The sequence below is a fragment of the Neovison vison genome, chromosome 3 (assembly GCF_020171115.1).
Source record: "Neovison vison isolate M4711 chromosome 3, ASM_NN_V1, whole genome shotgun sequence".
In the NCBI taxonomy this organism is placed as follows: domain Eukaryota; kingdom Metazoa; phylum Chordata; class Mammalia; order Carnivora; family Mustelidae; genus Neogale; species Neogale vison.
The window spans coordinates 163,598,028-163,742,206 of NC_058093.1; the positions used below are offsets into that span (position 1 = coordinate 163,598,028).

The window sequence follows — 144,179 nt, forward strand, 5'->3', positions numbered from 1 at the left end:
TTCAGCAAGCCAGGCATTGTGTTGTCCTCTTTATGGATTCCAGCTATAGCTCCTCAGGGGGCCTGTGTCTGAATTATAAATCCCCCCCCCCCAGTGTACAAAGAACATGACAATTATAAAAAGTTGTAAAATGGGGGGCTGGGCAGCAACACACATTTCCAAACACATATCCTCTCCTGTTGGGTCGGAATAGCAGGAGCTCCAGGCCATGCACCAGGGCGAGGTCCTTTGTTAGCCACACTGGCTATGGACACTTACCAGCTATATGACCTTACAGCTGAAGCTGTGCTCCCAAGGGGACTGCCCTTTCTATTGCCTTTGTTGAGCTCAAGTTCTGTCCTCTGGGAGGAACTCTACTATTCAGTGTCCTCTCTGGCTATATCTGGGGTGAACATCAGCACAGAAATCCTCTCTTAAAGGATATATATCTATTAAGGAACCTGTTTCTGGATGGTAGGCTTTGCAGGTCATAGAATTACTTGGAGTTTGAATGGTCCCCAAAAGCCCCACAACAAACTTCCCTTATTGGCTTGAATCAAGTCAAATCTAGACTTAAAGTAAAAATGGTCTAAATAGCTTGGGCTTGAGATCCTGAATTAATGATTGGGAAAGGGGATGGGTTTATCAGGTTGGTTATAACCCTATAGAGGTCATCAGTTTCTCAAGCCCTGGGCTGCTAGCCAATGGGAAAGTGAAGCAATCGATGTTGGGCAGCAATCCATCTCTTGGCCCATTAGCAATTTAACTGGATCAACTGCTTGAAGAGGCAAGATATATAAAGCACTGATGAATTTTGAGAAATTTGCAAGCTGATCTCCTCCAGTCACACTCAAGAAGCCACAACTATACCTTTAGCCTTAAAAAATTGCTTAAGGGAGATGATCTATTCTAGAGTAAGGCTGAGGGATTTTACCAGCAGCAGAGAGGAATAATTAGCAAATCAATTATTTGGCCTTACTTATATCACTATCATATGATGGCTCATTGTTCATTTCAGAAATCATTAATCTCAAGGGTTACCTAAAACACAATTATGAAGTGCTTTGTCTGTCTCCCAGTTAGGGACCTGATCTCATTCAACATTACAGACCTAATATCTAGCGGGTCTTTTTTTTTTTTTTTAAAGATTTTATTTATTTATTTGACAGAGAGAAATCACAAGTAGGACAAGTAGACAGAGAGGCAGGCAGAGAGAAAGGAAAGCAGGCCCCCTGCTGAGCAGAGAGCCCGATGTGGGACTCGATCCCAGGACCCTGAGATCATGACCTGAGCCGAAGGCAGCGGCTTAACCCACTGAACCACCCAGGTGCCCCTCTAGCGGGTCTTAAACATGGTAGAAACATGATGAGAATCTGTTAAATAGCAAGGGGAGGTTCCTTGTATCTAGTCACTCCCAACAACTCCACAGTTAACTGATACTTTTAAAATGAGCTTTGCTTGGAATTCAACCTTTTCTTCTCTCATCCGTCTGTATACTTAGTACAAAATGCAGGAATACAGAGAGTTTTTGAGAAATGGAATCATAATATTAATGTCAACATACCTTTAAAGCAAATGAAGTCTTCTAAATTATTTGAAAGTGATGGAAAACAGTTTGCTTTTTCAGGTGTATGAATATGTTACCTATGTCGTGTCCTGATAAACTGTTCCTTATGGGAAAAGTAAAAACGTGTCGAGTTTTCCAAAGCCTTACCTGTTCACAAGCACATGGAAATGTACTCACAACTTCACCGATTCTCAGACCCGCAGTCAGTGATGTGGGAGCTCTTCCACTCCTTCCTCTATGAGCATCAGGGCTTCTGGGGTCCTTCGTCAGCCACGTTGGTAGCCTGAAGCTGTTTCCCACACACACTTGCATCTGAGTCTCTTGCCATGGGGCACCGTCACTGCTGCACAGTACCTTCTTTGTCAGATTGTACCACCCTTTGCAGGCTGCTGCTGCTGTATACCCTGGCAGGGCTGTTCTGATTCTCTAACACAGGGTGGTTTGCCTGATACCTTTACCTACTCATTCATGAGAGAGAGAGTGAGTGTAGGCGGGTGGGTGGGGAGCAGAGGGAGAAGAGAGAGAATCCGAAGCAGGCTCCATGCACAGCCCCAAGCCCAATGCTGAGCTCCATCTCATGACCCTGAGAGCATGACCTGAGCCAAAATCAAGAGTCAGATGCTTAACCGACTGAGTCACCCAGGCGCCCCTTACTTACACTCTTAATAGGTACCCTTCTCTCTGTTGGTTACTATCACTGATTCCATATTAATACATATAATTATATAGAATATTTTCATTTGCTCATATTGTTATTTATGGACACATGAGAATTTGTATAGTTTTACTGCACATTTTCATGGCATTTTATGCATGGACTGTAACTGATTTAATGAATTCCCTATTACTGGACATTTGGTTATTTTCTTGCACATTTGGTTATTTGCTGCACTGAATATCCTTGCAGTCAAACCTGTCCCTTTCCTTAAATTTTGCTTTAGGATCATAATAGCTAATTTAATCTGTTTTACATGCTTCTTAAAAACAAGGAAATGATTTCATAAGTAGTTCAAGGCCTGAACAGTTTTCAGAATTTAGAAGAGCAACTGACAAAAATAGAAAACACTAACAATCCTACCATGTATACCAGCTTAATTACCAGCTACAACAATTCAAGGAAGAGCTGTCCAATGGCCTAGAGCAACGATCTTCCTGGCGACTTTGGTTTTGTGTAGAAGCTGCTTACCATCAAGTAAACAATGTGGTTTTGAAATAATTTTCAGATGTTTTATTGCTTTTGCTTTAAATCTGTAATGAGCCATTTGAATCTAAAGAAAATACAACTGAATAAGAACTAAAGGAGCTCCTTTCCTTTTTACCATTTTTTACCTGAGTAAGTAGTACAAACATTTACACAGGAGAGTAGAGTTTATAGAAGGGCAAACTCTGGAGAGACGAATCATGGGAAATCTAGTGGGGGTAAAGAAAGGACTTCAGGAAATTTCTAAAGCAGAGCTGGCTGTTTGATTTGCCAGGACTGCAGGAAAACTAGCTGAAAAGTGGAAATTAGGAAGGAGACTGTAGGTGTCATCATTTATCTTAGTTCTACTTTGTTCCTTCGGCTGGTTTCCTCACTATCAACCAGAATCTAAATCTACTTTGTAAGAGGCAAATCCTAGGTCAACTATCCATCTCTTACTCCAGGGCTCTCTCCTTTTCCATAGTGGTTCTGGGCACCATGACCCTTACTCACTGATAGGAAATTTCTCTACATCCAGGTAGATCTCCCAGTCATGACCACCACTTACAAATTAGTTGTCTGCCTAAAATAATAATAGCCATTATTTTTACGTACCACATGCTGGAATAAGGTCTTTATTTTCATTATTTGATTTTACCCTCATAATAAACCTTGGTTCAAGCCTGCTTAAATAGTAAGAAATTGTACTGGTTTGTATTTTAAAAAATGCAAAAGTGGTATTGGCTTCGGCAAGGTTTTATCAGGTATCTGTTTCCATTCTTCTGCAATTCTACTCAATTGTATGTCTGCTGTATTCTGAAGCTCAATTCCCTGGTTATATGGAATGGGTGCTGGTGGTATTGGGGACTCCTTATATGCTTTTTTGAAACATTGTGGGGGAGGGCTTCAACAGATGAGTTCAGTGGGGACACATTTCAGTCCACAGTCTTTCATATCTCCTTAGCCATCATCCCTGGCCCAATCATTAGAAGGAGAATGGGATTCTTATCATTGCCTTAGATGGATCAGCTGAGATAAAAAGAATTTGGGGAAGTCAACCACAAAGTATATGGTAAAGTAGGTACACTTTGCAAATGAAGAAACTGAATCTGAGATATGTTAGGTAAACAGCCAAGGACATGCATATAATGAGTGAGAGAGTCAAGATTTTTAAACTTGATTGACTCTAAAGCCCTTGTTCTTTGTAGTCCATGACACCAGTGTCTCTTGTTTGCTTTCCTAATTTGCAGTTTATCTGCTCCTTTTAATTTTAGGCTGTGTCCTCTTTCCATAGCCGTTACCTTGTCCCAGCCTCACAACCTGAGTGGACAACCCAGGACCCTGAGCTCTGTGCCCCACCTTGGGCTGCAGGGATGGAGGGTCAGGCCCAAAAAGTGAAAGGTGCCCCAGTGTCCTCTGGACTGCTACTTAAAAACTTTTTACCAAGTCCTTACTTTCTGAAGGCGTTTTAAGTGCTCCTTACTTAACTTTTTTGGTGGGATGCCACCCTTCTATTTTCCTGAAATCTCCATCAACTTTTAGATCTCCTACTACTTGTTCACACCATTCAACCTGACTGGAGGCCTCTGGCTGCATTTTGTGACCCTCCTGCTGGGAAAAAATAGAAATGTTGAAGTAAGATAACCATGATACTGTGATTTATAACGGGAAATATAGATTTGGTCTTCATCCTTGCTTCCGTTTCACAAGACCTCCAAAAGCTCTTGGCATTTCCTAAGTGATAGGAGCACTGGGAACACCTTTTGTTATACCATTTGGTCTTTTATTCTTCATTCCTGAAATAGCTCGGGAGCCATAAAACTGTAAGGAATGTCTTGTTATTCATAACAAACCCCTTTCAACCACACAGGAGCGTATGTTATTGCGGTGACATAAATACAGATGTGTTATTCTAGGGATGGGGGCCGGTTGCCAGGGGAACCAACCATGGTTACAGGATGGAACTTTCGGTCCCACCTTCCAGCCTCAGGAAGCGGAGAGGGGCTGCAGGTTGAATCCGTTGCAGGGCCAGTAATTTAATCAATCATGCCTATGTCATGAAGTCTCCATAGAAGCTTAAAAGGACAGGGTTTGGAGAGCCTTCGGGTTGGGCTAAACACATGGAGGTTTGGGGATGATGGTGTGTCAAGAGAGAGCAGGGAAGCTCTGTACCCCTTCCCATATAACTTGCCCCATGCATCTCTTCCATCCGGCTATTCGTGAGTTCTATCTTTTTGAAATAAACCAGTAATCTAGCAAATAAATTGTTTTCCTGAGTTCTGTGAGCTGCTCTGGCAAATTAACCAAACCTGAGGAGGGATTGTGGGAAGTTCCAATTTGTAGCTGGTCAGTCAGAAGCAAAGGTAGCAAGCTGGACTCGTGATTGGCAAGGGAAGGGGACGTGGGGGTGGGCAGCCTTGTGGGACTGAGACCTATTGAAATAAAACTGCTAGGCCCAAGATGGAGCCGCTCCTGCGTGGGTTGCCACATCAGCAACTGAAACTTGGATAATTTTCGCATCCATGTAAATGCTTGCTGGTCCAGAATCGCTGTATATCCAGCCAGCCAATTCTCAACTGCCAAGAAATTGTAATTATTTCCTTGTTCTAAATAAGGTCAGATATGTGACCTCAACCAATCAACTTAAGCCAAATACTTTTTCCTGATTCTGATGGACCTGCTAGTCTTATAAGGAAATCCCCGACCTCCTAGCCAATCATACCCCATTTTCACGTTGCCTTTTCTAACATTTTCTAAAAATCGCTCTCTCCCAAACGGCCCTTGGAAAGAGTGCTCCACTGCTTGGGAGGCACGGGACTCCCCCAACTATGGATTGCTTTCCAGTGCATAAAGGACATCAAACTTGTCACTAAATTGTTTTATTTTTGTCATTTGTCAGCCCTTACTTAACTCATGGGATCTGATAGTATGCCCAGGTCGATGCCATCAGGATGGAGTAAAATTGTGGGACACCCTGATGGTATCCCAGTATTGGTGGGTATATGGAAAACCTACACCTCTGGTGTCAGAGTGAGGTAGTATTGTTATCGGGTATGGAGAATAGGGGAGACATAGAAGGGAGTAGGTTTTGTTTTTTCTTTTTTGTTTCTTTTGTTTTTTTCCTTTGCAGACACACGGGTTCAAGCCTTCTCTTCTATTTCCGGGCTGAGTTACTCAGAACAATTTGGTTAAACCTTCTAATCCTCAGTCTCCTCCCTTGTAGATTATGGATACTAATACCCATTTCACAAGGTTGTTCTGAGACATTAGAATCCATATGTGAAAATGTCAGACAAGAAACATGTCCTTAATGAATGGGAAGTCCTACTTCCTTCATAAATTTCCTTTCATCTCAACCTGAACTGGTTACTCTCTCGGAACTGTCATAAAAACCACAGCTAACACAACTGGTTTGACTGTTAATAGGGCACTATGTTGTGATAACTCTTCTGTTGCTGCCTTAGACTTGCATTTAAAACTCGTAACTACTTAACTTTTCAATTAGATTATAAGCAACTTGCAGTCTCTGTAAGATGCAGCACAGGGTCTTGCCCATAGATTTGGAAAGAATACCCAGGGCAAAACTTTCTCTTCTTCAGGCATAGTCAACACTACTTTAATATGTTCAGTAAATACCAGTTATTCTCAGCTATGAGGCAGACAGTAGAAACACGGTGTAGGAAAACTATGTCCCCCGCTGCATTTTGAAGGATGGCAGGAGTCATTGTGAATAAGGACACAGACCCTTATTGCTATTCTGATGTGGATGTTGTTAGTACTGACTCTGAGATTCTCAGTAACCTCAAGAACAGTCCATTCAAGCTCCCATGGGCGGTCCTGGGCCAGTTTCCATTTCAGGCTCCCTTTATCCCAGTTTTTTTTCAAAGATAGCTTCTGCCTTGGTTCCTGTTGCAAAAGTTGTTTTCCTGGTATCCTTCCAAGAATTCCATGCCAAGAATGACATGATTGTCATTTGTTGTCCCTAGTAGGAACTTCTTGATGATGAAGGGGGATGCTATTTATATTTACATTAAGGAAAGAGGCCTCACGCAGTACTAGTCTAGGCTAACTAACCATCCTTCTATCCTTGTACTGGTGTTTTGCCTTAAGCTTGCTTGTTTTTTCCTTGAGGACCAAGAAGAGACTGTCACTGAAATCCAGGCTGGTTGGTGAGTAGAGGTCACCACCAAACAACAGCTATCCCAGACATGGATTGCCTTACCTGAGGACACTGTCTTTTGCCCTTCTGGCTGGACTCCTGTTGTCAGCTGAGTCAAAATCTCCCACCCCCTTCCCACAGGAGTAGACTGGGCCACATCCCAAGATTAGGTGGTGTTTTACTCGGAGAAAATAGCCACATTCCCATGCGATGGGGTGAGTGCTGGTTAACCAATTACCTGGTTAAGGTACAAACAGTCCTCATATAAGAGCGCAATAGACATGGTGCTTTGCACTTAGAGAACTCTTCCATTACCACGTGTGCTGTTATTTACAGCACTCCCAGCTCTGCACGAAGTAGGTCATTGGGTCAGAATGCTTTTGGGAAGTTCCAGCAAACCAGTGTTGCCTTGGCTGTGACTCCCAAGCAACTCCCCACCCACCCCAGGTTTTCTCCTGGGGGTCTCGTCATCTCTGCCAAGCCAAGAACTTGGGTTTTAAAAGCTAAGTGAATTGGTGGATATGCACTTTATAGTGATTCTTGTAAAGCGTAAGTATCTTAAATGAAGCGGTAAACCTTAAATATAATTTTTTGGTCAATTATACCTAAATAAACCTGAAGAAACAAACAAAGAACTTGGTTTTTTCTGACTCCTGGTTTGTTTTATTTATTTATTTATTTATTTATTTATTTTTGACTCCTCTTAGACACCACTTGACGCCAAAACTTCCCAAGACATCTTTGCCTCTCATTATATTTGCTCCTTGAGGTAAAAGCACTTTCCCTAGAAGGCTATATTAAAATTGCACATTGACTTAAAGGGGAAGAACGGTAGTTAGGACACAGATGATGCCATTGCTTTTGGGTGATCAGAATACTAATACTTCAAAAGTCAGAGTTTTTAAGGTTGGGGGGCGTTGGTCCCTAGATATGTTTGCCAAAGGGCTTATCAGTATAGTTTCATCTCCTTGATGGTATTTCTGTTAAATAAGAAGATTAGATCAGAAGACTCCAGTTAAAAGATCTTCCTTGAAGTAAGTTCAGTCTCCTTTTCTTGGTCTGTATTGCTCTTCAGTGATCTTTCTGCTTCTGGAAATTCAAATAAACTCAATTCAATAAGCATTTATAAAGGCTTTGTGCCTGGTATTTTAATAGGCACTTTGTGCATGGTATTTTAATATTAAAACTTTGTGCATGGTATTTTAATAGGCAGGCACTGGTGATACCAAGTAGAATGAGACATAGTCCTGGCCTTCTGGAAACTCAAGACTTGGGGACACTGGGGTGGCTCGACAGGGTAAGCAGCTGCCTTGGGTTCAGGTCATGATCCTAACGTCCTGGGATGGAGTTCCGCATGGGGTTCCTTGCTCAGCGGGGAAGCCTGCTTCTTCTTCTTCCTGTCGCCCACCCCACCCCGCCCCGCTTGAGTGCATGCTCTCTATGATTTGAAAAAAACAAAAAACAAAAACACCTAAAAATCTGGTGGACCATCTGAGAGAACCATGTACCCCATAAAACTTATCACCCTCATTGTCAAAACTTCAGAGCTCCCACGTTATTTTTTTTTTTTTTTAAGATTTATTTGAGTGAGTGTGTGTGAGAGAGACAGAGCACAAGAGTGACAGGTGGAGAAAACCTCAAGCAGAACTCCACGCTGAGCAGAGCCTGATGTGGGGCTCGATCTCACAACCATGAGCTCACAACCTGAGTAAAAACCAAGACTCCAAACACAATCCACCGCCCAAGGCTACCTGCTGAAAAAGAACAGATTATACACGCCTCTTTTAAGGAAAAATTCCCATTACGTTGCAAATGTATTCTAATTCTCTATGTCTTTTAGAGATTTTTTTGGTTGTTGAGTCTCTGTATAAAGTAGATTAAGTACACCTAGATTCACATTTATAGTAAATTCTAATGCATACTTCTTGCCACCTGAAGGAGTCCAAGAAAAGACAAAGATGGTGGAAAGGAATATCACAGCTATTTCCATAAAGCTGAAAAGCTGCAACCTGCACGGCAGATGTGCTCGCTCAGGTTTTCTTCAAAAGACACATGGGTCTGCCTAAGCACCTATGGGCACATTAGAAAGAACGTTAGCAAAAGTCTTCTAATTACTAAGTTTCCTGAAAATGGGAAGAGGTTCCCATGAAGCAGTACATTCCTTTTCACTAACTTTATTTTTAAAAATTTTATAAAAGATTTTATTTATTTGCCAGAGGGAGAGTGCACAAGCAGGGGGAGTGGCAGGGAGAGGGAGAAGCAGGCTCTCCGCTGAACAAGGAGCCCAATGTGGGACTCTATCCCAGGACCCTGGGATCATGGCCTTAGCTGAAGGCAGACGCTTCACCCACTGAACCACCCACCCACTTTCACTAGCTTTACACAAAGTTGAAGCTAGACAACCTGTTGAAAGGGGTACTATAAGGTTGAAGATGCCTATATATTTTTTAATGAGGCATCTGGGGGCTGCACTCAAGGGAGGGAGGGACCCCCGGAGGATACTGGGCCAGTTTGAACTGAACATTTTGAAAACCAACTTTCTTGCTGCCCTCTAAAATATGAGTATGGTATATTTACTGAAAGAACCTCTTCTCTAGGGAGTGGAGGGAACTTGATAAAAGACAATATTATCTTGTTATCTACAGGATTGCGCAGGTTTGGAAGCTCTCAAGGAAATGAGGACTGCTGATCGTGTCCGCAGGTTTTGTCAACCCACATCTGTTGGAGGAGTGACTCACTTTAGGCTGAAAGGCTGTTGCTTTAAAAAAGAGACACAATCTGGGACATTATTCAAGCATTTAGAGCAGAGTTTAAACCCAGATGGGGATCAGTGCTTGGGTATTCATCAACTTTGCAAATGAAAACAAAATAAGGGGTGTCTGGGTGACTCAGTCGGTTAAGCAGTGGCTGCCTTTGGCTCAGCTAAGGATCTGGGAGTCTCACCAGTGGCTTCCTGCTCAGCAGGGAGTCGGCTTCTTCCTCTTTCTCTCACCCCTCACCCCACTCATCCTCTCACTCTCAAATTAATGAAATCTTAAAAAAAAAGTAACAAAATAAAATTGAAAACAGTCATAGGTATATTTGCCTGCTTGTGAACATGTACTTTTAATAATGTTGCTAAATTGCCACTGATGACAATTTAGAGACAAGTTTTAAACCAATTGCACATTTTCTTCACAACTGTTTTAAATAGGACTGTATCATTAATTTAAAAAACTGGTCGCTGTGGTATTGTGATTTATAACAAGAAATATGCACGTGTTCGTTATCCCCTTTGCTTGTGCAGAGTTCCTAAAATGCTTGGGATTTTCTAAGCTAAAAGGGCAATTAAAGTGTCTTTTGTTATGTTAATGAAAAGACTTTGGAAAGTGCCTAAGGAAGCTAGTTGGTTGCTGAATCCATCTCACTGGCCTTTGAGTTTATCAGTAATGTCTATGTAGGACTAAACCTTTAACCTGAGGGATCTGATGCTAACTCCTTGTAGATATGTCAGAATTGACTGACAGCCAGTTGGGGTCCCAAGAAATGCTTGATGGTGTGGGGACCCACCCCCTCTGCCAACACTGGATTAGTATCAGAAGCTATTTAGATACCTTGTAGCCTCTCAAGTATTTACTTGGTTCACTGTCTGGAAAACTAGTATTCTTAGATTCAGAAATCTAAGTTATAAAAATATGAGATCTTCCAGTCCATCCCTGCATCATTTATAGAGTTGTTTCATCTACATAACAACCATTCTTTAATGTTTCCTAAAAAAAATTCATAATAATAGCTTATACTTACCCATATTCTAAGCCACGCACTGTTCTTTACATGCATTAACTCACTTAAGCAAGCCTACTTTCCAGGTTAACAATCTTAAGGAGAAAAATAGACCTTTTTCTTTATTTATAAGCAGTTCATATGTCCGTGATATATATAGCAGAAATGATCTTTTGTTTTTTGTTTTTGTTTTGTCTTGGTGTGTGTGTGTGTGTGTTTCTCAAGGGGACTGTCGTGCTTCCCTTTTCTTGTGTCTCATCTCAGAAGCTTCTGGAAAGGGAATTGATTCCAAGACTCCTAATACTCACTGTATCAGAATCTCTGCTGGCAGAGCAGCCCTCCTCTTCCGTTTCTCGGTTCTTCTATGTCACTGTTTCTTCTACTCTGTTAGGCAAAATGGAAAACCTGCATCATCCTGAGAAAATATATTTGGAGCCCTCTTCCTATATTTTTTTATAATGCCATATGTTGGGGGAAGAGGTAGAAGTGAAAACACGTACCCTAGGCAGAGATAGTTCTTGTCAATAAGGTCAATCACTATAGCATATACATACGCCTTCAAGATTTGAACCTAGAGCTATTCTTTCATTTCCCATAGATAGCATCACTAGCAGCTGCTTACAAAAGCAACACTTTTGTGTTTCTTGGTTTTTCAGATTTTCTCATCTCTCATAAACTATGTTTATTTATCCAGCTAGTAGCATATTAGGAATTTTGAAAAAGTAATACATGTTTGTGGTAAAAAACAATTAAAATAGTACCAAAGGACACACAGTGAAAAATAAGGGTTCCCCCACAGTAACACCCACCAACTGCATACCACTGTGGCCAGTTTATGGGGTATTTTCCAAGCATATTCCGTGCACACCAAACATATAGATGTATATATAAATCTGTTTTGTATACAAAACAACATTCCATGTCTTCTTTTATTCACTGAATAGATCCTCTTTTTTCACTTCATGGTCAAAAGATGACACTGAGTTCTCTTTGATACTATGCTTATTCTGTTTCCAAGCTTTCTGAATTACATTTCCTTCAAGGTATGCTTTAATATAACCATAATGAAAAGGCTGAGGATTATCTGACCCCACTCTGTTATTTGGATCTATCCCGGGTAGATCTTTGGTTCAGCTTACAATATTACACAATATTGTACAGCTTACAGGTAGAAGGAAGCAGAAAAGGATACAGAGGAGGAGAAATGACTAAATCACACACCAGTACTCATTGGGGCAGGAGTTTACAACTGTAGATTGTGACCCACGAGGAGGTTGTGAAATCCATTTACTGGGTTTAAAAGTCCAGGATTCATTAGAATGCAAGAAAAGCAGGATAGAAAACAGGCACAGCACCTATAGAAAAGCTAAGTATTGTCTTACAAAACATTCCTGCTAGCGTTACATTCACAGGCATGTGTGTACTGGTTTCCAAAGCAAAATCTATCCCCCAACCTGAAGTCACAGAAAAAAAAAAAAAAGGAAAAACATTGTTTCCGAGTTTACTCCTTAGGAGAACAAGTCCATTACATCTTAAGAAAAAGTTTAAAAAAGTCTGAGAACCAGTTTGTTTTTTGGAGATTCAAAACTCATACCAGTATAGGAAGTTCTGCAGTGAAGCTAGTTTAACCAAAGGTTTCCCAAAGACGGGCTGCAGAACTCTTCCCTGTGTTCCAGAGATAGCGTGAACCTCCTCCAGCACCAGTGCAGGGAGAAGCACAATTTCATCTGTGTTGTCATGGCCTCCAGCTTCTACTGGCAAGCTGTCTTTGAGAGTGCTAAGTCCTGTGCCGGATTTTGATCTCCTCCTGTCTAGCTCTGAATACTACAAAGAGGGCTAAGACTGCTTCTCAAGTTTCCTCCAATCTGGACATGCTAAGGTAAACAGTCTGGGGCCAAAATGCAAGAACTCAGGGTCTTCCCTTAATAATTCCTTCTGAGGCTCTGCTGGTATTTACATAAGGAGCACTGGCTTAAGAGCTGAGTCATACAGCTATATGTAGAAGAATGAAACTCGACCATTCTCTTACACCGTACACAAAGATACACTCAAAATGGATAAAAGACCTCAACGTGAGACAGGAATCCATCAGAATCCTAGAGGAGAACATAGGCAGTAATCTCTTCGATATCAGCCACAGCAACTTCTTTCAAGATATGTCTCCAAAGGCAAAGGAAACAAAAGATGATGAACTTTTGGAACTTCATCAAAATCAAAAGCTTCTGCACAGCAAAGGAAACAGTCAAAAAAACAAAGAGGCAACCCACGGAATGGGAGAAGATATTTGCAAATGACAGTACAGACAAAAGGTTGATATCCAGGATCTATAATGAACTCCTCAAACTCAACACACACAAAACAGGCAAACATATCAAAAAATGGGCAGAAGATATGAACAGACACTTCTCCAATCAAGATATACAAATGGCTATCAGACACATGAAAAAATGTTCATCATCATTAGTCCTCAGGGAGATTCAAATTAAAACCACATTGAGATATCACCTTACACCAGTTAGAATGGCCAAAATTAACAAAACAGGAAACAACATGTGTTGGAGAGGATGTGGAGAAAGGGGAACCCTCTTACACTGTTGGTGGGAATGCAAGTTGGTGCGGCCTCTTTGGAGAACAGTGTGGGGATTCCTCAAGAAATTAAAAATAGAGCTTCCCTATGACCCTGCAATTGCACTCCTGGGTATTTACCCCAAGGATACAGATGTCGTGAAAAGAAGGGCCATCTGTACCCCAATGTTTATAGCAGCAATGGCCACGGTCACCAAACTATGGAAAGAACCAAGATGCCCTTCAACGGACGAATGGATAAGGAAGATGTGGTCCATATACACTATGGAGTATTATGCCTCCATCAGAAAGGATGAATACCCAACTTTTGTAGCAACGTGGACAGGACTGGAAGAGATTATACTGAGTGAAATAAGTCAAGCAGAGAGAGTCAATTTTCATATGGTTTCACTTATTTGTGGAGCATAACAAATAGCATGGAGGACAAGAGGTGTTAGAGAGGAGAAGGGAGTTGGGGTAAATTGGAAGGGGAGGTGAACCACAAGAAACTATGGACTCTGAAAAACAGTCTGAGGGGTTTGAAGTGGCAGGGGGGGTGGGAGGTTAGGGTACCAGGTGGTGGGTATTATAGAGGGCACGGATTGCATGGAACACTGGGTGTGGTGAAAAAATAATGAATACTGTTTTTCTGAAAATAAATAAATTGAAAAAAAAATAAAGTCTGAGTAAAATGCAAAAAAAAAAAAAGAGCTGAGTCCTAACATCAAGGAATGATGCAGTAACAACTAGTCGTCATCCTAGACAAGTTACTTAACTCCTCCATGTCTCCAGTTACCATATCTAAAATAAGGAGGCTGGACACTGATTTTGGAGGTCCCATTTTGCACAAGTGTTTGGGTCTTTATCTGGTATTTTAAATTTTCATAGTAATCCTGAAAACTTCTCTCCAGCCTATCTCCCCTGCCTTCCTTCTTGACTTACTTTCTAAAGTTTTATTGAGAGTGCTCTTTGCCAAGCATTCTATCAACTGCTGAAGATATGATGGTGCACAAATAATTTTTACATCCCATTCCAAGCAATAATCTGCCTGGACAAAATGGTGTTTCCTTAACTCTGTCCAGTCTTGGCCCACGTGAATTTTGAGAAGGATATTCTTGCTCCTGATCCCTCTCATTACTACAGAAAACATCTACTTTGCTCAAAAATAAACAAGTAAATCTATGACTATATTTACATTAGAAAATAGATTGTGTCACCTTTCTATTTGGGATACTTCCCCAATAATATCCCCATGTTCTGTTGGAGAAGGCCCATGATATCTGTAAGTGTTGCCACCATAGAGTTGGTGGTCTCAGTTCTTCTTATATTCATGCTCTGAATAAGACCTATACAGTGGAATTTTGTGCAGGCAAGAATCACTTCTGAACAGCTGACAGACTAACTTAAAATTAAGTGAAAATGCTTGTGGATGCTAATATAACCATTCCTTAAAAAGGGTGACATATCCATGTTATTATTTTTTTTTTTAAATTTATTTGAGAGAGAGAGAGACAGTGAGAGAGAGAATGAGCAAGGAGAAGGTCAGAGAGCGAAGCAGACTCCCCATGGAGCTGGGAGCCTGATGTGGGACTCGATCCCGGGACTCCAGGATCACGTCCTGAGCCGGAGGCAATCGTCCAACCAACTGCGCCACCCAGGCGTCCCGACATATCCATGTTAAACCTAAATATCAAATATACTGACGCAAAACTAAATGTCCCATAATCTTTAATTGTATATTCTGCAAGTTTTCTTTAAAACACGCATACCTACACACAAACAGAAAAACAAAATAAGCAACATATGCTGGCTAATCTTTTAACATTCAGAAGTACTTGTGGAATGCCTGCAACATACATGACAGTCACTGTAAAACCTTATTTTTAGAAAAATTCCTATGTGTTAAATGACATTAAAAAGGTATACTCTGGGGGGTGCATGGCTGACTCAGTCAAAGGAGCATGTGACTCTTGATCTCGGAGTTGTGAGTTTCAGACCCACGTTGGGGGTAGAGATCACTAAAAAAAACCCAACCAACCAACCAACCAAACAAACAAAAAACAACCCAAACTTTAAAAATAAATACATAAAAAAAAAAGTATACTCTCCAAAGGATGGAAGATGATCACTGTGTTGTACTTTGTACTGATCAGATCACATCTGGAATGCTGTTCAATTCTAACACAGAATTGCTCTATTTTTAGAGCAATATGGACAAATGAAAGTGTTCTCAGAGAAGCAGGGGAAAATGGAAAAGAATCTTAAAGCCATGCCTAAATGGGATCGTCTAGAGAAGAGCAGATTATAAGGGCACACAGTAGCTAGCTGGCTGTCTTTGCATTTGTGAAAAAAGGTAGTATTTTTGCTATATATTGCTCTGGAAACCAAAATCCAGACAAAGGGTAGAAGTCATGAGGAGGCATGTTTCAGCTCACGCTCAGATGTGGATTAGACCTTCAGTTTGGTACTTGATCACCAGGGGCAGCAAAGCAGAGGCTAATCTATCACCTGCCTGGAGTATTGTAGCTTTTAATTCTATTTTCAATATTAGGTTTTTATGTCCCTTCTTGCCATTTGATCAGTCAGTGTGAAACCCAGAATCTGATCAAGGAACACACAATTCTGCAAGACATTTGAAGAGCTTTAGCTGGTGCTAGTTGGTACAGAACCTCGGGGTTTTTTTTGGAACCATGTTATTCGCAGTAAACTGACTGCAATGTTGTGCGTGACCTCATTCATATTTCTGATGTGTATTTCCAAGCAGAAGTACTGTAAAATATCTCATCTTAGGACCTCAAGGACATAATTTCAAGATATGTATAACTCGCAGAGCCAGAAAAGCAGTCTTTTGGCTTTTTAAGAGTTGAAACTTAAAGAGGATTTCCTTAAAATAGATGGAGTTCAACTTGCCCTGCAATTTTCTGGAAGAAAACCTGTTACCAATTTTCATAGAATCAGCCTGGAAAGTGCTCCTTGACTTTCAGGAGGAGGATGAAAATCGCACCCCATGTGTATCGCATCCTGTGTGTGGGCAGAGGGACTCCATCAAGTGTCACTCATGGATACGTGCCCTGAGTGAGGGTTGGGGAGTAGGGGACAGGACGAAGCCAATGAGGGCATATGGCATAAGAAGAGAGAGTGGGGGAGGCCGTGCAGGAGGGTGGAGCTCTGCAGGAGACGGGAACGACTGGCATGGCCTTGGCAAGCAAGGCTTTCAGCATTCAGCAGAGCAGTGAGAGTAAGCACAGATCCATGCAAGGAGACTGGACAGAGTAAGAGTCCTTTCCTTTCCAGAAGGCATTTAAACTACATGAAAGAAGAATTGTATAGTCTCAGATTTCAAGCCATTGGTATTGAAGAATAGAGAAGCCCACTGATTCTGATGGTAAAAATACGACTTTATATTTGAATACTACCTTTGAAACACTATTTTGAATTGTGTAGTATTTTGAATACTATTTTTCAAAGTTATTTGTCATTTAATGGGACCAGATATAACACAGTAGAAACCTCAAGAGTCTTGAAATTTTTGGAATCCCAAACCTGACTAATGGCTACAAAATTCAGGATAACAAATGTCTTGGTAAAGCCAGAGAATTTAGTGGATATCACTAATGCCTCTGCATTTTATTTTTGTAGTAACCTTTAAAAAGATCAAGTCCCATATTTCACTATTCTCGCCCATTGTGTATTTTGGAAGGTTAGAGTTAGTTTTGTGGTGCAAAATTCTGTCCAAAGGGGAACTGGGCCAGGACATTGCTGCCATAGCTTAAAGGCATGAACAGCAGGTCCAAGATGTATTTTGTAAGTTTATTCTGGTATATTCTTTTTTTTTTTTTTAAAGATTTTATTTATTTGACAGGCAGAGATCACAAGTAGGCAGAGAGGCAGGCAGAGAGAGAGAGAGAGGAGGAAGCAGGCTCCCCGCTGAGCAGAGAGCCTGATGCAGGGCTCGATCCCAGGACCCTGGGATCATGACCCAAGCCGAAGGAAGAGGCTTTAACCCATTGAGCCATCCAGGTGCCCCTAGAATAGCAATACTTTTTAGACATAAAATGGAAATGGAAATTTTGTAGAATAGTGAAATGACAGGATCTGAGTGTCCTTATTTTGGGGTAAAACACTTTCATAGTACTTCCTATTATCTATTTTAAGGGTCAAATACTGATTATTTTTAAGATGGTAGAAAATTGAGACAATTGTTTGAAAAATTCAATTCTTTATTCATATACTTTTTTTGCTGATCCCCCGGTTTCCAAAATGAAGCAAACAAAATAAAACACAACCAAGTTAATCATAGTTATTTGGACAGTTCAGACCAAAGGGGTCATTTGGTTTGAATTATATGGTTTGCCTTCCCCAATTAATCCTTCTACCTTGCCTATGTATAGATAATTGTCTTAAGGTTGCTAGCTTAGAAAAACAAATGAGTGCATTTTCCAGAAGGTAAGATGACTCAAGTGACTCATTTAAACTCACCTTGGAATAACTCATCTTGCACTTAAAGCAAGTACTAAGTATTAAGTGATACTGACAGAACTCTACACCTATCAACTACAGAGCTTTTCTCTTTGCTTGCACCTTTCAAATTTCTTTTCAAATTCATGTTTTACTCGTGAATATTGACTCAAAGACATTGACTCATTAAAAACTATCTAATGCGTCAATCATAATCATGGAGAAAATGCTATTTGGCTACAGAAGTATTAAATTAGAAATCATAAACGAGAGCTCGGTATATTAGGTTGCTCAGGCTACTACAACAAAATACCATAGGGTAGGTGGCTTAAAGATTAAGGTGCCAGCAAATTTGGTTTCTGGTAAGTCCTCTCTTCTTGGCTTGTCCATAGCCAACTTGTACTGTGTCCTCATATGGATGCATGAGAAGAGAGAGGAGAGGTGAGCGGGCTCTCTGATGTCTCTTCTTAGAAGGACACAGTAATCCTACTGGATCAGCACCCCACCCTTATGACCTTATTTAACTTTTTTTTTTTAACCTTATTTAACCTTAATTACTTTCTTAGAGTCCCATCTTCAAATATAGCTACACTGGAGGTTAGGGCTTCAACATATGAATTTTGGGAGGACACAAATGCTCAATCCATACTACTTGGAAAACCTCAAATATTTAGAAGTTAAAGAACAGGGGCACCTGGGTGGCTCAGTTGGTTAAGCAACTGCCTTGAGCTCAGGTCATGATCCCAGCATCCTGGGATGAAGTCCTACATTGGGCTCCCCCTGCTCTGCAGGGATTCTGCTTCTCCTTCTCCCCCTTCTCTCAGCCTGCTCATGCACTCCTCTGTCAAATAAACAAATAAAATCTTTGAAAAAAAAAAAGACGTTGAAAAACAAACTTCTAAGTGTCCTTAGATCAAATAAGAAAATACAGAAAATTGGAAAATATTTCAAACTGAGTAACAATGAAAATACAAGGTAGCCATTCTGGGAAGGATGCAGCTAAGGCAGTGCTCAGAGAAACATTCATAGCTTTAAATTCTTTTTCTTTTTTTTTTTAAGTTCTATTTTTTGAGACACACAGAGAGAGAGCACGCACACACAAGCAGGGAGAGAGGGCAGAGGGAGAGGAGAGAAAGAATCTCCAGCAGACTCACTGTTGAGCATGAAGCTCCAATGCCAGGCTTGACGTGGGGTTTGATCTCACAACCCTGAGATCATGACTCCATCTGAAATCAAGAGCTGGATACTCAACCAACTGAGCCACCCAGGCAACCCTATAGCTTTAAATTCCTATATTAAATAGAAGAAAGGTCTGGGGCACCTAAGTGGCTCAGTTGGTAGAGCATGCAACTCTTGATCCCCAGGTGAGACTTTAGAGCTCCACGCTGGGCATAGAGTTAACTTAAAAAAATAATAATAATAAATAAATAGAAGAAAGGTCTAAGATCAGTGATCTAAGATTCTACCTTAACAACCTTAAAAACGGAGGGCAAAGCAAACCCTAAAAGTGTAGAAGACAGGAAATAAAGCAAAGAGCAGAAATCAACATAATAGGACACCTCAAACAAGAGAGAAAGTTAATAAATATAAGAGTTGATTTTACATTATTCACTAGTAATGCTAAAAAGGTTAGATCATCAAGCCTTAGAAAAGTAATCAAGGGGAAAAAGGAAATAATACAGTACCATCAATAATAAGAATGATCCAGTAATTACTATAGATCTTATAGACATTGAAGTAACAATAAGATATTATTAAAACATTTTACCAATACATTTGATGCATTATATAAAATGAAAAATTTCCTAGAAAAATATAACTTACTAAAACTGATGAAGATGAAATAATATTTCAATCCTGCTATACAGTAGTCCCCACATCTTCAGGGTCTATGTTCCAAAACACACAGTGGCTGAAACTGAGGATAGTACCAAGCTCTATATATCTCCTGTTTTTTCTATACATACACACCTGTGACAAAGTTTAAATCATATTAGGCACAGCAAGATATTAGCAAGAGCTAATAAAATAGAACAATTACACTAATACTGTAACAAAAGTTATGTGAATGTGGTTTCTTGCTCTTTCTCAAAATATCTTATTATATCGTATTCATGCTTCTCATGATGATGTGAGATGATAAAATGCCTGTGTGACCAGATGAAGTGAGATGAGTGATGGAAGCATTGTGACATAGCATTGGGATACTACTGACCTTCTAACCATGTCAGAAAGAGGGTCATCTGCTTCCATACTGCAACGGACTCTAGGTAACTAAAACCATGGAAGGCAAAACAGACATAAGAGAGAACTACCTATCTATTAAGGAAATTGATTTTGTCATCAAAAACCTTTCCATGAGGGATGCCTGGGTGGCTCAGTTGGTTAAGCAGCTGCCTTCGGCTCAGATCATGATCCCAGTGTCCTGGGATCGAGTCCCACATTGGGCTCCTTGCTCAGCAGGGAGCCTGCTTCTCCCTCTGCCTCTGCCTGCCTGTGCTCGCTTTCTCGCTCTCCCACTCTCTGACAAATAAATAAATAAAATCTCTAAAAACAAAACAAAACAGAAAAACCTTTCCATGAAGAAAGCCCCAGTGTCAATGGTGAATACTGATATATTCAAGAAAGAGATAACACCAATCTTACATAAACTCTTTTAGAAACAGAGGAAGAAAAAACAGTTACTGATTTGTTTTATATGGCCAGCATAACCACAAATCAGACAAATATAAAAAATAAATAAAATTGAAGACTAACATCTTTCATGAACAGATACTTAAAAATTATTAATAATTAGTCAATAAAAGCCAACAATATGTGAGGCGCCTGGGTGGCTCAGTGGGTTAAGCCGCTGCCTTCGGCTCGGGTCATGATCTCAGGGTCCTGGGATCAAGTCCCGCATCGGGCTCTCTGCTCAGCAGGGAGCCTGCTTCCCTCTCTCTCTCTCTCTCTGCCTGACTCTCCATCTACTTGTGATTTCTCTCTGTCAAATAAATAAATAAAATCTTAAAAAAAAAAGCCAACAATATGCAAAAAGGAAAATATATCATGATCAAGTAGAGTTCTACCATGGAATGCAAAATTGGTATAACATTTGGAAAATCAGTATCATTCACCATATTAACTGAATAGAGAATAAAAAGAACATCATTTCAACAGATGCGGAAAAAGTGTTAGACCAATCTCAATACGCACTCGTGATTCATTTAATACCTGAGTCATGAGCACAACCAATGGTTAAATAGTGAATGTTTTCCTTCTAAAGTTCAGGATCAAGTAAAGGACACTCTTCTTCATTACCTCCATTCAAACTTGTGATGGAAGTCTTAGTCATTGCATTAAGGAAAGAAAAATAAATATAAAACATGAAAATCAGGGATGAATAATGCTATCTTTGTTGATTAAGTGATTGTTTACTGGGGCGCCTGGGTGGCTCAGTGGGTTAAGGCTCTGCCTTCAGCTCGGGTCATGGTCTTGGGGTCCTGGGATTGAGCCCCGCGTCAGGCTCTCTGCTCAGTGGGGAGCCTTCTTCCTCCTCTCTCTGCCTACCTCTCTGCCTACTTGTGATCTCTGTCTGTCAAATAAATAAATAAAATCTTAAAAAAATTATGATTGTTTACTTATAAAATGCTAAAGAACACCAGCTAGAAATAAAGGAGTTTAGCAAGGTCATAAAGGTAAAAGGTCAATACACAAAAGACAATTATATTTTTATACGCTAGTAGCAAACAAATGGAAATTGGAAAGGAAAATATTTCATTCACAATGCTACTACAAAACATTAAACACCTAGGAATAAATTAAAAGATATGCAAGACTTTCTCACTGGAAGTCTCTTTGCTGAGAGAAATTAAAGACCTAAATAAATGGTGAAATATGCTCTGTTCAATATTGTTAAACTCTTAGTTCTCCCCAGATTGACGCGGAGAAGCAAAAGATCCCAACATCATTCCAGTGGGGTTATTTTTTGCAGAAATTAATGAGCTGATTCTAAAATATGACTTAGAACATCCAAAGTAAAAATTTTCAAATGCTCATTCTAGGAATATTTATTGATAGGTGCTATGGAATAAAGTAATTTTAAAACAAAAAGGACAAAATTGGAGGACTTCAGCAACCTGAGTCCAAGACCTACTATAAAGTTAGAGTAATCACGATGATGCAGAATAAAGACTCTGGAATTAGAAGGTCAGATATATGGCGAATTGATTTTCTACATTGTTGCCAAGGCTATTCAGTAGGAAAGGGAAGTACTTTTAACAAATGATGTTTTAATAACTTGATATCCTTATGAAAAAAAATAATGTCGACTCTGTTTTGAACCATTTACAAAGTTTACTTGAAATGGATCATACATCTAAACATAAAGGCTAAAAACTATAAAACTTGTAGGGAAATCTTGGAAAAAACTTATGTCACCTTGACGTGTGTTTTTGGGGATAAGTTTAAAAAAGTAAAATTATAAAATAACAAGGAAAACATATAAATTTAAACTTATAGATCACTGAACTCTTATAAACAAATACATCTATGCAACCGCTCCCTACATTAAGATCAAGAACACTACCAACACCCAGAAGCTTCTTCACCAAAGTTTACCACTTTTCTAACATCTGTCACTATAGTTAATTTTGCCTATTTTTAAAAATTTCATAAACATGGAATCATATAGTATGTCTTTGTACATGTAGGATTAGTTCATTCCTTTTGTATAGTATTGTATCATACAAATATACCCCAATTTATCCATTCCATTATCCATAGTTACTTTCAGTTTTTCCAGTTTAGAGCTATTATCAATAAACTCCCATGACCCTTCTTTTTTTTTTTTTAAAGATTTTATTTATTTGACAGAGATCACAAGTAGGCAGAGAGGCAGGCAGAGAGAAAGAGAGGAGGAAGCAGGCTCCCTGCAGAGCAGAGAGCCCAATGTAGGGCTCAATCCCCGGACCGTAGGATCATGACTGGAGCTGAAGGCAGAGGCTTTAACCCACTGAGCCACCCAGGCGCCCCTCCTATGACCTTTCTTGTACAAACCTTTTGACGCACATATCCCTATGTGTTCAATATGTATTTGAATGGAATTGCTGGGTCTGTAAAAGTGTGTTTGGCTTTATTACATAAATGAGATATAAGGTTTCTCTCAGGATTCTGGTCCAAATAAGCAGGCCTGTAGTGGATTTAGTTTCCAGAATTCTAGGTGTAAAGAGCAGCCACAGCCAATGGAGCTGAATCTCCTTAATCTCCCATAGCAGGATATAGGAGTTCCAGTTACTCCTGATTATTGTGAACACCCAAGAACTGGCAATAGCATAATGTTAGCCAGTATGTTGTGTGACAACTGATGTGAGGCACCCTTTTATTTGCTTCTTAGGCATTTGGATGTCCTCTTTGGTGAAGCACCAGTTCAAATCATTTGCCTATTTAAAAATTGCACTGTCGGTCTTCCCTACTGATCTGTAGAAGTTCCAAATATGCTCTGGATACAAGGATTTTTTTGGTCATACATCTATATTGTGAATATCATCGCCTCTTCTCTGATTTGCATTTTCACTCTCTTCATAGTATATTTGTTGAATAGAAATTTTAATTTTAGTCAAGTCCAATTTAGTAATCTCCTTTGGTATATGTCTTGTGTTATGCTTTAGGAAATCTGCATATCCTGAAGTCTTCGACATATTCTTCTGTTATATTTTTTAAAAAGGGTTTTTTTTCTCTTAGACATTTAAGTATGAGCATCTGGCATAGATTTTTGATGTCTGTTTTTGAAAATCGTGCTCTGATCCGCTGATCTATTTTCTATGTTTGAATCAATACCGTACTGTTTTTATACCTGTATTTAAAAATTAGTTTTGATATCTGAGAGTGTAAATTCTCAACTTCGTCTTCTTTCTTCGATATCAAATTTTTCTTAGCCCTTTAGCTTTTGATATAAACAATTTATTATTATTTTTTAAATACCATGACAGAAATCTTTTTTATACTTATATTTTTATATTTTGCATTTTTATATTTTATTTATTTACTTAGAAGTTTTATTTATTTGAGAGAGAGAGAGAGAGCACACAAGCAAGGGAGGGGCAGAGAGAGAGAGGGAGAATCAGGTTCCCAGCTGTACAGGGAACCAGACACTGGGCTTGATCCCAGGACCCCGGTATCATGACCTGAGCTGAAGGCAGAAGCTTAACTGACTGAGTCACCCACTCACCCCTGTTTTATTATATTTTTTATTTATTTAAGAGCAGGATGAGCACAGTAGGGGCAAAGGGAGAGGGAGAAGCAGTCTCCCCCCTGAGCAGGGAACCTAATGTGGGGCTCGATCCCAGGAGCCTGAGACCATGACTTGATCTGAAGTCAGGTGCTTAACCAACTGAGGCCCCAGGCACCCCTTTGATATACATTTTAGAACCAGTTTTACTAAATTTTTTATTTCTGCAAAAATTTTTCTTTAATATGCATGGAATTGTCATCTTTAAAGTATGGAGTTCTCAAATCCATGAAGATTTATTTGATTTATAACCTTGATTTATTATCTAACCTTGATTTATTTGAATCTTCTTTAATTTTTCTCTGTGATGTTTTGTTATTTTCTGAATATAGGTCTTGAATAGCTTTCATTAATTTTTTTCCTTAAGGATTTGATGTCTTTTGATGAAACTGTAAGCTACATTGTTTTAACGTTTTATTAATTTTTTAGATTGTATATGCAGTTTTTTTCCCTAGTATATAGAAATACATGTCATTTTTATATATACTGACCTTATATCCAGTGACCTTACTGATTTTTTGATGCAAAAATGATGTTTTGCGTTGTTCTGCAAATTTCTGTTGCAATGTTCTGAGTTTCATGTGCACAATTATATCATCTGTGAATAATGAGTTATATCCTTCCTTTCCATTCTTTATGGCTCTTGTCTTTTTTTCTTTCTTTCTTTTTAAAGATTTTATTTATTTATTTGACAGAGAGAGATCACAAGTAGGCAGAGAGGCAGGCAGAGAGAGAGGAGGAAGCAGGCTCCCTGCTGAGCAGAGAGCCCGATGCAGGACTCGATCCCAGGACCCTGAGATCATGACCTGAGCCAAAGGCAGCAGATTAACCCACTGAGCCACCCAGGCGCCCTGTTTTTCTTTCTTAATTACATAGTTTATATCAAGTAAAATGGTGAATAAAAGTGGTGACAGTGGACATCCTTTTCTTTTTCCCAGGAGGGCTTTGAGTATTTCATCATCAAATATATTTTCTTTAGGAGTTTGGAAGATACCTCTTATCAGATAGAGTATATCATTTTTCCTTATTTGCTGAGAGTTTTTAGCATCAATAGGTATTTTCATATGAAGGGATATTAAATTTTACCAAATGTTTTTTAGGATCAATTGAAATTATTGAGTGATTTCTCTCCTTTGTTTTGTTATTGTGGTAGGTTACAATGACTGGTTTTACAAATGTTAAATGAACTTTATGTTCCTTGGAATAAACCCAACTTGGTTATTGTGTCAACACCTTTATCTACATGTATTTAATTTGTTAACATTTTATTTACAATTTTTGCACCTATGTTTGTGAATAAATAAGAATTTCCTTGTTTTTGTAACTGTCAGATTTTGATATCAATGTTATGGTGGTTAGATAAAATGAGTTGGGTAGTATTCTTTCTCACTTATCTAGAAGAGTTTAGGATACATTTTTTCCTAACATTTTAGATAGAATTTACTAATAATGCCACTTGGGACTTGAGTTTGATCTGTGAGAATTTTTTTTTTTAAATTACAGATGCAGTTTCTTTAATAGTATAATATTATACACATATTCTGTTTCTGTTGGTTCCCATTTTATAAAGGATTTGTTCGTTTGATCTAAATATTCAAATGTATTAACACAATTCATTCTCTTATTATCTTTTTAATGTCTTTCACATCTTTTTGTCTGCGTTTTCATGCTTATATATGCACCTTCTACCTTTTTTCTTGTTACATCTTGCAAAGGTTTGTTTGTTTTAAACATTTTACTTATTTATTTGAGAGAGAGAAACAGAGAGAGAGAGAGAGAGCACAAACAGGGAAGTAGCAGAGGGAGAGGAGGAAGCAGACTTCCCACTGAGCAGGTATCCTGATGCAAAGTGGAGGTTGATCCCAAGACCTGAGATCAAGACCTGAGCTGCAGGCAGATGCTTAACTTTAACGACTGCGCCACCCAGGCAATCCTGCAAAAGACTTAATAAAAACTTCAAAGATAGGGGTGCCTGGGTGGCTCAGTTGGTTAAACGGCTGCCTTGGGCTTAGATCATGATCCCAGAGTCCGAGAATCGAATCCATCGGGGTCCCTGCTCAGCAGAGAGCCTGCTTCTCTCTCTCCTTCTGCCTGCTGCTCTACCTACTTGTGCTCTATCTGTCAAATAAATAAATAAATAAAATTAAAAAAAAAAAAAACTTCAAAGATGAACATTTTGTCTTGTTGAATAACCCTAATTTGTTTTCTATTTTTTTGATTTCTGATCTTATCTGTATTATTTCCTTCTTATTTTCTTTATATTTAATTTGCTAATTTTCTTTTAGCTTCTTTAGGTGGATGCATAAATAGTTGACCGCCAGCATTTCTTTTATTTTTAAATATTTAAACATTTAAGTCTCAAATGTCCCTCTAAACACTACTTTAGCTGAGTTCCATAACTTTGAGATGATACATTTTCCTTACCATTTAGTTCAGAATTTTTCAAATTTCATTCTATTTAGCCAGGAATTATTTATAAGTATGAAATCTCCATGGATTTGTCGATTCACTAGTTACATGTTATTTATTTCTAGCTTAATTTCTCCATAAAGAATATACTCTCTATGATTGTAATCTTTGATATTTGATTTTTTTTAAAAGATTTTATTTATTTGACAGAGAGCGAGATCATGAGCAGGTGGCGAGGAGCAAGGGCAGAGGAGAAGCAGGCTTCCTGATGAGCGGGTGCCTGATGCAGAGCTCCATCCCAGGAGCCTGAGATCATGACCTGAGCTGAAGGCAGACGTTTAACAGACTGAGCCCCCAGGTACCCGATATTTGATTTCTTGATTTCCGACCTAGCATATGAGTTATCTGAATAATTTTTCCATGTGTATTTCTAAAGAATGTGTATTCTACAGTTGTTGAACTGTATTTTATTGTACTATATTTTATGTAATGGGTAGGTCAATTTTTAAAATTGCCTTATTCAAATAGTAAATAACCTTATCGACCCTTTTCTGCTTGTTTTGTCAATTATTAAAAAGATTTTTTCCCTAATTCTTCAAATATTAGCTTTGTATATTATATACATCTATATATAATATATATCATACAGTATTTGTCTTTCTGTGGTTGGCTTATTCCATTTAGCAAATGTCCTCAAGATTCATCCAATTTTTGCATGTTGCAGAATTTTCTTCTTTTTAAGGCTGAATTATATTCCACTCTATGTATATACCATATTGTCTTTATTCATTCTTCAGACAATGGACATTTAGTTTATTTCCATATCTTAGCTAATATGAATAGAGCTATGTGGGACATTAGTGTGCTAACATTTTTTCAAGATCCTAATTTTAATTTTTTTGGTATAGTTTCCAAGAACTGGGATTGTTGGATCACATTGTAATTGTTTTTAATTTTTTTTTTTAGATTTTATTTATTTATTTGACAGGCAGAGGTCACAAGTAGACAGAGAGGCAGGCAGAGAGGGGGGGAAGCAGGCTCCCCGCTCAGCAGAGAGCCCGACGAGGGGCTCGATCCCAGGACCCTGAGATCACGACCTGAGCCAAAGGCAGAGGCTTTAACCCACTGAGCCACACAGGCGCCCCTGTTTTTAATTTTTTTTAAAGAATTTATTTATTTATTTGGCAGACAGAGATCACAAGTAGGCAGAGAGGCAGGCAGAGAGAGAGAGGGGGAAGCAGGCTCCCCGCTGAGCAGAGAGCCCAATGAGGGGCTCGATCCCAGGATCCCGGGATCATGACCTGAGCTGAAGGCAGAGGCTTTACCCCATCCAGCCACCCAGGTGCTCCTGTTTTTAATTTTTTGAGGAACTTCTATACCATCTTCAATTGTAGCTGTACCATTTTGCATTCCCCCCAACAATATACAGAGTTCTAACTTCTTCATATCTTTGCTGACACTTGTCTTTTGTTTTTCTGATAATAGTCATCCCGAAAGGTGTGAGGTGTTATCTCATTCTGGTTTTTATTTGGATTTCCCTGATGATTCGTACCATTCAGCATTTTTTCATATGCCTGTTGATTATTTATATATATATATATTCTTGAGAAATGTCTATTCAAGTCGTTACCCCTTTTTATTAGTTATTGTTTCCTTGCTATTGAGTTGTAAGACATGTTAGATATATGGTTCGCAAATATGTTCACCCATCTCATATGTTGTCTTTTTATTCTATTGGTTCCCTTGCAGTGATTCCTTTACAGTGGAATTTTGCAGCTGAAACTATTTGAAAATAATCTCAAAATAAATCTCCTTCTTCTAATCTAATCTTTAAGTGATTATGCCTTTGTAACAAACTCTCTTCATCTGTATTTTACATTTCTTTCTTATTACCTCTCTTTCCTACTCTGCTTCACATCTGGGGAAAGAGTACACAGGAGATATTAGTGAACTTGTGTCTTGATGGTCAAGTATAGTTCAGAACCACGGAGAGCAGCCTATATGGTTCAAACTTTGAGTAGTCATGCTATGATTACAGAAGGACTCTTGGCCTTATTCTAAACCAATTTGTGCAGGACTATGAACACTTCTTCCATAGTTCTTGATACATGCCACTAAATTGCTTTTCAAAAGTGGGATATTAATTTACAGAGCTGCCAAGTAAAACTTCCATGATTTCTCTCTTTATATCCGTCTCTTGTTTATCTTACATGGGTGCCTACTATGTACTTGCTCTCAAAAAACTAAAAATTTAGATGGGGGAACAAATAAGAAACCAAATGATTATATTACAATAGGATAGATTCTATACTAAAGTATGCTATGAAACTTGTAGAAGTACGCATTACTGCTAAACTTTTAAGTCAGAATTCTATCTCATGAGAAGATAAATTTGAGCAGAATGCATTTGGGGGGCAAGAGACTGGTAGGAGGACAAAGGTGAGATGAAAATATATCCTAATGTGTCATGCCAGGGATTTGGATTATGGGGAGCCACTGAAAATTTTTATGGAAGTGAATCACATGTTTAGATACACATTTTAGAGAGTTCACTCTAGAGAATGTAACTGAAGCTGGGTAAGACTGGAGGCTGAAAGTGAAATTAAGGGCTTTTGAAAAATTGAGGTAATATATACTGTGGAGTACTATGCCTCCATTAGAAAGGATAAATACCCAACTTTTGTATCAACATGGACAGGACTGGAAGAGATTATGCTAAGTGAAATAAGTCAAGCAGAGAGAGTCAATTATCATATGGTTTCGCTTATTTGTGGAGCATAAGGAATAGCATGGAGACATGGGAGATGGAGAGGAGAAGGGAGATGGGGGAAATTGGAAGGGGAGATGAACCATGAAAGACTTCGGACTCTGAGGAACTAACTGACGGTTTTGGAGGGGAGCAGGGTGGGAGATTGGGTGAACCTGGTGGTGGGTATTGTGGAGGGCGTGTATTGCATGGAGCACTGGGTGTGGTGTATAAACAATGAATTATGGAACACTGAAAAGAAATTTAAAAAATAAATAAAAAATAAAGTTATGGATAGGAAAAAAAAAAAGAAAAATTGAGGTGAGGTATAATAAAACAGGAAAGTGAGGCAATAACTGAGGATGGAAAGAAGTGAGACTGATTTGAGAGATGCATAAGAACAAAAAGATAGGGGCGCCTGGGTGGCTCAGTGGGTTAAAGCCTCTGCCTTTGGCTCAAGTCATGATCCCGGGGTCCTGGGATCGAGCCCCGCATCGGGCTCTCTGCTCGGCGGGGAGCCTGCTTCCCTCTCTTTCTCTGCCTGCCTCTCTGCCTGCTTGTGATCTGTCAAATAAATAAATAAAATCTCAAAAAAAAAAAAGAACAAAAAGGAGGGAAGATTTATCATTAATATAACAAAAAGCATATATGTTTCTCATAGAAAGATTTTATTGAAACTCCATATGAGAAACATGATTTTTTTTTAAGATTTATTTATTTATTTTAGAGAGAGGTGGGGGCAGAGGGAGAAGGGGAGAGAGAAGCCCAAGCCAACTCTGCACTCATTGTGGAGCCTGACATGGGGCTCAATTCCACAACTAATGCAATCATGACCTAAGCCAAAAGTCTGACATTGAACAGACTGCACCACCCAGGCATCCCGAAACATATTTGCTTTTTGTTATATTTATGATAAATATTTCTTCCTGTCATGTTATTTTCTGAATATTATATTTTTTGCTAAATAAGAGTTTTAAATTTTGAAGTAGTAAAAATTTACTGATTTCTTCTTTTGTGATTCCTCATATTATTAAATTTAGAATTGAGTTTACAGATTAATTTGGGAAGAACTGTCATCTTCACAGTCCACAAAGTATATCTATTTACTTAAGTATTCTTTTAAAATTATTTAGCTTTTCAAAAAATAGTTTTCAATAAAGTTTTGTAGTTTTTTCAAAATATAATTCCATGTTAAAACTTCTGTGTATGTCATACACACAAATATATACTATATATATTCCAATGAGGTCAAATATTTAATTGCTATTGAAAAATGTATCTTGGGGTGCCTGGGTGGCTCAGTGGTTAAGCCTCTGTCTTTGGTTCAGGTCATGATACCAGAGTCTTGGGATCAAGCCCTTGCATCGGCCTCTCTGTTGAGCAGGGAGCCTGCTTCCTCCTCTCTCGGCCTGCCTCCCTGCCTACTTGTGATCTCTCTCTCTGTCAAATAAATAAATAAAATCTTTAAGAAAAATGTAACTTTTCAAATGACTATTTTCTAGTTATCTGTTGCTGATATGTGAAAGCACAATTGATTTTTCTATCTTTTTTTCTAGCAAACCTGTAGAACTTTTTCTGTTGTGAATAGTTTTTCTCTGATAATAATATAAATTTCTCTCTAAATAATAGCATCTGCCCAATGTTGACTTATTTTACTTTTCTTTGTGATCCAAAAACCATATATGTTTTTCTTGCCTTATTATACTAACTAAGACCTTCAGTAGTATGCTGAATAGGAGCAATGACAAGTGTGCATTCTTAACTAAAGAAGCCTGTTTATCAAGAGGACTTACAATACTAAATGTTAATGTACCAAATAGAGAGCTTCAGATTACATAAAGCAAAAACTGGTAGAACTGAAATGAGGAATAGACCAATCTACAGTTATAGTCAGAGATTTCCATCTCTGATTATTAATTATTTATAGATATACTCTCTCAATTATTAATAGATATACACCAAAAAAATTCACTTTAAGTCTAAAGATACAGAGGGACATATCCTTCTATGAGGATAGATGTAAGGATAAAAGAATAGGTATAAGGACAGTGTTGTGGGTTCAAAAGCATCCACAAAATAGATGTGTTGAAGTCTTAACCTCTATACTTATAAATGTGACCTTATTTGAAATAGGATCTTTGCAGATGTGATCAAGTTGATGAGGTCATACTGGATTAAGCGGGCCCTAAATTCAATGAGTGGTGTCTTTATAAGGAGGGAGAGATTTGAAGACACAGAGACATGGAGAAGCAATCCAAGTAATACCAGAGTCAGAGACTACAGCTGCCTCAAGCCAAAGAATGCCAAGGATTGTCAGTATCCAAAATAAGTTGGAAAAGGGAAGAAGAAGAGGAGTCTTTTTTAGAGCCTTCAAAGGGAGTATGGCCTGCTGACACCTTGATTTTGGACTTCTAGACTCCAAAGCTATGCAAAAATAAATTTCTGTTGTTTTTAAGTCACTCAGTTTGTGACAATCTTTTGTTACAGCAGCCCTAAGAATAAACAGATAATAAGATAACAGATAAATTTAACAGATATAAGAATACAAGGCAAAGATGTAGAAGACTTGAAGAACATGACCAATGTTACCTAATGAACATTTAGAGAACATCCTCCCAACAAGAGCAGAATACATAACTTTTTTCAAGTATGCACAGAATATTTACCAAAACAGACCATATTCTAAGCCTTAAACCAACTCACAATGATTTAAAATTATACATTCATACAAAGTATATTCTGACCATGATGGCATTAAATTATGAATCAATAATAGAAACAAATCAAAAAAGAATCCCAAGTATTTGAAAAATAACTGAAATTTTCATCAATTGAGATAACCTCCTAATTCAGGAGTATGGATTTGAATGTTTTATATACCATATATATATATGTATATATATATATATTTTTTTAAATTCTAATTAGGTTATTCTTATTCATTTCTATTGATTTTATGAACTTAGGAGTTGAATACTTTTATTCTCAAGGGTTTTTTTTTCTTTCAGTAAAATTGTCTGGTTTTTCTGAGTATATAACAACCTGATTTTCTTTCCCAATATTTATACTACTTATTTTTATTTCATTTGCCCAAATTTTCAGAACAATACTAAATATTAGTAGTAATTAACAGTGCTTTGTTCCTGATTTACACCAGAATGCCTCTGATGTTTATCAGCTGTGATCTTAAAAGTTAAGAACCATTGTTTAGAATCATGAGTTACTAGCATTCATACAATCCTTAATCTACAGGAGATGATTCTTGAGATCATAAAGGTTCAGTGAGTAGTATTCCAAGATCTTAGAACTAAACAGTGGAGGAACCATGACTAGAATTTCTTTCCATTTATGGTTTTGTTGTTACCAAACTTTACAACACAACTTGTAATGGTTTTCCTCATCTCTAATCTTTTAACTGCAAATTAGTGCAATTGCACTTTCTTTAAGTAACAAGTATATTGAGATCTAATTCATATAACATATAATTCATTCACTTAAATCATACAATACAGTGGATTTTTAGCACATTCACAGAGTTATGCATCATACTCACAATTATTTTAGAATATTTTTATCACCCCCCAAAAGAAGCCTGGCAGTCCATAGCCATAACCTTCCAACTCTCTTCAACTCCTCCCCACCACTTCTGCCCCCCAGCCCTAACCTATTTTCTATCTTTATAGATGTACCTATTCTGGATATTTCATATAAGTGGAATCATATGTGGTCCTTTGTGACTGGCTTTTCCCATGTAGCATGTTTTTAAGGTTCATCCATGTTGTAGCCTGTATCAGTAATATTAATAATAATATTCTGTTGCATGTTATATACTTATTCGTCAGTTGATGAACATTGGGACTGTTTCCATTTTTTGGCTATTGCAAATAATACTATTATGAATGTTTATATATAAATTTTTATGTGGGCATAAATTTTCATTTCTCCTAGATGGAAAAGTGCTGCATCATATGGTAGCTCTATGTTTAGTAGCTGAGAAACTCTATGTTTGAGGAACTGTTTTCCAGACCACGGCACCACTTCAATTTTCCCACTGGCAGTATAGGAAGTCTCAAATTTCTCCACACCCTTGTCTCACTTGTTATTCTTTGTTCTTTGATATAGCCATCCTAGTGGGTGTGAGGTGGCATTTTAGTATAGCTTTGATTTTCATTTTGCTGATGATTAATGATGTTGGACATCCTTTCATGTGCTTATTGACTATTATCTTTCTTTGGAGAACTCTATTCATATCCTTTGCCCCCCCCCCCACCTTTTTTAGAGATTTTGTTTATTTATTTACTTGAAAGAGAGAGAATGAAAGAGATAGAGGGAGAGCGTTAGAGAGAGCATGAGATGGTGGAAGGGCAGAGGGAGAAGGTGACTCTCCCCTGAGCAGGGAGACCAATGCCAGACTTGGTTCTGGAACTCCAGGATCATGACCCGAGCTGAAGGCAGTTGCTTAACCAGCTGAGCCACCCAGGTGCCCCTTTGCCCATTTTTTTTAACCTTGAGAATATTTAAATGTTTATTGACAGTTCAAGTTTCCTCTTTTGTGAAATGACTTTCTGTCACTTGTCTATTTTTCCATTGTATTGTTTCCTTTTTTTTCTTATTAATCATAGTTCTTTAGTGTAGATATGTATCTTTCACATTTGTAGCTTGTACTTTTGCTATCTTTGTGGTCTTTTGATTGAAAAAAAGATCTTAAATTCAATTATTAATCTTTTCTGTTAGGATAAGCACTTTTGGAATCTTGTTTAAGAAATCTGTCCCTCCTAGGGGCATCTGGGTGACTCAGTCAGTTAAGCATCCAACTCTTTTTTCTTTTCTTTTCTTTTTTTTTTTTAAGATTTTATTTATTTATTTGACACAGAGAAACAAAACGAGAGAGGGAACCTAAGCAGGGGGAGGGGGAGAGGGAGAAGCATCCTTCCTGTTGAGCAGGGAGACTGATGTAGGGCTCTAGACCTGAGCTTTTGGCAGACACTTAATGACCTGAGCCACCCATGTGCCCCAAGCATCCAACTCTTGATTTTGGCTCAGGTTATGATCTTGGGTCTTAAGACAGAGTCCTGCATGGGGCTCCATGCAGGAGTTTGCTTGCGATTCTCTCTCTCCCTTTCCTATTGCCTTTCCCTCAATTCTCTTCTAATTAAAGAAATAAAATCTTAAAAAAAAAAAGATGTGTGAAAGGAAGGCAGTATAGTGTATCAGTGATACCATATTAAAACAGATTGAAGAGGCAGGTTACCTAAGTTCAAACCACAGCTCTTCTACTTAGGGCTCTGAGACAATTTAACCTCTTTTCCTTCAGTTTCCTCATTTATGAAATGAGATGATATTAACAGTACCTACTCCATAGGGCTGTTAGGAGGAATAAGAGCTGGTATATGTAAAATGCTTAAAACTATAGCAGTTATGTAAGAGGCATCAGGTAAGTGTTTGCTATTATTATTTGCATCTTTATTCTACCTGATCTGATTTTTTAAAATGAATTGGGTTTTTGTTTCAAAGAGATAACCAATATTAAAGCACCATTTACTGAATAATTCATCCTTCCTGCATTGCCTTGTTCACGTTTCAGGTTGGTCTATCCTGCATCTCTCTATTCTATTTCATTGATCTACTCAACTACATCTGTCTTTTTAATAACTGTGTTACAACCTTAGTGTGTCTGGCTTTCTGGTAGAATAAATCCCTCCGCATTTGCCTTCAAAATTATCTAACTATTCTTAGAACTTTGGTCTTAAATATGGATTTTAGGATTAGTTTGTCAAATTCCATAAAATCTCTATGGGTATTTTGATTGAAATTGCATCGAACCTATGGATTAATTCTGGTAGAATTGACTTCTTTATGGTGCCTCTACCACTACCAATGAAAGCATAAATTAAAGTTCTCCAAAAACATGTTTTCTCATATGATACACTTTCGGATAGGATTCTTTTTTTTTTTTTTTTAAGATTATTTTTATTTATTTATTTGACAGACACAGAATACAAGTAAGCAGAGAGGCAGGCAGAGAAAGAGGAGGAAGCAGGCTCCCGGCTGAGCAGAGAGCCCGATGTGGGGCTCGATCCCAGGATCTGGGATCATGACCTGAGCCGAAGGCAGGGGCTTTAACCCACTGAGCCACTCAGGTGCCCCCGGATAGGATTCTTATGAGCTATGTCTAGCTGACCAAAACCAAGTCAAATGATGATGCCTTAAGTCTAAGACCTAAAAATATGAGTTGGGCTTTCTACTTCTGGGAGACAAATGAAGAGATGAATAGCCACATATATATGATGAAGGTGCCTGTATATTTAGTTCACTGCACCATTCCCAAGTGAGTATATTTTTTTGAAGAGACATTATTTATTTATTTATGAGGGGGTGGAGCACAAGCAGAGGGAAGGGCAGTGGGAGAGGGAGAAGCAGACTTCCTACGGAGCAGGGAGCCGAAGCAGGGCTTGATCCCAGGACTCTGGGATCATGACCTGAGCCAAACTGAGACTCTAAACCATTTAAGCCACTCAAGCACCCCTAAAATGAGTACAATTTTGTTTCTTCCTTTTCTTTTTTTGCTTTATGTTTTAAGGTTTATTTATTTATTTTAGAGAGAGAGAGCTAGCACACGGAAGGGCAGAGGGAGAGGGAGAGAGAACATTTAGCTACACCTCACTGAGTGGAGCCTGACATGGGGCTCGATATTATAACCCTGAGATCATGAACTGAGGCAAAACCAAGAGTTGGAAGCTTTACTGATTGCACTACCCAGGTGCCCCTTGTTTCTTCCTTTTGAAATCCTCTAAGTTTTGCTTATTTTTTTCTTCTTTAGCTGCTCTTATAGAAAGCTAGAAAAGTACTGAATAGAAACAGTGATAATGGATATCTTTGTTTTATCCTGATTTTAAAGTAAATGATTCTTATATTTCACCATTGAGTATAATATGGATTATAGCTACATTTTTACCCAGTTATGGGAAGTAAAAATACATAATTTAAAAGCAAATAGTAAAAAAAGCAAGCATTAATATTATCTCTTATTTTAGAAGTATAAGGGAGAAAAATAATTATAAAAGAATTTTACCTACAGATTTAATTAAAGAAGATGTATATGGAACTTAAATACTTATAATAAGTATAAAATAGAATTATGGGCATCTGATTCAGCAAAGAAGTCAAACTCTCACTCTTTGAAGATGATGATACTTTATGTGGAAAACCCAAAAGACTCCACCCCAAAACTGCTAGAACTAATAAAGGAATTCAGTAAAGTGGCAGGATATAAAACCAATGCACAGAAGTCAGTTGCAGAAGAAAGAGAAATAAAGGAGTCCATTCCATTTACAATTGCATCCCAAACCATAAGATACCTAGGAATAAATCTAACCAAAGAGACAAAGAATCTGTATTCAGTAAACTAGAGAATACTCATGAAAGAAACTGAGGAAGACACAAAGAAATGGAAAAACATTCCATGCTCAGGGATTGGAAGAACAAATATTGTGAAAATGTCTATGCTACCCAGAGCGATCTACACATTTATACAATCCCTATCAAAATACCATCAACAGAAATGGAATAAATAATCCTAAAATTTATATGTTATCAGAAAAGACCATGAATAGCCAGAGGAATGTTGAAAAGAGAAGCAAAGCTGGTGGCATCAAAATTCCAAACTTTAAGCTCTATTACAAAGGTGTAATCATCAAGACAGTATGGTACTGGCACAAAGACAGACATATAGATCAGTGGAACAGAATAGAGAGCCCATAAGTGGACCCTCAACTCCATAATCAACTAATCTTCGACAATGGAAAAAAAGACAGTCTCTTCAACAAATGGTGTTGGGGAAATTGGACAGCCATATGCAGAAGAATGAAACTGGACCGTTTCCTTATAACACACACAAAAATAGACTCAAAGTGGAAGAAAGACCTGAATGTGACACAGGAACCCATCAAAATCTTTGAGGAGAACACAGGCAGCAACCTCTTCAATCCGCAGCAACTTCTTCCTATAAACATCCTCAAAGGCAAGGGGAACAAGGGCAAAACTGAGCTATTGGGACTTCATCAAGATAAAAAGCTTTTGCATAGCAAAGGAAACAATCAACAAAACCAAAAGACAAGGGACAGAATGGAGGGTATTTACACATGACATATTAGATAAAGGGCTAGTACTCAAAATCTATAAAGAATTTATCAAACTCAACACCCAAAGAACAAATAATCCAAACAAGAAATGGTCAGAAGACATGAACATACTTTTCTGCAAAGAAAACATCCAAATGGCCAACAGACACATGAAAAAGTGCTCAACATCACTCAGCATCAAGGAAATACAAATCAAAACCTCAATGAGATACCACCTCACACCAGTCAGAATGGATAATAATTAACAAGTCAGGAAGTGACAGATGTTGATGAGGATGTGGAGAAAGGGGAGCTCTCTTAAACTGTTGGTGGGAATGCAAGCCAGTGCTGCCACTCTGGAGAACAGTATGGAGGTTCCTCAAAAAGATGAAAGGAGAGCTACCGTACTACCCAGCAATTGCACTACTGGGTATTTACCCCAAAGATACAAATGTCATGATCTAAAGGGGCATGTGTACCCCAATTTAATAGCAGCAATGTCCACAATAGCCAAACTGTGGAAGGAGTCTAGATGTCCATTGACAGATGAATGGATAAATGGTGTATATATATATAATGGAATATTATGCAGCCATCAAAAATTGAAATCTTGCCATTTGCAATGACATGGATGGAACTAGAGGGTATTATGCTAAGCGAAATAAGTCAACCAGAGGAAGACAATTAAATGATCTTGCTGATATGTGGAATTTGAGAAAGCAGGCAGAGAGAAAGCAGGAAGAGAGGAAAAAATCAAATGAGATGAAACCAGAGAGGGAGACAAACCATAAGAGACTCTTAATCTTAGGAAACAAACTGAGGGTTGCTGGAGAGGAGGTGGGTGGGAGAATTGGGGTGGGGGGGCTGATGGATATTGGGGAGGGCATGTGCGATGGTGAGTGCTGTGAATTGTGTAAGACTGATGAATCACAGACCTGTGCCCCTGAAACAAATAATATATGTTAATAAAAATAAATAAATGAAAAAAATAGAATTATGGGCTTTGGAGTACAAAATTGTAGCTATGATTCACCCTTAAAATAATAAGGAAATGGATGTCATGTTAATTTTAGAACAGTAATAAAAAATTTTAAAACATTCCAGTGCAGTAAATAAAATAAAAAAGGGGGGGCCAATATATGGATTATATATTTGTCATTTTTTCCTCCTAGAGTTTTTTTTTAATTTTTTTAAAAAAGATTATATTTATTTATTGGACAGAGATCACAAGTAGGCAAAGGGGCAGGCAGAGAGAGAGGAGGAAGCCGGCTCCCTGCTGAGATTCTGGGATCATGACCTGAGCGGAAGGCAGAGGCTTTAACCCCCTGAGCCACTCAGGCACCCCCTTCCTCGAGTTTTAAAGAAACATAATGTAAAATCTATTTTTTTTTAAAGATTTGATTTATTTTATTTGACAGACAGAGATCACAAGTAGGGAGAGGCAGGCACAGAGAGAGGAAGGGAAGCAGGTGAGCTGAAGGCAGAGGCTTTAAGCCACTGAGCCACCCAGGCGCCCCCATAATGTAAAAGCTTTGAGCTTAAAAAACTTTTAATGTATAAATATTCTGGGTATCCCCTGACCTCCCACGCTCTGATATACAGGTAGCTATTACCTATGTGATATTATTATTACCTATGTGATAACTATGCAACTATGTAATTAAGAATGGTTTTTTAACCAGGTTTTAAAGCCAATACTCAATAGCGCCATCTACCGTTGACATAGTGAAATTTAATAATAATGGAAAGAATAACAGATTCTCAGATCTTCACATTGAAATGAATACAAGAAATCTTCTAGCCCCAACTTTCTAAGCTTACAGGTAAAGAATGTGAGGCTCAGAAAATATAAGGGATTTGTCAAATCCACAGATTTCTTGCTACATTTCTGGAGGTGCTTTCAAAGGAAGAAAACATGGGAAAACAATTTATCCTAGTGATCACATCTCTAGGGTTAAACTGTGCTGGTTCTCTTCCTGGCTCCAGTGCTGATTATCTTTGGGGAAACTAATTAACTGTTCTGTGCTTCAGTTTTTACATCTGAGATTTGGCAGTGCATGTACTTCTCAGGGTTTATGTGAGAAGCAGAAGCAGCAGAGAATATAAAAAATTATGCTTGGTAGATAGTGACCAATAATGGTGATACTATTTCTATCCACAAGTGGTAGCACTATTTTCGGACCCCCTCTCTGACTTCAGTGTCTGTGTTCTTTAAACTTGACCTCACCAGCCATCAGAAGAGACCGGCAATACCATACATACAAAATAAAACATACATACAAAATAAAACAATTGATAACACAGTATGGATATAAATATAAGCCCATTGACTTAGCATAAATTTTATGGCATTATTTTATATTGGGGAGAGAAGGAAGCTGGTTCTCATATTTAATATTGAAAAAGGGGTCCTTAGTTGTTTATGTTATTAACTCTTGTCCAATAAGTTGCCTCTCTTTTAGTGATAGACCCTATCCTCTTGACTTTGAGCGGGAGCAAATGGCCAAAGCCTGGACAACCATAGCATCTCACTTTTCCTGGACCCAGTGAATAGTCCAGAGGAAATGTGATGAAAATGGGACAGTGTCCAGAGGAATTAGAGAAATGAGAGATGTGGGGTATCTTGGACCCCATACAAATACATTCTGCAGGATACCTCATTCCTAATAAAGTGTGGTGGACACCTTTGACTTTTTAAATAATATTCCCTCTCCTCTTCGTTTAAGAAGAGAAGCCTATGTTTTGGAGTCTCTGTTGGAGATATGTGTGATCGTGAGACTCACTGAGGCCAGTGGGATGTGCGTCAAATTATTGAATGCCATTAATACAATTTGATCCTAAACCATTAACCATGTGATTTTCCATTCTCTTTTTTCCATTCCTGCAGCCTGGAAAGCAGATGTGGCAGTGACTCAGCATTAACCTTTAGATGAGGACATCTTAGAAGATGAACACCTTAGAAGACCAGGAGAGATTAGGGAAGAAATAGATTTTTACAGTGAGTTACTCACTGGAAATACTATGTGTGAGTGTAGTGTTAGACTGTAAAGTCAATGCATAAGACAAAAATCCATTTAGGGTCAGCCACAAAAAGGAATGAAATAGTGATACCTGCTACAACATGGACGAACCTTCAAAGCATTATGCTAAGTGAAGGAAGCCAGACACGAGTCACATATTGTATGATTCCATTTATATGTAAGTTCAGGATAAGTAAATCTATAAAGACAGAAAGTAGATTAGTGAGTTCCAGGGGTGGAAGGGTGAGGGGTATAGAGTGACCGCTAATGTGTACCAAGCTTCTTTTTAGGGTGATGACAATGTCCTGGAATTAGATAGAAGCAGTGGTTGTTCCACTTCAAAAATACTAGAAGCCACTGAAATGTCCACTTTAAAGGGATGAATTTTATTGAATGTGACTATCTCAAAAAAATTCATTTGGGCTAAATTACTCTTGAAAGTCCTTCTCAGAGAGGCTAATACAACGAGTTTTATCTTTAGTGGAAAAAGTATGTTGCCTTTGTAACTCTTACTTTGAGCTGAGTGCTAAATAAAGTAGTATGCGTGCACTGAGGAGCCCTCTTAACCAGAAAAATATGTAACTTGAGTCATACTCACTTGTACGGATTCTCACGTAAGGAATTGAGATCTGAGGTATTCAAAAGGTATCCTCCTGAGGATACAAGAAGAATTTCCCAGAGGCGCTCAGACACAAATAGTTTTAAAAAGAATTTCCAAATCCTCAACCTGCCCGTTATCTTTTCTACATTGGTTTGTGGCTAAGCTGATAAGTCATTACGTCCTTTTGTCCTTTCCTACCTCCCATCTCAATTTACAGGAGGAGGGATACCTCTTGCCTGTCGTTAAGTTCTTACTACGGTAAAAACCTCAAGGCGCCAAACGACCCGACGATCTGAGATACTCGCGTTGGGGAAGCCTCCTTTAAATCAAGGTACCATAAAACTGCGATTGAGCGTTGTGTTTCTCCGTGCTTGATGCTTTTGGCAAACAACTCAGAAGGAATTCGAGCAATTCCGTGACACGATGGTAGAATCCCTTTCACTCACTTCTATTTATGTAAAGGAACAAGCTCTAAAAGGGAACGCTAAGCACCAAAGCCAGTTTCGGACTCCATTTGGTAAGGAATTCCTGGCTTCCCACACCTCCACGGCTCCGAAGAAAACCTGCCAGCATCGTGAAATAAAGGAGACGCGGCTGCGGACGAAAGACACGGACGTTTGCAAGCACAGTCCGCAGCAGCGCGAGCTTCCCCTCACACTCGCGTTAACTGCAGCACCCACAAGAGCACACAGCTCTGCTCACTGGTGGAGTCCACGTTGGTCCGTGGCAGGCCGTTTCTCAAAGCATGGCTGCGTTCCAGCGATACCAGCTCTGTTCAGGCCGGCGCCACAGGAACCACTCTTCCGTGAGCAGGTGCCCCTTGCTCTTCTACCCGGAGCTCGGAAGCAGAGCGAACAGCCACATTATTTGCCTATTGTTTTTAGGGAGAGCCTTTGGGGCTCCAAACTGACCCGGCTCGCGCGTAAAGCGAGCGAGAGCCCCCACCACTGTGACAGCACGGATCTCGAACGCTGACCTGTACGCTCGCCCCTGGCACCTCCCTTGGCTTTGCCAAGCGCCAGTGTGAGAACCAGGCCTAGAGTGGCTCGTCTCCTCCTTGGCTCCGCCCATCGCGCTGGTAGCCCCGCCCCTCCCCGTGGAGCCCCACCCATCGCACCATTTCCGGCGCCAGCCAGCCTTCCTACCGGCCTCTGTCGCTCTTCACTTCCCTCTCCACGGCTCTTCCCCCCGCCCCCATCGCCTCCTTTAATACCGTCACGTGAGGGGCGAGCGCGGGGCCTGCCGGGACGGGTACTGCCGGTGGGTCAGGGTTCGGCCTCAATATGGCGGTTCCGGTCGGGCAGTGACCAAGGTTTTGCCGTCGGGAGGATTAACTGGCGATTGTCGGCGTCTCCACCTATCGGGGTGTAATGCGAGGACGCCGGGGCGAGCCCTGAGGAGCGGCGGTGCCGGGGAGGGGTCGGTGCTGTGTGGCCGGGAGCCGGGGAGCGGCGTCTGTTCCTTCTGTGGGTCTCAAGGCTTCAGTGTGGGGCCCCGCCCGGCCGGGTTAGGCCGGCGGGCGGCGGCAGTAGCTGCTGCAGCCGCAGGATCAGCCTCTGAGAGTGGGCCGGAGGGCGGGCGCCGCCGCGATGGCCCAGTGTGTGCAATCAGTGCAGGAGCTAATCCCGGACTCCTTCGTCCCCTGTGTCGCCGCACTGTGCAGCGACGAAGCCGAGCGGCTCACTCGTCTCAATCACCTTAGCTTCGCGGAGTTGCTTAAGCCCTTCTCTCGCCTCACTTCGGAGGGTATGTGGTCTCCTCCCTTTTTCACTGTGCTCCCTCAAACAGGGCCGGGAGAAGGAAGTTGGGAATGGGCAGGGAAGAAAAGGGCGATGTTTACATCTTGGAGCCGGTAGAGTGGCGTCTGGGGCTGGGGCCCCGCGGTGTCTCTGGCGGCGGCTGGGGGAGGGGCCATGAGCGAGGTTGTCAAGACTGCGCGGTCCTAACCTCCGGTTACTCTGGGCACTTTTCCTTCTTCCCGGGACAAGCCGGGCTGCTCGGTAATTAGTCTCAAGAAAAACATGAGCCCCGGAGAAGGGCGTTGAGACGGTTTCCAACGGCCATAGGGAGGGAATTAGGAAGTTGCAAGGCGAGTGAAGGTAGACAGATGCTGCCTTTTAGACCGATGAGGTCTTAGTAAAGAAGACGAATCATCTTCCTCTGGGTGTTAAACTGGACTTTCAAAGTTGTCTTGAATATTACATTCTTCGGGTAATGGGGCCTTACTCTTTCTAAGCTTCTCATCAGTTATTTTATGTATTTTCTTTGAAAATATAAACTTTTTAGTAGGTATAGAATACTTAACCTCTTCCGAAAAAAAAATTACGAAAATAATAACTTGTAAGAGCCTTGATGGACGAGAAAGTAAGGACAAGTTGTGATTAATTTAGATAGTTGGTGTTGAATAGGTTTATAGGAATGGAAAAGTCCTAAAATTTAGTTTTTCAGATAAAAGTTTAATCAAGAGAAACGTGTCTTTTATTTAAGAGTTATCTGTTTTCTCCACCTTTAGTTTCTTTGTTAGGGAGAAATAAGCATAACTCCTGAGTATTTAACCAATAATATATCTTTCTTTGTGAACAGAGCATAAAGTATAGGTGAAGTTCTTTGTTAAGGTCTGTATAAAATGAAGTGTTCTGTAACAAGGCTCTGTCAGTCGAACGATTATGATTATTATTTGGTTATGATTTTTCCACAAAATATGCTGTGCCATAAATTTATGTATATACATGCCACAGGTGTGTATTCTTTGGGAGAATAGCTCCCTAAGATCACTTTATTATTTAAAGGAGAGCAGGAGCTGTCCAAAAAAAGTTTGGGAACCCATGGATTTCTTCAGCTTGTACCTTAGCCATCAGTCTCAGCTCCTCCAGTGTTGCACTAAATCAACAAGAACAACAAAGTGCCCTACATTTTTAAAGTCTTTAAAAAAAAATGTGAGAATCTGTTTGACTTTGATGTGTATGCCCTTTCCTGCTTTGTTAATAAAGAATAATAATGCTAATACTTGATACCTGCTGTATTTAGCTTTTCTCTTTTAGTTCTCATTGAATCCTGTGAGGTAGCTAACATCACCATATTAAATTTGGGAACACTGAAGCATAAAGATGTTAACTTGTCCACAGTATTCAAGGTAGGAAAGATTTAAAAACAGGCAGTGTGACTCAAGGGGTTCTTAAGTCATCTTATCTCCTGGCAATAGGATCGTTTATTCACACTAGAGAACAGTGCTGTCCCATAGAAATACAGTGGTATTCACATACACAATTTTAAATTATTTAGTAGTCACACTGTAAAAAAAGTAGAAAATCAGATGAAATTAGTTTTAATATTTCCAAAATTCTAGCATTTCAACTTGTAATCAGTATAAAACATCTTTGTATTTTACGTTTTTTTTTTGTTGCCAAGTCTGAACTTTGTTATGCATTTAAACATTTTCATTATTTATATTTTAGTTTGGACTAGACATTTCAGTTGCCCAATGGCCACATCTGGCTTCTGCCTTCTGCAGTGAAAAAGGGCTCACTTCAGTATTCTGATTTCCTTCTGAAAACTGCAAAAGATTTAGGGAAGAAATACAATGAATTGGACTTTCATGGTTAAGTAGAAAGTTGGTGGAAAGGAAAAGTGCCAGCTGTCCCTGTTGAGGAGGGGAATGAAGTTAGAACAGCATGGGCAAAAGGTATAAATGATGATTGAGTGGTTGGGGAACAGTGAGGAAATTGTCCCTATCAGAGTGTAAGATAGTAAGGGAAGATGCCTAGATAAGGGAGGGTCTTGAATTCTAGGAACGAGATTTTGGATTTCATATTTAATTGTTAAGTGTATGACAGTCACAGATTCTTGAGCAAGGGTAGCAAATTGGGGAGATTGGAATTGTTAGGTATTTAAGGGTAAGTAGGAGTTGATAGCCATTTCAAAGTTTAAAATGATTAGGCATAGACTTTGTTGGTGGTATTAGCAATCCAGTGAAAATGACTTAATTTTTCTGTGGTTTAATTTTTTTGCTGGTGAATAAATTTTGGGGTTCTTTGCCATCCAGAAAAGGCTACTTTTTTTTGGTCTCAAGTGTGGGGACTCCTCTAATTTAGCTTATCTTTAGGCAATGAGGCATGAGAATATAACTTCAGCACATAATTTAAGAATACAACTAACCACAACAACTAAAATTTCCTTAGAAGGAGAAAGGAATGTTAAAAAAAATTGGACTCCATTTCTGGCCTGCAGGTATTTGAGGTCAAAACTTGCTTTGACTATGGAGGTAGCAATGTACACTGTTGAGTATTTCCAGGGGACTTTTTTTGGTCTTTTTTCTTTTTTAAGATGTCAGTAGAAAAACATGGTGTAAAGCTGTAATGGGAGGGTTGAGAAAACAAATTTGAATGCCATGCATATGTAGCACCTCAAATACACCTTGATGTATTAGGTGGTGGAGAACCATTCTAGATTCCTTGGATAAATTTTTTTAAATCCAACAAGCATCTCTTTATATTAAATAATAGTGTTATAATTTTACGATCATTATGGTAGATCTCATTTAAGTCTCATTATATTTGAGTCTTAAAGAATATATCTGTGTCATTTCAACACAAAGTTTGTAACCTTAATGCTGCTTGAGAAATTTCCACTGGCCATCCATTTCAACGAATAATGGTGATAGTATTACTTAACTAAACCTCACTGTTTTTGCTGTCATAGTGATAGTTCTTCAATAATTCTGAGCGGTTTTCAGCACATCATTCAGACATTTATAAGGAAATTTCACTTAATCACCAGCTTTTGAAAGTATTTGGTTTTTGCTTTCAAAAGGTATATATTATTTTAAATTGACTAAATTTATTTAAGGGTTTAAAAGAATAGAATGTAGTTTTTATGTAAATCTTGAATATTTTCTAAAGGACCTTTGAAGGATACTCACTGACTCTTGTTTTCTTAAGTTTCTTTTTAAAAGTTATTAATTCATCAAAAAATATTTCATCAGTCTTAACTATTTCAAGTACCAAATGATAAATTCAAGCCAAGTTTTCATAATTTAGATACATATATATATATTGTTTGTGTCCTTTTTTGTACAAGTTAGGATTTTTTTTCCCCCAGCAATTGAGATAAAACAGGTGAAGTTTCTTGTGCTAGGTAAAAACATAAAAGATATCATTATTTCATTTTTAAAATATATTCCATAGAACACCCGATGTGTTATAGATTCTCTGGAAATGAATTTTGTGATCAAATAAGTTTCCTTGTAATAGATGTGTTTGGGAGAATTACAGTGTCATTTAACATATTAAAAGCTCTGGGAAGACCTGGTATAAAGAGACATTTTAAAAACTTAATTCTATACTTCCCTAATTTATATGGAATTGATTTTTCTAAAACAGCTCTTAACTAGCTTGAGGAAAGAGTATTCCATGGAACTGCACGTACTGGGAAATGTTACTTTATAATAACAGTATTCAAGAAATTATATGGTAACATAAAAATAAGAGGGTAATAGAGCTGAATTTTATTTTGAAATTGAGGTGTTATGTGATCTATAAAGTCCGCTTTTGTGATCCTGTACTGTTAATGAAGCCAGGCTTTTGAGTTTTTTTGTATGTGATTTTTTTAAGAGCTTTTCTCTTAATCATTCTTAGCTCTTATCTTCCTTTTTTATTAGGTTAGTTTTGTGATATTCCCATGTTCTACTTATCTATTGTTGTATAACAAATCACTCCAAAATTTAGCACCTTGATGGGGAAAAAAGCATTTATTATCTCCCAGTTTCTCAGGCATCTTGAAGTGGCTTAGCTGGGTGGCTCTGGCTCAGGGTCTTTCTTAAGGTTGTAGTGGAACTATTGGCCGAGACCATAGTCATCAGGGGCTGGAGGATCTGCTTCCAAGCTCACTCACGTGATTGTTGGCAAGTCTCATTTCCTCACTAGATGTTGTCCTGAGACCTCTGTTCTGTGCCCTGTGGGACTCTCCACAGGCTCCCTGAGTGTCCTCATGGAGAGACAGTTAGATTCTCTCAAAGGGAGTGATGAGAGAACCCGTGATAGGAGTGTACTCTTGTAACCTTATTTCAGAAGTAATATGCCCTTGTTTTTGCTGTGTTCTTTGGTCACATATGCCAACCATGGGATGTGGGAAGGGACTACACAAGAGTACGTGTAACACAAAGTATGGATTCATTGGGAACCATTTCAGAAGCTGGCTGCCACATCTGTTAACTCATTTCTGGATTTATTAGTAGGATACCTAATAAATTACCACTGAACAAGGGCAAAACTAGAATGCTTTTTTTAAAAAAAATTTTATTTATTTTTATTTTTTTATTTTTAAAGATTTATTTATTTATTTATTTGAGAGAGAGAAATCACAAGTAGATGGAGAGGCAGGCAGAGAGAGAGAGAGAGAGGGAAGCAGGCTCCCTGCTGAGCAGAGAGCCCGATGCGGAACTCAATCCCAGGACCCTGAGATCATGACCTGAGCCGAAGGCAGCGGCTTAACCCGCTGTGCCACCCAGGTGCCCTTTTTTTTTTTTTTAAAAAAAATGGTAATCTTTACCTTCACTGTGCAGCTCTAACTCACAACCTCCCCTCTGCCCCAACGGACCAAAAGTCAGGTGCTCAATGGACTGAGCCAAACAGGTACCACTAGAATGTCTTTTTTTGGGTTAACACTTAGGAATACTAAAAAATAATTAACGAATTTAAAATTTTGAGAGACATTTAATACACACATAGCTACTTATATTATTTCACAATTATAGACCAACTTTGGGGAGAATACTTACACAATAGCTTCTTAAAATATCAGAAATACAACATGGTATTTTTGTATTTTTCATTTTTTTCTATTTCATAGTTGGACTGTCTTTGAAGTTTAATTAGGGAGAGAGGCTTGTGTGGGTTTAAACTAGAAAACAAACAAGAGGGCGCCTGGGTGGCTCAGTGGGTTAAGCTGCTGCCTTCGGCTCAGGTCATGATCTCAGGGTCCTGGGATCGAGTCCTGCATCGGTCCTGCTTCCTCCTCTCTCTCTCTGCCTGCCTCTCTGCCTACTTGTGATCTGTCTCTGTCAAATAAATAAATAAAATCTTTAAAAAAAAAAAGAAAACAAGAATTGAGAGAAGTGAATTTCCTACTATGCAGAACCAACTAATATTAATCTTCATGTCATATTTACATTGTAATTTTTCCTTTCCTTTAACAAGAAATCAAACACACAATTGAAGTTTCTTTCATCGTGGGCAATCATTATAATGGAATTTGCATGTATACTTTCTATATATGTATTCTTACAAGTCCACATATTTATACCTATATATTATTTTTATTTTTTTTAAGATTTTATTTATTTATTTGACAGATCACAAGTAGACAGAGAGGCAGGCAGAGAGAGAGAGAGGGAAGCAGGCTCCCTGCTGAGCAGAGAGCCCAATGTGGGACTCCATCCCCTGACCCTGAGATCATGACCCAAGCCAAAGGCAGCGGCTCAACCCACTGAGCCACCCAGGTGCCCCCCACCCAGGTGCCCCACTATTTTTATTTTTAATTTTTTTAAAAAAGATTTTATTCATTTGACAGCCAGCAAGAGAGGGAACACAAGCAGGGGGAGTAAAAGAGGGAGAAGCAGGCTTCCTGCTGTGCAGGGAGCCCAATGCTGGGCTCAATCCCAGGACTCTCGGATCATGATCTGAAGTGAACACAGATGCTTAATGATTGAGCCACTGAGATTCACCCATATATACTATTTTAAAAAGATTATGTTTGTTAATTTAAAAATTAGATGTCAACAGAGAAGACATCTAGGAGATTGAGGAAGACATTTGATGTAACTTTATTTAAAATATAGGCAGGCTTGAATGTCAAAGCTTGATATAAAGATTCTCCCTTGAGGAAAAAGTGTTGGTTTTTTATGGGTAGGTACCCAGAGCCAGTTTTCCAAGTCGCCTTTTATTTGTATAGAATGATCCATGCTATACTTGAAATAGTATTTGTGATACTTGCTGCTTTCATCAGTTCTTGAGTGCCTATCTGTAGAGTTATGTACGTGGCAGGTGTGGTACTCATTGCTTTATACTTACCGTCTCATCTAAAAATAGCTCATCTAAATTCTTAAAAAGTAAACATGTGAAGGAAGCATGAATTTACATGTGAGAGATGAGGAAATTGAAGCATGGACAAGTTAAAAAGTTGTTTAGGATAACCCAGTTAACATGTGGTGGGTTGGGATTAAAGAAAGTCTGACTCTGAAAGTTGAGTCCTTAATATGATGGACTGCTTTTAATATTATTGTGGAAACTAATCTTCTTGTCCGATTATATTTATGTGAAAAAATATGCTCGCATTTTCTACTGTGCACTGTGGACACTGTCTTATTGCTACAGTCTCCTGCAGATCCGTTCTCTCAAATGTTTTGAACCACTGGTTATAAATCCTATAGGCTAAGGCAAGGCCTATAGCAGTTGGAGGAATCAGGAGGTATTGGGGTGGGAGAAGGGATCTGCATGTTGTGGTTTGTTTTGTTTTGTTTTGAGCAGTTTTAGGTTCATAGTGAAATTGAGCAGAGAATACAGAGTTTCCGTATACCTCATGTTCTAGCACATGCACAACCTCCCCACTGTCAACATCCTGGACCAGGGTGGCCACTGACTTTCTGATTGTGAAATAGGGCTGGGAATGCAGGCAATATGCTAGGAGAAGCAGAGGAAGCCCACAGACAGCACTTAATTTCCCTTTCTTCTCCTTTACTGTTTTCAGCATTGGTACCATAGATCTCACAGGTCACACTGCCCTGCACTGGCCTGAGGGTGAGGTGAGAATTAGGGGTTTGGTATTAATGGGGATTGGTCCCTGGTGATTCCAAACATAGGAGGAAGGGAAGAACCCACAAATCAGAAAGTTGGTGAGCAGTTAGCTTTGTGGGAGGTTAGACTGTCTTGCTAGTCCTTTTGGTATGTAAGGAAGTGTTCTAAGTCAGTTGTATTTGTGGAAGACTGTTCAACTATTCCATTTGGAATTTCTTGTTTCTTTTTTTTTTTTTTTTAACGATTTTATTTATTTGATAGAGAGCACAAGCAGGGGGAGCAGCAGGCAGAGGAGGAGGGAGAAGCAGGTTTCCCGCAGAGCAGAAAGCCTGACATGGGACTGGATTCCAGGACCCTGGGATCTTGACCTGAGCTGAAGGCAGATGATCAGCCAACTGAGCTACCCAAGTGCCGCCTCCCTTTTTAAAGATTTTTTTTTTTTTTTTAATTTGACAGAGAGAGAGAGAGAGAAGAACCATGAGCGGGGGGGAGGGGGTGGTACTGAGGGAGAAGGAACTCCCCACTAAGCAGGGAGCCAGATGCAGGACTTGATCCCCTGGGATCATGACCTGAACCAAAGACAAACGCTTAACTGACTGAACCACTCAGGTGTCCCCTCTGGTTTCTGATTTGAGCCTTCTTTTTGTGAAGTATTAACTCAATTCTTGATTGTTGTTATACTTGGGTTGTTATGCACTGCATAGAATTAATTTCAAGTTTTTTTCTTTTTTTTAAGTTCATATGAGAGATCCTAATAATCAGCTCCATGTAATAAAAAATCTGAAGATAGCAGTAAGCAACATTATCACCCAGCCACCTCAGCCTGGAGCCATTCGGAAGCTTTTGAATGATGTGGTTTCTGGCAGTCAACCTGCGGAAGGATTAGTAGCTAATGTGATTACAGCAGGAGATTATGACCTCAACATCAGTGGTATGTTATAAGTTTTTTTTTATTATTATTTAAGTGAAGTTTTCTTTTGTTAGAAAAGCAGTTCTGTATCTCGGAAATCATTCAGCAAACACTTACATTCCTACTGGGTGCTAGAGGCTGGGAATACAGTTGTGGAAAAAAATAGTACTTGCTTTTACGGAGGTTATAGTCAAGTAGGCAGCCAACTGTGAATTACATGATTTCATTTTATTTTTTTTAATAATGAGAAGGTTTTTATAGTTCTCCTTGTAAAGTTAATAGAAGGCTCCATGAGGGCAGGGACTTTGGCTCTTTATTTTCTTTCTGGGGCCTAAAATAATGTCTAAAACATATGCATAATAAATATCTCTTGAATGAAAGAACTAGCAGTAGACAAAAGTGTTTTTTTTATGATGTAAGTAATACTAAAGCATTAAGTTTATTTTATTTTTTATCCAGCTGTTGAAGAAATTTTTATAATATATGAATAAATATTTAATCTTTTTAAAGTGTTTATTAATCTGATTTAAATGGTGTTTTCTTAGTAAGATTGGTAGGTGAAATATATTAATATGTAAAATGAGTTGGCAGTGTTTGGTGTGACTCTTCTCGAATGCAAAAGACTAGAGACATGGAATAGACCTTTAGCGGGAAAAGATTAAAAGTACATCATCTAATCAGGATATTTCAGCAACTTAATAAAATAACCTTTTTAGGTTGGTATAATTTATAATCTAATATTTTAACACCTAATCGCATATTTAAAGATTTCCTTAAACATTTAAAAAGAATTTAAATGATATCTTTTAGGTCACAAAGTTAATTGGTCTCACTTATATAGTTAGACATGTTTGTAGAATTATTTTGTTTAGATGTCTTTCTATGTTATTAGCTTTAATTCCAGCAAAAATTAATTCAAGTATTTTAAGTTTAGAATATTATGGTTATCTTTTACACATTAAAAGAATCTGAATTTTAACTTAACGTATTTTGAGCAGTTCCTGGCATAATATGTTTTAACACAAGACAAATTTTGGATATTTCTGGGAGTATGTGTTGGAATTTGACCTGTTGTTTCCCTGTTACCATGGGAAATTCATGTTGAAATGTGAAGGACAATAAATGCCAGAATGTTCAAGTTTTTATACTACTGTAGTCATTAGTTAATTGGATAATTTGGATAAGTCACTTATTAAGACTTGGTTTCAAATTCAAGAGAATTTGTTTACATTCTTTCTTAAGGCCTTTCCTAGAAATTTAATCCTGTGATTCTGTTTCCCAGGGTCTTTAGCACTTCTGTGATTCATACAACAAATACTGATTTCCTTTTATATACCTTGCATCACAATAATAAAAATGAATAAGACATTATGTGAGTTCATAATCTGGTGGGGAGATAAACATCTAAATCAGTAGTCATAATACATTCTAATTTATAATACCTTGTAATCATAATGCATTATGACAGAGATGTGGCATTATCTGATATGCTGGAATGCTAAGGGGTACAGAGTGGACTTAGCTATCCTATTTAAAAAACAAACAATGTCTCTTTTTATACTGCAAATATCTTCCTAACCTCCGAAATCCATAGTACCTTTTACTTTTAGAAAATTTATCGAAATGATATGTGTGCACATAGATCAAATGCTGAAAAGACCAGAAATAACCGTGATGTGCTCCCTGAGTCTCTGCCCCACCAGTTCCTTTTTTCTTTTAAGATATTATTTATTTGTTAGAGCACAAGCCGGAGGAGCTGCTCTCCACTGAGAGAGAGCCAGACTCGGGGCTCAGTTTCAGGACCCTGGGATCATGACCTGAGCCAAAGGCAGATGCTTAACTGACTGAGCCACCCACGTGCCCCTCCCCCACCAGTTCCTCTGGTATTAAGTGTTTTTTGTTTTGTTTTGTTTTTAAGATTTATTTATTTATTTTAGAGAGAGGGTGAAAGAGCAAGAGAGTGCGAGCATGGGAAGGGGCAGAGGGGGAGGGAGAGAGAGAATCTCAAGCAAGTTCCACACCCAGTGCAGAGCCCAGTGTGGTCCTCAGTGCAGGGCTTGATCTCACAACCCTGAGAGCATGACCTGAGCCGAAATCAAGAGTTGGATGCTTAACTGACTGAACCACCTAAGTGTCCCTTGATTTAATGGTTTTTGGGTTTTATTTTAGATTTTTAAAAAATCTTATTTACTTATTTATTAGAGAGAGAGAGTGAGTTGAGCAAGAGAGCACAAGCAGGGGGAGCGGCGGGCAAAGAGAGAAGCAGACTTCCTGCCAAACAGGGAGCCTGAAGCAGTCGGTACTGGATCCCAATACCCTGGGATCGTGACCAGAGCTGAATGCAGATGCTTAACCGACTGAACCATCCAGGCGTCCCTGATTTAGTGTTTTTAGGTAATATCTGTATGTGGCTATCTATGGCTTAATCAGTTTTAAATTTTATTTATTGATTTCTCAATATAGATGATTTTTTTGAAGTTTTTGTTCTTTTTTTTTTTTTTCCAAATATTTTATTTATTTGATTGAGAGAAAGAAGGAGAGAGAATAAGGGAGAAGCAGACTCCCTGCTGAGTAGGCAGCCTGATGCAGGACTCCATTGCAAGACCCTGGGATCAGGACCTGAGCCACCCAGGTGCCCTGTAATTGATGAAGAGTTAACTTAATTATTCCCTCTTCTTCTTTTCCCATCTTCCTAGTGTAGTTTTCAAAATTTTTCGTTAATATTTACTCTTTACAGGATTACGGTTAAATATTACTCACTTCTTCATTTCAAAGCCAAATATTGGGCTTAGTTTGTTCTTATCATTTTGTTTTTTTTAGGACTTAGTAATTGTCTTTTTTTTTTTTTTTTTAAAGTAAGCTCTAGGCCCAGTGTGGGGCTTGAACTTAGACACTGAGATCAAGAGACCCATGCTCTACAGACTGAGCCAGCCAGGTACCTGTAATTATTATTTATTAGAGAGAGAGAGAGAGAGAGAGAGCGAGCGAGCACGCGCATAAGCAGGGATAGCAGCAGATAGAGGGAGAGGAAGAAACAGGCTCCTGCTGAGCAGGGAGTCCGATGGAGGGCTCAGTCCCAGGATCCTAGGATCATGACCTGAGCCGAAGGCAGACGCTTAACTGACTGAGCATCCAGGTGCCTCGTTTATTCTTTAGTATTTTCTCCTAAGTTTTTACTTAAGAGCAAAAAGCTTAAAGAGCACTCTAAAATAGTGGAAATTATTTTAAAAATGACTAGTAGAAAATAGGAACTTAGTGTTCTAGTTTCTCTAATATCTTGAACTCCTTTACTGTTTTTCATCGTCCTAGGAATTATTTATCAGTTGCGCCAAGCTACAAGAAAGTAGAATGGTGAAATTGTATAGAAAGATGTTGCAGTGGTGAAATAGTCACTGTTATTTTATCATCCTTTAGTAATTTCACATTGACCAAAATGCTGTATTTTCCTTTAAGAAGATATAAAAGAAGTCTGGAACATACCATCTTTGTAATCTGTCTTTGTCTTCATTTTTTTTTTTCTTTCATTGAGTATAGTTGAGAATTTTTCATTTTTAGTCCACATTGGCAACAGAAAGAAAATAGACAATGGAAAACACCTTTTTTTCATTTATAGATAAATTAGAAGGTGAATACAGTGAAACAGCAGTATTCTAGACTAATGCTGCCCAGTAGAAATATATGAGCCACTTATGTCATTTTCAATGTTTTGTAAATACAATAAAGTATGTAAAAAGAAGGATACCTGGCTGGCTCAGTGGAAGAGCACTGGACTCTTAGTCCCAGGGTTGTGGATTTAACCTCCATGTTGGAAATAGAGGTTACTAAGAAAATTAAATAAACCAGAAAAAAAATGCGAAAAGAAACAGGTAAAATTAATTTGAATGTACTTTATTTGACCCAGTATGTACAAAATATTACTTCAACATGTAATCCTTGTAAAATTCTTCTCTTGATACTATCTGAAATCATATGTGTATTTTATATCTGCAACACATCTTAGTTCAGAAAAGCCACATTTCAGGTGTCATATGTGGCTAATGATTACTGACTTTAGTGGACAACATAGTGTTAAACTCTAGTGACAGTGATGGAATTAATCAGTATTTTGAAAATATACTGAAATCCTAATCAGTGAGTCTTCAGATGACAGTATCTAATACAGATTTTTCTCAAGCTCAAGAATAAGTGAGCCATGTATGTGTAAGAACAAAAAAGAAATACAGCATTTTCATCTAACTAGTCAGTAATTTAGTCAGTAATTCACACGGTATTTTGAGACAAGAACTTAGACCATTCTCTTTTGTTAAAGGACATGTGACAGTATTTTTTCATGCTATATGGTGTTTGTATAACAAAATTAATTAATACAGTTCATACGTGGACAAATGCTGAAGCAGATAGGCAGGTAGGTGCGTGTATGAAGGGGATTGGAAGGGATTAGATGACGTAGAAGTGAAAAATTCACTGGGTTTATTGATCTTCTGTTTGTTATTTAGAGGTCTAAAAATGAAGATGTTTTGTAGTGATGGAGCAAATAAAATGAACTTTTTCTCTTCAGCAAATTATGAACCATCGAAGTTTTCAAGATGCAAGTGCAAGAAGGAACAGAAGTAATGATAAACTAGAACTTAGAGATGTATTTGAATCTGGAATCAGGGTTTACAAGATGGATGTGTTCCAAGTTAAAGAATGACCGTTGAACAGTTAGTTGTATTCAAGGGACATTGCGTAATTGAGGCATGTATGTCTTTAAATCAGGGAAAACAAATTTGAGTTTGCTATGTTTAAACTTTTACTAAAATTTCTAATAATGTTTTTTTAATGTGCCTTTATTCATAATTCTATAAATAAAAGTAAATTAAAAATACAATAAAATATCAAGGATCAGTTAGATTCAGTGATAAATGACAATGACTTTTTTCTTGATATACTTAAGGGTTAAAAGTATAATTTAAAAGAGGACAGTTTACTAAAAAAAAATCTTCCAGTCTGGTGTTAGAGAAGTTTAAAATTTAAAAATTTAAAAACATCTCTAGAATATTTTGATTTTTGCTGATTTTTCTGAAGAGACTTAAATGGAAATAGTCTCCTCAAAATAGTTCTCAAGGGAGTTGTTGAGATAGAAGAAGATAGTATTTTTTAATTTTCATATTAAAATTTTTTAATGATTTGAAAAATGATTATTTATGAAGAAAGCCATTTGTGACAACGTGACTAGTGGCAGAAGCACAAAACTTTAGTTCCAGAATCTTTTTACTCATATAGGTAATATTTAAAGGATTAATAGGTAAATAGGTTCTGGGATCATTGTATAAGTTTAGGAGTAGTTGGTTTTATTTTTGCAAATACAGATATATGTAAATCTTAAAGAAGAGGTGAAAAATGTTTTGTATCTTTAAGTACAAGTGAAAGTGCTTATTTACCACTGGGAGTTATCTTTCACACCTTCTAGGAGTATGGATTTAAAATACTGTCGTAAATTGATTTCTATTGAGCAATTTTAACTATTTTATATAATATTGTTCGTTTTAGCTACTACTCCATGGTTTGAATCTTATAGAGAGACCTTTCTTCAGTCGATGCCAGCATCAGATCATGAATTTCTGAACCACTATTTAGCATGTATCCTTTCACCTTTGTGTTTTCTTAAAATGAAATGTTTTCAAAGTTATCAGTCTCAGAAATAGCTCGATGAAGGCAAAATTATTGAGAATAATAGAGAATGGAGAATGGAGAAGTTTTTTATTGATGATGCTTCAAGTTTTTGTTAATTTTTTTTTTGTTAATTTTTTAAAAAATGGCATCCTAGATACAAGACTGGTTAGAATAAATTAATTTTTTAGTACAAAGTAAGAATACTGAGGGCTTGCTTATTGTTTTTCTTTTTTCTCCAGCTCAAATATTCCACATTTAATGAGTTTCTAAGCATTTTACGAAGAGGAAAAGTAAACTGTCAGTGTTAACTGCTTTTGCTGGTTGCCTCAAAATTAATTACTTATACAAAAGCTCATATTTAAGGATAGTTTTCCATTTTTCTAGTAACCTGTTTTACAGCTTTTAACCTCTTCTGACCATTATGGCTTTTTAGTTTTCTTAATGAAGTTGCAGAGAGAAGTTGAGAGGTAGGTTAGAGTATGAAATTGCAATGAGATAATTGATTGGAGAGGAACAGGATTCAGCAGAGCTGTTGAGGATATTGATGTATAGTTTGATATTGCTTATTTTTATGTTCATGGATTCTCTTATGTATGTATGTATGTATGTAAATGACCTAAAAAACTGTTAGCAAAATCTAAGATTTAAAACCTTGAGTAACTTGGTAATGTTGGAGGAATTATTTTGTGTTTGCAGTGAAAATCTAAGATACCAGATTTTTTTAGCTTGAAAAATCTCCTTTAAGTTTTATTTTAATAGGATAGTATTTATCATTTAGTGATAAGTGGTAATTACCTTAATGTGGCTTATAAGGTATGTTGGTAGCATCATCTAGTGAAGCTGAACCTGTGGAACAGTTTTCAAAGTTATCACAAGAACAGCATCGGATTCAGCACAACAGTGACTATTCCTACCCCAAGTGGTTTATACCAAATACACTTAAATATTATGTACTTTTACATGATGTAAGTGCAGGAGATGAACAGAGGTAAGCTTTTTTTTTTTTTAATTTAAAATTTTCCCTGTTAAATGATTAAGCATTGGTTTGGACTGGCTTGTTTAGATTGTAGATGTATTTTTTATCTAAGAAAGTAAAAGCTTATTAATTAAATATTTAACTCTATCTTTTACTCCAGAGTTATATTTGACAACTAAGTCATTTTATTATAGATTTCATATGGATATCCAGACTTCCCTTTCAATATATATTTCTCTGTTAACCACAATCTTTGTACAAAAGTGCCTGCCATTTTATAGGTCTTAGCTGTTATTTCTTACTTTAAATTTCCTATTTTTTTCTTTCCTCCTTCCTAGTTTTTTCTTACTTTTCACTTCTTGACTGTTTTTTAAAGGCACTTCTTTTTTCACTCTTTACCCTCTTGTCACTTTATATTTTTAGCCTTGATATTTTCATAGTCTCAAAAACATCCAGGCATTTCTTTCTTACTTGCCCTTTAATAATCATTATTAGTGAGTTGCCACAGTCCTTTTATCTTTGGAACAAATGATAAACTTACCTTTAAACATGAGTCTTGAAAATGGTGCAGTTTTATTTTGGAGTTTATTTTGACTTCTTGATTCAAGATGTAGATCAAATTAATCTTGTTTCAAGCTGTTATTGCGATTTCTCAATGCCATTTAGGAAATGTAGTCAAATAATTGTTTCTTGCCCTTGTTCTGAGCACATACCATTTATCTGTTAAATAAATATTACTTTATTTTTATTTTTTATTTTTATTCATTTTTAAAAAAATATTTTATTTTTATGTTATCTCTATACCCAGTGTGGGGCTTAAACTTACAACCCTGAGATCAAGAGTCCATGCTCTGGGGATCCTGGGTGGCTTGGTCAGTTAAGCTTCTGCCTTACACTCAGGTCATGATCCCAGGGTCCTGGGATCAAGCCCCACATCAGGCTCCCTGCTCAGTGGAGAGCCTACTTCTTTCTCCTCCATCTGCCAGCTGCTCCCCCTCCTTGTGCTCTCTGTCTCTCTCAAATAAATAAATAAAATCTTAAAAAAAAAATGTTGTATGCTGTACTGACTGAACCAGCTGGGCACCCTTAAATTTTCCTTTATAGCCAAAAATTTTTTCTGAGGAATAATTATTATTTAGGATTTTTAAAAAAGTTTCCTGTATAAATAGAAATAGTTTGAACTATTAAAATTAGTTTCTATCAGTTGAATATGGTATATATCTTTCATATTGAATAGTTGTAACTAGGATATTTAAGTAATTCAAGTGTTAGATAAGTTGTTCAAATGTTTAGCAGTATCATTGGTAAAGTGAGCAGTTTATTGTACTTAAGTATATATACATATATACACATATACGTGTATTTGTTTATACAAATTTATAACTTATTCAGTCTTAATTTTATAGTATATGAATATGATTTAATAAGTTTGTCAGGCCTGCTGTTTGTGTAGTACTATCTTCTACATTTGAATATGATATAAAATTTCTGGGTTTTGGGTTTTTTTGTTTGTTTGTTTTTTGCACTAGATGGCTAATTGACTAAAAAGATACTGTTTGAATTAGATTAGCTGTGTGCACTAAAATTTGATTTTTCATCAGAATATGCTGTGTGGTTCTTAGGCTGTCTTATCACTTGAATTATCTTTTTACCTACCAACTTCAGTAGTTTAGGTAAAATACGGAAATAAAAACGCTTTTTGTTGCATCTGAGATGTAACTCATGGAACTGGCTGTTAAAAATTTTGCAAGAAGAAAAGGTGGATTTTATGGAATAAAACCTATGGAATAAAAAAATCTTCAGCTTTTTCTCCTTTATTCCTTCAAACTGTGTCCCTTTGAAGACAAGTAGGGGAAGGGTAAACTATGGCAGTGAAAGATGTTTTTGAACTTTTGGGGTGCTATACTTTTCTGTTTAGCACTTAGTTTTTTCGATAAATGTCTGTTATCTAAGATGCAATTTCCAAAAGTATACTTCCCAAAGCCTGGTTCTCAGAGTTGAAAGAGTTCCTGATCTAGATATTTGAAGCCATTTTTGGGAAATTCACAGCGCATATTATTTGTGAACAGGAGGCTTGGGTGTGGTCTCCTGGCTTTGTTTACTGTGGTTCTCTAACTAGTTTGACTACCAGAACCCTCTCTTTGAATAATGTAGGAGTATCTTGCAAAATTTTATTCCATGAAGCACAATTTGGTAACTGTTTTAAGGTTATCTAAGCTAGCTAAATTTCAGTTAGGATCATGAACTTTGTTTTAATATTTTTACTATTTTATCTCTATTTTCTGTTCTGCCTTTTTTGGGGATGATTTTAACATTACTTTATTATTGCCTAAGGTATGCTCTCCATTTACTACAAACCTTTTTTCCATTGTTTACTTTAGGGCTGAATCAATTTATGAAGAAATGAAACAGAAATATGGAACTCAGGGTTGCTATTTACTTAAAATTAATTCTCGAACATCTAATCGAGCATCAGATGAACAGATACCAGATCCTTGGAGTCAGTATCTCCAGAAAAATAGTATTCAAAACCAGGTATATGTAAAAAACAACAATGAAGCAAACACAAAAGCTGTATTCCAGTTTTATGGCATATTGATATCACTATAGAATTTTTTTATGTCTTCATTTAACTAGAATTGTTAATATTTATTTTGTGGAATGTGGCTAGTTCTGATCCATCAGCATGTGAGCTCTTAATTCAGTGGTTTAATAGTGTTTTAACTAACACATAATCCCTCATGTGTACTCTTTTCAGGTATATAATATCAGTGTTGATCTTTTATTAAAAGGTGAAAAGTGAATTACATAAGAATTGAATTAGATTGGCTAGACTACTGTAGAGAATAGAATTTTTTACTTGCACGTTTAATTCCTTATGAATGCTTACAGTCAATTCTTTATTATCCACATGCTCTGGGGTTGCCCTCCTTCATTTTCAACTTGCTGTTCTTATGGCCACCTTTTGGAGCTCATACTTTTTAGGTGGGTGGGCTTTTTTCCCTAACTTTCCTTTGATTTCCTTTCCTTCTGAATTTTCAGGAAGTGTTATTTCTTCCTAATTTGCTCCTTTCTTAATCTAGAATTCTAGACTAATGTTCATCATCTGTTGGTTGAAGTGGGTAGGTATAAGGTTTCATGATTTGTCAAACTTTTAGATAGAATTGTATGCCTCCTGGTAGTAGTCAGAGACCGATTTCCTATGCTTCGTTCAAGATAATCAAGAGTTCACGATTTTCTGTGTGGAAGGGGGATTTTGTAAAGAAATGGAAAATTTATTTGTATTTTGTATATTTAAATTATGTGTGTATTCTTTGATATTTTAAAAATATCAATTATAGATTAATTTTTGATGTCCTAATATAAATATTGTTTAATCTATTTATTTCCCTTATTTTTCTATCCTACATATGAAATTTTTGATCCAGATATAGTGCTGTACTGATAGTTACTTTAAGGTAATGATGGGGAAAAGTGAGGAAAAAAAGAACAAATTGAATATGGAGGAGTTTTATTTTAAAATACGGTCTTTCCGGGCACACACAGAATGGGAACAATAAATAAAATAGGAATTTAGAGTCCAGTCATCCTAAGGAAGGGAAGCACAAGTCAGATTGTCCAATTTGAGAACTTTTAACAGAAGGCAGAGGTATCAGAAATTCTATAGCGAAGCCCGGGATTGGAGGATAGTTTTAAAGCTCATCAAATCTAATCCCCTAATTTAATCCTTACCTGTGAACAACCTTATCCAGTACTCACTCTTTTCTCAAGTGACCTGTTCCATGTCTCACCAGCTGGAGGATCAACCAAATACCGTCTCCCTTTGCTTTTATTCATTGGTCCTTTGGGACCGATTTTTCATTTAGTCAGCTTTTCAAAATAGGATAGATAAAGTTCTCATGTTCCCTTGTATCTTTTTTCCAGGCTAACTATACCTAATTTTTTTTTTTTTAACTTTCTTGAATGCTCGTCCTGATTACTTTTTTTTTTTTTTATTTTAAAGATTTTTATTTTATTTATTTGAGAGAGAGAGACAGTGAGAGAGAGCATGAGCGAGGAGACGGTCAGAGAGCAAAGCAGACTCCCCATGGAGCTGGGAGCCTGATGTGGGACTCGATCCCGGGACTCCAGGATCACGCCCTGAGCCGCAGGCAGTCGTTCAACCAACTGCGCCACCCAGGCGTCCCATTGTCCCGATTACTTTTATCTTGTTAAGTTTCAGCTTACTTATTTCCCTGAAAGTAAGACACGTGGAACAATGCCTCAGATTTACTACTCTCATAGAGTAGTCTGGTTTGTTTGTTTGTTTGCTTTTTGGTCATCTGGGTATTTTTATTTTAAGTTTTTTTGTTGACTGAGAAACCAGCGCCTTTGTACAAATAAACTTCATATTGGTATTTTTACCCTATGGTGGATTCAGAATTTACTCCAGCCTGTTAATACCGAATCCATGACCCAGGAGATTCCACACCATCCCTCTTATTTACCCCTTCCTGACTAGTAGTCCATCTCTCTTTGCATTTATTTTCTTATTTCAGACACTTCTACAGGTACTCATTTAGGCATGTGCTTACCATATATAAACAGGAAAACAGATCATTTGGATTCAGAAGAATTTGGGTAGTAGATTGAATGTGATAGGGAAGTTAGGAATACAGGAGGTGTGGACTGGAATGATAAGATATATGGAAGAAGTTAAGAATTTGGAGGACTGAAAACAAGGTGTCTTGCTAAAACTGATAAGGCTGATAGCAGAAATTGTGGATGGATTTGGTAGTATCTTAAACATGATTAATAAATTATAACTGCTAATGCTTTTTTATTTTATTTTGATAGGAATCATATGAAGATGGCCCTTGTACTATAACTTCAAATAAGAATTCTGATAGTAACTTGCTTTCATTGGATGGATTAGATAACGAAGTCAAAGGTCTTGCTACTTTCTCTAAGTTTCTCTTTTGATTGAAAATATGCACTGTTCTCAAAGCATGCTCATCCTTACAGATAAAAGATGGGGGAAATTTTCATAATTAAAAAAAGAAAATGGGAGATTAGTTTTTCTTTGAAGAATTTTTTGAATCATTTGACTTTTTTTTGACTTTTAAAAATTTATAAGAGTAATGTATTTCTTTTAAACAGTTTGTAGAAAGCAAGGGAGAAGATATTATGTGCAGCATTAATTATTCCCAAAGTTGACATGATCTTGAGAGCTTTATTTTTGTATTTTAAATTACAGTTTTGATAGTGATATCTCTGAAATTTCTTTTGTTAAAAATTTTTCTTATTAGCTGTGTTATTTAAAGTGTATTATTTTAACACTATTTTTCTTTAATTTACATGAATCTTTAAATTTCTATTATCTGTAACCAGTGTTAATTCAACTCCTGTAATTTTAGGAGGGAAAATGTTAATGTATTTTAAACTTATATACAGAAAGATAAAGGCTTCCAACATTGTTCTTTTTTTCTTTAGCAGTATGGTAGTGATATCACAATTTTTTGTTGCTTCTGAGAGTAAAAGAAAGATCTGTTTTTCAGTAGATGGCTTACCAAATAACTTTAGAGCTCACCCACTTCAGTTGGACTCGTCCAGTGACCCTTCTAACAGCATGGATGGCCCAGATCATGTAAAATTTGCTTCATCATTACATGAAACAAAGAAAGCAAATACTGGAATTATTCATGGTGCATGTTTAACTCTTACTGATCATGATAGAATTCGACAGTTTATACAAGAGTTCACATTTCGGGGCCTTTTGCCACATATAGAAAAAACAATTCGGCAATTAAATGATCAGGTAAGCTTTAATTGTTTGGATTAGTTTTTTTTTTTTTTAAATTTCAGAGAAGAGTAAACTTGGGAACATAGTATAAGTTATTCAAAAATATTTAATTTTTTTTTTAAATTAAATGTAGACTAGTATTAGGATTTATTGGTGTCACTATTAGTGATGAAATACTGTTAAATTCTGGAAGATACTTACTCATTTACACTAGGGATTTTGCTAGCTTATTGAACAATTTTCTTTAAATCAGTGTTACTAAAAGGAATATTTGCTCACTTTTAAAGATTTTTAATTATTTAGAATTCTTTTGTATATAAAAATAAAATACTAATTTTCACATTTGTAACAATCTTTTTTGGTAGCTAATATCAAGAAAAGGTTTAAGTCGATCTCTATTTTCTGCAACTAAAAAATGGTTTAGTGGCAGTAAAGTTCCAGAAAAAAGCATTAACGAACTGAAAAATACATCTGGACTGCTGTGAGTAAAATATTGTTTTTGTTTTTCCTGGATTTAACTGACTGGTGTTTGACTCTGTGATGTCTGGCAAAAAAGGATTATCTTTTTAGTTTTTTAATTTCATATTGGTTAAAACTTAGGTAGATAAGACCAGTGACTATATGTTAATTGCATTAAAAGTTTCTTTTTAAACCATTAGGTAATTAGATATCTAAAAATAAAAAAGAACTGGGAAAGTCCCTTGCTTAGGGTTTCTTTTCCTATTTGTAAAAAGATGGAGTTAGATTAGGTATTCATTAATAACTCATCTAAATTAAAATATTATGGTCTAGCGATTCTGAGTCATGCCTCTAAATGAGGCATACATTTAGACAGTTTTCATTAATATAAAATCTTGTTTAAGGAGAATATAATTCATATTGGATTTTTATGTTTTTCATGGTTATAGATAAAGTTAGTCACTTAGACTTAACCATTTACTTCATAATTTGACCATGGAGAAAATGCTTACCTGCTGTTGAGAACTTCTCAGTTCTATATATAAATTATATAAATATAATTATTTCCAAATATCTCAGAAATAATAGTCTCTTGTTGGAGATTGAATTCTTGTAAGACCATATAAGTTTCGTAATGTTTTAGACAGTTGAACAGCTTGTTAGACATTTTATAGTATTTAATGGTTTAGGGGTCATAAAATATAAAATACTTTTTTAACTTATTTTATATTTACAGGTATCCACCAGAAGCACCAGAGCTTCAGATCCGAAAAATGGCTGACTTATGCTTTTTGGTGCAGCATTATGATTTGGCTTATAGTTGCTATCATACTGCAAAGAAAGATTTTCTTAATGATCAAGCAATGCTTTATGCAGCTGGTGCCTTGGTTGGTATTCTGTAATAGTATAATTTCTTACTTCTGTTATCATAAATGATTTAGAAGTTTCTATTTATGAAATGGCAAGCAAAATACCTAGGGATGAAGTTGTACTCAAAGAGGATGTAATGCATTATAGATTTTGAATTAGTTTATGCTGAATTGGTGGATTTTCCTCAAACTAGTATATTAAAATATGTTATATATGAGAATTGATGTCTTAGCTTTCACAAGTTAGTACCTTCCAATTTTGTGTATGCAAAATTTAATTTGAATTTCAGTTATTATGTTGAGTGTAGCTTATTTTTAGCAGATGTTTTTAGGCCTATTGAAAAATACTTCAAAATTGCTTAATTTCTTTTTCATATATATGACTATATATCAGTTTTTTATATATTTTCATATATATGACTATATATCAGTTAAGAATATGTACTTTGGTGTGAGACAGACTATCATCTGAGGTAAATATTGAACATCTCTAAGCCTCAGGTTTTTTGCTTGTTAAATGTGAATCCTGATGGCATAGGGTTAGATTTGGTATAAGGCTTGTGCTGTGCTTAGCACACTGCTTTGTAAATAAAGGGCTTTAAGCAACAACTATGTTAGTTTTTATAGTTGATATGTAAACCTTTGTGTGTCAGAAAGGCTTTTTTTTAAAAAATTTTTTTTTTTTTTTTGGAGAGAGCAAAAATGAGTTGGGGGGAGGGGTAGAGAGAGGAGTGAAAGAGAATCTTAAGCAGGTTCCATGCCCAGAGGGAGCCCCATGTGGGACACCATCTCATGATCCTGAGATCATGACCTGAGCCGATATTGAGAGCTGGACTGAGCTACCCAGGTGCCCCCCAGAAAAAATATTCTTTACTTGTATGCCTTACATTTTAAGTTCTTTAAAAGTCATACATGTATCCATAATCTGCTTTCTCTGTGTAGAAAAGAGTAAAATTAACACTGTTCCTTTCTACATAATCACTTTAAAAATATGTTTGTAAACAAAAATGTGAAGAACAAAAATGTATAAGAGTAAATATTTCACTGGAAATTAGACATTTGTTTAATAATTGCCATTTATTTTGCATTTGCTTTAATATATGTATATAAAACTAAAATAACAATGTGAAACTGAAATAGCAAAACTGTTTTTTTATTTCTGTACTATTTTTAGTGAAAAACGCCTGCTAACTTTTGAAAACCTTGTTTAGGAGCTGAATCTTTTATGAGTTGAAGTACTTGAAAACTTACATGAATTGTCCTTGGCTAGACATTCTGTAATCTTTCATTATAGTCTAAATATGATAGTGTAAAATAATGACTATATGGATATAAAATCATAAATACTTAATGTTATTTCATAATTCAGGTATGAATTTTTAACTTGTACTTTATGTACCTGCTAATTGAATGTATAGAGGTAGAATCTTATAAAGGTATGGCAAAAGATTTTTGTGATTTTATGGTATATAAGCTTTTTCATTTTTATCTGCAATCTGATAAATATCATATTTAAATCATTTAGGTAGAGGTATTAGTAGTAAATATATGAGAGAAGATAGTTTTGTACTGGAAAATAAAGTCATATCTCCTATAACATAATATAGGAATACCTGAAAATTCTTGTAGTCTATAAAAACTGCCCTAAAAACAAAAGACTTTGGAGAAAATTAGGGTTGGGACAGTTCTTAAGACATGTATGTATCTTTGAAACCAGACTACAAACAAAAGACATGTACGTATCTTTGAAACCAGACTACAAACAAAAGCATAAAGTGTGTTTGTACCTTGTGAGATCCAAGTAATGTAGTGAGGCTACTCCAGCATGGCTAGAAGTTACCTCAGGGAATAAAAAACATACACAAAACCAACATGTAAATACTGGCTGGAAGTAGAGATGGAGGATAGTAGCTCCTAACCAGTGGACATGCTGTAAAGTAGACATGGACAGAAGTGCAGCTGCTTTGAGCCAAGAACTGTGCAGGTACACTGGGTGTACTCTGGAGAAGGGGTCCGAGTATGCCAAAGTATAGGCAGTTGTTTTCTGTTTTGTTTTTTTAACATACAGATGGAAAGAGCTCCTGCCTGTGCAACAGCTGAGCTCAGGGCTTGTTCTTTCACCGTACTGCCTGCCTCTTTAGCTAAAAATTGAAGATATTTAGTTATGATGATTTTAAGTTAAAATATATATCATAGCAAAACCAGTAATAGGATTTTTTTTTTTTTTTTAAGAGGAAGAGCATGCATACATATGCAAGTTGGGGGGGGGAGAGTGGGGGAGAGAGCATCTTAAACAGGCTTCAATGCCAGTGCAGAGCTTGATCTTACAACCCTGAGATCATGACCTGAGCCAAAATCAAGAGTCAGACTTATCCAACTGAGCCACCCAGGTTCCCCAGTAATAGGAGTTCTCTTTTTTTTTTAACCCCAGTAATAAGAGTTCTTAAAAAAATATATATTTTTGTATTTAATCTTTCATAACTACTTTACCTAACTGAAGGGTAAGTAGATCACTCCTTGATGAAAATCTTTGTAAAAAGTATTAATCCATATCAAAGACTGTAAGACATGATTTAATGGTTTAATGGATTATTGAACATCATAGGGTAACTTGGGGTGATCATTTTGAATGTTTTCACCAGATCTGTAGAAATTATGTCAGTTTTGTTTGAATGTATATTGATTTAATATTTCTTGCAGTAATAAATTAGAAAATAATGTAGAATTTGGGGATATATTTTTCTTACAGGATTTTTTTCTTAGTATCTTTTTATTAATGTATTGCTTTATGATACATGTAATTAGTATATAGCAAATACGTGTTTCTGTACAATATAGTATTTTACCATATATTCTCAGTACCCTTTCATTCATGTATTAATATGTAATATATATAGTTTGTATATAGTAAATATTTGTTTCTGTACAATATATTATTTTGCCAAATATTCAATATGTATTTGCTTTTTTGTATAATATAGAAGCATTTGTATATTCATTATGTATGTTAAAATATAGTTAAAACATGCTAAGGGCTGTAGTATATTTTGTCACATGGATATACTATATTTTCATTCAGCTAATTCATTAAATTTTGGAGCAAATACTGTTGGACACCAAGGATAGAAATGCATTCTGGAACAGATGCAGTTTATATTATCATGGAACCTATAGCTTGTCAGGTTAAAGGTTTTAATCATTCTCCCAATTTTTAGATAATTATCTGATTTATTTCTCTTTTAAAAATGTTGCAGACAAATACATTTATTCATTCTAAAAGTGGATCGGCATTAAGTCCACCCCTCCCAATTTACGAAAGGTTCTTTTTTTCTAGTTAAAATTTTTTTAAAGCTTGGTCTATAAGAGGACATAGTAGTATGTTTTACCAAGAAGGCCCAAACCCTGTATTTGAGTCTTAACTTCTAAATTTGTTAGCATCATTGTATATTATTTGCATTATTAACTAAAAGCATAGACATCGACAATAGAATGGCTTTTAGAAGCCAAGTAAAAAGACCTAGAAAATTAGCAGTAATATAGATCTAAGAAATAGGTTTTTGTGCCTTTTGTATGGTATAGGATGTAAAATAGTGTGTAAGTAGCTAGAATACATAAAGTGCAAGTTGTGAACTCTGCTGTCATGTTCTGATGCTAGTGATTAAGAAAAGATGTACTTTGCCTTGTCTCTATCAGTCTGTTTACTCATTGAGGGATAGAGAAGAACAGGGAGACGGTGGTGGCAGAATCTTAAGCTAGGTGGATTGCTAGTTGTATATACCGTAACTCAAAATGTTTATCAGGTCTTCTTGAAAAATCTTATGTAAATACTGAAGGACAGACTTTGGTATTTGACTAAATAATTTAAAAACTAAAAGTATATAAATACATTTTTCAAGTTTGCATTAATCCATGAAATTTATATGTATGCATATATAAAAAGCATCAGCAAACTTCAGTCCACAATTTGTAGGCTTCCAAATGCTTAACTCTAAGAATATTTCTTTTTGAAGTAGTATAAATAATGTCTTTTTCTTTAGGAAATGGCAGCAGTGTCAGCTTTTCTTCAGCCAGGAGCACCTAGGCCATATCCTGCGCATTACATGGACACAGCAATCCAGACATATAGGGATATCTGCAAGTAGGTGACTAGAATGTTTATGTTCTATCCATTTAGAGGTAAACTTAACACTCATATTGTTCCTAGGTATAAATGGATTTTTTGTTTTTCATGCTTTAAATTTAAACAAGCTCCTGAATCAAGTTAATACAGTTAGAGACAAGATGAGGTGATTTTTAAAACTAGTGTTTTATTACGTCCTTTCTCTTTCTATTTTGTTTGGGTTTGTGGTTAGGAATTTGTTATGTGTAATTCTGAGATTATATGGTATAGTGAGGGTGATCTTTTTGTGTGGACATTTCTAACCTAAATTATTGTTAAGCCAAGGGTTAGCCATTTTGAACTTTTTTGGTTAAATAGGTAGAACACAAAGAGTTAAATAGTCCAGGGAAAAAAATGAAAAGTGTTTTATACACATAATGAGCTCTGTCGGAACTCCATAGGAGTTAGAACTCACCACCTCTGAGGAGACTGATCCAGAAAATGGTCAGAGGAGGTTTCATAGGATTTTTGAGGAATGGATCTGAAAGAAAGGTGGTTGGGATTTGACAGTCATGAAGACATTTCAGGAATTGTGATTGGCAGAAATAATGTTTTGGATGCATCATCACTGGTGAAAGGGAATGGAGCCCTGGCTAGGGTACAGGGTGCATGTGAAATAGTGTTTTGGGAGGTATCGGTATGTGGAACCCTCATTCTCATTTATTACTGTTATTGCTAAGCTGTAGTTATTTATGTAGAAGCAAATGGAGAATTCTTAAGTATTGTGTAGATCCTTTGACATAATAAAAGTTATTTTTCAGAAAGATTTTTCTGACTGTTCTATGTAGAATGGGTGGGTTGGAAGACAGAGGTAATTCTGTCTCTTATAATATTAAGGAATAGAGATAATAGTAATAGCAGTGTGTTTATAACACAGTACTAATAATCATTAACATTTTTTGAGTGACCACCACTTGCTGCTAGGCCAAAATAATTTACACACTTACTGAATTTTCATAACAAATCTGTGAAATGGTGGGTACTATTACCGTCTTCATTTACAGGTTAGGAGAATGAAACTTAAAAAAGAGTTTAACTTGCCTTGGGGCTGCAGCTAATAAGTGGTGGAGCCAGTTTTGGATCCCACCTCTTAAACCTTGCAGTCTATTCTAGAATGTATTTGGAGATTCTGGCAGCAGATAGAGCCCTCTGTGAGAACACATGGTTACTGTGATGTATTAAGGTTTTACTGTAATGCTAATTATATTTTTCTTGTCTTTTTTGTCTTTAGGAATATGGTATTGGCTGAGAGATGTGTATTGCTTAGTGCTGAAATCTTAAAAAGCCAAAGCAAATATTCAGAGGCTGCAGCTCTCCTAATACGGTTGACTAGTGAGGTACTGAAAATGTGTAGTATTTACTTTAGTAATGTTTCATTAATTTCAAAAAATGTCTTTTTTTTTAAGCATATGCAAAACATGGAAGTAGAAGGCAATTTCTTTTTAGAAATTTATAATATGGCTACTTATTTGTTGAATTAATTTTAAATGTATTTTAGAAATATTTTATGAATTTATTTCTCTATTTTAAGTCTACATTATTATTAACTACAAACATGTACATCTTTTATGAATTAGATTTTGACTTATGTATAGCAATATTGATCTACTTAAGTTCTTTTTTGGTTTTTAACCTTTTACTTTGAGTGTAGCTGACATGCGGTGTTAAATTAGTTTCAGGTGTGCAACATAGTGATTCAACTTCTGTGTACATTAGGTTCTGCTCCCCACAGGTATAGTTAACCATCTTTCACATACAGCACTATTACAGGATCATTGAGTATATTCCTTATGCTCCCTTTTATCCCTGTGACTTATTCATTCCGTAACTGGGGACCTCTATCTCCCACACTCCTTCACTCCTTTTGCCCATTTCCCTATTCTCTTCCCTCTGGCAACTTAAGTTTGTTCTCTGTATTTATAGGTCTGATTCTTCTTTTTATTATTCATTTGTTTTTAAGTTTCCACATATGAATGAAGTCATATGGTATTTGTCTTTCTCGGTCTGACTTGTTTCACTTAGTATAATACCACCTAGGACCATCTGTATGTTGTTGCAAATCGCAAGAGTTCATTCTTTTTTATGGCTGTGAATGTTCTATTGTATATAGATATATAAACCACATCTTCTTTATCCATTTGTCTATCAGTGGACACTTGGGTTGCTTCCATATTTTGGCTATTATAAATAATGCTGCAATAAACATAAGGGTCCATATAATTTTTTAAATCAGTGGTTTAATTTTCTTTGGGTAAATACCCACTAGTGGAGTTACTGGATCATATGGTACTTACAGTTAGTTTTTTAGAGGAACTTCCATACTATTTTCAACAGTGGCCATTTAACAATTTGAATTCCCAGCAGGGCATGAGGATTCCTTTTTCTTCACATACTTGCCAATATTTGTTATTTCTTTCTTATTTTAGCCGTTCTGACAGGTCTAAGTTGATAATCTCATTGTAGTTTTGATTTGCATTTCCCAGATGATGGGTGATGTTGAGCATCTTTTCATGAGTTTGTTGGCCGTCTGTGTGTCTTCTCTGGAAAATATCTATATAGGTCCTTTACCCACTTTTTAATGGGATTATTTATGTTTTGGTGTTAAGTTCTTTATGTATTTTGGTTATTAATCCTTTTTTGGGTGTATCATTTGCAAATAATCTTCTCCCAGTCAGTAGGTTGCCTTTTTTGTTTTGATGGTTTCTTTCAACGTGCAAAGGCTTTTTATTTTTATTTAGTCCTAGTAGTTTATTCTTGCTTTTGTTTCCCTTTCCTTAAGAGACATCTAGAAAAATGTTGTTAACAGTCAATGTCAGAGAAATTATTGTATTATCTTTTAGGATTTTTATGATGTCAGGTCTTTATATGTAGGTCTTTATTTTGAGCTTATTTTTGTGTATGATGTAAGAAAGTGGTCCAGTTTCATTTTTCTGCATGTAGTTTTCCAAGCACCATTCATTGAAGAGGCTTTTTTTTTTTTTTTTTTTTGAAGAGGCTTTTTTCCCTGTTGTATATTCTTGCTTCTTTTGTCATAGATGGATTGATCATATAAGGATGAATTTCCTTTTGGACTATCTACTGTGTTCCATTGGTCAGAGTGACTCATTTCTTGCCAGTCCCATGCTGTTTTGATTTTTACAACTTTGTAGTGTGTTTTATAATCTGAAATTGTGATATCTCTAACTTTGTTCTTTTTTTTCAAGATTGCATTGGGGACTTTTGTGGTTCCATATAAGTTTTAGTATTGTTTGCCCTATTTCTGTGAAAAATGCAGTTGGTATTTTGGTAGGGATTGTGTTGAATCTGTAGATTGCTTTGGAAGTATGGTAGTTTTAATAATAGTAATTCTTCCAGTACATGATCATGGACTATCTTTCCATTTATTTGTTTCATCTTCAATATCTTTTATCAGCACTTTATAGTTTTCAGAGTACAGCTCTGCCACCTCCTTGGTTAAGTTTATTCCTAGTGCAGTTGTAAATGAAATTATTTTCTTACATATAATAATATTTAAAGCAACATGTATGTGCGTCATTGTAATAGTAAATTGATACTTAAAGTGAGTAATTACTAAGGAATTTTTTAATCTTAGTTTCATCAGTATGAATTTGTAAATCATCATCTTAAGCATTTAAAATAACCTTTGTTATGAATATTTTAGAAGAGGAAAAAGCAATCCATTTATAGTTACTATGAAAATTTACAGCAGATATTATTTTTATTATTTTGCATCACTAATAGGTATGTAATGTATTACTTTTCTACCCCATCTCCAAACTGGCCTACAGTATTTGCACATTTGCTTTAATCTCAAAGAATAAACATCTGATGTCAGCATGCCAGGTGGTTTAGGGAGATGTTTCTGACCTTGTTAGCTCAAAGGTCTAGTTAAGGGGAGGGATTGTTGACTAGGGCTAAATTTCAAAGCTACTTCTATAGTATCTAACTTACTCTCTTCCTATTTTGAATCTGATTGGTAGTAAAAGCATCTAATAGATAAAATTTGGTAGGTAATACACCAATATTAAACAAGGGCAAAAGTGTGTTTTCAAAATTTTTAAAAAGATTTATTTATTTTAGAGAGAGCAAGGGGGGAGGGGCATAGAGAGAGGGAATGAGAGAATCTCAGGCAGACTCTCCACTGAGTGTGGAGCCTGACATGGGGCCTGATCTCACAACTCCATCTCACAACCCTAAGATCATGACATGAGCTAAAATCAAAAGTCAGACTCTTAACTGACTCAGCCATTCGAGTGCCCCAAAGACTGTGTGTAGATGGAAAGTTCCAGAAGAGACACCACCTCCTCCTTCTCCGTCGTCTTCTTCATCACTTACAACACGCAGTGCTCATCCCAGCAAGTGCCCTCCTTAATGCCCATCACTCATTAAGTCCATCTCCCTACCAGCAACCCTCAGTTTGTTCTCAATAGTTAAAAGAGTCTTTTCTGGTTTGCCTCCTTCTCTGTTTTTAATCTTATTTTTCCTTCCCTTCCTCTATGTCATATGTTTTGTTTCTTAAGTTCCACATATGGGTGAGATCATATGATATTTGTCTTTTTCTGACTGACTGACTTTGTTTAGCATAATACACTCTAGTTTTCATTCTTGTTTGTGCAAATGACAAGACTTCATTCTTTTTGATGGCAAGTAATATTCCATTGTATATGTACACCATAGCAGATATTACTAAATTGTGTCAACTCTGGGCCTATAAAGAATGGTAGTGATTTTTTTAATAAGTGTGGCTAAAGACAGATTTTTTAGATGAATACCTGAGGAAAAAAACAAAAACAAAATCAAATACTTCCTTTGTTTGCCTTTTAAATGTTAATACACTCTATGGTTTTAATCCTTGGATCACTATACTTTTTACTCTATACATTTTTTGGGTGATCATTTCTTAGGGATGATTTTCACTCTTAAATCTGTCTCCAACACTGACTTCTCTTTGAAAACTTAGATTTGTAATGCCAGCTGCCTTTTAGACTTAATTATTTGGGTGCTTCCAAAGCAACTTCACAACATACCTATACTAAAGTCATAAACTTGCTTATCTTGTTGATCATATCTTAAAATTATAACCAGCTAGTTTCTCATCTGCCAAGGCAGAAACCGAGATGTGCCTACAGTCTTCTGTCAGTAATCCAGGTTTTTCTTTTAATTTCTTAAAACATGTTTTCTTTCTGTATCTCCAAATAATTTACTTCCCTTTCCACCCCCTCGCTTCTTTAAATCCTTCTCGTGCTGTCTTGGTTCATGTCTGTAATGTCCTTCTGGACTGGGGACCTTTTCCTCTTTGTTCCCTTGTCTACTAGTCCTTATATCAGTCATGTCCTTCTGATAGTCATCTGCAATACCCCAGATTATCCTAAGTGTCTATCTTCCTCTCTCTTATAATGCTGTAAGACCTGACTTGTCACATACTGGAAATTATATTTAAGTTCTTGAGTGTAGGAAATTGTGTTGTCTTCTGCATATTTATCCTCAGTGCCTAACACTGTCCTTGGCACATGGTGTATAATTTACATGTTTGTTGAACTGAACCATTAATTATTCTAAAAGCTTTCTGTAAGATAGCTAATTAGGTTAAGGGATGATATTAACAGTGTCAGGTAATTGATACTGCATGGACATTGACCAAAATGAACAGTTGCTAGACATAAATTATTTAGTAGAGCTGAATATAGATTCTTGAGTGTGTTTATGTTTTGTATTGTAATAAATAATCTTAACTTCGGTTTGAATATATTGCTGTTTTTGAATCGAGGGACTATCATCGCTTCTTGGCCTTTTGGCTAAGATCAAGTGCAATCTAAGGACTATCAGTGAATGTAAAGGCAATTTATGGTTTTAGGAGTTTGAATAAAAATTATTTGAAGCAAATTCTTCTGTCTGCATTGCAACCTTGTATTTTCTGTCATTATTCTTTTTTCCTTTCCAAGTTTGTTTTCACCTTTTCAAACCTGGATGATTTGTTTTGTCATCAAATTTGAAGAAACTGGGGCGCCTGGGTGGCTCAGTGGGTTAAAGCCGCTGCCTTTGGCTCAGGTCATGATCCCAGGGTCCTGGGATCAAGCCCCACATCGGGCTCTCTGCTCAGCAGGGAGCCTGCTTCTTCCTCTCTCTCTGCCTGCCTCTCTGCCTGCTTGTGATCTCTGCCTGTCAAATAAATAAAGAAAATCTTTAAAAAAAAAAAATTGAAGAAACTTACTATAACTGTTATTTTAGGGATGAGAGGTCGGATGGGTGGTGGTACATTTCCCTAGAAATTGTCATTCCTGTGGTTTTTTTGTGCTATACCTTTTAGATATTTCTTTCAGATAACTTGAAAGTAAAGATTACTGGGTATAGTGTATATAAAATTACGTTAAATTTTAACTACTAATTGTATTTTTTATATGCATTCTGTCAATGAAAAAGGCTTATAATATGTGAAAAGTACACTTGCTTTGTGGATAGGGAGCAGCAGAGTTACATATTCCTGACATTAGTGAATTAGATTTCCTAGGTTTTTGGTAGCACTGTTTTGGAAAAGACAGCTATGAGGTCTGGGTGGACAGAGTTGTACTTTGGCTTTATTTTTTGGACTGTAAATTTATGGGCAAGTGGATCTTATTCATGTTATGTGCTGGGATTCTCAGGATGACAGAGCAAACCCAGGTAATGATAAAACACGCCACAGTTACCACCTTATAGGACAGTATGTTTGAATTTGGTGCTTAAGATGTGATGCTTTTTCCCTACTGTGTCTGTGTTTCTGTGCTGAACATTTATTCTGGTCTTAATAGCCCCTTTGTCTGTTACTGCATTAAAACACAGTAAATGAGGGTTTTTTTTACTATTGGGGGTAGTAATAGCAGTTTTTACAAGTTTCTCCACCTTGGGAGGAACTGTTCCTGTGGTGAACTGATCAGCTTGTAGCATCTTTCCTACTAACTTCAGTTGCACAAGGCAAAAATCTGAAAGCCATCCTTGAGATTTGATTTATTTAAGTCTGTGCAACCAGTGCCACATCCATTGTGTTTTTATGGAAGTGTTTATTGAATCCTCTAACTCAGTTGATTCCCCCTCCCCAATATTTATCCACATGTTTTAAGTTAATGTAGCAGTTTTTAAAATTATCTCTTTGGTTACAGGCAAAGTTCATAGGCTGGAATTCCTGTTGAAATAGTATCACAGATTTTTTTTTCTTAGTTCTTTGTAGAGCATATATAATAGACTTGTCATATCATAGATATGAATTAACACTAAAATAAAACTTTATTCTTCAACTCATTAAAAGCCTCTGCTTTCTAGATAATACTGTCACTTTGTGAAATTCTTTCATTTTTCTTCCATCAACACTGAGGGCAGTTGTCATTTTTTTTTTCAGGGCTATTTTTTGGTTTAAAGCAATATATTTTCTACTATAGGTGTCACTGTAAGAGACAGGGACTGCAGAAGAACAAAGTTGCAGGAGTCATGGGAGTAGGGCATTCAGCTCAGCAGATCATTTCTTTCTCAGACAACTGCCATATGGATGCAAGAGTGAAATTTTACTTCAGCTGAAATGATATATGCTATGGACTTCTTGGTCTCCTAAATTGGTCAGCCCTTGAGTACTAAATTTGACAGTGCTGAGGGTTTACTGTGCTGGTCTCAATTAGATTGTACATTACAATCGTTTACATGCCATCGAAGATATCTAAGGCATGTTCCTTATCTGAATTAGAATGCCCAGGATTGCTGCCCTTCCAAGTTTTCTAGTTTAATGAAGCCTCGTAAGCAATTAAAAAAATATGTATGTATTTATGCTCTATATCTGTATGTGACTGCGTGTGTTTGTGTGTACATACTAGGAATAAATTTATAGCACTTTAAGAAAAAGACTGTGAAATGCTATTGAAAAGCCTAAATAAAATTTGGAAACAGAAGAAGTATTTAGAGGAAATTACCTGTTCCACATATTAAGATGTATTATAAGGCTACAGAAATTAAAACTATTTGCAGTGATAAGACAGAGTAATAGAGTAGAATGAGATTTTAAATATAACATATAATTAGGTGTCATTTAAAATTAGTGGAGAACTTTAGGTTATTCACTAAATGGTATTGTGACATCTAGCCCATAGCTATTTGGAGTTGGATTCCTAACTTACTTGCTACATGGTAATATAGTTATAGCTTGATTAAGTTATATGAAAAAAAGAAACAAACATATATACACCAGAATATACAGGAAAGCATTTTTTAAAAAATCTAGGAATAACATTCCTTCATAGTTTGATGCAGTATCTTGAAGCTGTAGAGGCAAAAGTTAGTATGCTTGACTACTAAAGAAAAAACTCATTCATGTCAAAACTGGGAAATACTATTTGCAAATGTATGACAAAGGTCTAATACTGATTAAGTATACAAAAGGCTCTTACAAACCACATAATCACAAAAACCCATTCACAAAAGAATATAAATGAGCAATTCACAGAAAAAATACAAAGAGCCTTAAACGTATGAAGAGATTACCACCCTTACTATTAAATGTATATTGAGGAGCAAAGTGTCATCTTTTTTTAATGAAAGAGGTAAAAATTTTTTAAAGTAATTTTTGACTGAGTAAAGTGGAAAACATACACTCTCATTTTCTTGATGAGATTATATATTGTTACTACTTTTTTTGTAACAGTTTGGCTCTGTCGATTAGAATTTGAACTATAGTGGCACCTGGGTGGTTCAGATGATTAAAGTCTGCCTTTAGCTCAGGTCATGATCCTGGGGTCCTGGGACTGAGCCCCATGTCGGGCTCCTGGCTCATTGGGGAGCCTACTTCGCCCTCTGCTCATTCTCTCTCTGAGTGGATCTCTCTCTGTCAAATGAGTAAATAAAATCTTTAAAAAAAAAATAAATTAATAAAAAAAAATAGAATTTGAACTATATGTATAGCTTTCAGTAACTGAGTTCTGCTTCCAGGAATGTGTCTAATAAAAATATATAATTACTCAAAAATGGTTTTATAAAGATGTTTACCAAAGTACTTTTTTATAATAACAAAAGTAGTGAAAGTATGATATTAAATTAGTCAATATTAATTAATAGCAATACTAAATTAGTCAGTTGAGACCATATTAACAAATTGTGGAATATTTATATAAACAGAATACAATGTAGCTTTAAAAGAAATAAGAAGTATAGATGTCTTAGAAGGATGTCCATGATACTATATTAAGTCCAAAAAATGAGATAAAGAATATTCTGTATGAAAAATTACATTTATTTTTAGAAAACATATATTTAACACAAAAGCACAAATATAGAGAGGGAGAAATGACACCACCACCACGCTGGTGATAGTAGTTAGTCTGGCAAGTTAGATGAGGCATGGAATGGGGCAGAAAGATGTTTACCTTTTTTTTTTCTTCAAACATTTATTCTTTAAGGAAAAAAATTATTTTTAAAGAAGAAAACATTTTCCTAAAAATGAAGAATGCACTCCCTTGCTCCCTTAACTCTTGGATAAGAACTGCTTGTCAATTGTACACTCCTGATTTTTCCATTTAATTAGGTTTTGGATCTTACTTGGACAGAAACGTTTTATCATTAAGTTTTTGTCATAGGGGAGGTGAACTAGGTAATAATATCTACCATTTACTGAATGCTTTTTAGATTGTTTCCTCACATCTGTTTCTACTCTAATTTTGTGATTGCTGCAGAGATTAGTTATAATAATCTGTGATCTATGAGCACTTTTTTGATGTAACTATAATTTGTTGACATTATTGCATTTAAAGTAAATGTTTTCTGTTTTCAACTCTCCCTGGGGAAAATAATGGCAGCAGAACACATGGAAGGGCATGGTAAGTTCAGCTTGAGAATAGCTGAAAACCTAGAGAAAGTTTTGGTGAAAATGTTGTTGATACTTGATCAGCATCCTTCACTACTTTCTCTGTTATTTGTAAAGTGGTGATGGCTCTTTCATTTGAAAGGTTGTCCTTATGGAGGAGGATGTAAATGTAGTATGTGGTTTTTGTAGACACTAATGTAAGAGTCCATTGAAGTGGAAACTAATTTGAGTTGTACCATTTACTAATAATGCTAATAGCTGGGATAATCTTTGAAGGGGAAACCTTCTGAACTTCTTACTGAAAAGCAGTCACTTTGGTATTCTTGAATTAAGCAAAAATTGAGAATTGCTTTTACATACAGTAAACTTAATAGAGGATAAAGCAGAGAGTAGATTATTTCATATTCTACATACATTCTCTTTTATTTTTCCTTTTTTTCTTGGGTAAATGGAAATATGCTATTGGATATCTTAGATCAATTTCCTGAAGAAATTGTGCGAATCTGTTGTTTTCTGTGCTCTCCTTTCTGGTTTGTCTTTAATCAGTATATCTGTATTCTCAGTTTATGTACTTTTTTTTTTTTGCCATTTGAAAAGGGATTGCATTTCTTCAGAGATTTATTATACACTGCATATTATAACCAGACATTTGGCTTTATGAAAAACAAAAGAAAATATTTAATAGTAGGGAATTTTTTTAAGGATTTCAAGAAAAATTTATGCTTATTGGAAGAAAGAATCATCAAGATTGGATTGCCCTTTGATTTCTGCCCTCAGATTCTCTTATGCTACATAGTGAAAATACTATATATTATTTTTAGAAAGTAAATGGTTTTTACCAGTTATCTTTTTGCTTTTAATTCTGTGAAACTAACCTTATTTTTTTTTTTAAACATTCAATAGGATTCTGATCTTCGAAGTGCACTTCTTTTGGAGCAGGCGGCACATTGCTTTATAAACATGAAGAGTCCCATGGTTAGAAAATATGCATTTCATATGATATTGGCAGGCCATCGGTTTAGTAAAGCTGGGCAGGTGAGTGTATTTTCTTTAAAAAAAAAAGTAATAGTTTATTTTAATTTTTGTTATTAGCTATTTATTTTATAAATGTACGCCATTCATCAATTTTTTATGATTTTAAAATTAATCTTAAAAATGGAAGCAAATTCTGTTCTGAGGTAATGTGTTATATTGGTAAGGGCATGAGATTTGGATTTAGATAAATGTGGGTTTTAATCTTGATCTGCTCACAACTTGACTTGGGTTTAAGTTACTTCTCTGAGCCTCAGTTTTTGTATTTATTTTGGGATTTTGGAGTCTTGCCCAAATTTTTGTGAGGATAAAACAAATCATACATATGAAGGGCTGGATATACTGAATGCATTTAAACAATTTTAATTATCCTTCACAGTGGCTGGACTCTCTGCTTCAGCTCTGGTCTTCTGTTATTTCTCAAAGTGCCTTATAATGATATTTACTAAATATTTAGTGAGTAGAAATCCTGTCTCTCTTTTCCCTGGAAGCAGTTGGGTTGGAGAGATATTTATTATTTTAGAGCGATTTCTCCAGCCCCAGTTGCCCCTTTAATTATTAGTTGGAGGGAGAATTGTTAGAGGCAGAGTGGTAGCAGCAGTAAGTCATGGTTTACTGTAAATATAGATAAGTATGGATTGAAGAATCATCTCTGAATTCCTGGAACCATACAAGGAGCTTCGTATGTACTGTAAAACCATAATCTTATCTCTTAAGGAGTTTTTTATATCATAGGGAAATACGAAGACTTAAAAAATTTGGTTAATAATGAATTTTTATGAACATACTTCTATTTTTCAAAGTCTGTCTAAACAAACATGTCAGTATTTTAAATTATATGTTATTAAAACGGTGCAAAGAAAAAAAAGCATTCAAAAATTACTCTCAATTTCATGTGAGAATGCCATGATTTTAAAAAACAAGTATTTCAAGATTGGGTTCCTCCTTTTATTTTTGGAAACTAGCAAGTTAGGAAATAGGTGAATTTGCTTTATATATATATATTTTTTTCCAATTTATTTATATTAGATACAAAACTGTAAAAATATTTCTGAGGGGCGCCTGGGTGGCTCAGTGGGTTAAGGCTCTGCCTTCAGCTCAGGTCATGATCTCAGGGTCCTGGGATCGAGCCCCACATCAGACTCCCTGCTTAGCAGGGAGTCTGCTTCCCCCTCTCTCCGTCTGCCTCTCTGCCTGCTTGTGATCTTCTCTCTCTCTGTATCAAATAAATAAATTTTTAAAAAATTTTTAAAATTAAATATCTTTTTAATATATCAATTTATAATAATTGATATACTCCATCAACTAGAATTTCTCAGGTTCTAGAGGGGAACAAAATTTTAAAGTATCATTTCTCATAGCTCTTCTTCCATAGTAAATGGAAATGCATTTGGAACATGTTATCCCATTGTTTATTGTCATTTAAAAATGTTTTTTTGAAAATGTAATAAGCATGTGGTTCCCTTTGCTTGGGAGGAAAATTAAATACCCCATTAGGAATGATCCATTGTCTCTTATTAAAAATAAGTCATCCTTCTCCACATCTTTGTCCACTTTTATGAATGGTTTCATTTATGAACATGATGATGTCATTGGTATTGGAAACAACCACTCATGTTTCATCTTCTGAGATTATAGGACATGTTACTTCTAGGAAATACATGCAAATTAAAAATGCTACCTTTGGGGGCGCCTGAGTGGCTTAAGATTTTATTTATTTATTTGACAGAGATCTACAAGTAGTTAGAGAGGCAGGGAGAGAGAGAGAGAAAGAGAGAAAGGAGGAAGCAGACTCCCTGCTGAGCAGAGACCCCCTATGTGGGGCTCGATCCCAGGACCCTGGGATCATGACCCAAGCTGAAGGCAGATGCCTAACCATCTGAGCCACCTGGGCACCCTCTTAGTAATCATCTTTAACTCTAGTTATCTTGTGGAGTTAGTGATTCCATGGTACCCAGTTCTGTATTTTGTGACCACTCTGTATATAACCCTGCATCCAGAAAATCTCTTTCTCAGTCGGTATATAGAAACTAAAAGTATAACTAGAAATGCTCTTCTATTGGAAAAATAAATACATGTCCTGTTGTAGTTGGTCAAGAGCAGTATCTTCCTTGGAAGGTGGGACATAGAACAAAAATGGTTTTCAGTGAGGCCAAGTTGTTCCTCAGAAGCAGCACTTTTTATGACATTTCCATTAAAATGTGTTGTTGGCTGAGATTAGAGGATTTTAGAGAAGATTATGTGTATATAGAAAGGCCATTTCTCAGTCCTCTCTGTCTGAGAGTTTGTGCCAAATTGCTTTTCTTGTCCCCAGCATTTTTTAATAGTTCCTTTTTTTACTGTTAGTTTTCCAGTAAGGAATTTTAAAAAAGGAATTGACATTTCTGAAGATTAAAATTGGTAAAAAATTTAAGAAATTGCTAGAGAGGGTGTGTGTGTTTGTGTCCCATATACCCCTAGACACAGTATACCCCTGTTTCAATTTTTACTTTAATAGGCAGACTTGAAATCCTTGTTACCTTTTAAATCTCTTTAGATGCTTTTCCAAGAAATCGTAAAAATGCACTTGAACTCAACATTTTGACATATTGTTTCTTGTATCTCAGTTTTTAAGACTCAATGTTTGTGTTCCTTTTTACTAAAAGAAGTATGGAGATCAAGAAATATCACTTAAAATTATTTTGAAACAATCTCAAACTTACAAAAAAGTTTTAAGTACAGTTCAGAAACTTTACCTGAGCGATTTGATAGTTATCTACCTGGTGCCTCATTACTCCCAAATATTTCAGGACGTATTTCCCATTTTCTAGAAAAAAGACTTTTTCTCCTATATAATCATAGCAATCAAATCAAGAACTTAATACTAATACAGTACCACTAGCTAATCCTCCAACCAGTGTCCCGTAAATATCCTTTATAGCATAAGGATCCTGTTCAGAAGGATCCTTTGACATTATGACCTTGATACTTTTGAAGATTACAGGCCAATTATTTTTATAGAGTGTCTCTCAGTTTGTCTGGTGTTTGATGTTTCCTCACAGTGAGATTTGGATTGGGTATCTTTGTAGGAATATCACAGAAGAGAGACTGAGTTCTTAAATTGCATGCTATTAAGTGGCACATTATTTTGATTTGCTTAATTTTTTACCAGGAAAACATTTTCTTGAGAAAAAAAACAAGCAGTTCTGGCTGTACAGGATACAAAGTTGTAATCTACCCTGGAGAGGGGAGTTAAGTACAAGAGTATACTCTGAAGCAGGGTTAGTGGAGTGAAGCCTCTTCCTTGGTACCAAATCCCAGTTTTTTTTTTTTTTTTTTTTTTTTTTAAAGATTTTATTTATTTATTTGAGAGAGACAGTGAGAGAGAGCATGAGCGAGGAGAAGGTCAGAGAGCGAAGCAGACTCCCCATGGAGCTGGGAGCCTGATGTGGGACTCGATCCCGGGACTCCAGGATCACGCCCTGAGCCGAAGGCAGTCGTCCAACCAACTGCGCCACCCAGGCGTCCCATCCAAATCCCAGTTTTAAGATAGAGGTTGTCTGAGTTCAGGGGGTTTCAGTAATAGGCAATTAATGCCAAATATCTGCTCACAAGTGTGGCAGAATATAGCAGTGGGCAAAAGAAAAGAATATACCATACTCTTATTACCAAACAAAATCATAGTTTAGTTAGCATTCAGCCCAGTGCCGTGGTATAGAGATGACCGTAACACAATCAGTAAGATAGTTCTCAGTTATAAAATAACAACCTAATTTATGACTCTGTATGCTACTCTCTGAAAACTTCCAGATGGTTTTTCATAAAGTCATGATTATTTTTGACTTCTTAGTCTTCCTGCTCTTGGACAAAGCAGTCACTTGCCTGCTTCAGGACCTCTTATTTTTTAGTAATAATTGCAAAGGGGTCTTCATAAATGTTAGTTTCATTGTTTCATCATTCTAGTCTTTGTTAAAAGCACCAGTTACCAGGTTCGTGATTATGTGTGTGTTTACTTTTTCTAGTCCAAGAGAAGTTTGGATTTTAATACTTTTTGTTTATTTTCTTTCAGAAAAAGCATGCTTTGCGCTGTTATTGTCAAGCCATGCAAGTTTACAAGGGAAAAGGCTGGTCTCTTGCAGAGGATCATATTAACTTCACTATTGGCCGCCAGTCATATACCCTTAGGCAACTGGACAATGCTGTGTCTGCTTTTAGGCATATTTTAATCAATGAAAGCAAACAGTCTGCTGCTCAACAAGGGGCCTTCCTCAGAGAGTATCTTTATGTTTACAAGGTGAATACTTGTTTTTAGTAGTAGATATTAAAATTTAAGTCATTGTTTTTAGTTTAAAAAAAAGAAACTCCTTTAGTAGGAGTTCAATAAAATGGTTTTCTTAGAATTTATATAATTATCTGTCATAATAAAATGTGGCATTATGCCCTTCGGCCATAGATCTGAGTTCCATTGCCCTTCTACAGATCTTTAAAAGGGAATTTTAATATTCCATAAACATTTGATCTGTGCGTATTCTTGGAACTTAAAAAGAAAAAAAAGGAAGAGATGCCATGACTTTCTAGGCTCCTTCTTCATTATTATTTTTTTTGAATCATAACAAATTTTGTAACATATTGGGTCCTCATACCATTCTTTGGAAAAAATATATTCCTTTCTTTTTCCTATGAAAGATGAAAAGGTATGTGTCTATGGGAAGTGGCCATATTATGGTCTAACCCAGAAAAATTAATAGGAAGGAAAAATACTTCACTGAGACAGGGGGTTAGAAAATACAAAACATTGTTTTAGGGAAAAACTTACCTTTCAAATTTTTTAAGTTTAAAATTTTTTCAAATTTAAAAATTTTTTCTTCAAGACTTGTGAATAATGAATATTTTATCTATCCTGCAGAAAATATGCTTTCATTCTTTATTAATTTGAGATCAAATGGGTTAGAATTTTAACAGATAGGATGCTGTAAAGAGTCACAGGAAGTAAAGGGCATACAATAGTATTTGGAAGTTTTCACATCCAAAGAGAGCCAATTAGCTGAGGAACTTGAGGAAGATTCTCTTGGCTAGAATAAATGTTATTTAAAAGTTTATGGCTGATATATCAAGTAAAACTAGTAATTCTTTATTTTAATATTCTTGCTTAACATATTTTTAATTCCTTACATATTAAAAAATGAAAAGGGAGATACAAAGAAAGTGGAGTTTTCTCAAAAAATTCTTCTTCTCTATTTCTCCTAGAATGTAAGTCAGCTATCACCAGATGGTCCTTTACCACAGCTACCTTTACCATATATTAACAGTTCAGCAACACGGGTTTTCTTTGGCCATGACAGACGACCAGCAGATGGTTTGTAAATTTTATTTGGCCTTGTTGCATAGTGACTATTTTTTTAAGTGTTTTTTTTCTTTATTTAAGAAATGATGTTGTAATTGCTAAAGCATATTTGAAAATAAGTAACTCTGTACTGTATCATTTATCATCCTGCCAACTGAAGATAACCAGTACTTGAGGGTTTTCCTTCCAGCTCTAAAAGCTAAAAATAAAAACAAAATAGCTACAATTATAATGGGTTTTCTCACATAATCTTATTGAACATTTTTAATGGCTGTAAGATACTTTATTCAATACATATAAATGAAGTACTTTAATATTTGCTTTAATATTTGCTAATAGTTGGACTGTTTCCTTCTTTTCCTTATATAAAATTATGTTTGATGGACATTTTTGTGGAAAAACTTTTTTTTAAAAAGATTTGTATTTTATTTATTTGACAGAGAGAAAGAGAGCACAAGCAGGGGGAGAGGCAGGTGGAGGGAGAGGGAGAGGCAGGCTCCTTGCAGAGCAGGGGAAGCCTGATACGGGACTTGATCCGAGGACTCTGGGATCATGACCTGAGCTGAAGGCAGTGGCTTAACCCCCTGAGCCACCCAGACGCCCCTAAAACTTGTTTTCTTAACTTTTCGTTATAGAAATTTCAAATATACGTAGTAGCAGAGAACAGTTGCCAATATTCTGTTCTTCTTGTAAGTCTTTTTAAAATACAGGCTTATTTTCTAAGGATTGAATCTTAGAATGGCAGTACTGGGCCAAAAGTGTAAATAAGTTAAAGTAAACTTTGTAATTCTAAGCATTCTTATATTTGAACTTATTAATATGTTTCTCCTTGAGATTTAGTATAAAATTTAAAAATATTCATCAGTGGGTGCCTGGGTGGTGCAGTTGGTTAAGTGTCCAACTCTTGGTTTTGGGTTGGGTTGTGGTCTAAGTGTCCTGGGATCATGCTGTGTGTTGGGCTCCGTGCTCAATGTAGAGTCTGCTTGAGACTCTCTCTGTCCTTATTTGTTCCTCTCTCTCTCTAAAATAAATAAATAAATCTTATTATATATATATATGCAAATATATATGTATGTATATTTATGAAAATGTTTATGGCAGGATTGGTTTTAATAGTAAAAAATACTAGAATGATAGAGGAGCTGAATTGATAAATTTTGGTATATTTATGTAATGGATTCATGCTATAGGACATGAATGAAATTGTTCTACATGTTTCAGTATGGATAATACACCATAATGTTGAGTGAAAAAAGTTACAGAATGATCAATCAAATGTAATTCCATTTATATAAATTTCTAGTGTCAAACCAATTCATCCAATGCATACATTGTTTACGTATACACTAATATGTGGCAAAGTAAAAAATATGGATGAAAACACTGTATTTCAGTTTTGGAATAGCTCTGGCAAGAAGTGCTAGTAGAGATGAAGGAGAGAAATAGGATTTGGGAGGGTTACACAGAGGACTTTAATTATTTGTAACATAAAGAATATTTGGGATTTTATGACAAACGTTGACATTTGTTAAATTTCAATGTATAAATATTTGTTATTCTCCGTGTGTTTCTGTATGTTTGAAGTATTTTATTTGAAATTGTGAAATATTAAGAAAAACATATTCTTTCAGAGTTAAGAAGAAAAGAACAAGAATATTATAAGTCAAGTTCCATTTAGGCTAGGGTTATTAAGAGAATATTTTTCTCTCAGGTAATTAAACAGGCATGAGTGAGTGTGTATGTATATATATTTACTTGGCTACCTTGGATTTTTATTTAAAATATGTCTCATTTGAGGGCAGGTGTTAGTATACATGTGCTGAATTGTGACTTTTTTTTTTAGGTGAAAAGCAAGCAGCCACTCATGTAAGTCTTGATCAGGAGTATGATTCTGAGTCCTCTCAGCAGTGGCGAGAACTTGAAGAACAGGTTGTAGCTGTGGTCAACAGAGGAGTAATTCCAACCAATTTCTACCCCACACAATACTGTTTGAATAGTTACTCGGATAACTCAAGATTTCCACTGGCAGTTGTAGAAGGTGATATACTTGAATTTTTATTCATGGTTTTTTCTTTGATTTACAAAATCAAATTTCGTCTGTCTTACAGCAGATACACTGGAAGGCATGAAAAAATAAATTGGAAATATAACTTAGTGAGCTGCATGTATAAAACTAGGCATTGTGGGCTCTGATACTGGTACATATAGTGTGCTATTGGAATATAGAAGAGAGAATGACATTTGTTAATACATAGAAATTGGGGGGAAATCTTCTAGAGGAAGTCTTTTTTTTCCCTTAAGATTTTATTTATTAGAGCATAGAGGGAGAGTGAGAGGGAGAAGTAGATTTCCTGCTGACCAGAGAGCCCGACGCGGGGCTCGATTCCAGGACCCTGAGATCATGATCTGAGCTTTGGCAGCCGCTTAACTGACTAAGCCACCCAGGCTCCCCTAGAGGAAGTCATTTAAAAACTAAATCCATGGACATGTACAAGGTGGTAAGGAATAGTCTAGGCAAAAATACAGAGTTGTGAAAGTAAGGTGTGTTTAGAGAATTGAAGCATAGGGTAATAGGTGGGGTTTGTTATTAATTTAGGCCTTTCTTTTGTAGAACCAATAACAGTGGAAGTGGCTTTTAGAAATCCTTTGAAGGTTCCACTTTTGTTGACTGATTTGTCATTGCTGTGGAAGTTTCAACCCAAAGATAGTAGTGGAAAGGATAATGAAGAAGTTAAAGAACTAGTAAGTTATTAAAAGGTATTTGTAATAAGCATGTTTCAGTAATAGTTGCTAACATTTCATTTTTTTCTATTCAGTGAGCTGTACATATTCTTTTTTATGCTTATTTTAAAAAGCATATATAAAAAGTATGACATATTTATTTTTGAAAATTGTGTATACGAAGAATATAAAGAAAAGTAAAACTGTCTTCTCAGTATTTAGAAATAACTGCTTTAACACTTTTCTGTATCTTCCCAGTCATTTCCATTTTTTTGTTTTCTTTCATATATGGGATTCTTTCATATTGCATATGTTTTTTTTATTGTGTTGATTCATATGCATATTTTGATAGTAAAATGTCTCAGTATTTCTGTATAATATTCCACTGTGGATGACCTGTAAGCTCCTCTAGTATCTCTCCACTAATAGTTGTTGTAGAAGTTTCTGTTTGTTTACTGTCATCATCATACAATGGTAAAAATTTGGGTGTATAGTATTTTATCCTGATAATTTCTATAGTAAAGATTCCTGGGCATGAAGTTAAAACATTTTAGGGAATAAGTATTTTAGTACCCTGTTAGTTTCCCAAAAGGTCATACCAATAGGCTTTTCACTAACAGCACATGGGATTGCATATCTCTTCTTTGCTGCATTAAGTGTTCTTATTAAAAAGAAAAGAAAAAAAAAAACTTTTGGAACTGGGAAATATCCCAGCATTTTGGCACTGATTTATGGAGGGAGAACTTGAAAGAAGATGTATGTCATACTAACTTTAGTATAAATTATTTCTCTTGAAGTATTTTGATATTTAAGGATTGCCTTATATAAAGTCTTGTCGGTTAAGTCCATTAAAGGTGTTTTGTGATTATTTATACTCATTGTGAATAGTTTGAAAGATTGAGATTTTGTAGGTTCATATTCTGACTGGAATTCTAGCAACCTCTTGAATTTTTCTAATATTTTTTAGATGCCTAGAATATAAGTTAGAAGTCTATAAACTGTTTACTCTTGGGGAAAGTTTTTTTAAAAAGATTCATTAGCTTTTTAAGTGTATTAGTCTGTGTACTGCTAGATTTTAAAGGAGGTTTATTAAAGTTGAGTGAAAATTTTCATTTTGTATAATTAATACTTTTTCCTGTAAGTTTTAAACTCTGGATTTCTTCATAAACTTCTGATGGATTAAGATGCTGACCTGGAATTTAGGGAAATGTAATTTTTATTTATTATGTGAAGTAACTAACTTCATGGTAAAAGTAAAACAGTGTTTATGAGGACCAGCTTTAGCCCAAGTGTAAATTAGTTAACTCTGCTTTGTTGCATGACCAGAGATTATAGTCTCTTACAGAAGTCCTTGAATTGGAGGACACGGGCTTTTTTTGCTCTCTCTTACTGCCCTTATTGGCCACCAGTCTTTTATGCATCTTGTTTAGGTGTCATTACTTCTTTTTATAATTGGCTAATTTGGAAAATGAGGCTAATCAGAGTAAAAGATGGAGAAATTTGTTCTTATTGCAAGATTAAGTGTCCATTTCAGCCATTGTTGATGATTAGTAACTGAACTTTTATTTGTTGAAGTTTTGTCCTCTTGGTGGCTGCAACTTTGAGTAGCTCACTTACCCTCCTCACTTGAATTGGACTGAATGAAATGAAAAAATGTATATAACACGCATTCTACTACTGCGTGGCTTTACTCCAGGTGTGAAAGTTTGCTTATTGCTTAGCACATAGTAAGAACCTAATAAATGCTAACTATAATTATTGTTATTGTTCTTAAGTATTGATGTATAGGAATGTTAATATTCTGGTACTTCCTTTATTAGAGTGTATGTTTTACAAAATAATTTATTTTTCAGGTAACGGGTGAACCTGTAATGATTGGAACTGAAGTTATTTCAGAATTTTTAATTAATAGTGAAGAATCTAAAGTGGTAACTATTTTATTGTTTTTTTGTCTTACGCCTTTGAAAAAGTAAGATGCAAACAAATTTTAAAAATCAATTCAGTTTATTTTATAGCCTAGTTTTCTTAAAAGCTAAAATTTGGAAGGTTAAGAAACAGGAATTGCTTAAGAGGAAATTGGTGGAAAGAGTAGATTTGCAGAGGTCTTTGGTTTGTTAATTTCCAAAGAAGCCTGATGAAAACTTTTTGCTTTTTTGGAGTTGGTCAGTGTGGTAATTTCATGTAACATTTGCTTGACCAGAATATTTTGTTTTTTTGTTGACTCGAAGTGTTAATAAAGATCCAAGCCTGTATCTTCTTTTGAAGAAGATGCTTTTCAAAATAAGAAATTAATTGATTATTCAAAAGTTTAGGTCATAAGTTTATATTTTTACAGTATTGCAAAATTTAGGTATTGTGCTATTTAAGATATTATGAAAACATAATAAGAGTGGCTTAAATATCTCCACAGGCAAGACTAAAGCTCTTTCCCCATCACATAGGGGAGCTGCATATTCTGGGAGTTGTTTATAATCTTGGCACTATTCAGGGCTGCATGACAGTAGATGGCATTGGTGCTCTTCCTGGATGTCACACAGGTAAAACTATAGCATTACTAAACAGATACAAAACTAATAATTAAGTCTCCGTAAATAAATGAATGAAAATGAGGTGTTTTAAAAATAGGTTTAATGTACCTTAACAAAGGCACTTAGGTTATTTGGGTTATTTTAAACTCTGCCATTGCTGCAAAAATAAACGAATTTATTCCCTTCTAATGTATTTTGTATATGTAAAACAAGTAAATCCTAATGAGAAATTAATCCACATATAGGGGTGTGGTTAAACATAAAAATAAAATACACTTCATTCTTTGATTAACCGTGCCAGTCAATAATTGTTTAGGATTTTTCTGGAAATAATCTGAAAGCTATAGTATTTAAGCTAAATTGGTGTCATTTAACATACCAAATTATTTTAGGGCATTGATTGTTTTTTGTTTCAGGAAAACATTCCTTGAGTATGTCAGTCCGAGGGAGACAGGATTTAGAAATTCAAGGTCCTCGACTTAACAATACGAAAGAAGAGAAAACATCTATTAAATATGGTCCTGATCGACGTTTAGATCCCATTATCACAGAGGAAATGCCGCTATTGGAGGTATTTCACTTTTTAAAATTTCATGGTTTAATAAATTATCTATAAGGTCATAATATTTTCAGTCTATTAATTTTAAACTTTGAAGTTACTGATACTACATTGAACCATACTTTTTAATTATTATTAAGCTAGGTTAAATAGATCTAATTCACAAAGAAAAATCACTGCCAGGTTATAATATATAAATCTCAGATTATTAATGGAAATTGTGAAAATACATTTAAGAAACACTATTAAAATCAGTGACTTTGTTTATTAAAATCAATGGCTTTTTTGGATAAGAGAGCCTGCTTCTCCCTCTCCCACTTGCCCTGTTTGTGTGTGAGCTCTCTCTCTCTGTGTCAAATAAATAGGTAAAATCTTAAAAAAGGAAAAGTAGAAGAGCAGTCCTCTTTGAGTCCCCCACTGTGTAAGCATTATGTTGTGTGTATGTTGTGTATATAGGCATTATGTTGTATATATTATTCAGTGAGATTTGTGTGGTAGATATTTGATTTGTGTCTGGTCATTCACTGTTAACCAATAAAACCACAGTGAATAACCTTATGTATATCATTTTCTACTCACACACTCACAGCTTCAGGATAAATTAGTGGAAATGAGAGTCCTGAGTCTTAATCTTATTTGCCATTTAAATTTGAAGCTGTCACCAAAAGGACTTTTAGCATCTATGTGTTTGAAGTAAAGGCTAGATATACTGATTATTCTTAAAGAGCCAATATTCAGTAAAATTTTTATTCTGAAGGTACATTACCGAATATCTACACATGGTGCATCACTGTTCTGCTAATTCCAGCCCCCTTCCCATTTTACTAATGCCTTAGCCTTGACAGTATTCATGTGTCTGTGTATTTTACTGTATACTCTTTCAACTGTTTTTGGCATATTATCTCAAAATTTACGTTCCTTCACAGATTTTAACTTATTTGACTAAATTTATTTGACACTGGCTAAATCAGTACATAGTCAGTGTCTTTAATACAACCTTATGCCTTTTTTTTTTTTTCTTCTTGACCTGTGTTTTAGATTTCTGAATTAATTGCTTATTTTCTCATACCTGTTTTTCAAGCTTCTGATGTCTGCAGAATTTATCTGCTTCTTAAGACTGTGGCCATAGTGAATTTCCATTCAAATTTAGATTAAGAAACATAGATATTTCTGGGGATGGCTCAGTTGGTTAGGTGTCTGCCTTCTTCTCAGGTTGTGGTCCCAGGGTCCTGGGATTGAGCCCTGTGTTGGAGGCTGCTTCTCCCCTTGCCCCCCATGCTCTCTTGCTAGCTCTCTCAAATAAAATTAAAAAAAAAATAAGTATTTCCACTAGATTTTAATAACTCCTGTGGGACTGTCAGCCATAACTTTATTAGAACATTTTTTTTTTAAAGATTTTATTTATTTATTTAACAGAGAGAGAGAGAGAGAGATCACAAGTAGGCAGAGAGGCAGGCAGAGAGAGAGGAGGAAGCAGGCTCCCCGCTGAGAGCCTGATGCGGGGCTCGATCCCAGGACTCTGGGATCATGACCTGAGCCCAAGGCAGGGGCCCCATAGAACATTTTTTCCCTATACTTGTACCTTTATATTCCTTTTTTCTTAGATATTGTCAGTATCTGACATTTACACTTAAGTATCTTTTAAGTGCAAATAACTTACTAGGTGATTTTGTTAGCCCATATTTCTCCTTCTCCAGTATAGCTTCACATTCACTTATCTGAAATCCTGAGGCCAGATGTGTGTTGGAAATAATTTTTTATTCTTAATTTTTAGAAATTGTGTGTGTGTGTGTGTTTATATCCAAAGTGTTAAGTAACCCCTACTGGATTTGTGGTAGCATCTAGAAATCAAGCATATTAATATTGGGTGAATGAACCACATGAATGTCATACTGAATGGGAAAGGGTAAATCAGATCAGGTTTAACTCCCATGTGAGTTACTAAAAGTTTGAGGTTGTTCAGAGCTTTTTAGGTTTTAAAATTATGGATATGGAATCATGGATATGTACATTGTTTCCTTTTAAAAGGAAACAATATTTTTGCATTGGAAAAATGGAAACATTAAGATTTTTGCATCTTAATGATGTGTAAAAAATAGTTGCATTATTTTTCAAGTTGACCTTGAATAAGGACTTTTAACTGATAAATTAATTCACATAGCCATGTTAAATTACTTATAACTAACTTGCCCATAGTCTCTATACAGTTGGCCAAGTTTTGTTCATAGCTCCCTTGTCACTGATGTTTTATTTTTAATTCATAACTCTGCAATCTGCTACTGAATAGCATTTATCTCTGTCTCATCTTTTGTAAAATGGAGTGTTAATTGCCATATATATTCAGGGAGATATCAAAGAGAATTAATAAAATAATTGTAAACCTTTAGTAAAGAAACGTAGCATCTTAAATTGTTACTCACTGGAGGTTTGGAATTTTTAACAGACAATATAATGATATTTTTTCCCTCCAATGCAGGTGTTCTTTATACATTTTCCTACAGGGCTCCTCTGTGGTGAAATCCGAAAAGCCTATGTAGAATTTGTCAATGTCAGCAAATGTCCTCTTACTGGATTGAAGGTTGTTTCTAAACGTCCAGAGTTCTTTACTTTTGGTGGTAACACAGCTGCTCTAACACCACTAAGTCCCTCAGCTTCTGAGAACTGTAGTGCTTACAAGACTGTTGTGACAGATTCTACCTCTGTGTGTACAGCACTCGTGTCATCAGCTTCCTCTGTAGACTTTGGCATTGGCATAGGGAGTCAGCCAGAGGTGATTCCTGTTCCCCTTCCTGACGCTGTTCTTCTACCTGGAGCTTCAGTTCAGCTACCAATGTGGTTACGTGGGCCAGATGAAGAAGGTGTCCATGAAATTAACTTTTTGTTTTACTATGAAAGTGTTCAAAAGCAGCCTAAAATACGGTGAGTATTATAAAACTTTCTAGATTTAACCTGTGTTTAATGTATATGTACAAATTCAAATAAACATTTTGATATTTGTTAACATATCATTGTTTCTTAAGAAGTTATCCCCTTCCAAATTATGCATGATGTTTATATTTGAGCCTGTCCCTAATATAAATTCTAAGTAGCCAAAAGTACAAAAAATGAGGTTACCTAATCTTTTTAGTGGCTTTTATTTACAAACCTCATGATTCTTTAATAAAATCAAGTACTCTGGCCAAAGTTATCACGTAATAATGAAATTCACTGGTACCACTTGTATATGAAGACAGCCTGCTATAGTCATCCTGTTTCAAGAAAATTATTGTGTTTCACCCTTTCTTAACCCTGTGCGCTCTCTCCTAACTCCTAAGAATGTGTGGGGAAAAAAGTATGTATTTGTAGAACAGATGATTAAGGTGGGGTTGTAATGAGGCTCACCGAAGAAATCAAACCTTGGTGCTCACAAGGGTTGGTGGCCTATATATTATTAAACAGCAATTATTTTATTTGTGATAGTGACATTATCATTTTTATAAAATTAACTAGGAATGATTTTGTTACTCCATTTATTAAAAGATTTTATTTATTTATTTGATAGAGATCACAAGTAGGCAGAGAGAGAGAGAGAGAGAAGCAGGCTCCCTGCTGAGCAGAGAACTGCATGTGGGACTGGATCCCAGGGCCCTGATCATGACCCGAGCTGAAGGCAGAGGCTTTAAACCACTGAGCCACCCAGGTGCCCCTTGTTACTCCATTTATTAATGGAATATTTCAAATATCTTATAAGACTTATTGTGAGGGCAAAATAACAGTATTTATAAGAATGGGGACATTTTAGATACTCAGTAAATATTAATTCTCCTTCAGAAGACAATAGAGCATACTCTGGCCGAGGCAGTCAGGGAAGGCTTTGTGGAATACAGTAGTGGTGAAATGAGCTTCCAAAGAAAGTAAGGACTTCAGAATTTGGATATCAAGGGGGATGGGCAAGAAAGTAGTGGGTATTCCAGGGAGTGACTGTATGTAAATGAAGATTTGTAAATTAGGAATTATAAACTGAGTATAATTAGTTTGGTTACAGTGTAAAAAATGTGTAAAACAAGTAAAGGGGAAACTGTTAGAACTAATAAATGAATTCAGTAAAGTCATAGGATACAAAATTAGCATACAGAGATTAATTGCATTTCTATACTATAATAATGAAGTATCAGAGAAATTAAGAAAAGTCTTATTTACAGTTGCATAAAAAAGAATACCTAGGAATAAATTTAACCAAGGAGGTAAAAGACCTGTACTCTGAAAACTATAAGACACCGATGAAAGAAATTGCGATGACACAAACAAATGGAAAGATATACTGTGTTCCTGAATCGGAAGAATTGATACTGTTAAAATGTTCAGACTACACAAAGCACTCTACAGATTCAGTGTAATCCTCATCAGAATACCAATGTCATGTTTTATAGAACTAGAACAAAGAATCCTAAAATTTGTATGGAACCGCAAGAGACCCCAAACAGTCAAAGTAATCTTGAGGAAGAAGAATAAAGCTGGAGCTGTCATGCCCTGATTTCAGACTGTGCAACTAAGCTATAGTAATCACTGCAGTACGAGACTGACACAAAAATACACACAGGTCAATGGGACAGAATAGAGAGCCCAGAAATAAATGTATGTGTATGTGGTCAATTAATCTATGACAAAAGGAGCAAGAATATATAATGGAGAAGATAGTTTCTTCAATAAATGATATTGGGAAAACTGGACCATTATCTTATACCATACATAAAAATAAATTCAAACTGGATTAAAGATGTGAATGTAAGACTTGAAAGCATAAAACTTCTAGGAAAAACATAGGCAGTGAGCTCTTTGACGTTCATTGATCTTAGCAATGTTTTTTTGGGGTCTCTTCAGTCAAGGGCAACAAAAGCTAAAACAAATGGGATCACACTAAACTAGAAAGCCTTTGCCCAGTGAAGGAGACCATCAGCAAACAAAAAGGCATTCTACTGAATGGGAGAAGGTATTTGCAAATCATGCATTGAATAAGGGGTTATAATCCAAAATATACAAAGAACTTAACCCAATTTAATATAAAAAATTTAAAAATGGACATCGGATCTAAGACATTTTTCAAAAGATGACCTACAGGTGGCCAACTGACATATGAAAGGATGCTCAGCAACACTAATCAGGGAAATGAAAAATCAAAATCACAAAGATATGTTACTTCATACTTGTCAGATTAGCTGTTATTAAAAAGACAAAATAGGGACGCCTGGGTGGCGCAGTTGGTTAAACGACTGCCTTCGGCTCAGGGCGTGATCCTGGAGTCCCGGGATCGAGTCCCACATCAGGCTCCCAGCTCCATGGGGAGTCTGCTTCGCTCTCTGACCTTCTCCTCGCTCGTGCTCTCTCTCACTGTCTCTCTCTCTCAAATAAATAAAATCTTTAAAAAAAAAAAAAAAAGACAAAATAGTAAGTGTTGGTGAGGTTGTAGAGAAAAAGAAACCCACATACATTTGGTGGAAATCTGAATTGGTACAGCTTCTTATGGAAAACAGCGATAGAACTACATAAAACAGCAAAAACAACCTACAATACAACTACCATACGATTCCTTGTTCCAATTCTGGGTATTTATCTGAAGAAAACAAAACCACCAATCCAAAGAGAGATATATATACCCCTATGTTCATTGCAGTATTGTTTACAATAGCCAAGACACTGAGTCAACCTAGGTGTCCTTCTGTAAGGATGAAGAAGATGGGGCATGTGTGCGCACGCACACACACAAATGTTACTCAGCCATAAGAGAGAATGAAATCTTGCCACTTGTGATAACACAGGTGGACCTAGAAGGTATATGCTAAGTAAAATAAGACAGAGGAAGACCAGATTTTTTCACCTATATGTTGGAATCCCAAAAAACAAAACAGAAACAGACTCATAAACACAAGGAAGAAGCTGCTGGTTATCAGAGTGGGAAGGGGATTGGGGGGTGCAGGTGAAACAAGTGAAGGGGATTAAGAGGTACAAACTTCCATTTCTAAAATAAGTCATGGGGATGTAGTCTGCAGTATTGGGACTATAGTCAGTAATACTACAATAGCTTTGTATGATGACATGGTAACTAGATTTACCAAAGGAATCATTTCATAGTGTATACAAATACTGAATCAATTTGACTTATCCCTGAAACTCCTAGGACATTGTATTTCAGTTGTACTTAAAAAAAAAAAAAAAAAAAGAAAAGAAATTTAGGAGATAATATTAGAAAAAAGAAGTAGTAAAGGGGAATTAATATTGAAGTGTAAAAAGCTCTGTTGTGGAGGGCCTTCAAGGCCAGGTGAAAGTTTGGGGTTTACTTGATAAGGGATCAGTTGCTTTGGAACCACTATCAGAGAAGCAGCATAATCAGGACATTGTTACATGAAAATTATTTCATGTGCTATACTGATGAGTTTAGTGAGCAGACATGCCTGGAGTCTGGGAAACTATTAGTTTCCTTCCAAATTGAGAAGAAAGAATTGAAATGAAGTTATGCTAACTAGATAATTTTACTGTATTACACTCTGTTTTTATCTTTGTTTTAAGTATAAATGGCCCTGGGAGCAATTAGGTTTTAAAAGCTTTGTTTGGAATTAGAGAATCATAAGAAATGGGGAGCTTCTTCCATTAAATTTGCAATTTTGTATTTCTTCAGGCACAGAATATTAAGACACACTGCAGTTATTTGTACCAGCCGATCTTTGAATGTACGAGCCACTGTCTGCAGAAGTAATTCTCTTGAAGATGAGGAGGGCCGAGGGGGCAATATGCTAGTCTTTGTGGATGTGGAAAATACCAATACTGTAAGTTGGTTTAAAACTAAATTTTATTTTTAATTATATTTGAAGGGTTTACTTTGTTTTTAGTAAAGGATTTTTTCCCCCACAAGATAGCATAAGCTAGGAATTTAGAAATGTTCATATACAACAGTGTGAAAACATCTTAATTTTCCATTAGCTTTGTAATTTTAGGTCTAAAAAGGACCTGGTGGTATTTATATATTCATATGCTACATAGCTCTATATGTGAATAATTCAGTACCATAGAGATAAAGTGCTTTCTAGTCTCAACCATTGAGAATCTATTGATATAACTAAATTTACAGAGTTGTATTAGGATTTCACATTCCATATTAAATTGATAACATTCATTTATACATTTCTGAGAGTATCATTTTCTTTATATAAGCATTTCAGACCTTTCACCATTCCTGTTTAAATCTCTAAATATAAAAGTAAATATTAAGGGAATGAGATCTCGTGATTAAAATAGCATCTTAGTTTCAGGTTGATTTAGTTCAAATACTTATTTGAAGTGTTACTCTGTAATGTCCTTTACTTTTGGCTTCATAAACTTGTAAGGTTGCTTCTTTTTAAGATATTTGCTAATACTTTGATGATCTTCAAAGAAAGTAACATTTGTAAAAACAAAATTTTAAGATTTTATTTATTACTATTTTTAAAGATTTTATTTATTTGTCACAGAGCATAAGCAGGGGGAGTGGCAAGTAGAGGGAGAAGCAGGCTTCCCTCTTGAGTAAGGAGCCCGATGTGGGACTCTAACCCAGGACTCTGGGATCATGACCTGAGGCTTAACTGCCAGAGCCTCCCAGGTGTTCCTAAAATTTTAAGATTTTAATAATTTCAAATTAGTTCTCATTCAGGAGAATAAAAAGTTTTGTACAGTTTAACTTTATGTGCATTGACTATATTTTGGGATTCTGATTTGTTTTTGTTGTTTTTTACCTTAATGAGAATGAGATACCTCATAAAGATTAGAAGAAATTAAAAGAAAATGTTACAGTTTTGATTCAGAATTGACAACAAGGGGTTCCTGGGTGGTGCAGTTGGTTAAGCCTCTGATTCTTAGTTTAGGCCCAGGCTCTGCTGTCAGACTGCACGCTCAGGGCAGAGTCTGCTTAAGTTTCTCTTCTCTCTCTTTCTCTCTCTCCCTCTGCCCCTTGCCCCCACGCTTGCACACACACACACACACACACACACACACACACACTCTGTCTCTTCTCTCTAAAATAGGTAAGTAAATCTTCAAAAAAAATTGATAACATATAATGTTTTATCTATTAAAAACTCCCAGTAACTAATTATGATAGGTTTTAATAATTGAATGCTGTTCAATATTTTAAAATTTGCTATGGGGTGTACATTATAGTTAAATATAGTTTTGGGGTAAAATGTTGACCTCTCTGTTTTCAGAATGTTTAAGGAGGGGACACCTGGGTGGCAAAGTCAGTTAAACATCCAGCTCTCTATTTCAGCTCAGGTCTTGAGCTCAGGGTGGTGAGTTCAAGATTGTATTGGGCTCCATGCTGGGTGTGGAGCATACTTAAAAGAAAAAAAGAATGTCTAAGGAAGAATTTAAATAACGTAAGCTTTCTGAAATTTATATTGTTTATTTCAAAATAAAAATTTCATCTTATGTTACTTTGGTAGCAGTGTCAGAATATTGTTTTCTTTCTTTCTTTCTTTTTTTTAAAGATTTTATTTATTTATTTGACAGACAGAGATCACAAGGAGGCAGACAGGCAGGCAGAGAGAGGGAGAGGAGGAAGCAGGCTCCCTGCAGAGCAGAGAGCCTGATGCGGGACTCGATCCCAGGACCCTGAGATCATGACCTGAGCCGAAGGCAGCGGCTTAACCCACTGAGCCACCCAGGCACCCAGAATATTGTTTTCATTATACTCTAAGTTTGTGCTCCTAAGTCCTGAATGACTCTTATTTCTTTTTATAGAGTGAAGCAGGTGTTAAGGAATTCCATATAGTACAAGTATCAAGTAGTAGCAAACACTGGAAGTTACAGAAATCTGTAAATCTCTCTGAAAACAAAGGTAGGTTTGGGACTTTTTCCCTCTTCATAGTAAATTTTCATATCTTCATTGCTTCAGAGTATCAGAGTAGTACTATAATATCATATAAATTGTTGGTACCTTTTCAAAAAATAATTTAATAATTAACTTTTTTAAGCATTCAGTTGTGTTTTCAGTAGTTTGACTGTGAATCAAGTTACCTTTCTTAATCCATTCTTGTCCATCTTTTTATTTCCTTCCCCATCTTTCTGTTTGCATTTTCTTTATTCAGTTGGAAAATCAGTGCCTGAGTACATGATTACCTTTAAAATTTCAAACAGTACAGAAACATGTAGACTAGAATATGGAAGTTTCTTTTGGTTTCCTTTGCCATTGGTAGGCTGTTTTTCTGTGTATAATGATGATACCCCTATAGTGACTGACTTTTCCATGTATTTCCAGACCTATATAACATTTAAACAGAAGAATATGCATACTTGTGATAAATATATTGACAAATTGTTTTCCAGAATATTTCTTTAGGTTTATTATCCTGGCAGTAATTTGAGAATGCTAAGTGCTTGTTAAGAGTGGAGTGAAGGTGGCAGAATGATATTTGCTCTTTCTGGAGAATTATACAGTATATTTCAAAAAAATATGAAAATGTTTAAACTCATATTTAGTCTGTTGGTAATCCTTACTTTTGGAATTTATACAAAGAAATCAATTCAAAATACATGAAAATCCATACATTGAAAACAGAGCAGTGTATTGCAAGGTTATGTTTAATGCAGAGAAATTCAGTGTAGATTTAATGTGAATTAAATTATAACTCAGACTATTTTTTAGTCATTAAAATACATTAACATTTTCAGAGTGTTTGCAGTAGTGAGAAAATACATTGTAGGACAGTTTGTGCATATACTAATATTGATATAAACCATATATATGAAAAAATACTGAAAGGAAATCAAGAAATGGTAGAGTGGTGGGAATGTGGGCTCCCTGGTTCCCAGGTTCTGATCTTTTAAACTTTTCTCTTTATCTGTATTGTCATACAAACACACACACACGTGCGCACGCACGCGCGCATGCATGCACAAACGTGAATTTCAAGAAAATTGAATTTCTTCCTTTTTAAGAGCTGAATGAATTTGCTTTATGGAGATGAAAGGAGATGTTTTTCATTAAACTTTATTTGTAACTATGAATTATTTTTCAGTTTAACTAAGGAAGTTTCAATAATGAATTATGTTTTACCCTGTCTTAAGCAGCTGAGAAAGGTCTTAGAAATTTTTTCTTTTCTTTCTAGATGCCAAACTTGCTAGTAGAGAGAAGGGAAAATTTTGCTTCAAGGCAGTACGATGTAGGGAAAAAGAAGGTAAATGCATTTTATTTTCACACTTTTCTAAGGGTCATTTTATATTTCATGACGATATTGATTAGTTTGTTTTCCCCTGTTTTTTAGTTGCCACACAGTTCTCAGAAAAATATATCTTTGCAGATATCATCTTTGGAAATGAACAGGTATGCAAATAAGCACAATAGCATTTGATTTTAAAAGTCACAGTTTTAGAATCTCTCACTATTTTGGCAAAACTATTGCTTTTGTAATCCACAGAATCTTTTGTGGATGAACATGTCAGCTTTGTTCAGATTTACAACTTACCTTCGTGTTCTGAAACAGAGCGGAGATGCTATATGGATTATACCATTTTAATTAGTTATTTAAAACTAACTTCCTTTTGAGAATATCACAGGTAAAAAGTACAATCCTTGGGATTAAAAATGAAACCGGATTATACAAGGGAACCTATTTATTAGGGAAAGTGGTCAGAGTGGAATATAAAGATGATAATCATGTAGATTTTGGTGTTTCAAATGGTTCTGACATCCAAATAAAAAATTCTGAGGGATTTTAAATATGTTGTCTAGGACAGTGATAGTCCCACTTAATTATTTGTAAGAATCAAACCACTAGAGCAGTGGTTTTCAAACTTTTAGAGACTGTGCGTATGAGTCATCTGGGGTTCTTGTTAAAATGCAGATTCTAATTCAGTTGGCCTGGGGTGGGATCTGATGGTCTAAATTGTAGATGGTGGGGCACCTGGCTCATGCAGTCAGTGAAGCATGTGATTCTTGATCTTGGGGTCATGAATTTCAGCCCACATTGGGCACAGAGTTTACTTAAAAAATACGTATAATAAATTGTTAGAAGTTCCTAGGTAATGTTGAAGTTATCAGCCTGTAGACCCTATTTTTGATCTAGGAAATTTTGTAAAAATGAGGGCTTTGCCTCCCCAACTCTAAAACTGTGGTTCATTACATCTTGGGTGGTTTGGGAATGTGCATTTTCAGCCAACTCTGGAGATAATCGGAAGAGGTGATCTGGTGATCTGTTTTGAGAAACATTGGACCAAGGGTATAAAATTCCATGTAGTTGTGCCCTGTTACTGTTATTATTGCTACTGATTCAGTTACTGTTTCTTCTTTGTATTTTTTTCTTTGATAATCCTAGACATTCTTACACTTTTGTATTTCTCTTAACATTTGCCTTCATCTCACACATTCTTTGTGGCTGTCTTTTGACTACTTGAAGAAATAGTTATTTAGAAATATCTCAGAGTACCAAAAGCCCAGTAATTTCCAAATAAAGCCACATTGTGCCTCTTGAATGATTGAATTTAGATTTCATGATTTCAGTTGTTTGTTCTGTTCGTTTCTTTTTGAAACTTAAAATCGTTAGAGACAAATCAAGGCCCTTAAATTATATTAAGATTGTAATTTTTACTGTATTTGTTGTCAAGTAATTTTGTGTAGTATTGTTGAAGAAAGCAGAAACAAAGACATTTTCCCTATTGATGAATCTGGTTGAGTAAATAGAACTCACCAAGCACTATAGGTTAATGAGAAACCTATTGGAACAATTGTTTACCTGAAAATAGTTCACTCTTAAAGGCAAAAACTTACATATTATTATTTAATAATTAACTTGAAACTTAACCTTTATACAACATAGCCTATAATGCAGGGAATCATAAGTATAGAGATTTTACTATGAAAAAAATATTCCGTTAAAGGAAATTCCTGTAGTTCCAATTCCATTTAAAATTTTTTTAAAATTATTTTTTCATGTTTTCTCCCTTCAAGTATAAAAGCCATATTAAGATTAGCAATTACATTTGCATTCTGTTTTGTTAGATGTTGTCTAATATTCTAAGTATTTGAATGAGATATTTGTTATTTTAATAGTACAAAGAATATTACTTTTCAGCAATTTATTTTTTATTCATTTTCTTAGAACTATCCATTACCTTCCCTCGATACTTGGACTAATGTCATGGCAGTGTAGTTTAATTATTTTGAGATAGCAATTTTAAGACTCAGGGTAATTTGTACCAAATATTTTAGGTGTTTAACTGTCTCAGTGTGTTTCACAGCCTCCCGGTACTGACACATTGACAAGAAATGATTGAATAAGCCTTTTTTAGTTAATATAGAAATATAGAGAGAAGTTACATTTTGGCAGGGTATATTTAGTTGAAAACATTTATGTAGATAAGTGATTTTTCTCTTAACAGATAATAAGCTCAGCAAGTCCATGTGCAGACTTCTTTTATCGAAGTTTATCTTCTGAATTGAAGAAACCACAAGCCCAGCCATCTGTGCATGCAGAAAAACAGTCAGTAGAGGATGCTGTGAGATTAATTCAGAAGTGCAGTGAGGTGGATTTGAATATTGTCGTATTATGGAAGGTATGTGTTACCAAATTATTTCAGAAGCCTTGCTTTGTAGATACTTGAGCCTTAAGCTAAAGAACAAATGTAAGCTAATATTTATATTTGCGTAAGATTTTCAGTTTTAGTATTTATTTTATACCTTTTTTTTTTAAGTTCCATAATTACTTTTTTAAAAAATTTTTTATGGTGCTATGTTAGTCACCATACAGTAAGTACATCATTAGTTTTTGATGTAGTGTTCCAAGATTCATGGTTTACATAGAACACCCAGTGTGCTCCATGCAGTACATGCCCTCCTCAATACCCACCACCAGGCTCACCCATCCACCCACCCCCATAATGACTTTTTAAAACTTTTTTTTTTTAAGGTTTTATTTATTTATTTGAGAGAGAGAGAGTGCACGTGCACAAGCAGGAGGAAGGGCAGAGGGAGAGGGAGGGAGAAGCAGACTCCCCACTGATTGGGGAGCCTGATTTGGGGCTCGATCTCAGGACCTTGAGACCATGACCTGAGCCAAAGGCAGAAGCTTAACCTACTGAGCCACCCAGGTGCCACCCCCACCCTATAATGACTTTTTTACTTAGAAAAGAATTCATTCAAATTAGATAACTTCCTTTTTTGTTATTGTTACTTCTTAGTGGTACTGAAAATATTGTAGATATGATAAGCTCCATGACAACAGGTATCATTATTAAACTCCTTGTTATGGGCATTTTCAAACACCAAAAAAAGGAAAAATAGAGCTGTGAACATTCAGATACCCATTACTCGGGCTTCATGGTCACTAATATGTTGCTCTTCATTTTTCATCTATTCCATTAGCCCCTCTCCTTTGTTTTCTTTTATTTTTACCTTCCTTTATTTTTTGCTGTAGTATTTTTTTAAATAACATAATATTTTATCTGTAAGTGCTTCCATATTTACTTTTAGCAGATGAGGACTCTCTTATTTAACAATAACCCCAGAGTATTTTTATCTCACCCAACTAAATTAACAATAATTCTGAATTATTATCTGTTTGTTGGATTTGCTTTCAGTTTTTCCAGAGTATTTGAAAATATTTTAAGTTTTTAAAATCATATTAAGATCCACACATGGCAGACCAGATTGAGATGGTTTAGCCATTAGTCTTCCTTGAAGTCACTTACTATAATACAAAGGAGGCTTGTTTTTCACAGTGTACCCTTTTGTATTTTATGCATATATTATAAGAACTTGTAATTATATATAAATTATGTTACATGTAATGTGTAATTATGTATTACTTTTTAAAAGACAATTCTACAGTGAAATTAAGGGTCTTGTCCAAGGATGGTTACCTGAACAGTGTGGAAGGGTTTGATTTCCTGATGTCTGAAACAAGGACTCACATAGAGATACTCCCATAGTAGATGATTAATACACGTATTTTTAAATTGGTTCAGATATTCTATTATTTTTAATTATATCATACATTTTCTAATAAACATTTTTTTAAACCAAGCTGGTGTGAGTTTTTTTTTCTTTTTCTTTTTGTATGAGTTTCGATAAAACCACTTAAACAAATTGATACTTTCATTGATTTAGGTATTTATTATTAAAAAGGTATTTATTATTAAAATGTATTTATTATTAAAAATTATTAGGTATTTATTATTAAAAATTTTTTTTAGCTTGAAATTAAATGTTCTTAAAGCTTAGAAATTAAGAAGCTTCTATTTTCAGGCTCAGCGATACTGCTCCTTAATGTAAACGAACCCCTCATTAAATGTATACTAGATCTTTGGGATATGTGGCTGCACTCCCCAGATTTCTGCCATGTAACAATTTGTAATATTTCCGAGACAAGATTTTGAGTAATGTATCTGTACTCCACAGTTACTTTGGCTGGGGGGGAAAACAGCCCTGAATAGCAGCCTACTACTACAATTATTGCTGATTACATGAAGAAGAACGCTAAGATTATGTTGCTCCTTGGCCAGAAAATGAAAGTTTGAATAGAATAAAGAATAGGATATTAAATTGGTAGTGACTAGTATCTAAGATAGGGTTATCAAATCTCATTTGAGAAAGTGGTAGATTTTCTTTAGTGAGGTCTCTAGATAATACAAAAATGACACACTACATGAAAGGAAACTTAAAAAGTCATTTAAGTTGTGGAGTAGGAAACAGGAAGCATGGTAGTCTTTCAATAAAATGGGATGTAGAAGAAAAATGGAGAGGTCAGACAATATTTTTATGAAAAATAATTGGAAAAGGGGTACAGAACAATTCTTGACCAGTCTTAACAAAATATAAAGGTTTGTTTTAAAAAGTTAAGCAGAGAGGAGAAGGCATTAGAGAATTCGACAAGGCTTTGGGTGATTTTTGTTCAATCCCATGAGACCACTGGAAAAAACAGGATATGTCTCAGACCTTACCCTTAGTATTCATCCTCTCCACTAAAGGCCTACCCCAGCAGGTGTTTAACTCCAGCATTGCTGTGCTGTGTGTTAATGTGCACTGAGCAGGTCCCAGGCTGTCCTGTGTCTTCACGCAGCACTATTCCAAGTGTGGTCTGCGGGTGGCAAAACTAGCCATGATTAAATAAGTACACAAATTGAAAATATGAAATGAAAACTTTTAAAACTTCTATAGCATTTTGCCTGAGAGATTTTATGTCTGTTGAATCTGATAGTAAAAAAAATTGAGCTTGTCAAAAAGTTTTTAAGCCTTTGCATTTGCATAATGTGATGATAACAGTATATCAGAGCCATATACATATAACATTTTCTCTGGGACAGAAGCATTCAAGACAGTGATGAGTTATATGCTGGGCCCAGTGTTTTGATATAGATGAAATCAACCTTTTTTTTTTTTAATGTATGTACTTATGTTTAAGATATCCAAAGGTGTGACGTTTCCACTTAGAAGATTTATGATTGTACTCACTGATTTTGTTCTACTAGGTGATAAACCCTGAAGCATTTCAGAAGCAAGACTGAGAAAAAATGTTTTGCCTGTATTATTGGCAGTCCAGTAACGAAAAGGCTTGTGTTCTAGCACTGTTTTTTGGACTAGTTTAAGAGCTCTCTTAGAAAAAATTTAAAAAGATCGTAAGATGTATCCCTTACATATAGAGGCCAACTGTGTTACATTGAGGCAAAACAGATTTTGATAGATTCTTTATTGATTGAATATACAAAAGTAGAAATTCTGACACAGCCATGGTGTTGATAATTGTTAAGTAGCTGTAATATTTCTACCTTCTATCAGATATTGCATTCATTCCTTTTGAGGTTACTGCCAAGAAAGTTAACATTTTTGTGCTTTGTATGTTTAGGCTTATGTAGTGGAAGATAGTAAGCAGCTTATTTTGGAAGGTCAGCATCATGTTATTCTTCACACTATAGGAAAAGAAGCCTTTTCATGTCCTCAGAAACAGGTAATAAGAGTTTTCTTTGGGTCATCTTGTGAACTGTGGAGTTTTTTGTTTGGTTGGTTTTTGGGTTTTTGAGGGGTCTGGTTTGATTAGGCTTTTCTATTGAGATTTGAGTGGTGGGGTTGGTGGCAGAACACTAAGAAGGAGAATTGGGCATAAATTAAAATTTATTAGCATCTCGTAAGAGTATTAAGATGCACTTGTGATCTTGAGGTTTCTAATAAATATTCTATATTGAATCTAGAATTGATAGTTGCAAAAAGATAATTTGCTTGAGAAGAAGGGAAACATGCTGATACTACTGCAGAACTCCAGAGAGGGCAAAACATAAAATGTAAAGGGTGCCCTGAGGAGTGGTGCAGCAGCTGGTAATAGTGTTTCATACAGTGATTTCTGATTTCTCATGAGAAACTATCTCATTTTACCAAAAAGTTCTCATAGTATATATGAGCAAACTTTAAGCACATCCAGTAATTTGAACAGTGACCTCATATTGTATTTATGAGTTTTACATCTCAATTTCAAGCTTTCTCATTATTTTGAAAACTTTTATTTTGAAATAATTTTCAAACTTGCAGAAAGGCTGCAAGAGTAGTATAAAGGACTCTTCTACTTTTCACTACGTTCAACAGTGGTTAGCATTTTACCTTCTTGGCTTTATCATTTTTTCTCTATTTATGTACACACTGATTTTTCTTTTTCTTAATCATCCCCAAATAATTACTCTCAAGTAACTTGCAGACATCCTTCTTTACCCCTGTTTACTTCACTGAATATTCTGAAAAATAAGGATAATTCTTACATAATCACAGACATTATTATTAAATTCAGGAAGTTTGCACTCATATGTAGTCCATATTCAGATATCATATATATGCTTGACAATTTTTTTTTTCCTACCCATGATCCAGTCCAGGATCATGTATTAACATTTACTTTTATCTCTTTAGTCTCCTTTAATCTGGGACAGTTTCTGAGCCTTGATCTGTCATTTTGTCATTGACCGTTTTGAAGAGCATGGGCTATTTATTTTAATATTAGAATAATGACTTTTTGAGTTTTTCTTGTGTTTCCTCATGATTAGATTAAGATTATACATTTTTTGGCAGGAATACTACAGAATTGATGTTATGTCCTTGTCAGTGTATTATATCAAAAAGTGCCTGCTATTAATTTGTTTCGTTATCAGTGATGGATCATTTGATTAAGGTGGTATCCCCATATTTTTCTGCAGTATAGTTACTGTTTTTCCTTTCCTTTTCTAATAAGTAATTTGTGGGGAGATAATTTGGACCTTTGTAAATGTCTGATTTCCTATCAAACCTAGGTCCACTAGTTTTAGCATCCACTGGCAGTTCTTCAACTTGAATCAGTTTTTACTTAAGTGGTTACAAATGGTAATATTACATTAGTTTTAATGAAGATATCAAATTTAACCCCCAATCTATTTCTTAAATAAAAAATTATTTCTTCACCTTTGATTAATACAGAAGTCTCAAGTTTTAGTCGTATATGTATGTTACATAACTTCTGATAATTTGGAACATCTTAAACATTGGCAAAGTTAGCATTTAGAAAATGAAAAAGTGATTTCTATAAAATTTATTCTTGTTATATTGTCATTTTATATAACATGAATGGCATGTCATTTCTCTGTATTTCACCTTTGAAATATTTTTTATTCTCTTTATATGATTAACTGAGCTTGGGAGATAAAGCAGTTTCATAATACTGTGAATAATAAATTTGGAGCCCAAAGACTTTCAGATTGATGGCCAAATTACTTACATAACTTACTACTCACTTATAAGACAAAGATAATAGTTCTTTACTCCTTGCCTGTCTTGTGGTGGAACTGTCATAAGGTATGGATCAGATCCTTACTGTCAGATTACTGGACAAATATTTATCACTGGTTGTGAAAATACTTTTTGCTACTTTTAAGCTGGGAGAGGGGGAAACTTTTAAATATTCTCTCAGTAAATTAGCTCAGGTCTTTGATATTCTTCTGTGGCCATTGTTCATGTGTTTTTCACTGCTAAGTGGTATATGGAAATTTTATTTAGTATAGTTTAGAAGTCTCAAACAACAGCTTATTTTTTTATGTTTAGAATATTTTAAACAAGAATGCATTTTTAAACATTCTATTAAAGTGTAAGATAAATACAGAACAGTTGAATAACTCTGAATTTCACAAATCAAAGAACACTCCAGTATAACCAGAACCCAGATCAAGAAATAGAACATAACTAGTTCCCCAGAAGTTCTGCTTTTCTTCTTTTCTTTCTTCCAAAGTAAACGTTTACTTTTCTGTGACTTCTGAATCAAAAGCAAATTTAGTTCTTGCTTTTACAGCTGTATACATCAGAAATCAGCAAACTTTTTCTGTCAGTAGCCAGATGATAATATTTTAGGCTATGCTGGCCAGAAGGTCTTTGTTTTAATTACTCATCTCTGTTGTTGGAGTCCAAAAGCAACCACAGACAGTATATAAACAAATGGATATAAAACTTTCTTTATGAAAACAGGAAGCAGGCTGGATTTGGCCCATGGGCTATAGGTAGCCAATCCCTAGTGCAGGTCAAAAATCCCTAGAAGACTAGCAGGAAATTAAAAATCAAAATTTTCCTGGATGGTAAAGAAAAATGGAGAAAAAAAGCTTAAAAAAGATAATAATAGTAGAAAGGGGGTGATATTCTCTGTTTTCATTTAGGTGATAATGATACTGAAATCAGTATCATACTGATACTGATATCAGTATCAGTGTCAGGTGTGCCTGACACTGGCTATATTGAGACTTTTACATGCATGTTAACTTTCAGTTATTACAGATGAAGTACTATAATCTATAAAACACAGCAGTCTATTTTCAAAATGAAGTTTTAAGGCAATTTTAGTTCTTCAACAATTAAAGCAAGTACTATACAATTCAGTGTCCGTGGCTTAAGTACTAAGTAATAAGGAATTTTACCAAATGAGAATGACAACAGATTTTGAAATTACGAACCCCTTTTTCCCTTTTTACAAGTAAGGAACTTCAGTCTTAAAGTATTAAATACCTTATCCAAGATCACAGAGCTAATACATGAAGTTGCCAGAACTCAAATCTAACTCCACATAAGAAATAGGGAATGAATAAATGACTCTGATCCTAGATTCTTTATTCCAAGTTCTATCACAGATGATTCTGTTAGTGTAAATAAGAGCAGAAAAAGTATTGTTCATGCTTTCCTTTATCTCAACTGGTTTTAACTTCTTTTGTTTGTATATGTTATATTTTAACAAGACAGTGTTTTTATTGTCAAATATATTTTTTTCTTTTCTCAGGAGCCACCAGAAATGGAACTATTAAAATTTTTCAGGCCAGAAAACACTACAGTTCCTTTAAGACCATCAGTAGAGCAGCTTTCTAATCTCATTAAAACAAGTCTTCACTATCCAGAATCATTTAATCATCCATTTCATCAAAAAAGGTCTGAGGTTTATTTTAAAATTTTTCTGCAGTGCCCGTGTGCACACACATGTTCACACTTACTTATTTTAACAAGGGCATTAACCCCAGTATTGAAGAAGAAATTCAGAATAATACTGAGTCTGTGGAAATTGCTCTTAAATAATTTACCCTTTACTATGATTACTGTATGTTGCAGCTGTGGTTAAAGGTGGATATTGTCTTCGACACCTCAGTTGCTGAATGTTTCCTCTAGGTGAGCAGGTTTATCAGTAAGTCAAAACCAAGAAAAAGTATTTTATCATTTTGGTTTTGTTTTAGACACAAATTAAATGTAAGAAATGACTATAGACTTGTCAAACAGTTCAAATTTAGACAACATTACTAAGATTTATTAAGTGCTAAGTGCTAAACTTCTTGGAGAATCATGTTCAGTTGACCCTTGAACAATGTAGTTCAAACTTTGTAGGTCTACTTGTACATGATCTTTTTTGATAAATACAGTATTGTAAATGTATTTTCTCTTAAGGATTTTCTTAACGTTTTCCTTTCTCCAGCTCACTTTCTATCATAAAAATATATAATTCACATAACATAGCAAATATGTGTTAATCGACAGTTTATGTTATTGGTAAGGCTTTGAGTCAGGAGTAGGCTATTAGAAATTTCTGGATAGTCAGAAGGTGTACACAGATTTTTGACTGTGTGGAGGTCGGCATCCCTAACCCTTGAAGTGTTCTTCAAGGGGCGTCTGTATTTGCAATCTTGGTAAGTAGCTTGATTATGTAAACTTAAGGTTCTAAAAACAAGAAGTCCTAAGTCAGATGACACTTCAAAAAGCTGCTAGTTTGGAGGTATAAGAAAAGATGGAGAGATGTCTGTTAGAACAAGACTTTTAAGTGATAATTGAAGGTATGAATTTTGGATAAGGGTGGGGATGGTGTGGGATAGAACAGAAAGAGAAGAGTGACCTGCAGAACCATGACAACTGAGAGAAAAGCTGAAGAAAAAGGAATCCACAAAGAAGACTAGTTAAGAAGTACTTAGGAAGAAAAGACCAATGAAGAGAAAGTTCTCACTCAAAAGCTGAGTGAGAACAGTTCAAGGAAAGAAAAATGGTTTAACTGTTTAAAATGCTACAGAAATGTCAAGTAGTGAATGGATGAAAAAATGATTTACTGGATATGACAATGAAGAGGTTATTAGTGTTTTTTTAGAAAAATGTGACTATATAATGGGAATGGAATCAGGGTATAATAGATTGAGGAGAGATTGGGAGGTAAGTAAGTGTATTCTACTAGTATGGACCACCCAGGAAGCAGGGCTATGAACAGGGGTCTGGGAATAGCCACTCAATATTGTTTTCTTAATAGTAAGATATGGTTATGTTTATGGTCTTAAAGGAAATGATGGGATACAGGGAGAATAACAGAATCCTTAATAGATGGAAAGATATACCAAAGAATGATGGGATTAGCTCTGAAGGGGCTTCCATACTATTGAAACAAGGAGAGAAGAAATTAGGGAGAAAATTTTAACAGTTCACACATGATGGAGTGCTTCCATTTTAGGGAGTATTTCTAGGAGCAAGGTTAGCTACTCAAAGTAATGTAGGTGATAAGAGAATAAAGGAAAGAACATTTTTGAGAAGTGAAATTTAGGGTAACTTCTGAGAAGAGTGAGAAGAAGCTGGCTAAGGACACACAGATAGCTGGGCAAAATTAAGACCTTGACAGCATTAACATTGGACATATTTAAAAAGTAACTTAAATGGTGTTAACCACTTTTAAACCCTTTCTTTGTTAAGGTTAACACACAGATAAGTGTTCAAAAACAACATGTATGGCTATGGTGAGTTTTTTTTTCCCCACAAAGTTAACACCAAAATAACCACTTCTATTGAGAAAATAGAATATTGCTAGTGTCATAGAAGCCCCCTGTGTATTCCCTCCCAGTTACTATCCCATGTGCCCCCAATATTGGTAATCACTTTGTTTCTCTTTATAATTTTTCCAACCAAGTATAAAACTATATTTTGATTTGCTTAGGGCATTTTTGAACTTCTTATATAAATGGAATTATGGAGCATTTTCTTTTTATGTCTGGCTTCTTTCATTTAATGATATGTTAGTAATTGTCAACTATTGCATGAAGCAATAAAATTTTCATTGCCTTATGAATGTTTGAACATGCCGGAACAATTTATCTATTTATCTACTCTACTGTTGATGGACTTTTGGTTTATTTCCCTATTTGAGCTATTTTGGATTTGGCTGTGAATAATCTTGTGTATAATCTCCTGGTATATGTGTGCTTGCCTTTTTTTTTTTTTTTGGCGGGGGGCATACTTCTCTAGGAATTCTTCCAAAATAGTTTAACCAACTTGCACATCTCACTAGCAGTATATGGGAATTCCCTTTGCTCCGTACCTTTACCAACACTGTTGCCAGATTTGTAAAAATTTTAACCATTTTAAGTTACTTATAAAATCCTTTTTGTTCAGGTCTTAATGTTGCTCTAAAGTGCAGCCATCGTTGAGAAAAAAATTATTATTTTTTATCTCTGTTGAATTTGTCTTGACTTCATGAACTTTCATGAGCAGTTTTGATTCCCTGATGTTTCATTTTAACCCATTGTTCTACTTTGTACTTGTTCATTGGACCCATCCTGCTTCACGTACTTCCTAAATATCTTAGATTCCACAGTGCTTCTTTTTAACCTTAGCGGTTAAAACCCTGGCTGCGGGGCGCCTGGGTGGCTCAGTGGGTTAAGCCGCTGCCTTCGGCTCAGGTCATGATCTCAGGGTCCTGGGATCGAGTCCCGCATCGGGCTCTCTGCTCAGCAGGGAGCCTGCTTCCCTCTCTCTCCTGCCTGCCTCTCCGTCTATTTGTGATCTCTCTCTGTCAAATAAACAAATAAAATCTTAAAACAAACAAACAAACAAAAAAACCCTGGCTGCGCTTTAGAGGCAAGGGCATTTAGTAGTTTTCCACATGATTCTATTGGGGTTAAAAAGAATCATACAAGCTAGACAGTGCAGGGAAGTATGTGGAGCAGGACAGGTTTGATCATCACTTCACCTCCCATTCATCTTATATGCCTGTGAGGAAGGGGCATACCACCTAGATGATCAAGCTAAAGTAGAGTAATGGATTAAAAATAAAATATCAGAGTTAAATAATAACTCTATGGAAGTATGTGAAAACAAGACAGGTTAGAAAAGGATAAAAAGTGCAGTTTTTTCCAACCCGGGCTGCACATTAGAATTACCTGGGGAATTTCCAGGTAATTCTTCCAGCACAAGAAAATCCCAGTGCTCAATGCCAGCTCAGTCAAAATCTCTGGCAGTGGAACTCTGGCATCTTATTTTCTTAAAGTCCTCAGATGATAGCAGTGTGCATCTCCATATCAGTCATTGTTGCCACAGTAATGCTTCATAACAAACCTTTCCAGAATTCGATAGCCTGCAAGGCATTCTTACACTCATGGATCTGCGGGTCAACTACTATTTGGCTTGAAGCTCATCTTTAAGGTGTGGGTTGGTTGGGTTCATGTCTGTACTATATATATTTTGGGCTTAGTCCAAATGGGCAGCAGCTCCTTGGATATGTTCTTCTCCTGGCATTTCTTGAGTACAAATGTGAACCATATTGTGAGAGCACATTTAAGGCTTCTGTTTGCATCAAAGACATTAATAGTCCATTGGCCAGTTAGCTTCACCTTCACAATCAGCAAGGAGGATCCACAGTCCCCCAGTGGGAAGGGTGAGGGGAGTGAATAACTGCTAAACAGTAGTTATGCCACAGTAACTGAAGTTGAGAAACACTGAAATAGAGTGCCAAAGTGATTGGTCATCACTGTGACACTAAGAATAGAAGTATAATTGAGTGAGAGAGCTGGAGAGATGGGAGATAGTTGTTAGAGAGTGGAGTGACAGAGTATTATTTCAGAGGTAGCTATTTTAGGTGGCTAAAAAAATCACAGCATGGCCTTGGAAGGTAGATGGCTGAGTTTTGGATATACTAACTTGGAGAAGATGTTGAATGAGTGGTCTACTTAGATGATAAAGTTGTCCACATGATGACAAGACTTGGGATTAAAAAGAGGAAAGCAAATTCATGCTGAGGCTTTTAATAATTGAAGCCAAGAGCTGATACAGAAGAGAAGCCCAGAGCAGGGTTTCTCATCTAGGTGGTACACTCCTGCTTCACAGACGCATGAGATGAACGTGAAGTGAAGCAGTGTTTCCCTCAAATACTTCAAAATATGCATCCTCTCCTCTTCCCCCAAAGAATCTGCTGTGCTGAGTTACTGTTGCTGGTTTTAGTATGTCAGTATGAGGACATAAAAAATGAAAAACCGTGGAGAAGTTTGTGACCAAAAAATGGGTGTTTTGACAGAAGAGATAGGAGGAAGAAATCATGAGGAAGTGGCACTGAGAACTACGTTAATGATATGTTCTGACCAGAGATGTGGGGATGGTGGAAGAACAGCATCTGTTGTCGAGGGCTATAGAGGAAGCTGTGCACTCAGCCAAATTTCAGTTAAAGCAAGATAAAGAAGCATAAAAAGAAGACATTGAGGACCTGGAGGAGTATGCTTCATGTAATATAGACCTGTGGGATGGAATGGGACAGTAGGAGGTTTGATTACAGCAGTAGTATACAGACTGGACAGGAATAAGAATATGAGGAAGACAGTGTGACCAGAGATGATAAAGATGTGAACCATACTGGGTTTAGCTGCCATAGCTTTCAAAGTAAGAAGTCGTGTTAGATGTTGTTTGTGGAGTTTTTGAACACGTGCTCCGCATTATTCTCAGCACTTAGCATGTTTGATCTTACCTAATCACCATAACGAGCCCAAGAAGTAGGTGCAGTTATTGTTCCTAGTTTACACTCAAAAAAACTGAGATACAGAATTGTTGAGCTAATAACTAATAATTACTAATAATAACTAATAATAATAACTAATAACTGTAGTCTAACTGTAGAACCCATGGCTTTAGTAATGCTAAATCTGGTGGGGCGGGGATAGTTGTCAGCAGTTTGGTTTCTGGGTACTGTGTGTGGCTCATCAGATTAGTGCTTTTGAAAGTCTGTCGAATAAAGTGATTTTCCACACCCCAGACCTGCAGAACCAAAACTGGGAGGGGGGCCCGTAGTCTTTTTTGTCTTTTTTTTTCTTTCTTTAACACGCCCACCATCTGATTCTGGTCCATGTTCAGGTGGGAAGCACAGGTCAGATACGAGACACAGTCCATGTGAAGAATGGCTTACATCAGGGTGCTAATCCAGAGGCTGTTGTAGTAAACAACAGCCTTGAATTTGTAAGGAAAAGAAAATCAGGTGAAGTAACTAGCTTTCAGAGTTGTATGGGAGAAAGAATTGATAGGAATTTGTGAAGAATAAAAGAAAATTGGAAGTGGAGATAAGTGAGGCAGTAGCTCCCATTCCCAGTTAAGAAGTACCTACTCTGATCCCTAAGGTTTGCTGGGATAGATTAGGGGTGCTATCCACTGAAACAGTGAGTGGAGGAAGAGAAGGAATTAAGATAATGACTTTGGTTTGGGGCTAGGAAATATCTAGATGTTCACATTTCTAGAGACATTTAGATAAGGCATAGAGAATTTGACATTTGAGGATCAAATGGGAACAGAATACCAGAAGTTCCTAAGGTTTTGCTTTGTGTTATAAATTAAGCAATTGGATTTAACTTAAGGAGGTACTTCAGACTGGAAACTACTCAGTCGTCTTTATTGCCCTCCTTTCCTTGTAAAAAGTTTGTGGGGGAGGTAAGGGCACAGCACCAGCACAACTGAAGGATATGCCTTTTTTGAAATTATCTGAGCTTTTTGATTGAGGGAAATCTGTTATTTGCAGTATTGTTTTGGAAAATATTTCTCAAAAGAGGTTATAAAATTTCTGAAAGCATTAAATACACTCAGAATTTTAAAGTTATTTTGCATGAACTTATAAGGTTGCTATATTTCATTTTTTTACTATATTCTTTATAAAGTATTAATAATAGGGTATAACCAGGCCTCATTTATGCCTAGGTTATATGTTCATTTATTATGCTCTTGATTTGAAATTTATACCAGTCTGCTTATATGTCCTCTTCTGCCACTGTCTCTTCTATGCTTAATAAGGCTTTAGTAGTTCATTAATTATAAAGCAATGTCAGAAACTGGATTACCTATAAATGTGTCCACTTAAAAAGGATTTCCTCATAATTGGTTGTATAGAAATAATTTTCACATTCTCCAAAACATGGTGGCCTTTATTTAGATTTGGTAGAAAAGCAAATGTCAGTCAAGGCCAAGTTCTCAAGATAAAGTAATTTTCAAGAAACCTAACACAGGATTAGTTGTTGGTATTTTCATGATTTATTTTTTTCTTCATTGCTCTTTCCTAGTTGAGATTATTTATAAACTTTTGTCTTTCATTTTGAGAAGTAACCACTGAGAAACACTTTGGTTATTTTTTAAGAGTTGCTCTAATAAATGGAAACAAAATGGTTTTGTGGATTTATATATTCTGATACTTAGCATTCAGGTATTTTAGGAACATGTTTTCCTTCTTATTTACACAAATAATGTGTCTTGATTGATTTTGGAACTCAGTTTTTTGCCTTACTTGAATCTAAATGTTTTTAAGGAGCTTTTTAGATATTTGTGTTATTTCCAAGAAAGTTTATTTAAAAAAGAAAATGCACAGCTTAATGTATCTATTTTCCTTCCACAGCCTTTGTTTAGTACCAGTCACCCTTTTACTGTCCAACTGTTCTAAGGCTGATGTTGATGTAATAGTTGATCTTCGGCATAAAACAACAAGGTAATGATTAGTACATTTAGTACAATTTAGTACATCATTATGCACATAATGATCTAACATGGATAGAAAAAGTTTACTCAGTTGTGCCCTGGATTTGTGTTTGCCATAACACAAATGTTACAGAGGAGTTACAAAGGATTGTCTCAGCATTACAATAGTGACAGGAATACAGGCAATTTCCAAAAGAAGCAAGTTGTTTTATCAGAGACAAAAATTTTTATGAAAGCTGTTGGTGATAAAGAACTCTAAAATTGAAAATCGGCAAGTTCGCAATGGAAGATTTTTTAAGAAGTTTCTTTTTGGAATTATAAACTAATACTTAACAAAAAAAAATACGGGGTCCATATTCCCATATCTGATATCTCAAGGCCTAGATTTTTTTGGAATTCAAAAATTTATGGATTTTTAGAAAAATAATGTGAAATGTATACAGACTATTATTGTATAAAACCCCAAATAGGATCTGGGGCAGCTCTCCGGAATCCAGACATGTTCTGTGTATGATTGATTATGTGTGTCAAAAACTAACTAATGTCTTTTTGGTAGATACTGGGTTGCTTTCCATTTTTCAGCATTATAAACAGTTTCAGTATTATTAGCATTCCCATATACAAACTATTTTTAGTTATGAATAACCAGTTGGTTAAAAGATGAGGTTTGAAATCAAATTCCATCATTTACCATCTGCTGTTGTGAGCATTAACTGAGATAACATTTGTGGCTGGAACATGTTGGCTATTATAGCAACAGTAATACTACCTGTTGCTATTATTGTCATTATTAATAAAGAGTTGGCTTCATGAAATAGTTTCTAGAAGTAGAGTCTCTAGATGAAAGGATTGTGTTACTGGGACTTTGGGAAAAATTTTATAAAGAAACCCCTCCAACTTACCATTTTTTTTCCCCACATAGTCCAGAAGCATTGGAAATCCATGGATCATTTACATGGCTTGGACAAACACAATACAAACTTCAGCTTAAAAGCCAGGAGATTCACAGTTTGCAGCTGAAAGCATGCTTTGTGCATACAGGTGTTTATAACCTTGGAACGCCTAGGGTATTTGCCAAGTTATCGGACCAAGTTACAGTGTTTGAAACAAGTCAGCAAAACTCCATGCCTGCCCTGATCATCATTAATAATGTGTGACAGCTTGCACATTTGTACTGAAATCCACAAGAATCAGTTTGATCTTACTGAATGGGTTTTAACAGCAGTATTTGAAATACCTAACTTGTTATGGAGGTTGGTTTCGGATCGCTGCAAAATACTTTCGGCTTGTCAATGTGTTGATGATGCAAAGCACGTTGGACTGAGAATCTTACTTACATTCTTTTTTTATATTTCTTTGAACCCTGGTAATAATTTACATGCTCATAATACAGAGTTTCAACATTTCCACGCACCTTATTAAGCCCTGTCTTAAAAATCAGTGTCTAAGTCTGCTGTTACAACTTACTGATGGTATATGAATATTACCAGATGATTCCGAGGAAGGAAAGGCCTTGTTGGCAATACTCCTGTTAAGCCATTAGTCTGTAAATTCCAGCTTTACTGTGAAGTTCTATAGAGTGTTGAATACAAGTTTTCCTGTCTTGCTTCACACAATTCTCTAAAATCAGTTTTGACCTTTGGTTATAGAGTCTTCATACTTCAGTATCTGGTGGTTCCTATGGCTTATACATAACTTTGTAAAAAGAAAAAAAAATTTTCTGATGCTTTGAATATAGTTTTGAAAGGAGTTTGACTTTTTTTTTCCTTCATTCATCTCAGCATAGGGTGCACTATTTCACAATATGAAAATTTTTTGTCATTTAAATTATCATATTCTTTATTATGTAACTTTAACAATTGAGTTGATCTGTTTAAAATATAAATCTACTCAAGTTAATTAAAAATAAGCTTTTCAGAAATGTATTATATTTATAACAAATGTAAATAGAATAAAGACATGCTATTCACTGTATAGATTTATTAGAATTATTTAATTCAAAGGACTTAACATAGTCTTTATTTAAAATGAATGCCAACCATATTAATTTATAGCAGGCCAAGCCAATTTCCTGAGAAAACTTTGTTTCCAAACATGAAGTACAGTTTTTGTTCCTACAGTCCTCAGTGGCTATGTTTTACACAAGCAAATGAATTTTGTCTTCAGATGTGCCATGTCTGATGCCCCGTTACAAATTTGGATAATTGTTTTATATCCTGGGAAAAAGGAAGATCATGCTTACTGAACTGTTGAAAATAACCACATGGCAGACTGTGCTGCTGCGTATGGTAGACCAGGTGATTTAGCTTCCAGCCGAAGAAAAGTAAAGGGTCTAAATAAGAGAGAAGAAAACAGCTTACTAAAAACAAAATGTTAACAATATAGTCCGTTATTAGTGGACCAGAATCTAGGAGAAGAAAGTCTAGAGAGAAGAGATCACCATTTGGGGCTACTTTGCCTTGGGAGTGTTTAATCTACTTAGGAAGAAGCAGCTGAGAGGCAGAGCCTTACATTTGATGCGCTCTGAAACAAGAAATACGGGTCAGGAGAAATTCGGTACGCTGAAGCAAGAGGACAAAAGTTTGGAAAAATAGTCACAAGAAGATAAAGGACCTACTGGTTTCAGTGAAAAAGTTTTATGTTTATTTGGAATCCCAGAAAGAAGAGAGAGAGGGTAGGGGCAGAGGTGTTGTTTGAAGGGGATTTCTGAGGATTTTCCAAGACATCAAGTTACAGATTCGCATAGTAAATCCCAACAACATAAATATAAAGAAACTGTATCAGAGGCCACATAGTGAAACTCTTGGGAATTTTAAAAAGGGATATAGTCTTGAATACAGAAGACAAGTGGTAGCAGAACTGATAGCAGACTTCTTGTCAAAAATCATGGAAACCAGAAAATGGGGTTTGGGGGTGGTATCTTTAAAGCGTTGAAAGAAACGAGCTGCTAGACCAGAATTCTAAACTCAGGAAATACACCTTTTAAGAATGAAATGAAACAAAGATATTTTCAGACAAAACCAGAGAGTTTATTTTCCAGGTGGCTCTAGGATCATGGTGTTTACCAAAATCTTAATCATTCCATTCATCTGCAATTAAATATACAAATCACCAAGCGCAAGTAAAGCTACACCTAACTCATACTACGGGCATAACTAGACAGAATACTACTAACTTCAAATTATCTGTAAATAGAGAGTTTAGCACTGAATGCCAACAAGCTGTCTCAAGCATGTACTTACAAGCCGTTGTAGAGAGAGGAGGTGGGGAAGACAGGAATCCAGAAGGAATTGTGGAGAGACAAGAGAACTCAGGGTTTAAGGGCTGTCTGAAGTCACTCTGAAACAAGCAAGTCTCTCCCCTTATTGTAAAAGTACTCAACAAGTGATCTGACAGAGCTCTAAAGACAGGCTTTGTAGTGGGGTTTTGTGGAGCAACAAGGGACAGGGTCCATTCATCAGGCAGTTAAGGAAATGCCTCCTAATAGGAGTAATCTTACAAATTGGCTACTTAGAAGAGCATTGAGTATTTTCAATCATGTGGTGTCTTGAAAGAACTTTCAATCTCAACTGAGATTTTTCCATTTAAGATTCATACCCCTAAGCCTGATTTCCAGAAGCCTCCATTAAAATGCAAATACCTGTAAATATCCTGATAACCTACTGTAATGCAACCTACTAAATAACCTACTAAAATGCAAATACCTGTTAATACCATGATAACCTACTGTAATCAGTAACCTACTATAATCAGTAATACTTCACAAGTATAAGCACCTTGTGAGAGCAAGGCTTTACTTGGAATGGGACCCAAACACTTTGCTTAGAGGGGAGGTGAGGGATGCTCGCAAGAGGAGCAGAAATGGGGTCAAGGGGCTGAATGGGCCAAAGAAAAACTTAGCCTGTTACAGACTTTTGCTTAGGGTCAACCCTGTTTGGTAATATTCCATTACTCCTTCCCAGGATTATTTGGCTTCAAGAAAAGAGTTTGCATGTCATGTTCCCCTTTCTCCCCCATGTTTCTCCTTTGATTTGTAAGCTGTGCTAGAAGTCTGCTTTCTTAACTTCAACATTTCTTCCCTTCCTTAGTGATTGAATTAATTATTCTGTACTTGGTGGCAGAAAGGGACACATCTGAGAATTAGATGTTTTTGTGAAAGGCAAAAAAATGAAATGTTCTGTTTTGCATTTAAACAGAATGTCCTGCTTCAGTAAACATTCCAGGAGGATTATCCTTTGAAGACTATTACTATCTGTTGATCAGAAAGTCTGATTTCAAAATAACTTTTTAACCAGAGAAGGGACATTTAGCTGGGAGAGGCACATCTAATTTTACTACAGAATCTTGGTACATGGCAGATAAAGGATGAGGAGGAGGCTTTTCCGAGGGAGGCCTCTGTAATTGCAAGAGGAGGATAGGCTGTGGTGTGGGCTGGAGGGAGCCAGGCTTGCCCAAGTCTGGAGCCAGTGGAGCAGACCCCGTGCCTGCTGGGGCTGCCTTCGTTTGTTCTATTCTGCATCCCAGCAACCCTATGGGGGAACTGCACGAAAGTGAGGAGAGCTCAAAGACCTCATTCAAAAACACTGAAGATTCAAAACGGCACAAAACAGCTCTTGTTAAGAGCAGGGTTGCGTACTTCTCTGACACCGCTGCTTGCACTGTTGGGTCTTATGCTACTGTCTCCAACTCTGCATTCAGGGACGTCTTGTATTGGCAATTGGAATTGCCCATAGTGGAATATTGACCCCAGGGGCATCAAATACTACATATTAGGGCTTGATGTATTGATTTTTGCTGTTTACTCTAGATCTTGAAAGCAATGGAGAAAATGTTAATAATGCAGATTAAGTTTAAAAGTGTTACATAAAGGTAGCTGTTAAATTACGAATAGCACAAAACTTGAAGAATTATTCCTCCAGGATCTGAGAACTATTTGGCCAGATCGGCAAAGAAGTTGCTCAAGTTATTGATGAACAACATCAGGTGAGGATTAGCATATCTTCTCACTTTTTTCTTCCCCCTTCACATAAACAAAAATCTCAATCAACGGTCATACTGGATTATTTTCATTTGCTAATTGCAAGATAGGATGGTTGTCCAAGAGCTTGGCAAAAACTCAACAAGGGCCCTATGTAAGGATCACTGGGCTATATGAAATTTTCAATATAGAATATTGCCCTTTTTATTATTTGTCAGTTGTGTGCTATGAAGACTTTATATCTGCTTTAAAAGTCCCCCCCCCCCGTAATTTGATAGACATTTACCAGCATATCTTTGGGTATGGACATAGACCATACAAAATTTAGTATTCGGACATCCACATTGCAGTTAACCAGGAGCTGAAGCGTCTTCTGGAATATTCCAGGCTTTAGGACTCAGTAGGGCAGTGATTTGCAAAGTGTGTGGTCCTAATCATTTACTACTAAAAATGTAACTCCAGAGGATACTTCCCCAGAGATTGGTGGTCTACCTGCCTAGATCAATTTTGTTGGTCTGGTTTGAATATGGAATCTTGTTCTTGTTGAGGTTTATTTGTTGTTTTTAAATCTCGTGGTTTTAACAAGCCCTGACGCTGAAGAGGGGACCTGTACACTACACTTTTGGAAACATGGACTTTGGGAGCCTGAGAAGCACTGTGTCTGGATGCAGATTTTTATTAAGCTTGTTTCTGTATAGTTTTTGGTCACATCATGGAAATTATTCTTCTTCAAAAGTTCTAAGTGACTAGGCCAGCGTTTTAAACATATGCCCCTAACATATGACAAATTGTTCAAAGATTAATTTTCTACTTAAGGATATTGAAAGAAAAATTGAGTTTACAATAGCTGTTTGCTCAATTAAAGTGAACAGTGGGGCTGCGGGTAACATTCAATCCCAGCTTGCCTGTCACTTTATTATTTCTTGGCTGTTGATCGTCAGTAACTACCAGATCTTACTAGTTTTGGGTGTTTCCAGTTTTGCTCTTCACAGTAACTGGATTCTTTTGGGCAGGTATTTGTAGTCTCTGCTAGAGATTATAGATAGGATGACCACGTAAGTCTTTACCCAAAATGAGATAATTTGAGATTGAAAGGAGGAGCTATTAATAATCACAGTGGGACAGGGGCGCCTGGGTGGCTCAGTGGGTTAAAGCTGCTGCCTTCGGCTCAGGTCATGATCCCAGGGTCCTGGGTTCAAGCCCCGCATCGGGCTCTCTGCTCAGCAGGGAGCCTGCTTCCTCCTCTCTCTCTGCCTGCCTCTCTGCCTCCCTGTAATGTCTGTCAAATAAATAAATCTTAAAAAAAAAAATCACAGTGGGACAAACAGACATAAACTGCGTCCGTTCCAGGCACACTAATATGTGTTCATATTAGCGTAGGGTTTCCTTCCTCTCAGGCTATTTGTTGACTGGTGCATTAAAATGAATTCTGCTGCATGTACAAATACTGCACATTCATAAGGCTGCTATAAGCCTCGTTCCTAGATGCTTGGAGAAGTTCTAGTTCCCTGCTTTTTTGGCAGCAATGTTCACTCAGTTCAGATGTGATGATGAGTGGCAAGATTCAGCTAATCTTCAGATTGGAGTCAGTGACAGAATTCCCTGATACTTGAGTGGCCTGAACCAGGACTGAATTTTTGTCGTAAGCGGAGATTGTCACTCCCGGGGGTATGGGTTACTGGCCTATTAAGATTCTTATACTCTTTCCATGTAATTGTGGAAGAACTTGTACATACTTAATATTTCTAGCCATTACACATATCTTGAACCACTTAGATCACCTTTATGTTGGTCATACTCTCCCATGCTAAGTGAGGCTGCTGATATTTGAAAGGTTTGGATAGCCATTTTTGGATTATGGGCTGACAGGATATTCAATGGCTAAATAACTACCCCTGGGTTAGGTACTTCAGATGTTTTTTAACTACTCCTAGGTGGTTAAAATGAATTTATTTATCACCCTTTGGTGAGCTATTTTCTTTCTTTTTAAGATTATTTAGAGACAACAGTGAGAAGGGGAGAAGGAGAGAGAGAATCTCAAGCAGACTCTCTGTTGAATGCAGAGCTGTCACAGGGGTCCATCCCATGACCCCAAGATCATGACCTGAGTGGAAGTCAAGAGTTGGGTGCTTATGGGACGCCTGGGTGGCTCTGTTGGCTAAGCGTCTGCCTTTGGCTCAAGTCATGATTGTTAGGTCCTGAGATCAAGCTCTGCATTGGGTTTCCTCCTCAGTGAGGAGTCTGCTTCTCCCTCCCCCTCTGCTTGCAGCTCCCCGTGCTTGTACGTTCTTTTTTTCGATATCTCTTCAAGGTAAATAAATCTTGGAAAAAAAAAATGCTCTACCCTTAACCAACTGAGCCACCCACACACCCGTGGTGAACTATTTTTTTTTTTTTTAAAGATTTTATTTATTTATTTGAGAGAGAGAGAGACAGTGAGAGAGAGCACGAGCGAGGAGAAGGTCAGAGAGCGAAGCAGACTCCCCATGGAGCTGGGAGCCCGATGCGGGACTCGATCCCGGGACTCCAGGATCACGCCCTGAGCCGAAGGCAGTCGTCCAACCAACTGCGCCACCCAGGCGTCCCGTGGTGAACTATTTTAAAGTAAATTATACTCAATAAAATGTTTGGTGGTAATTTAAGTACATGACTATAGATGTACCAGGATGGAATATTTCTTCTTAGATTAATAAGAACTGTAATAATGGGATGCCTGAGTGGCTCAGTTGGCTAAGAATCTGCCTTTGGCTCAGGTCGTGATCCCAGTGTCCTGAGATCAAGTCCCATATCAGGCTCCTTGCTCAGTGGGGAGCCTGCTTCTCCTTCTGCTTGTGCTCTTTCTCTCTCTGTCAAATAAATAAAATCTTTTAAAAAAACCCCAAAACTGTAGTAAGACTTAAGTCTTCAAGCACAGTATTATAAAACGGTATTTCCCAGAATGTTTCCCATGTTAATAGATATTAGATGAAAAGAAAGAAGAGTTCCCTGACTAAAAATTAGAGGTTTCTTTACTGCTCATGTGCATTCGTGGGAGTTTCCCAAACATATTCAACTAGGAATCATCCCTTCCTTGTCAAGCATTTCTCAGAACTAGTGATATGCTCATAAAGTAAAGATGGGTAAGCTTTTTCTGTAAAGTATCAGACAACCTTGCAGGCCTGGGGGGGTACATACAATCTCTGGCTGCCAAACACAGTTTGTCCATGAATGGGCGTGGTTGTTTTTGTAACTAAACACCTGTTTCTGTAAGTAAGAGAATAGTAAGTGTTAATTCGTTTTAAAACTAAGTGACATCATTAGTACATCTTGGGAACCTGGACAGGACCAGAGAATAAAGGAGGAAAAAGGAGAGAGGACTGAGCATAAGGAGAAGGAACGTCTCCTTCCTCTGTGGCAGGTTTCACCAAGACTTGGCAAGTAATACTCAAAACCATCTACATCCACTAGAGGGCACCAGGAATGCAATTTTCCTTGGGTGCCGTTCTCAACTTTTGCTTTTAAAATGTTGAAATTAGCCTGGGTGGCTCAGTGGGTTAAAGCCTCTGCCTTCGGCTCAGGTCATGATCCCAGGGTCCTGGGATCGAGCCCCATGTTGGGCGCTCCGCTCAGCGGGGAGCCTGCTTCCCCTCTCTCTCTGCCTGCCTCTCAGCCTACTTGTGATCTCTTGTCTGTCAAATAAATAAATAAAATCTTTTAAAAAAAATGTTGAAATCAGCATTTGATGAGGTAGCATTTAGTGGAGTTTGGTTTAGCATTTTTCTTCTGCTACAGAGAATTCGAATCAGGCAAGTTAAGGATAACTTACCAACCTAACATATCAACGATATTAACCCAGGAGATATTTCATAATTAAAAGGATTATGGACTTTTTAGTAGTCTTTACATTATCTGGAGAATCAAGATGGATGGATTCTCTAGAAACATTTAATATCTTGTTTTTTTTATTGGGTGGAAAGGGGCAAAGGGGCTTAAGAATCTTAAGCAGGCTTGACATGGGCTTGATCTTAGGACCCTGAGATCATGACCTAAGTCAAAATCAAGAGTCTGATGTTTATCTAGGGTGGCTGAGCCACCCAGGCACCCAAGATTTTACTTATCTATCTATCTATCTATTTATTTATTTATATTCATTCATTCATTCATTCATTCATTTTATTTATTAAAAGATTTTATTTTTTTATTTGCAAGAGAGGAGTACAAGCAGGGGAAGGGCAGAAGGAGAAGCAGACTCTCTGCTGATCAGGAAGTCCAACATGGGGCTTGATCTCAGGACCCCTGGATCATGACCTGAGTCAAGGGCAGACACTTAACCAACTGGGACACCCAGATGCCCAAAGCTTTTAATATCTTAAGACATGGTAAAGTTTTACTGATCAGAGAGTCATTTAAATTTGTCATAGTAGAGGGGCGCCTGGGTGTGGCTCAGTCTGTCAAGTGACTGTCTTTGGCTCAGGTCATAATCCCAGGGTCCTGGGATCGAGCCCCACATCGGGCTCCCTGCTCAGCGGAGAGCCTGCTTCTCTCTCTCCCTCTGCCTGCTGCTCTATCTACTTGTGCTCACTATCTCTCTGTCAAATAAATAAAATCTTTTAAAAAAATTTGTCATATTGCCATCTAAAATGGAGGCTAAAATTGGAAATTGTTAAGTCAACAAAGCCTCTGATAAACGATGAGGGTAAGAATTCCTCAATTTGGGGTTACCTGCCTGGGTCAGATTATGAGACTCTTGATTTCCATGCTGTGAGTTCAAGCCCACATTGGATGTAGAGATTACTTACTTAAAAATAAAACCTTTTTTTTAAAAAAAAGAATTCTTCCATCCCCACTTGTTGACTATGGACAACTCTTTTAACTTCTTTTCTTCTGTGTGTGTGTGTGTGTGTGTGTGTATCAGTGACTGACAGGTAATAATTAATACGTGTTTTCAAATATGATTTACTTAAATTCCCTTTGAGAATGCCCTTCATAAGGTCTTCTAACAGATGCAGTTTGAAATGGCTGCGTAAACTGTAAACCCATAATCTATTCTATCTATAGCAGCCATTGCACTATTTTAAGTTTCCAGTTTTGTTCAAGATTATAGGCTTTATTTTGATTGCAGGCTTGGGCTCATGCACATTAACCATGAGATTTGCTTCCTTCATATCATCCCCTAATACCTATAGCCGTGCTGGATGCACCATAGAAATGCTTTTGAATTGAAGAATTGATTAAATTACCTTTAGTCCTTTACAACCTGAATGAATTTCATGATTAGCAGTGCCAATATACAACAGCTCTTCAATGGCTTTAATAGAACATGTATGGAATGCTTTATAAATAATAATATTCATAATCCTGGCACTTAGATTGCTAAAAATGAGCTTTCAAAACAATTCACTTAATTGTGTGCACAGGAATTCATTTTCTTATTTAAAGAATGGGAAAAATGGTAAAAACCGAGCCTTTTACCCATGACAAAAAGTTTAAGGAATTTAGGAGGGTGGAAACATTAGATTTGATTCTGTATTGTGTTTTCTTGCCAACATTGTCATTAAAAGTGATTGTGTAGAAGTTATAATGCGTCCTTTATCCAACAAATATTAATAGACTCTTTATCTGGCACTATTTTTTGGGGTAGAAGCACTATCCTGGGCACTGGCTGAAGGGATATCTAATGTTAATTTAAGAGATTAATTTTTTTAAGATTTTATTTCTTTATTTGACAGACAGAGATCACAAGTAGGCAGAGAGGCAGGCAGAGAGAGAGAGGGGAAAGCAGGTTCCCTGGTCAGCAGAGAGCCTGATGCGGGGCTCTATCCCAGGACCCTGGGATCATGACCGGAGCCGAAGGCAGAGGCTTTAACCCACTGAGCCACTCAGGCGCCCCAAGAGATTAGTTTTTAGCTTAACAGAGATAGCAGTCTGTAGACAACAACTATATGAATACTGCATTTGTGAAGAACCAGAATTTAATTTTGAAAGATGCAGGAAAATGTTTTGCTATATACATTTACTAGACCAAGCAGTAAAATATTTTGTTCACATTTTTCTGGTTATTACATTTAAATTCTTTAAAGACTAAATTCTTTACTTATGTACTGTAAAATTAATTGCTTTTTGACAAACATATATAGTCCTGTGACTGCCATCAATCCAGACACAGAACAGTTCCACCACCTCCCCAAATTCCCTCCTGCTGCCCCTTTACTTCAGTTTGCTGCAGCTGTCATAACAACGTACCACAAACTGGCTGGATCACACAACAGAAATTTACTGTCACAGTTCTGGAGGTCAGAAGTTCAAGGTGTTGGCAGTGTTGGTTCCCTCTCTGAGCGAGAATCTGAGAATCTGTTCCATGCTTCTCCTCTGGCTTCTGGTGATTTGTTGGCAGTCTTTGGCTGTTCCTTGGCATGTGGAAGCATCCCTCTGTCCCTGCCCTTGTCTTCATGTGATGTGTCCATGTCTGTGTCCCAGTTTCCCCTTTTTATAAGGACACCAGTTGTTTGGGACTGGGGGCCCACCCTACTCCAGTGTGACTTCATCTTAGCTAATGACACCAACAATGACCCTGCTAATTAATAAGGTCACATTCTGAGATACTGAGGGGTCAGGACTTAAACATATGAATTTTGGGGGACGCAATTCAACCCCTAATGATAGTCAACCACTCCCCTAACCCTCAGTCTCTGGCTGCCACGGACCTGTTCTGTTTTTTAAGTGTTCCTTTTCCAAAACGTCATATAAATAGAATTATACAGTATACGTATCCTTGTCTCTGGCTCCTTTCATTTAGCGTACTACATTTGAGAAACACATTGTGTTTCTTGTTTGTTTGTTTTTTAAAAGATGTTATTTATTTATTTGATATAGAGAGAGCGGCAGGCAGAGGCAGAAGCAGCTTCCCTGCTGACGTGGGGCTTGACCCCGGGATCCTGGGATCATGACCTGAGCTGAAAGCAGACACTTAAGGAGTGAGCCACCCAGGCGCCCCCATAGATACTGTTTTATGTATGTGTCAGTAGTTTATTTTTATTGTTGAGGATTATTCCAGGATGTACTAAGTTTGTTTATCCACTCACCAGTTGAAGGACAGTTGAGTTATTACCAGTTTTTGCAGATCATAAATAAACTCATTATAAACATTCACATTCATGTTTTTATGTGAAAATAGTTTTGACTTCTTTTTGGTGAATTCCTAGGAGTGGGGTTACTGTGTCATGAATGTGCAGGTAGTGTATGTTTACTTTAATAAGAAACTCAAATTATTTTCTAAGGCAGCTTTACCGTTTTCATTCTCCCCAGCAATGAATGAGAGTTCTTACTGCTCTCCTCCTTGTAGCAAATAGGATTGTCAGCTTTTAAATTAATGTTTAAAAACTCCGGTTTTTAAAAATTAATGTTTAAATATTCCAGTATAGTTCACATACTATATCATATGAGTTTTGGGTGTACAATACAGTGATTCGGTCCTTCCGTACATCAGCCGGTGCTCATCCTAAGTGCCCTCCTTAGTCCCCATCCCCTCTTTAACGCATCCCCCCACGTACCGCCCTTCTGGTAACCAGCAGTTTGTTCTCTATAATTAAGAGTCTGTTTTTTGGTTTGCCTCTCTCTTTTTTCCCCTTCTTTTCTTATTTGTTTTGTTTCTTAGATTTCACATATGAGTGAAATAGTATGGCACTTGTCTTTCTCTGACTTATTTCACTCAGCAGAATACTCTTCCGTTCCATCCGTGTTGTTGCAAATGGCAAGATTTCATTCATTTTTTTAAAAGATTTTATTTATTAATTTATTTGACACACAGAGAGAGAGAGAGATCACAAGTAGGCAGAGAGGCAGGCAGAGAGAGGGGGAAGCAGGCTCCCCGCTGAGCAGAGAGCCCGACACGGGGCTCTATCCCAGGACCCTGAGATCATGACCTGAGCCGAAGGCAGCGGCTTAACCCACTGAGCCACCCAGGCGCCCCGATTTCCTTCATTTTTATGGCTAATATTCCATTTTTATGTACACCACATCTTTTCTTTGTCCACTCATCAGTTGATGGACATGTGGACAGTTACAAATGTACTCTTAATCTCCTTCATCAATCTCAACCATCCTCTGACCTACCTCCCCTCTGGTAACTATCAGCTTGTTCTTTATAGTTAAGGGTCTGTTTTTTGGTTTGTGTCTCTGTCCTTTTTTTTTTTTTCCCCTTTGTTCATTTGGTTCTTAAATTCCACATATAAGTGAAATCATATGGTTTTTTTTTTGTTTTGTTTTTCTCTGACTGGCTTATTTTACTTAACATTTTACTCTCCAGTTCCACCCATGTTATTGCAAATGGCAAGACTATAGACTTTGATTACTAGCCTTTTATCTGTTAAGACATTTTCAAATATCTTCTCCCATGCTGTCTATTATCTTTTGGTTTTGTTGACTGTTTCCTTTGCTGTGCAAAAGATTTTATCTTGATGAAACCCCAGTAGTTCATTTTTGCCTTTGTTTCCTTTGCCTTTAGAATCATGTCTAGCAAGAAGTTCTTGTGGCTGAGGTGTCAGATCTTGCTGACTGTGTGCTCCTCTAGGATTTTGATGGATTCCTGTCTCACATTTAGGCCTTTCATACATTTTGAGTCTATTTTTGTGTATGTTGTAAGAAAATGGTTCAGTTTCATTCTTCTGCATGCATGGTGTTTTGGGTTTTCCACATAAAGTATCATGTCATCTGTGAAGAGAGAGTTTGACTTCTTTGCCAGTTTGAATTGTTTTTATTTCTTTTTGTTGTCTGATTGCTGAGGCTAGAACTTTTAGTACTATGTTGAATAGCCGTGGTGATAGTAGACATCCATACTGTGTTCCTGACCTTAGGGAAAAGCTCTCAGTTTTTACCCATTGAGAATGATATTCACTGTGGGCTTTTCATAGATGGCTTTGATGATATTGAAGTATGCTCTCTCTATCCCTACACTGTGGAGAGACTTAAGAAAGGATGCTGTATTTTGTCAAATGCTTTTTCTGCATCTATTGAGAGGATTATATGGCTCTTGTTTTTTCTTTTAGTAATGTAGTGTATCACATTGATTAATTTGTGGATGTTGAACACCCTTGCAGTCCAGGAGTAAATCCCACTCAGTCGAAATGAATAATCCTTTTAATGTAATGTTGGATCCTATTGGTTAGTATCTTGGTGAGGATTTTTGCATCCATGTTCACCAGGGATATTGGTCTGTAATTCTCCTTTTTGGCAGGATCTTTGTCTGGTTTGGGGATAGAGGTAATGCTGGCCTCATAGAAAGTCTTTGGAAATTTTTCTTCCATTTCTATTTTTTGAAACAGCTTCAGAAAAATAGGTATTAATTCTTCTTTAAAAGTACAGTAGAATTCTCCTGGGAAGCCATCCAGCCCTGGACTCTTGTTTGTTGGGAGATTTTTGATTACTGTTTTAATTTCCTTACTGGTTATGTGTCTGTTCAGGTTTTCTATTTCTTCCTGTTTCAGTAGTTTATACATAGTTTATACCAGTAGTTTCGTAGTTTATACATCTCTAGTAATGCATCCATTTCTTCCAGATGCTTAATTTGTTGGCATATAGTTTCTCATAATATGTTCTTATAATTGTTTGTATTTCTTTGGTGTTGGTTGTAATATCTCCTCTTTCACTCATGATTGTATTTATTTAGGTCCTTTCTCTTTTGTTTTTGATAAGTCTGGCTAGAGGTTTATCAATCTTAGTAATTCTTTCAACAAACCAGCTCCTAGTTTTGTTGATCTATTCTACTGTTCTTTTGGTTTCTATTTCATTGGTTTCTGCCTCAATCTTTATTAATTTTCTTCTCTGGCTGGGTTTAGGCTTTGTTTGCTGTTCTTTTTCCAGCTCCTTTAGGTATAGGGTTAGGTTGTGTATTTGAGAACTTTCCCTTTCTTGTTTCTTGAGAAAGGCTTGTATTGCTATATACTTCCCTCTTAGGACCTCCTTTCCTACATCCCAAATGTTTTGAACAGTTGTGCTTTCATTTCCATTTGTTTCTATGAATTTTTTTCCATGAATTTTTAACATTCTTTAATTTTCTGGTTGACCCATTCATTCTTTAGTAGGCTGCTCTTTAGCCTCCATGTATCTGAGTTCTTTCCAAATTTCCTTTTGTGTTTGAGTTCTAGTTTCAAACTATTGTGGTCTGAAAATATGCAGGGAATGATCCCAGTCTTTTGGTACTGGTTGAGACTTGATTTGTGATCCAGGATGTGATCTATTCTGGAGAATGTTCAATGTGCACTAGAGAAGAATATGTATTCTGTTGTTTTGGGATGGAATGTTCTGAATATATCTGTGATGTCCCTCTGGTCCAGTATATCTTTTAAAGCCTTTATTTCCCTATTGATCTTTTGCTTAGATGATCTTTCCAATTCAGTGAGGGGGGTGTTAAAGTCCTCTACTATTATTATATTATTGTCGATGCTTTTCTTTGATTTTGTTATTAATTGGTTATGTAATTGGCTGCCCCCATGTTAGGGGCATAAATATTTTATTATTATTTTTTTTATTGTGTTATGTTAGTCACCATAAAATACATCGTTAGTTTTTGATGCAGTGTTCCAAGATTCATTGTTTAGGTACAACACCCAGTGCTCCAGGCAATATGTGCCCTCCTTAGTAGCCATCACCAGGCTCACCCATCCCCAACCTCCCTCCCCTCTAAAACCCTCGTATTGTTTCTCAGAGTCCATAATAAGGGCACAGTTATTTAAAATTGCTCTATCTTCTTGTTGGACAGACCCTTTAAGTATGATATAGTGTCCTTCCTCATCTTATTCTAGCCTTTAGCTTAAAATCTAATTTGTCTGATATAAGGATTGCCACCCCAGCTTTCTTTTGATGTCCATGGTAAATGCTTTACACTCCCTCACTTTAAATCTGGAGGTGCCTTTGGGTCTAAAATGAGTCTTTTACAGACAACATATTGATGGATCTTGTTTTTTGTTTTTGTTTTTGCTTTAATCCATTCTGATACCCTGTGTCTTTAATTGGGGCGTTTAGTCCATTTATACTCAGGGTAACTATTGAAAGATAAGAATTTAGTGCCATTGTATTGCCTGTAAGGTGACTGTTACTTATATTGTCTCTGTTCTTTTCTGATGTATGTTACATTTAGGTTCTCTCTTTGCTTAGAAGACCCCTTTCAATATTCCCTGTAGGGCTGGTTTGCTATTTCCAAACTCTTTAAGTTTTTGTTTGTCCTGGAAACTTTTTATTTCTCCTGTTTGCAGTGACAGCCTAGCTGAATATAGTATTCTTGGCTGCATATTTTTCTCACTTAGTTCTCTGAATATATCATGCCAGACCTCTCTGGCCTGCCAGGTCTGTGTGGATAGGTCTGCTGCCAATCTAATATTTCTACCTTTGTAGGTTACAGACCTCTGTCCAGAGCCGCTGTCAGAATTTTCTCTTTATCTCTGAGACTTGTAAGTTTTACTATTAGGTGACGGGCTGTTGACCTATTTTTATTGGTTTTGAGGGGGGTTCTCTGTGCCTCCTGGGTTTTGATGCTTGTTTCCTTCCCCAAATTAGGGAAGTTTTCTTCTATAATTTGCTCCAATATACCTTATTCCATCCCCCACTTTCTTCTTCTTCTGGGATCCCAATTATTCTAATATTGTTTAATCTTATGATATCACTTATCTCTCAAATTCTCACCTCGTGATCCTGTAGTAGTTTATCTCTCTTTTTCTAAACTTCTTTATTCTCCATCATTTGGTCTTCTATATCACTAATTCTCTCTTCTGCCTCACTTATCCTAGCAGTAAGTCTCCATTTTTTATTGCACCTCATTAATAGCTTTTAAAAATTTCAACTTTGTTGGATTTTAGTTCTTTTATTTCTCTAGAAAGGGATTCTCTAGTATTTTCTATGTTTTTTCAAGTCTAGCTAGTATATTTATAATCATCATTCTGAACTCTAGGTTTGACATCTTTTTTTTTCCTATTTTTTTCCAATTTATTTATTTTCAGAAAAACAGTATTCATTTAGGTTTGACATCTTACTAATGTCTGTAGTCTGTATTGATTAGGTCTCTAGCAGTTGGTACTCCCTCTTGGGTTTTTTTTTTTTTTTTCCTGAGGTGAGTTTTTCCACCTTTTTCTGCAGATGAATGAGAGAACAAAATGCTAAAAGGGTAACAATGACCCCAGAAAAATATACACTAAATTCAGAAGAGATATGAAACCAGAGGGAAAAGAGGGGAAAAATATGATCAGGCTGGTAAATAGAACAGAACCACACACTTGATTTTGGGTGTATTTTGTTCTGTTAGGAGGAACAGCCTCCCAAAATTTTAAAGAAAGAAAAACTTACATATATACAAAAATAAGAGTAAATATGGTGAAGGGATGGAGGATGACTGTAAAGATGAACATTTAAAAAGATTTTAAAAAGGAATTGATAAGAAGTTTGTTGAAAAAAGAAAGAAAAAATTAAAAAAGGAGAGAATGTGATCAGGTGGGAGACGAGAATATAGACTTATGCTAGATTTAGGGTATATTTTGGTCTGTTAGAAGAAACTGTTTCCCAAAATTTTAATGAAAGAAAAACTTATATGTGTACAAAAAAAGTTAAATACAATGAAGGGAAAACATGAATATTAAAATGAAAATTAAAGATTTTTTAAAAAGTTATTGATAAGATGTTGGTTAAATATGAAAGAGGAAAAATTCAAAAAAATGGAAAAAGAAAAAAAATAAAGAAAATTAAAAGAATTTAACTTTGTAAGACTAGAGAATCACAGGGAAAAGGCCCTGAATTCTATGTGCTGTATTCCTCTAGCTCAGGAGTATTGCTGTTCTCATTGATTGGTAAAACTTGGTCTTGCCTAGATGTTCTTGCTGATCTTCTGGGGGAGAGGCCTCTTGCAGTGATTCTCAAATGTCTTTGCCTGAGGTGGAATTGTACCATTCTTGCCAGGGGCCAGTCTAAGTAATCTTCTTGGGTTTGTTCTTGGTAGCTTATTTTCCCTGAAAGCTTTCTGTACAGCTTTGGAAGACAAGAATGGAAATGGTGGTCTCTCAATCTCCAGCCTGGAGGAACTGAGAGCTTGGGGTCCCCTCTTCAGTGAGCCCTCAGAGAAAAGCCATCAATCACTTCTGTCTCCCTGGTCTCCAGCCATGCTCCATGCTCACCTAGGCCTGTGACTGAGCATTTCAACCTCTGCCAACCACCTGTTTGGAGTCTTCAAACCCAGCAGATTCCTGCAGCACAATCCCACACTGCTCCTTGCAGGGAAAGAAGTGGAGTCTGCCCAGATCTGCTATTTAATGGAGTTCCTCCTCAAAAAGCAGTGGCCCAACTGTGCCAGGGATCATAGTTTATGGCAACACTGAGTTGAGAACCCTCTTCTTGGCTCTGTCTTTGCAGCTGGTTTCCCTGTTCTAATACCTGGGAACCCTGCCACACTCAGACACCCCCAGTCTTTCTGTGACCCCGAGGGACCTGAGACCACACTGTCCCAGGGATGGCTCCACCCCCCCGCTTAGCCACTAGAATGATGTTCCTCAGTGCAGCAAACTTCTAAAAGTTCTGATTTCATGCTCTACTGCTGTCACTTGCCTGGAGCCAGCTAATGGAGTCTCCCTCCCACCATGGTCTATCTTCCAGTATATTGCCTTGGATTTACTTCACACATCCTACCTTCCAGAAAGTGGTCACTTTTGTATTCATAGAATTGCTGCTATTCCTTTCTTTGATCTCCTGTTGAGTTTGTAGGTGTTCAGAATGGTTTGATAGCTATGTAGCTGAATTCTTGGCACCAGATGAAATTTAGGTCTCCTACTCCTCCACCATCTCCTCCTGAGACTCACTTTGAACAAGGAGATACATCCAGACTGAAAGTAAAGGAATGGAGAACCATCTTTCATGTTAATGTACCTCAAAAGAAAGTGGGATAGCCATTTTTATATCAGACAAATTAGATTTTAAGTTAAAGACTGTAGTCAGAGATAGAGAAGGACACTCTATCAATCTTTTTTAAAAAAATATTTTATTTATTTATTTGACAGAGATCACAGGTAGGCAGAGATGCAGGCAGAGAGAGAGAGAGGAGGAGGAAGCAGTCTCCCTGCTGAGCTGAGCGCCCCATGTGGGACTTGATCCCAGGATCCTGAGATCATGACCTAAGCTGAAGGCAGAGGCTTAACCCACTGAGCCACCCAGGTGCCCAGACACTATATCAGTCTCAAATGGTCTATACAACAAAAAGATCTAAAAACTGTAAATATCTATGCCCCCAACATGGAAGTAGCCAACTACATAAAGCAACTGTTAATTAAACAAAGAGACATATTGATAAGAATATGTTTATTGTAAGGGATCATAACACTCCACTCTCAGCAACAGACAGATCATCTAAGCAGGAAATCAACAAAGAAACAAGAGCTTTGAATGACACACTGGTCCAAATGAACCTCATAGATATATACAGAACATTCTACCCTAAAACAAAAGAATACTCATTCTTCTTGAGCACACATGTAACTTTCTCCAGAATAGACCACATACTGGGTCACAAATCTGGTATCAACCAATACCAGAAGATTGAGATTATTCCCTGTATATTCTCAGACCACTTTGAAACTGGAACTCAGTCACAACAAAAAGTTTAGAAGAAATTCAAACACTTTGAAGCTAAAGACCATCCTGATCAAGAATGTTGGGTTCAACCAGGAAATCAAATAAGAACCTAAACAATTTATGAAAACCAATGAATTAAAAAACATATCAGTCCAAAACTTAGTGGATATGGCAAAGGGGGTCTTAAGGAGGAAATACATAGCCACAAAAGCCTCATTCAAAAAAATACAAAAATCCAGAATACACAAAACCTATTTCCACCTTGAAGAACTGTAGAATCAATAACAAGTTAAGCCTACCCCCATGCATGAGGAGGGAAATGATTAATATTAGAGCAGAGATCAATTAATTAGAAACCAGAGATACAGAAGAACACATTAATGAAACTAGAAGCTGGTTCTTTGAAAGAGTTAATAAGACTGAAAAACCACTGGCCAAACTATTCCAAAAGAAAAGAGAAAGGACCCAAATTAATAAAATTATGAATGAAAGGGGAGAGATCGTGACTAACACCAAGGAAATAGAAACAATCATCAGACTTTATTATCAACAGCTATATGCCAATAAGTTAAGCAACCTAGAAGAAATGGATGCATTCCTGGAAACCTATAAACTTCCAAGACTGAAACAGGAAGAAATTGACAACCTGAATAGACCAATATCTAGTAACGAGATTGAAGCAGTGAACAAAAACCTCCCAAAAAACAAGGCCCAGGACTCAATAGATTCCCTGAGGAATTCTACAAAACATCCAAGGAAGAAATAATATCTATTCTCCTGAAACTGTTTAAAAAAAATAGAAACAGAAGGAAAACGTACAGACTCTTTCTATGAAGCCAGCATTACCTTGATCCCCAAACCAGGAAAAGACCCCATCAAAAAGGAGAATTTCAGACCAATATCCCCAATAAATATTGGTGCCAAGATTCTCAACAAGATCCTAGCTAATAGGATCCAATGGTACATTAAAAAGATTATCCACCATGACCAGGTGGGATTTATCTCTGGGATGCAAGGGTGATTCAACATTCAGAAACCAATCAATGTGATAGAACAAATCAATAAGAGAAGGGAGAAGAACCACATGGTCCTCTCAATTGAGGCAGAAAAAGCATTTGACAACATAGAGCATCCATTCCTGATTAAAACTCTTCAGAGTATAGGGATAGAGGGAACATTTCTCAACTTCATAAAATCCATCTATGAAAAACCCACAGCAAATATCATTCTCAATGTGGAAAAGCTGAGAGTCCTCTTAAGATCAGGAACATGACAAGGATGCCTACTCTCACCACTGTTGTTCAACGTGGTACTAGAAGTCCTAGCAACAGCAATCAGACAACAAAAAGAAATAAAATGTCAAAGAAGAATTCAAACTCACTCTTTACAGATTGCATGATAATTTATGTGGAAAACTCAAAAGTCTACACACCCAAATTACTTCAACTCACACTGCAATTCAGTAATATGGCAGGATACAAAATCAATGCACAGAAATCAGTTGTATTCTTAAAAACTAACAATGAAACTGTAGAAAGGGAAATTAGAGAATTGATTTGATTTATAATAGTACCCAAAACCATAAAATACTTTGGAATAAACCTCACCAAAGAGATAAAGGATCTGTAATCTAGGAACTACAGAACACTCATGAGAAGAAGACACAAAAAGATGGAAAAATATTCAGTGCTCATGGATCTGAAGAATAAACATAGTTAAAATGTCTATGCTTCCCAGAGCAATCTATACTTTCAATGCCATCCCAATAAAAATACCATCAGTATTTTTCAAGGTGCTGGAACAAACAATCCTAAAATTTGTATGGAACCAGAAAAGACCCCAAATTGCCAAGGATATGTTGAAAATTTTTTTAAAAAGCTGGGGGGCATCACATTGCCTGATTTCAAGCTATATTACAAATCTGTCATCAAGACAGCATCGTACTGGTACAAAAGCAGACACACAGACCAACAGAACAGAGTAGAGAGCCCAGGTATGGACCCTCAACTCCATGGTCAAATAATATTCAACAAAGCAGGAAAAAATATCCAGTGGAAAAAAGACAGTCTCTTCAATAAGTGGTTCTGGTGACACTGCACAGCCACATGCAGAAGACTGAAACTGGACCATTCTCTGACACCATACATGAAGAGAAACTCAAAATTGATGAAAAACCTCAATGTGAGACAGGAATCCATCAAAATCTTAGAGGAGGAGAACATAGAGTCAGTAACCTCTTTGACATCAGCCACAATAACTTCTTTTAAGACATGTCTATAAAGGCAAGGGAAACACAAAAATGAACTTTTGCAACTTCATCAAGATAAAAAGCTTCTGCACAGGAAAGGAAACAGTCAACAAAACAAAAAGCTAACCCATGGAATGGGCGAAAACATTTGCAAATGACACTACAAAGGACTGATATCCAAGATGTATAAAGAACCTGTTTAAATATATATATATATAACACACACACACACACGCAAATTTTGGGCCTAGCTTCAGGATTGCAAAATGTAACACTAATAGAGATTTTGTCATCAATTCCAGTTTTATACTGGAAGAGAAATGCATGACCTTTAAAATACGCAAAAAAATTTTTTTCATGTGTATATGCATGTGTAGGTTACTATAAACAGAACCATTAATCCATATAAGAGATTATATAAAAGAGCCATATAAAAAGTACTACCCCATTACTCAGCAATTGCTCATCTCCACTGGTTTTAGAATGTGTACTGGTCACCTGCATGGCTCAGTTGGTTAGGCATCTGCCTTTGGCTCAGGTCATGGTCTCGGGGTCCTGGAATCGGGTCCCACATTGGGCTCCCTGCTCAGCGGGGAGCCTACTTCTCCCTCTCCCTCTGTTTGTGGCTCCGCTTGCTTGTGATCTTTCTGTCAAATGAATAAATTTTAAAAAGAAAATTGAGGGAATCAGTCCAATTTTGTCCTCTTATTACTTATGGGTCCTTCCTGAAGAAAGTTACTACTGACTACCGCAGAATGAGTAAAGCCTTTGGACCCACAAGACCTGTGACTAATATGCTCATAGGTTTGAGCAGTTCCTGTCCACTCATTCTTGTTCTGTTTCATGGGCCTAAGAGGGCCCCTGCCTAACTCTGTAAAAACCATTTTGTCAAGCTCTTCTATGTATCAGAAGATAAAATGCATTAATACAAACATCTATAGTAATGGAAAAACAGATGCCTGATGGCTATCTCAGAGAATTATAGTAATATGTACTTATGTTTACAGATAATACAAATTCCGCACATACTGGGAGGCAAAACATTTGCAACAAGTAGAGGCAAACAGAAGATTTCAGTCATCCTAATATTAGTTTTAATTACAGCTTTACTACTTTTTATTTGAGAAGTCTCAAGACTTACCAGCAAACTGGGCAAACGGGGCACAAGGCTGAGTGGGGGCCCAGCTCCTGCGGTTGTTACCATCACTCTTGAGCCTGGAGAAACAGAGAATCTTCAGCTCACCACTCCCTCCTGTAAAACCAAGCTGCAGTGCCTCACTTTTCAGGGTCTCTCACCCAGCACCTCACCACTGCACTAAGAGCCAACAGGCTGCACTGACTCCTTGGCTGGCGGGTTTCCCACTGCAGCTCTCCACTGCCTCCAGTGGTGGCAAGCAGCATTACCGCGCCTTCCAGGGACTCTCACACTGCGCCTCACGGCTCCCTCCAGTGGCGTGAACAGGCACTGCCGGGCCTTCCAGCATCTCCTAATACAGCTCACAACCCCTCCACTGGTCTGAAGCCACACTTTCACTGTCCCTCTAGACTGGGGACATCTGAGCAAAACCAAGGATTCCACCAGCCACCTAGGAGGAAACCATGCCGTTGGGAGCTACGCAGAACCCTGAGAATGGAAGAAACCTGAGGCCACCCCTACCTTTGACAGTCTCCCTGGTCACAAACTCAGAGCCTGACATGCTTCCTGACTCCTATCCTCAACAAAGCCCCCCAGGGATCCCACCTCAGTGAGAGGCAGGTGGGGCCTGCCACGCCCCTAGGTCCTCTCCCTAACCCTTGGTTGGGTTTCTAGGCTTCCATCCCCAGAGACCTGGCCCCAAAGCCCTCCATACTGGGTACAGCTGATGCACACACCTGATCTCTGCAATCCACCCAGGACGAAGCCCTGCAATTTGGAGCTGTGCAGAACCCTCTGATGGGAGAAACCAGCATGTCCCCCTGAGGCCAGCCCCAGGCTTGGCGTCCCCCTGGACACAAACCCAGAGCCTGATGCACTCAGGAGCCAGATGCGCCCTGCCCTCAACTCAGTCCCCTGAGGAGGCTGCCTCAGCACTGGCAAATCAGGCCTGCCATCCCCTAGGTCCTAACCCTGACCCTAGGTTGGGTTTTCAGGTGTCTGTCCCCAGAGGCTTGGCCTCCAAGCCCCCCAGACTGGGGACCCCTGAGGCCCACCCTACAGCTCTGCCTGCCACCCGGGAGGAATCCGTGCTGTTTGGAGCTGCACAAAACCCACTGAGAGGGAGAAACCTGCATGCCCCCCCCAGGCCACCCGCATCTTTGGACCCCAGCCCACAAACTGGGCGCCTCACGCTCAGCCTGGACCCCTCCCTCAATGCTGCCCCTGCAGAGCTCCCCTCAGCAGGGGCCCTCAGGGGAGCTGCATGGGCCTGGCCCATTGTCCCAGATGGTCGCAACACATACCTAGCGAGAAATCACTCCACACACCAGCCGTGCACCTGGCGCAAATTGCCGCACAGTGCCAGACAATTCTTATGAGCTTTCTACCCAAATCAGTATTGATATGTGGAGAAAGTTCATGTGAGTTGTCTGGAAAATTGGCCGGAAACTGCAGCGAACTTGCTTCCTGCATTAGGGGCCTTAAGGGGAGCCACCTGGGCCTGGCCGGTTGTTCCATAGGGTCCACACCCCAGGACTCCATCTTCCACGCAGGAGGAAACCGTGCCATTTGGAACTCCAGAAAAGATTCAGATGAACTAAAATCTGAATTCCCACCTCTGGGCACCCCCATATTCAGTTTGCACCTGGATGCAAACCAGGAGCTTGACACTCACCCTGATCCAATTCCTCAACTCTGCTCCCCAGAAAGGTGGTAGATCTGGCCATTTGGAACTCTGGGAATGGTGAACAGTGGAAGGAATCTGCGTGCCTACCTGAGGCCATTCCCACAGTGAGTGGACACCTGTCCAAAAAAAACCTAGAGCCAGTCACTCACCCTGACCCACACCCTCAACTCAGAAGCCCAGGAAGCTCTCCACAGAGCCTTCATATTGGTCCTGCCATGCCCTTAGGCCCCAACCCTAAGCCTTGGTTGGGTTCCTATAGGTCCATCCTCAAGGGCCTGTCCTCAAAGCTCAAGGGATAGGGAACATCTGAGCAATACCAGCAGACTCAGACTCAGCCTGCTACCCAGAAGGAAACAGCACCATTTGGAACTACAGAAAGGATTCAGAGAAGCAGAAATATGCATGCCCATCTGAGGCCATCCACACATTCAGCGGTTCTGTGGACAGAAGCTTGGAGTCTTATGCTAACCCTGACCCATGCTCTGATCTCAGTCCCCAAGTCTCCTCCCTGTAAAGTTTGAAACAGCACCGACAGTTCAGCCCTGCCATGTCCTTAGGCCCTAATCCTAACCATAGTTTTAGTTCTGAGGTTTCTGTCCACAGAGGTCTGGCACAGAAGCCCTATAGTTTGGGGACACATGAGCAATAGCAGAGGACTCTGCCTGCCACCTGGAAGGAAACCACACCATTTGGAACTCCGGAAATCATGAATAGCAGTAGAAATCTGCAGGCCCACCTGAGGCCATGTCCACACTGAGTGGACCCCTGGACACAAAGCCAGAGCCAGAAACTCACCCTCACCCATGCCCTCTACTAGGCCCCCAGACAGGTCTCCATGGGTCTTCAGATGAGGACCTGCCATGCCCCTAATCCCTAATGCTAACCCTTGGATGGCTTCTGAGAGGAATTTCGCCAAGGGCTTTGCTTCTAATCCCCAGGGATTGGGGACACTGGAGCAACACAAGACAATACAGCCTGCTAGCCAGAAGGACACCATGCCATTTGGATCTTCAGAATGGTTTCAGAGCAGGAGAAATGTACATGCCCACCTCAGGCCATGGCCATATTTAGTGGACCTCTGGATACAAACCCAGAGACAGCATTCACCCTAACCCATGCTCTCAATTCAGCCCTGGGAACACTCCCAAAAGAACCTTTAGATCAGTCTTTCCATGGCTCTGGGTCCTAACCCTAACTCTTGGTTGGGTTCTGAGGGGCCTATCCCTGGTGGCCATGCTCCGAAGGGCAGGAGTTCAGGACACTTGGGAAGTAGCAGAGGACTTACCCAGCCTCACTGGAGGATATTTTGCCCTTTGGAACTCTGGAAAACATTCCAGTGCTGGAAAAAATATGCATGCCCATCTGAGGCCTCCCCCACAGCGGCCCCCTGGACACAAAGCTGGCACCTGACACTCACCCTGACATTCTCTGTCAGCTCATCCCCCAGTAGAGATTGAAACACCTGGGCAGTTTGTGCCTGACATGCCCCTAGGCCCTAACCTTAACCCTAGGCTGGGTTTTCGAGGTTCTGTCCCCAGGGTCCTGGCATGCATGCCCTACATGTTGGGGATACCTGAGCAATACCAGAGGACTCTGTCTGACACCCAGAAGGAACCTGTGCCAATTGGAAATCTGATAAGGATTCAGAGTAGGAGAAATCTGCATGTCACCTGAGGTGACACCCACATTTAGTGGACCCCTGGACACAAATCCGGATCCTGACACTCAACCTGATCCACACCTTCATCTCAGCCCCCTGCCCACCCACCAACCCGGGAAGCTCACCAGTGTACCTTCACTTTGGTGCCGCCATGCTCTAGGACCTAACACTTACACTAGGTTGTGTTCTGAGAGGTCTGTCCCCAAGGGTGTGCCTCTAATGCCCCAGGGAGTGCGGACCACTGAGCAATACCTGAGGACTAAGCACACAGCATGGAAGAACACTGCCATTTGAACACCAGGAAGGTTTCAGGGCAGGAGAAATCTGAAGGCTAAGCTGGGCACATCCCAGAAATCCCCCACTTTCATTAACCCCCTGAACACAAACTCTGAGCCTGACCCTCATCTTATCCCTAAACTAACCCTAATCCCAAACCCTCAACTGTAACCTTATCTCCTAACCTCTAATGCCTAACCCTCACCCTAAGCAGAAGAAGACATCTGGAGAATGGTAGAAGACATTTCATACAGTTGGACAGGTGGACACAGTTGAAGTGGGCCTCTGGCCTTTTTTAGAAGGTGGAACTTGTAATGATCTCATTTCAGGTTATGTGGTGGTTCTGTAGGACACTGTCCCTGTTTGGGGTCAAACGCACTGAAGCATCCTGTCTGAAGTGGCTAACGGGGTAAAGAAATGACAGCTGGGGAGTCTGAGTATAGAGATAAAGCACATTTGTGCTGCCGTAACAAGTTGACTGCACGTTGAAATCCCTGCAGAGGAAATGACTCTTCCAAACATCCACATTAGCACACGTCACAGAAGGAGAGAGGATATCAGACTTTGGGATGGAGGCCAAGCCCTGCCAGATCCAGTTCACCTAACATGGAGAGGCCACTCGCCCTTGCAGGAGGCCACATCTTAGCAAGAGACATGTGGGAGGATTAAATCAGGGGCCCCGTGTCTTGGGTGCAGTAGAAGTGGAGGGATTTGGAATTCCAACTGTCTATAACACTCTACCACAACCTGGCTAGAACTGTGAAAAAGCACGAAGGAAGCCTCAGTAAAGTGGACTGGGGACTCCAGAAGGGGAGGCTGGAAGGGAGAGCCTGCCGCTCAGTGTCCATGTGGCACCGAACAGGACCCTGGCCCGGTGCAGACCCACACTCTGACCTCAACTAAGTCTGAAGCCTGGCCCTGACCCCAATCCAAGACCAGAAGCCTAGCCCCCAATCCAAACAGTTTTCACAAAAATCAAAAGGT

General features: G+C 37.0%; 1 protein-coding gene, 1 long non-coding RNA gene and 1 pseudogene across 5 annotated transcripts; 2 read left to right on the plus strand and 1 right to left on the minus strand.

The window, feature by feature from the left end:
* Positions 1 to 7,551: 7,551 nt before the first annotated feature.
* On the minus strand, positions 7,552 to 42,219 carry LOC122902950. 2 transcript variants are annotated; one of them, XR_006383896.1, is made up of 3 exons: positions 42,048 to 42,219; positions 10,956 to 11,031; positions 7,552 to 7,974 (listed from the first exon to the last, which is right to left on the minus strand). It is a non-coding gene; the product is annotated as an uncharacterized LOC122902950 (long non-coding RNA). The 2 variants fall into 2 exon arrangements; XR_006383895.1 differs by lacking the exon at positions 42,048 to 42,219 and adding an exon at positions 40,832 to 41,377.
* Positions 42,220 to 42,352: 133 nt separating this feature from the next.
* On the plus strand, positions 42,353 to 118,605 carry TRAPPC8 (trafficking protein particle complex subunit 8). 3 transcript variants are annotated; one of them, XM_044243215.1, is made up of 29 exons: positions 42,353 to 42,580; positions 50,360 to 50,554; positions 56,066 to 56,155; positions 57,002 to 57,176; positions 59,546 to 59,699; positions 62,001 to 62,094; positions 62,702 to 62,961; positions 63,312 to 63,427; positions 64,142 to 64,292; positions 68,312 to 68,412; positions 69,665 to 69,770; positions 79,154 to 79,285; positions 83,331 to 83,555; positions 84,509 to 84,617; positions 86,449 to 86,643; positions 87,217 to 87,347; positions 89,180 to 89,254; positions 89,737 to 89,863; positions 90,271 to 90,425; positions 92,890 to 93,332; positions 97,066 to 97,213; positions 99,159 to 99,255; positions 100,526 to 100,594; positions 100,682 to 100,740; positions 102,795 to 102,968; positions 106,256 to 106,357; positions 109,682 to 109,827; positions 116,552 to 116,641; positions 117,554 to 118,605. In XM_044243215.1, the coding sequence occupies exons 1-29, from the start codon at positions 42,424 to 42,426 to the stop codon at positions 117,786 to 117,788; spliced, it is 4,311 nt and encodes a 1,436-aa protein (XP_044099150.1). In that variant the 5' UTR covers positions 42,353 to 42,423; the 3' UTR covers positions 117,789 to 118,605. The 3 variants fall into 3 exon arrangements, with proteins under 3 accessions (XP_044099150.1, XP_044099151.1, XP_044099152.1); XM_044243216.1 differs by having other exon boundaries at positions 62,705 to 62,961; XM_044243217.1 differs by lacking the exon at positions 42,353 to 42,580 and adding an exon at positions 49,484 to 49,631.
* On the plus strand, positions 74,209 to 74,360 carry LOC122903687 (annotated as a pseudogene).
* Positions 118,606 to 144,179: the final 25,574 nt, after the last annotated feature.

Excerpts from the sequence above, each read along its gene's own strand:
- TRAPPC8 (XM_044243215.1), top strand. The coding sequence starts at position 42,424 with ATGGCCCAGTGTGTGCAATCAGTGCAGGAGCTAATCCCGGACTCCTTC. Across the intron at positions 69,771-79,153 it reads TAATACGGTTGACTAGTGAG|GATTCTGATCTTCGAAGTGC; the intron begins GTACTGAAAATG and ends AACATTCAATAG. Across the intron at positions 109,828-116,551 it reads CATCCATTTCATCAAAAAAG|CCTTTGTTTAGTACCAGTCA; the intron begins GTCTGAGGTTTA and ends TTCCTTCCACAG.